This window comes from Impatiens glandulifera, chromosome 3 (genome assembly GCF_907164915.1).
Source record: "Impatiens glandulifera chromosome 3, dImpGla2.1, whole genome shotgun sequence".
NCBI lineage: Eukaryota > Viridiplantae > Streptophyta > Magnoliopsida > Ericales > Balsaminaceae > Impatiens > Impatiens glandulifera.
In genome coordinates this window covers 5,828,777-5,967,286 of record NC_061864.1, presented here as the reverse complement: position 1 = coordinate 5,967,286, position 138,510 = coordinate 5,828,777, and the positions used below count along the sequence as shown (strand labels likewise).

Sequence of the window (138,510 nt, the reverse complement as noted above, 5' to 3'; positions counted from 1 at the left end):
CTACCAGAAACTGAGACAGAAAACATAGAAAAAAATAAGACTGCACCGAAGAAGTACTGGTGGCAATTCATGTTCAACTTCGGTAAGGAGCAAACCTCAGGTAATCTTTCATACTCTACTTCTTCTTTTCCTCAGATGATGATCAACTTTAACAACAATGTTGTATGTGGTCCCTTATAATGCTTGTTGACAAAAAACTAAACTTTCTTGATATGCTGATACAGAAACTGGTCATAGCAGAGATCTCCCAATTGGTGATATCGGAACACCACTCCTGATTCCATCACCTAATGATTCTTCTTCTACACCAGCAAATGGAGATATCAATAAAACAGAATTGGATAATGGAAGGATTGGGGAAGTTGTTGTTAATGTAGTAGAGAAACCAGATGGGGCAATAGATAATGGCAGAGGTAATTCAAGTAAATTCAATTTTATGTTAAGACTGTATGGTATACTGAGCCATCATAACTCATTTGAAGTTATTGTTAATATTCATCAAATTCTGCTGGTGTTTCATTCCAAAAGGCACACAATCTGATTCCAAATCCGAATTTGTCACACATACTGAATATCACGCTGGAAATGCTGTTTCTACACAACAAGAAGATGGGCGGAAATTTTTTGTTACCGAAGGTGTCAACACTTATAAAGTTTTTGAGGATACAAAGAAAGGTAAGAATCCCAAGTGGGCAGGACACCAAGATTTGGATGGTAGAGATTTATAACCCTTACTGTGCAAAATGTATACTACTGAAACAATAAAGACCTTGTTTGATGAAGGGTTATTTGGATAACCTCGTAACCATTATCGATCACTTCATCAATCAAATCATCAACTAAAATATCCTTACTTTATTTCTTATATCATTTAAAATATTTAATACAAACGTCATTTTAGTCATTTAACCTAAATAATCCACATTTTCATCGGGTTTTATTTTCTTCCAAATAATTGGATTATTTGAAGGAAAAAAACTACATCAAACAAGATCTTTCCTCTAGAAGTAAGCTAAAATTATGCTATTTGTTCATCTTTAGTCAGTTCCTCTGTGATGAATCAGAGTGACAAGTAATGTTCATAATGCTCCGAACTATGAAGTAGGAGTTTTTGCTCGATAACTTGTTCCTGTACCTATTAAGTAACCTATGGAGCAACATGAGAGTATATAGTCAACTCAGACTTTTACCAATTAATTGGCATCAACTAGCTCAAGTGGCAAATATAAAAAACTAGTTCAAGTGGCACAAAATGTTTCCACTAAGAACACTCTGATTAATAAACCCCGGTCACCCAAAAAAATAACTATGTGAATCTATACTGCATAAGTTGTATATTTTTCTTGCTTCTACCGCTGCTGATTGTTTTAGAAATGAACTCAGATGAAAATCTAGATTCTTAATGACAATTTCTTCAGTTGAGTATTTATACATGTTGTTCAAATATGCATGGCTCACTAAACTAAGGCGTGAACCTGTGGTATGCAGATAACCATGAGGAAGAAAATATATCTGGAGATCTTGCTATTAAGAAGAAACAAGTTGATGCCAGTCATGACAGTGGATCAGCAATTGAAGATGAAAATTTTCTTAACAAAATTAAAACCAACAGTAAGTGGATGTGGATTTTGCATTCATTTTACATATTAAGTCCACATACACACCTAAACCCATTTGTTATACTTATATTTGTTTTGATTGGAAAATGGATTTGGGGTCATATTTTGACATGAATTATGCGGATAATACCTTACGATTTTTGTGCAGTTCTTCCTTCTGGAGTTGCTCGGCCTCCTGTTATTGGCACTAAAGTGGATATACATATTGAGAAGCCCCTGAATGACAATGCAGGTATGGAAAAATCTCGAGTGTTGCATTTGGGTGATTACAGTCTACCTTGAAATCACTCGTTAAGTATTCTTATAATTGCCCCTTCTTATAAATTCAAGGTTCTTCTAGAGTGAGGCATTTTAATTTATCGAACTTAAATATATAAGGGCGAGATTGCGATCCAAGAATTGCTATATTAGATTGTGTCTGATACTAAGAACACAAAATATTATGATTTGTTCCTTCTTAAATTCATTCTCTCCCGGTAAGCCTTGGTGGTAAACTTATAGTCTTATCAATCATATGCTTCAGGGGGTTCTGATACATTCATTCTCATACAAAACCGGCCTAATGAGCATATAGTTCCTCGAAGTCCTGAGGATGTGATTGATGTGGGTAACATAGTGGCTCCAGAAATAATCAGACATACTAGAGGTGTCAATGGTCTGGAAATTGTGAAGAGTATTGTATATGGTGGTCTGATTGAGTCAATAACAAGCCTAGGCATTGTGTCATCTTCTGCTGGTTCTGATGCTACCACATGTAAGTGTTTTTGATCCTTCTCCTGTACAGATTTCATTATAACTTAACTCGTTAATCCCCCATTGTGTTACACAGTTTACTTAAAACTAAGTATTCAATGATGGACACTTAATTTTCAGTTTGATTAAGTATTTCATTAATCTGCTTGCAGTGAATATAGTGGCTTTGTCAATAGCCAACTTGATTGGTGGGATCATTTTGATTATTCACAATGTAAGTCCTTTAATTTTATTCAAATTGTGACATGATTCTTGATCATTTTATTGTATTTTGAACTGTAATTTGGCAGATTTGGGACCTGAAAGCTGAACATGACGCCGACAGTTCAACGGTGAGAAGGGGGGATCGTTATCAAGAAATATTAGGGCGTAGACAGAACTTCTGGGTTCATGCAACATTTGCTTTACTGTCATTTGTAGTTTTTGGGCTGATTCCTCCAGTTATTTACGGGTTCTCTTTCCGTGTAAGTGACGACAAGGACTTCAAACTAATTGCAGTTGCGGTTGGCGCTCTTGTATGCATCTCGTTACTTGGTATTGGAAAAGCATATGTCCAGAAGCTAAGTGCTAAGGGTTATGTGAAAACTATAGTGTACTATGTTGTTTCTGGATTTATGGTCTCTGGCATTACTTATGTTGCTGGAAAATATATGAAGCAACTTTTGGAGGAACTTGGTTTGTTTGAATCTACTGAAGCACTCAACATGCCTTCCATCATCCAGACAATGGCAACAGAAACGCCATGGAAATCCTTCTATTAGTTTTCAACCTTTTGCTTTCTACACTTGTTTTAAGTTTGATCACAGATTCTGTGTTGTAACGCTTATGTTTGTTTTTTATTTGGTGTGAGATCATTGAGAACCTTTATTGTTTAATAATAGTTTCTCAATTTTGGAAGTTTTAGTTTAAAATTGCTTGTTTCATTATAAATAAATAGTGTCTTCTTGGTAATATCTCTATCAATATGAAATTTAAGAAAATATGTTTTTATCCATTAATACTTGAAATGTGATGTTTTATTAACTAATAATATTATTATATATACAGTTCGATTTTTATTTAAAACTATTAAAAAAAATTAATTTACAAACCATAATCAAACTTTTATATATATATATATATATATATATATATATATATATATATATATATATATATATATCTTTAATAAGTAAATTATTAAGACATTCAATAGTACTTTATTTAGAGAGTATAAATACTATATTATAAAAAGTGTATTCTACAATATAAAAAGTAAAATTATTATTAATAAGTTATATTCATAAACTGAATCTGAAATAAATTCACACAACCTATTTAAAATGTCAATATTTCTATGTAAAATAACAAAAATTTGAATTGATTTTGAAAAAATAATTACATTATATTCATATACATATACAATTAAAATAAAGATAAATAATACTTATATTTAAAAAAGTTTTTTATATAAATTAAAAATGAAAAACTTGCCGACCTATGTTCCTTCTTCTTCTTGTTCTAGCCGTCTATTTCTTCTACCGCCTTCTTCTATAAACCACAGAAAAAGGCGGCGTTTCTATGTCCATGGCGACCTTGCCGTGGAACCCTATCCTCTCTTCCAAACCTCAAACTCTTAACATTTCTTCCGTACGATCTCTCTCTTATCGTCACGCCTTGTCTGTACATGCTTTTAGGCGCAGTGATTTTGAAGAATTCTCCAGTCGCCTATCTTCCGGCGACCTATGGAGAGACGCTTGGAGGAGAGCTAACGACGGATTTGAGTTATTCGTCTACGAAACCAAGAAAACTGCTGAGCGTATCGACCGCCGCTATTCCGTTTCTACACGGCTGTCGGCCGCTGCCGAATCCGCTTTCTACCGAGCCAAGGAGCTTGACCGTGACTTCGAGCTTACGCAGCGTTGGAGAAATCTTACTCTCGACTTCAGCCGCAACTGGCCGCGGGTTTGTTTCATTTCCGCTTATCTCTAATATGTAAATTCCAGGCTCTACTAATTGGATATATGTTCAATTATCAGCAACCTGTGTTGTTTCCTTCAATGCTTTGTGAATTCTAATTCATTCATTCATTATTTCTTTTCAACATTTCAGTACAGGAAGCAACTCAATGGTTTCTTAGGCACTCCACTGGGAAGAGGCTTTGTTGTGAGTACCATTTCGTCTTATTTTCTTCATTTAATCAATCGTGTTTGTTGGCTGCTATAAAGGAAATTGCATCATCATCCATCCTTTAATGTAAATTTTAGCAAATTTGCATACACTACTACTAGCATTCATTCATTCATTCATTCTTATCTCTATAGGTCAAGAACATAGATGTCTAATGCTTAGAATCTGTTTTTGCTGACTTAAAGTTTCATTTGCTTTCTTGTATAGACAATATTCTTCCTCTGGTTTGCGTTATCTGGATGGATGTTTCAGTTCTTCATATTTGCAATATGGGTACTTCCATTCGCAGCTCCTCTTCTTATTAGCACTGTTGCCAAGAATTTTGTGGTTCAGGTAAGTTTTTCTATGCAGCATAAATTTGTTGTGTGTTTATACATTTCGATATGATTCTAGTTCTTGTTAATCACACTTCTACTGAGTTCTCACTTTTAAGGTTAGATGCTTCTTCAATCAAATTTCTCCAACACAATATATCATTAGTTACCTTTTTCATAATAGGTTCGGTGTATAACCATCCCATTCTTCTAGCACGAAATTGATAAGTATAAACAATGAAGAAGCACCTTAACTACTTACTCTAAAAGGAAAGGAAAAACACATTTGATTGTTTCTGGATTTGAATCCGGATCTAGATGAGAAACAAGGACTAAATAAAGTGTTTTGTTTTGTGAAGTAGGAAATGTAATTGATATCCATAATTGATTGTATACTTTGATTGAAACAACAGGGAGCATGTCCAGCTTGTAAGAGACAATTTGTGGGTTACAAAACCCAGACTGTGCGATGCACTAGTTGTGGAAATGTTGTATGGCAGCCGCAAGGAGGAGGAGGGGGAGACATTTTTTCGAGAGGTAAAGGAAGAGGAGGCAATTCCGGATCCTCGAAAAAATCAGATCCCGACATAATTGATGTGGAGTTCGAGGAGAGATGATGATTGAGTAATAAAGAAAAACGCGATAGTGTGTGGTGTATCATCGATCAATCAAAGCAAGAAACAGACTGCTTACCCTAAACCCTAAACGCTATAGAATGTAAAGTAATTTTATTTTTTGACATTTAAAAGGGGTTCTTGATCTGTCAATACTGCTGATGTATGTTCTTTTTTGTATGCTTAGGCTGAAATTGGGATTCATATAATTTCTACTTCAATAATTACAATGGCAATGTACCAATATATAATAATAATAATGGGTTGTTGGTATTAGATCATTTCTTCTCAAATAAAATTGATATTATTACACCCCCTTTTTGGACCTGACAGAAAATCTTCCTTTATTTTAAAACCTGTTAAATAGTTACACCAATCTTCAACGGTTTTGACGGGGTCTTTCTATTTTTAGTAGATTTGTATTATTCTTATCGGCTTTTTAAAACAAATAAAATTTGATTAAACCAATAAACTGTGTAATTTTTTACTAGTTTATATGTTAAAAGGTTATTTTTTGCTAATTAAATTTAATAACAAAAATGGAGTGACTGTAAAAGATATTAATATTATAATTTTTATAAGTAAGATTGTTTTAATATTTGAGTTGATAGAGATTTAAAAGAAAATGAAAAGGAAGCTGGAGATGAGAATGGGGTTATAAAAAAAGAAAAAAGAAAATTGATATTAAATAGTGAAAGAAGCTCCACGTCCACCACCCACTGGAAAAGGTTATCATCTTGTGGTATGAGACAGACAGTTTTGTTCACATTTCCATCCACTAACTCACTCATTACTGCTGCTGCTGAGTAATATCACTAATCAACCACACTTCTTCATCATCATCATCATGATGTCTTCTTCGACTGCTGTGGTTGCAGCAGGGCCTTCCTCTTCTTTCACAACAAGAAGAAGCAACAACAACAACAACAACAATGGATCTCCGGTCGCAAAGCAGAGAATCACTTTCCATGGACTCCCTATTCAAGACGCCAAGAATAGCATCTCATCATCAAATTCTCTCATTCTCCTTAATAATAATAATAACAAAAAGAACAACAACAACAACAGCAGTAGAAGAGGCCTGGAGATAAGTGCAAAAACAGCAGGTGCTTCCAAGAACATCGAAGTGGAGGTGGACAAGCCACTTGGTCTCACATTGGGCCAAAAGCCAGGCGGCGGAGTTGTCATCACTGTAATAATAAACACTCCCCAACTATGTTTATATATGTATGCATTAATTAATAAACGCCGTGTTTTTTTAAAAGGCTATAGACGGAGGTGGGAATGCAGCAAAAGCTGGTCTAAAAACAGGAGATCAAGTCATCTACACCAGCAGCTTCTTTGGCGATGAGCTTTGGCCAGCTGATAAGCTTGGTTTCACCAAAACAGCCATCCAGGCTAAGCCTGATTCTGTCTATTTTGTGGTCGCCAGGGGTGGACCAAATGTTGATGTTAAAAGACTCCCTAAACGTCCTGCCCCTCCCCGCTTTGGCACCAAGCTCACAGATGCTCAAAAGGCATCAATCATAACACTTCTTCCTTCTTCTTCTTACACTCATAACTAACTTAACTGCTCTTCCTTTCTTTCTTCAGGCCCGAGCAACACATATATGTCTTGATTGTGGATACATATATACACTACAGAAACCCTTTGACGAACAGGCAAGTAGCTAGTTATTATTATTATTTATCAAACAAACAAAATCCAACAATCTTCTTCTTCTTTGGCTGGCAGGCGGATGGATATGTTTGCCCTCAGTGCCTGGCTCCAAAGAAAAGATTTGCAGAATATGATGTGAAAACGGGGAGGGCCATTGGCGGAAGTTTGCCCCCAATTAGTGTCATCATTGGTCTACTTGTTGGCATTGGTGGTGTAGCAGCCTTACTTCTTTATGGCCTGCAATAACTAACTAATTAACTCACATTTCCATTCCCAATCAAGATTGATATCATAATTGAGATTATATATACATTTGCTTCTATCAGAGAGCCATTCTGCATATGTATAATAACACTTATTACTTATGACAGCATCACTTCAAAACACGAATGCCAGCCGCAGTAATATAATATACATAGATTACATACAATATTCACTTTCTAGTAGTAGTGTTTATTAGTTTTAACCAACCAACTCCTCATGTAACCGGCTGAACACCAGCTTTACAGGAATACAAGCCACGCCTGTCAACCCTCCAACCCCTTTCATCAATCCTTCTTCTTCTTCGCGCTTCAGTCCTACACCGATGGAAGACAGAGTTTTTATCTTTTGGCTAGAAGACAACGACGACGATGATAATCTCATTTTCTTCTGAACCTTTCTCGATAACTTCTTTGTTGGACGTGGCCGAGGAGGAGGAGGAGGTGGAGGAACAGTGAAGTTATTCATTTCCTCAAGTAATTCTGACGAACCATTTTCCAGAGGCTCGACAACAATAGGATGGCCTATTATTGCATGACCATTTAACTTGCTCAGTAATGATATCAATGGCACGTGCTGTCTCTGGTAACTGCTGCTTTTTGCTGCTTGGACAACCTTAAGATCAATATCCAGTAAGTAACTGCTGCTGCTTGGATGTTGATGACGATGATGATCTTCCAAGTAGTATTCCCCATCACCATAACTTGGAAGAAACTGATTCCAATTCGATTCCTCCCAATCATTTGTATCATCGTCATGGTTGCCGCCATCTTGTTCAGTATCATCATCTATTAACATTGTTTTGGCAGTTACAGATTGCAGTCTGTTGTATTTATGCGAGTCAGACTCCTCAGGACCGAAGCTTTCTCCTCCAATTCTAGGAAAGGAAACTTTTGAGAGGTTATTACCACCTCTTGCTCGACTGTTTCTTTTACCCTTAAGTTTCCATTTTGACATTCCTATACAACCTGGGGTTAAAATCGACGTTTCATCACCACCAGATGCCAAATCAGCATGCTCATTGTTGTTGTTGTTGTTCGTGCTTCTGTGCTGCCATTGTATGTCTGATGATCTTGAAGATATTGGATCCAGTACATCATCTGCACCAAACAATAAAAATAATAATTGAGGCAGCCAGAAATAATGCAAGAACTGAAAAATACTAAATAGACTTCTATTTTTTTGTAACATTTTAAAATATTAATTACAAGCCAGCTAAGAGGTTAGGTACTTCTTAAACGGAAAGTAGCTGATTCAAAAGATATCAACTAAGGTCTTTTCCCAAACAAAATCCGATTATTGCAAAAACCCTATATCAAACAAGGTTTTTTGCCCCAAACAAAATCCAATTATTTCAAAAATCCTATATCAAACAACCCCAAAAAATCTAACTACTTAAAAAAAAACCTATATCAAACAAGGCTATTTCCCAAAAAAGAAATCCAATTATTTCAAAAAAAAGCCCTATATATATCAAACAAGGCTTTTGCCAAAAAGAAAAAAAAGATTATTTAAAAAAAAACAAAAAACTATATCAAACAAGCTCATACTGTCTAAATCTTATCCTAATGGCACAAGCTTACTATAGAAGAATGAATCAAAGCAAAACCTGAAAGTCTTGCACTATCTTCATCAGTTTCCAAACCCAGAGACTTAGTCCCAACTGTATCTGTTTCAGTGTCATCTTCAGCGGAAATTGAGGCAGCCTCCCTGCTGAAACCAATCAGACCAAAGTTACCTTCCAAGATTTGTGAAGAAGAAGATATAGGTTTCTGTGAACCATGATTATCAATATAAAACAAATCACCATATTTTTCAAGCAAGTTACCAAATTGTTTGTACGAGTAACCAAGTACCTTGTCTTCTTCCTTTCTGGAACAGGAGAAAGACACCTATCCCGTCTCCTCAACGACTTTTTTCCTCGATCAACACATTTATTTCTGTCATCAGCTTCAATTTTCTGAGACCCATCTGCTACAAAACAGGAAGCTAACTTTCTCTTAGTAGGGTTAGTTCGGAAACCTAAGGCCAGACGGTTTCTCGTGCGAGGTGTTACTTCGTCTTTACTGTCAATTCGATCCCCCAATGCGGCTTTTTTAACATCAAGAGGTTCTTCAGCAGTTAAATCTTGTTTTTCAGAACCAGACCTACTACGTAAATGTTTTTCAGAAGGAAGTATTGATTTTTTCTTCTCGTCATCAGATATTTCACACCCAGTTTCAATACAAAGAGGTTCCATGTTTACATATTTCTTCTCTATCATTTCCTTCTCAAGCTCAAGAGCATGAAGAATAGCATCTTCACGACGCGCATATTTCTCTCTCTTCTTAGGAGGCAATCCCAAAGAAGCTTCAACTTTTTGAATGCAATCATCAAATTCTCCACATCGGAATGCCTTCACACGCTTGGACTTCTCTAAGTTATACCAATCACTGAGAAGACAAAATTCATATGCTAAGAAACATAAAATAAAGAGCAAGAATAATAGAGTTTTGGTATGCTTGGACTAAATTTGTTAGGGTTGTATATAATCAATTGGTTTAGAATAACTGTAAGAGTGGTGGTGATAAGTAACTATGTGAAGGAACCCTAGACTTTCATGGCGCAGCTTCACAAAGAAACCATCTACAGAGAGTGATCTAAGTGTGTTTTTCATAATTGATACAGTTTCCTTCGAATTCATCCAGATTAAGAATTGAGCCTACTTGGAGTATAACATTAAGAACATGTAAAAGAAAGATCACAAAAGAAAATCCACGAACAAGAAGATGGAATCTAACAGTTAAAACAAAAATTTGGGCACTTACACACTTGCATCCTCTCTTCCGAGAAGCTTGACGGGAGTTCCCGATCGAGGAGACATAAGATGAGATGCCGAAAGTCCATCAGATCCAAGTATCTTCCCAGGCCACCAAGAACCATTTCGTCGGCGAACCCAGACAATACTTCCGATGCAGCAATCAGAGGCATCCGCTACCTTATACGACGACGACTTCTTCATATCTCTAACCCTAGGTCTCTTTGAGGAATTAATGTTTTGTCAACGAGATCCCTATGCAGGAGGCTAAATCTATTATGTGTGGAGTCCAATTAATTCAACCACCAGAAAAGATGAGTGAGAAGCGGGACTGTTTGGGTGCGAGAGGAAAGGCTGCAGAAGAAACACATTTGAAGATCCAGAAGGGTGTGAAAACTAGAGAAAACCTCATTTATAGTGAGAATTTCATAGACTGATCAGATGGGTATGAATCTGAAGAACTGGGCTTAAGATTAGATTAGGTTAGGTTAGGGTTTCCCGTTCAAGGCTTATGAGCCAACTTTACTTTTCTCTGGTTTAATCTTTCCCCTTCTTTCTTTTTTCTCTTCTGTTTCTTTGTTGACCGGTCTTTTGAAACCCCCCACTATGAATTCGCCCTTCTACTTATGTTCACTTTTCAATTGCTCCACTCAATTTAGCAATTTAACAGATTTCACACCACCAACAATAAATAATTCTCATTTAATTTACAATTTATAAATAATTTGAATGAAAAAATAAATAAATTATCCTCATATAGGTAATATAGATCAAAATAATAAGAAATACATACTAATAAATGACATTAACAGTAATTTCAATTAAATATTTTTACTATATAAATGAAAAATAACTCCAAATATTTTTACTATATAAGGACGGTGTCGAGAAAGAATTATCCTTACATTCAGAAAAAGTATTAGTATCAACCAAAGGTAAAACATTCCGTCGGCTTTCTATCTTTCAAGGGATTTACCTACTAGGGAGCGTTCTTCGTTTTTTTTTACTCCGCTTAGCTTAATAAAGGGTCGTTTGAGTCCGACGCCCAACCAAAGGTAAAGCATTCCGCCGGCTTTCTATCTTTCAAGGGATCTACCTATTAGGGAGCATCCTTCGTTTTTTTTACTACGCTTAGCTTAATAAATGGTCGTTTGAGTCCTTTTCTACCGACACCCTCGGTCGACGTGTCTCCGCATGCATCCATGGGTCTTGACTAGCTTGAGCCATCAAAGCCAGAATTCTACAAAGGGGAAGTCGAATTCCCGAGGCATACTTGACCGACAATAGAATGCTATGATTAGATCCAAGTTATCTTTCTTTTCTTTTTCATGATTTCATAGAATTTTTGATTTGTTATTCATGAATTTTTCTTCTTCAGTCCAGGAATTCCAATTCCCCGCCCCATTTAATTTTTGATTTAACACTAATAAAGAATAATCCATCAAATAATGATAATGGTATTCAGGAAAATATTTTAACTACAGATATAATCCGATTAAACAAGAACAACGCAAACGAAACACAAACCAAATTCAAAATTAAGTGGTGTGAAAAGAGCAAACAAAATCCTTACAAAATAATGCAACTAAAGCAGAATATTAATGACAAAAGAGAAGGAAAATCTGAGTTAGAACATACAATTCTGTCAGACAAGTTAGCAGATTTTTGAAAACACTGAATTATAATTTAGGATATGAATGATTGCATATAAAATCCCATTCTTTCTCTATTATATATAAAAGAAATCCCAACAGTTATTATATGTTTCTTTCATGAAACCATTTCGTTATCCACATTATTGGGCAGGTCACAAAACTGTGGTAAAATGAGATGTTAGTACATCAGTAATCATACAGTTATTATGTTACATTGACACTCCTAATATTGAATTGATAACATATATATATTTAGTATTTATCAACATAGTGAAAGCAAATTAATGGGGATACATTATTTACATTGGATTTAATAAGTGAATAGATCAACAATAATAATAATAATTGGGATTTTAAATACAGAAAGCTGATGGATATGTGTGTTATTAACAGAACAATAACAAAAGGATTGTAGTATTTACTTACACTCTGACTTCAACTATGTCTCCATCCTTGAGCTCTGTGTTGTGCAGTACAAGTTGTCCATTTACAGATACAAACTTTCCTTCACGACCTACTCTTCTAGCAGCATCTGCAGCTGTGCTTCCAGATTTTAGTCTCATTATTTCTCCATTCGGCCAACAAATTATCGCCACTTCCCCTAGACTAACATTCCTATCCTGTTTACCACCACTATTGTATCGCAGTTGTTCTTCCCACTGAAGCATTGTCCTCAAAAGACGAATCTGTTGTCATTTACCGAATCAGTAACATTAATTAACTCTTATTATAAGAGCAACTTTTATGTTTACCTTAATACTTATTCCCGTGTCCAAGTTTGAGCTTGGCTTCTTATAGAAGCTGTTTGAGTTTGGTTCGATCTGTTTTCCCTCTAAAACAGCAGATACAACAGACCGGTATTCAGCTTCCTCATGTTCCGTCAAATCAATTATTTGAATGAAGGTAGGCAATAAGCGCTGAAACTGGTCTTGCTGCAAAGTCATGTGGGAAGGTTTTATCGCAATTTCTCTAAAGAAAACTTTAAGCAGAAAAAATCATTATGTCTTTGCACCTACCTTGTGGTACATGCCATCTCGACAAAGTGTATACCTCTCGAGGCAAGTGCATAAGTCCCCGTGACCTGATTCACACCACCATTCATCGGAAACCTGAAAATAAATTCTTAGTTAGCAAAGTCGTTGAAATAATTCACCAACCATTATGGCATGATGTGGCAAATATCCTTGGAATGTGATTCTTTTAGATAAATGCTTAGAAGGTTATTAAAAGCCACTAGAATACTTGTATCATATGCCTATATGCCAATGATGATAGCATATGGCTTTTAAAAATTAAAGAGAATTGAATTATTTATTTATAAGCCACTAGGGTAATTCAAGTCTAGCGATTTATCATATCTAATATTCCATTCTCATAATTCTACAGATATATCCTATCTAATATTGTGACACTAAAGATGTAAGAAGGGAAGGTAATCCCAAATATTGATGCTTTGAACTAAAATTTATGTATACAATTGTAATCAGTTTTTATCAAAATAGGGAATCGAGAAAATAATGCAAGTTCAACTATTTGAAGGAAGCGGCATAATGAAAAAATAGACTTCCATCATAACTTAGCAGAGTGATCATAAAAGGCAAGAACACAAATAGTTGCTAATATCCACCAGTAAACAGTTTGCAAACTATGTCTCTGACATTTCCCAAGAAAATGGCATATCATCTTCCATGCAAAAATCTTGAGGAAGCACTCATAACATACATTTACTTGAGTTCCTTGTTAGATAAAAGAGAGAAATGGTATGAACTACTAATATCTAGAATAGTATGACAACATTTCTTCTGAAAGCTTCTATCCCAGGTAAATGATATACATGTATCAGGAGCTTTCACAGAGACGTCATAAATAAATCTAACTCTAACCAAAATGATTTGAAGAAATGTAATATTTGCATATAAGGACGAAAATCTAGATAGAAAGCCATTACAACAGTTGATAAGTGAACTGAAACTAAGAAATTGTGATAAAGGCTCGGATGAGGACAGCTAAGTTTCCTCGTCATATTTGACACCTAATAAAATTTCAAGTAAACGGTAACTTGCGTTATTGCAAAAATGTTTCCTTGAGTAAAATATTCCATTTAGTTGAGGTAAATAGGCTCCACCTTTTTGTATAATCTTGCATAAGCTTCCCAACGCTTTATTTGGTAAGATGACCTTCTGTCAGCCACAGCTTCAGAAGCTTCTAGCCCAAAACTTACAGCAACAAGTAACTGTTTTCCACCCTCGTCTAAACTAAAAACATAATTTATTTATTTTTAAGAAAGTCAGCGGCGGTAAGCATATAGTCAATTGCATGTGTCTTAGGCACTACAAACCTGACAATAACAGCATCAAGCAAGTGACTTCCTTCCACCCTCAGTACAGGATGTCCTACTTTAAGTGTACTATATTTTATGAAAATATCTTCTTTGATAGTACTTTGCTCCTCCGAATCAATTGAAAGTGATGAAGACGCAGTCATTTCAGAACCATCCACTCCATTAACTGTAACCAGCTTATTGTCAGATTCCTTGTAGAGCCAATGTGCAGCAAGTCCATGTTCAGCACATTCATGCATTCTCTAAATTGTAAGATATGAATGTCATAATAGTAAGATATTAGGTGCATTTTCAAGAGAATATGAATAAACCAAAACAGGATGAACAGTTTCACCTGTGTCCTTATTTGAACTTCCAAAGGAGAGTTGTCAGGGCCTTGTAATGCAGTGTGAAGAGACTGAGCAGAAAAAAATTATGACAAATTAGAGCATGGTCACCAACTCTACCAAATGTATGATAGCTTCACGGATAAAGAGAGGTGATTGAATATACTCTGTTAGTCCATACAAGACACTTTGAAAGCCAATTGTTACTCATTACCTATTTTATTACTCAAATATAAGGATGTCTTAAAATTGTTATTCCTACCTCTTACAGAAACTACTGAGAAGATGTCATCCCAAAAATCCTTCTCACAAATGCATACTTAGGTTGGAAATTTTCTCTTAATTAGTGGAACACGGGAGGTTTAAGGGAAAACAAGCAGAGTTCAGGCAATTATTCATGTGGATAGAGTTAACCTCCAGAGTCCAGAGCTAGAAGATACATAAGTTGTTTTGATCTAGCCTTTATTTTCCAAACAAAAGAAGCTGCATTTTTTTACATGAAGAAGATATTTGATAGCATATCTTCTATCATACTCAAACATATCTTTCATGCCTATCGCCTAACATAGGGAGAAGAATATTACAGAAAACCTTCTATCATACTCAAACATATGCCAACATACTGTATGGTGAAGCAGGTACATACAGAACCCATGATCCATAAATTTATATATTGGCATACCATAGCAGATAATCATGCAAACCATAATATAAACTATTTATGTTCCTTAAGATGACCCAGACTAAACCCTATCATGTAATCCTTTTGCTGATATATTCATGCCTTCACACAGTGAGATATACAAAGCCAAGTTACATACTTTTACATCACAAGGCCTTTGTAAGCCCATTTCAGGGTATTAAAAATGGAGTTTCCAGAAGGGAAGTATTTATTACCTGATAGCCACTTGGTTTTGGATTAATAATGTAGTCATCAAATTCACCATCAATAGGTATCCAAAGCCTGCATTTAGAAGAAGAAATGTTAGCAAGGTACCTCTTCTGTCAAACACCTATATCAAACAATAAGGATATTATGCTCTTATAATGACAAGAAGAAAAAAAACAAAAAAGATGCCTTCCCCAACATGACATTAGATGATACACTGATACAGATTAAAATCAATGTTAAGAGCACACTCCATTGGTTAGTCAAACTGTTCCCTCTCTAGGAACTTGCAAGCTTCATGTACATGATGAAGTTCAGCAGAGAAATATTTTCTTCACAATAAAATATTATACCATTGCAGGTATAGCACATAGAAATATCTAAAATCATTACCTGTGCACTATATTGAGCAGACTGTAACAAGATTGAACGGCCTGTCCATGTAGAGTACCATTCTTATCTCCAATTATTACTCTCAAAGCACGGGCATCATAGACTTTGTTAATTCCAACTTCTTTTCGTTTCATCTGCAGAATTTCAGGTAAACAGATGAAAATAAAATAACTGAAATTAGTATGCCTGTATAACATAATGAGTCAGTTTTTTAAAATGCTTACATGACAGTTTTATCAATACAGATGCAGTATGAGGAAAAAGAAAAGGAAATAATCATGCAACTCACTGGGACATAAAATTAAAAGTTTTATCAATACAGATGCAGCACCAACTGGTTAATCAAATAACTCAATAGGATTAAATAATGTGTTGCTTTCTTTGGTTCTATGAATGGATTCACTTGACAGAATTAAGTATTAGGAGCAGAAAGACCACAACTGATGAATTGTTGAAGCATGTTTGAATGAATTTGATAAACTCAAAAGGCATTATGATACTTTTCTTATTAAAAAACAACAATACTTTTGCTTGTTATTCAATTACAACAATCTACATTGAATACTTAAGACACATCCCATAATCGTACTTTGACCAACTAATGAGCTTATATACAAATGGCATACATAGATATTTTACCACCTAAAGAACAAATGTTACTCACAATTTCACCTCATGTTTCATGTTTACCTTGCTATAAATACTATATAAGCTTTTCAGACGACTGGACAAAGTTACTTCCATTCCTGGTACATAGCTGCAAATTTGAGAAGAAATAAAAAATCAATGTACAAGAATTTCCTATGTAATGCTTTCATTTTCTTTTTAATTATTAATAACTCTTCTATATGGAGAGGAGAATTGTGGCCCTACGAAGTTGATATGAATAACTCCCTCTCAAGTGCTTCTTCACAAGCAACAAGAGATGCTAAAGCAATTCCCGCATCTCTTACAACCTTTGGTTTTGTTTGAGGTATCAAAGAAGTTTGAAGATTATGAAGATAGTTCATTCTCCTTCTTCGATCTAGGAACAGATCAAATGGAAGTACAGCCTGCAAGAGATCCTGCAAACAAAAGCACATGATTCAGAATGTTAACAAGAGGGAAAGAACCACTACTACTACTTCTGAAACAACATAATATAACAACTCAGGCAAATTTGAAGCTTCTGAAGAAAATTGTTTTCTGATTAAAAGATGGCATAATACTTCAAACAAAATTTGGAAACAATCTTGTCTCCTGAGTCCTGATGGTATACATATGCATAAACATTATATGAAAAACACAAGGCTAGAAACCCTTATCCAGACCTGAGGTTTGGCAAAATGTTCAAGTCAGAACCTGCTGTTCAGTTTTGTTGAAAACCAGATTTTTTTTAGAAAGTTAATTGTTGACTAAAAAACTACACTAAATTTCAATTTTCAGAAAAAATCAAATGACAACATTTTGTTACATTTAAACTTCAAGAAAAACATTTTAGGTGCTTATTGTGTTTCTGGCCAAACTACAATGATTGATTACATGGCAAGGCAGTGAACTTAGAAAACCAACATACTCGTTTCATTTTATTACATAAACACTATAAAGATATTTCTACATCATTCACCAATTCTACAAAATGTAGAGGTTTGAGAATGTTTATATGGTACCATAGTTCAACCAACACAGCCAATTGTAAGGAGTTATAAAGATAGAATGCATAGAAATAGTACGAAGTACACACAATTAGTCCATGCTGCCAAAATAAAGAATAGTTCATATCTCCTAAAAAAATTATGGTGAAATCATTGCGTTATCGCATCTTTAGAACTCAGAATTACCACAGATTCACAGTAGCACAAAATTAATTTGCCAGGTAGATGTGAACATTTTTTTCCAAGGACCTTTCCCTACCTTCATGCTTAAAGTGTCCCCATCTACTTTTACCCCTGTTTCATTCTCAATGTTCGAATCATGACCAATGGGCGAAGAGCCAAAGCTACCTTTTGTCTTGTTGTAAGGGTTCCACATTGAGGCTAAGACAGCACGCATTTGACAGAACAGATGAGGCTGCAGAATGTATATCCAACCATCAATTAGATGATAAATATATAAAAGGAGAGCAGTATTTTGGTGTCTTCCCATTTCAGAACCCCAAAAAAAAAATATAATATGGTCATCGCTTGCAACTACCATCTACCATCTAGCCTCTCTCACTCTTTCTTTATTTTTGTAAAATCGTCGTGATAGTGAGGTGCATATTGGCCCTATTTGGTATTACCTAATTCAATGAGAATCATTTAGTGCTAATTTTAGCCAGAAGAAAAGAGTGATTTCATATAAAGACATTCATTTCACAATTGTACTACATACTAGTAAGCAATTAATTAAATGTGGCAATAAGAGTTCAACATACCTGAAGAACAGCAAAGCATAGATCTTCCATTTCAGCTTTCAAAGCCCATAGACCTAATCTGGAAGCAAGAGAACACCAAACAGCTAAAGTCTCCTGGGCAACAGCCTGAGCCTTAGATGGAGGCAGAGCATAACTGCAAGGAAAAATTTGTGCATGGGTCATAACCTCATTGGGAAGTTGGGAACTGGTAGAATAAGAACTAGGAATTTCCATCTTAACTATTCAACAAACTTCAGGGATGAGAATAACACTCAAAGAAGAAAAACAAATTGAAACAGTGTCAATGATATAATCACACTCAGAGATGTTCAAACAAACTTTGTGAACAAACTTAATAGTGTGAAGCACAATAAACACAAATGGGTTCAGAGCACATACATTGTTCTCATGTTATGAAGACGGTCAGCAAGCTTGATTAACACCACGCGAGGATCATCAACCATCCCCAAGAGCATCACCCTCAAATTATTTGCCTAAAAGAAAAGCACTTCAAAAATATAAGATATGCACATGTTCTTATTGGTTAAAGCTGTACAATCATTTGTGCCTAAAAGCCAAATCACCCTAGCAGAGGGAGTCATACAAACGTTAAATGCAGTGGATGTGTACTGAAAACACATATTCCATAGGGGAGGCTAGAGACATCATATCCTAAATTATCATCTTTGAGAATAGAGTGGTCATGGCTAATGCTGCAATTCTAATTGGGCAACTTAGGAATATGAGAAAATACCATTATCAAGCACTTAACATCACAACTGCTTCATATAATAATCCTCGAAGGTCCTAAAACATCCGATTAAATTTCTACATTGAGGGGATCATAAACACCTGCTTCTGAAGACATACTTGTGGAAAATATCACTATAATTAGTTAGACATTTAGACTATATTATTTCCTAACTAGTCTTTTGTGCGCTTCCTTAATTAGTTGTTTGTGTATTTACTTAATTTATCTTTCCTGATTAGTCTTGTGTGTTCCTATTTAAGACATGGTTTCATAATGTAACATACACAAGCAATACAACAAAACATTTCTCTTGACTAAATTCCTACAATACTAAAAGTGAAAATATAGGTTCATAACTAGAATCAAAATTATATTCTGCCTAGTTCATTACAAAAATACTTGTCCACTGTTTTTTCCCAATATAACCAATAAGCAATTGAAGTCAGATCCCAAGAATAGACAATTTGTTAGCACATGTGATTACCTCTTCATGACTAATTGTACTCTGATTCACGTTTGTCCTCCGACATCTTCGTAGGTACTGTACATGAGTTATTACAAGTCATGGTCAAGATGTAGCACAATTATCATCCATTAAACTTAAGACAGATATTCAAGGTCAAATTGAACAGGACAATTAGATGGAGATTATGTGGCTGCACCATCACAAATTAAGGAAACATATACACAGATAAATGATGTTTCTTTGAGTTTTGATTTTCAGATTTCCCATATTTATTCTACCTGATTTATGTAACTTAGCCTGGAAACTCCAGCAACAAGCTTAGTAACATCATCACCGAATTCTTTCTCCACGCTACTCAGAGTCTCACATGTATCATCAACCACGTCATGAAGAATCCCAGCCACAATAGTATCCACAGCCTATACGACATGCTTTTAAATAGAAATCAGAAATTATAGTAGATAATTAGGGTTTTAAGTAGTACAAAGTAAAGACAACTCCTAGGTTCTAGCATTAGATGTGTTTATCAACAATCTTAACATAAGATTCAGCCCAGAGTAAATTCATAATGTTATCAGCTGTTACATTTGCAGCAACTGTTATTTAGGAAAGAGAAGTTGACATATACATTTTTAAGGCAATTGGCTTATGTTTGATTGAATACCCAGCAGTATCAACACACTTTATATATGTTGGATAGCAATTTAAATAAGAGAGATTTGGTACCCGTTTCCCAGTGGATGGAACTAAGACAGCTAATATTTTTCCAGTGCAGATACAATGTGTTAGATAAGGATCACCGGTCTTGCGAAGTTGGCCATGATGTGCTTTCCTTGCAAATGCAATTGCCTTTTCCACCTGCCTTGGAAAATTTGAGAGATATTAGCGGCGGCAGTGGTAGTTGATTATAGAAGCATATTTCAGGCATGTAAGAGTGAGATGGTAAACCTTTGCATCATTAAATATTGGATAGCCAGTTACATCTACTCCATCCAGCACAAGTGACCCTGCACAGCTTTCAGTAACACTTTCAAACAAAGGAAATTGCATAAAAATATAAATTAGTTGTTGAATCTTATGACCAGAATTGATGCCCTCCCCAATCAATCCCCTAGATAGATAGATAGATAAAGTAAGAATTGCAAGAAAAAAGAAAAGAAAAGAAAAGAAAAGCTTACCAGGTTGCTCCTCGGGTTTTGGCCACAAGAAATCTACTTTGGTTGAAAGGCAAGCACCGGAGGCTATAGCCACAGCTGTGACGGCGACCTGAGTAATTGCTGAAGTGACGGCACCATGAACGGTGCCAGAGCCCGCCGCAGAAGCGGCGACGACAACGTTTGCAGAGGTAAGAAGGGTGGTAAGCGAGGAGGAGACAACGAATTTGGGAGTAAGTGGACGAAGAACGAAGTGAAGATGAGGATTGAGAGCGAAGTGATAGTACATGTTGTAATTAGTGGTGAGGAATAGGGAAGAGTAGTATTTGTAACGAAAAATAGAGTAGGTCTTGCTCAAGTGCATCCTGGAATTCGTGGTTGAATATCGGTCTTTCTTCCCTGCCAACAACAACACTTTCGCATTTGGCAGTGAAATCATCACATCATTATTCTACTGGACATTTCTTTTCTTTAGCAGAAGGAGAGAGAGAGATGATGATGAGGTTGTTTGTGTGTGTGGACTGTGGTGTTGTTGGCTTTCCTTGTTCGTCAGTCAGTAAATTTTCGTGGTTATAGCGGGAAGGAAAGGAAACGCCCATCTCGTGGAAAAGATTATTATACACATAATGCTTTACAAGTCTCATATCTACTTTTCTTTTTTTCATTTTTTTTCTTCTCTTATTAAAAGAATTTAAAAAAAAAAAAAATTCATCTATATTGTGATTTTTTCTAAAGTTGTCAAAGGAGTTAAGATGTAAAAATCGAGAGTTTACATAAAATCGTTAACTAGTTGTAAACTCGTAAAATCTAAAGTTTACATTAAATCGTAAGAGTTTAATTTTATTATTATTATTTATATATATATATATATATATATATAATTAAGTATTTTATAATAATTCATTTTAAAAAATTATATATTTTAATATACAATTAATTAAATAATAATAATAAATAAATAGCACTATACAAAATTTTATTTATAAAATTAATTATATTAATTTATTTATTTAAATAAATAATAACTTTATTTTTTATTTTTTTAATATAAAATTATTTTTTTTAAAGTAAAATCATATAAAACTGTAAAATCAAAATTATTTATAAACTAGAAAAATCTTATTATTATAAATTTAAAATTGTAGAAGTTTTACCTATTTAAGAGTTTACTTAAAAATCAGAATCGTTAACTTAATGTGAAATCGTAAAATTGTAAGATTTTAAGAGTAAACTCGAGATTTTAACAGCCTTGAGGGTCAACTCTTGGGGGCGGGTCTACCTTCCAAAACTCATCGGTTGAAGGGTCGACGGTGGGCCGGCCCGCCATCCCGGCGGGCTGAAAATCTTCAACCCAAAACCCAACCCAAGGTAGGTTGCGGGTTAGGCGGATCAGTCTGTGAGTTGTCTCATTACAAATAAAAATCATTAATAATTATAGAATAAAGAGTTCAAAAACATAATCAAATAGTTATAATACACACCAAATAAGAGTCTTGTCTATCGTTACACATTAATTGATCAAATATTTCAATAAAGTAACTAAAATTTGAAAAATTCATAAAATATAAATTTTCAGTAAAGTCAATATTTTTTAAATATTATCAATCGAGATATAATAAATGTAAAAATTTTCTCATTCATCGCATTTCTCTTTAATGTCTACATCAGCCTCCTCTAGAACATTTGAATCCACGAACCTTGAAGGCGAGAACGAAAAAAAGAAAGACGAAAAAAATAAGTAGTCGACAGTCAAATGGCGAAGTATTGAGTATTAACTGCTGCAGTCTGGAACCAAGTTTGACTCCACGTACCTTTGAAGACGAGAACGAAAAGAAAGGCGGAACAAATAAATAGCCGGCGACCAATGAGCGAAGTATTGACTGTTACAGTGTTGGAGAGAAAAAAACTCGAGTTATGTAGAATGTGCATAGACTATAAAAGTATAAATCATATTAGATTTTTTTTGGCAACCCGCGGGTCAACCCAAATCTGACCCGTCTAGGCCCGCAACCCGAATGAACTGGCTCATGTAGGCCCACTTCAAATGAGTTGTTAATAATTCAACCCAACCCGTCTAAATTGTTTGACGGGACAGACCAACCCAACCGATTTAACCCAAATTAATGACTGTAGTCTATCCTATCTCCATACAGCATACTTCATAAATTATATATTTGATTATTAAAATTGTGTTGTCTTTGTACCTAGTAGTATAATAGATATAAATCTTAAAATTACAACTACAATTTCAAAACTAAGAAAAAATCTATTAACAAATTTTAACTAATCCAGAATGAATGAAAAAAAATATTCTAACAAGAAATTCCATTAAGATTTAACAGTTAAATCAGTTTTTATAGTATAAGTTGTATAGATTATTATTTTTTATATTATATGATTTTATGTTTGAATATAATATAAGAATAAAATTATATTTTTATTCTTTTAATTAAAAGTGAAAATATGAATTTAAAATTATTGGTATATAATGAATATTTTATTATTATTATTCTCTTAATTTATTAAATAAATTAAGATACTGTTATTATTTAAAATTATAACATTATTTAAATAAAAAATAATAATTAAAAAATAAACGTTAAATTATATTTAATAATTAAATATAAAATATAAATAATATATATAATAAATAATATTATTTTTAGTTTGAGTTTAAGCTTAAGCAAAGTCATACAATTAAAAAAAAAATATTTATAATCTAATTAAAGTATAAAAATTTATAATAATAATTAATAAAATTATTATTATTATATATATATATATATAATAATAATATTAATAATAAAATAATAAAATAAACAATGTTTAATATATTATATAATATTAATAAAGTATAATGAGAAATAAAAAATTAAGTGATATAAGAAAGTGTTAGTTACAAATTTTATATATAAACCAATAATAAAATCAAAACAAATATCATATTAGTATAATTTCTACAATGACATAACAAACATGACTTTAACATGAAAAAATATATATATATTAGGATTAGTATAATAGTAATACTCAATATAATAAGTTGTATCATTTTAACTAGAATGTCAAAATTCACAAGACACCCTAAAACTCTTTCCGGCAACTCTATCCTAAAAAATAATATATATAACTACATAACCTCTTATACCAAATACTTCTATGAAGGTTTTACAATAGGAGCATTAATAGCATGTGTTTGAAAGACCACTAGTATGATGAGGTATTTCATCTAGATTGTAATAAGTATGGGATTAATTCAGAAGCTAGAAGGAACATAAATGACCTTAGAAAGTAGGCAGACAGGCACATTGCCTAGTTGAATCTTGCCATTCAAATACAGGCAACATACACGAAGAGGAAACACAAAACACATCTAAACTTTAATGTTAGATCATAATATTAAACACATAATGATGATGTTGATGACATCTTCAATAAATGCATAAATTTGATGTGCATAACACACACAGAACACACCCCACTTTTGCTAACATTCAACCAAAATGTTATCCAACTCCTCCATATGATGATCAAACAGTTACGTCCTGCTATAATTTTGTTTTCCTAGCATTAGAAGAAGAAACACTACCAAATAATAATAATAATAATAGTAGTAATAATCTACAAGCCAACATTCATTAGTTGTCAGATCCCTCTGCACCAGTAGAACACCACCCTTCATGATCCACATGTTCAAACAAATGGAAGATTTTGAGAAAAATAAAACCCAAATATTTTCCTTAAATGCCTATTCTCCATTGCACTGCCTACACAACTCTCAACTCAGACCATGGTGATGATATTGATTACATAAAAATCATGCAAATCAAAATTAGCCTCGCCCTTTCTACGAGTCCACCATCTCGTCTTGTATCTCGCTCGGTGCAATCAGCCCAGGAATTGAAAGCATTCTTTGTCTTTCCCTCTCCCTCTGAGCTGCTGCTTCTTCTGCATACAGATCCTTGTTGTCCTGCAAATTTATCAAAAGATTCTTTAATAAATAATCCAATATTCTTTTGTAGAAAAAAAATAAGGCTCGTATTCTTTTCTTTTGATTGGTAGTGAGATAAAGCACATAAGCAGATGTGATCGTTCTAACCTGAGCAGAAAACTCTTTTGACTGCACAAGAAAGTCTCGTATATGATTCTTGAACGATGCAAAATCATTCCTTGATTCAAAAAGTCCATTGACAAATTGCGTCACCTGAAATTTCCAATCAGCAAAAAAGTTAATCCAAGATCTGTCGTTGAAATTTCAGATTTCTTCCCATACCTCAGTTGTAGTCATGTTTGGGAATGATGTACCCAAAAGTTTGATGGTGTATTCACGAACAAACATTCCATTATTTGGATAGGGAAGTGTAACAGTCGATGAATCCCATAATGGTTCTGTCAATGAACCAGACTCCACCTGAAATGCCAAAGTATGGTCATTTTGAACATGAGACAAGAAATTTTAACTCACTACAACAATGAACAGACATCCTACCAGACAAAATAAGTGCTGGAGTACTAAGACATGCAACTTGAACCCAGGCTTATGAAATGTATCCGTCAGAACAGCAAATATTTCTTGTTCTATTGTCACAAAGTAAGAGCGATAAAATTGATTGCAATACTCTGAACCCTGTAAAAGGAGAAAAAAAAAAGGTGAGAGCAAATAAACTGGAGTGAATAAGCAGTTTAGGACTGCATCCAGACTAGAAACTACACCTGGAAGTTTTTTAGCATCTCCAACAAAAGATTTAATCCTGTCTCAGCAATGTTCCTTTCTGTGTGCCTGAAAGCCCATATTATGGAGTCCATAACAAGCTTCATTTGCTGAAACGAATTTAACAAACAGAAACAATGATGAGAATAAAATCTCCTTAAAAATTGTCTGATACATACTGAATGGGAAAATGCAATCAATATCAATAGAATGAAAACTCAATCTAATATATTTATTTTTTCATGATAAAAAATACAAACCTGACTTGACAGATGAACGGGTAAAAATGCAATTAATATCAAAAGAATATAAACTCAATTTTATTAAAATAATGGTACAAACCTGACTTGACAAATGAATCAATGCTGGAAAACAGTGTGTTGCTATTGCACGGAGCAATGAGAAGAACTTCAGCCGATGCTCAGGATAGTCTTCAAAATTTTTAGTGATCATCTAATATGACAAGACACAAAATTGTACAAGTTAAAAAATAGAAGTATTAGGACAAGAGTCAGTATGATAGCTCATTTTTCCTAAAAGCTGGTGGTACAAACAACAGATAAAAACATAGAGAAGTAAAATAAAATACTCTTTTACATAGAAAAGCATGAAAGACCCAACCAAAATATTGCTGATAAGATATTCAGGATATAAACAGGCAGTATAAATTTGCAAACTACAAACATGTTTAACATAAAAGCAGGAAAGATGATTGATTGACAAACAACAGTTTCATCATATTCTTCAAAGAGAACTGATATTTTCTCTTAAAACCAAATTAAGAAGAAACTGTATTTTCTTCCTCACCTCCAGTGTGCACTGGAAAGCAGCTTCAAAGATGCGGGGCACATCATCTGTCATTGCACCTCTGTACCTGCAACACCATAAAAAAAAGGTAAGAAGTTCCTACTGACATTTAGCTAATATTCATATCAGAGTTTAGTAAAGTTATATTCAAATGAAAGAAGCTGATCAATAAAATAACAAGAGAATGTTCTAAAGAGAATAAAATCATGTAGACAGAGACAGTCAAATAGCTTGTCAATAAAAAACACACATAACATGAAAGATTGTCACTTGCATACTTGTTTATTATTGTTGCAAAAAGGGATAAGACTTCTGATTCCCTGGCATCAGGAACATTTCTTCCATAATCACCAAGGACGGGATCCATCATGGGGGGTACAAATTGTTTTCCAACTTGTGGTTGGTCTTCAGCCTTGTCCAAAAATGTCTCAATGAGCTTCAAGGTTTCCCTCTTAACAGAACTGAAACAAAACAAATAATAAGTAAAGGGATGACAACCTCAAAAGACAGTGCAAGCAGTTAAATGGAGAATTATGCATACCGCAAGAGTTTTACATGGGAGGTTTTGGACGCATAGGGACCTCCTTCTGCAATGGTTGTAGAAATAAGCTCACTATACATCCTGTTTGAGACATTCAAAATGCAATAAGTAAGATCGCACTTTTTCTATTGAAATCAAATTAAATAACTGTTCCCCAACATTCGCAAGTAAAAGGATGAAAATATATAATACCTGTACACATTAAGCATGTCCAAAAAGATCATGGTAATTTGCGATAAGAAATATGATCCAAGTGAAGTGGCAGCGCTGGTATTTGTCTGTCAATAGTATGTTGAGAATCACAATGAATTATGACAATGGATCAAACTGACTCCCCAATAAAACTGTAACAGGATCCATCAAAAGTGTCTGGATTCAAGATACTGTTCTAAGGAGAAACAGAAAATCTATGTCATCATCAATCCTCTTAAGGCCTTGATGATGTTTGGGATTTTAAAGGACAAGTGGATTTTAAAATTGAAAGTATATATAATAGATAATAGTTTTATGGATTTAATAGTTTCACAAAAAATCAGATTTGATGTTAAAATAATATCAATAATAAAAGATTTTTCTAGGAGAAGTGGGTGTTGGGGAGAATCCATCTCTTCCAAAAACAAAACATAAATGGCATTGTGCCTGTACTTAATGACAAAGCACAAGACAAAAATCCAAGAATGTCATTGAGTAACCTAGATCTTTAAATAAAAACACACAAGATATAAGAGATATATCATCTCCAATGGCATATTAAGTAAACTTTCATTGAAAACACCAATTTATGTTGTCATTGTGCATAGGAACAATGCAAACAGCGTTTTAAGTGCAAATATGTGCATAAACAAAATGTTGAGTCTTGCATAATGATTAAGATAGTATACCTGCAATATATTAAGAACAGTCCTAACAACATCCAGATCTTTCAGAAAATCCACTCTTTGGCGTGCTTGTGCTATAATTTCAGTCCATTTCTGCATAAGGAAGTTAAGTAATCAGCACAATCTACAAATTATGATACCCCCTGACTAATTTTACATTCCTATGCTACCTCAAACTAATATATTTATGGAGAGAGGAGTAAAATGAACTAAGCCAGTTATCTTGCCTGATTGGGAAGCACCATTAGTCTCTGCAAAAAATCATCTCTTTTCTGAGGGTCTGATTCTGCTTGTATCATCTGAGCAACCTAATATAACAACCAAGTCATAGTTACATCAGCACTATACATCCTGCAAATTATTCTAATACCAGTGATGACAAATACTCACAGATTCATAGAAAGTATGGATCTGGTGTGGCTCTAGATCAGCAATTGTTGTGGGAAGACTTGTCAAAAGTTCAGACACAAATGGCTCGTTTTCCCCAACCTGTAAGCAAAATAATCATTAGCACAACAAATATTTTAGATTCACACAAAATAAAAAGATAGTGAATAATTAGAGTAAGGATCCAATAACCTGCACAATCACAAATTTCCTTTTGCACTTCTGAACAATTTTCAGGAAAGTATCACAGGCCATGTCCTGAAATAGTTGTGAAATCAGAAATTTTCATGCAAATCAAGTATGATAGACTGAAGATTAAGAAGAACATAGAACAAATAATAAAAAGAAAAGGTTGGAATAACATAGAAGACCAGTCCTTAGGCCATAATATATTGAGTTTAGCTAACAGTCATACCTATAGCTTAGAGAAGAATTCTAGATAAACATAATTACTCAAAAGAGTTGTTCTTAAGATATGATGATCAATACTAACCTGAACCCCAGGGTGTGTTTCATGCATGAACTCAAATAACTTGTTGACAACTGTCTTCAAGAATTTCCAGTGAGCTCTAAGAAATCTAGGATATTGCCCAACAACATACCTGAACAATGACATAACAGGATAGATGTCACATCTTAGGGTTTAATTGATAAGAGAATACAGAAAGAGAAATATATGGAACTTAATCTAACCATGAGTCAAAAGTATAATGTTATCAAATGACTATGACCCTTTTATAGAACTAAACATGATCCTAAGAGAAATCAAACAATAATCTAACAATTATACTATTTTACGGATTATAAAAATATAAATATCTATTAAGCAAAAATATCTAATTTAAATATAAAATAAATTTGGTAATCTTTTGGCCACAGGTCATATTCTGATCCACCATTCAAGATCCCCCAATTTAGTTTCTGTATCAAAAACACATGAGAATGACATTCCTAAAGGCAACAAAGCCACATGCAAATTCCAGCAAAACAGAGAAATGTTACAAACCTTTTAGTCCGTCTAACAATTATCCCACAATAAAAACTTATAATTTATTTCAAAGAGTTAAGGACCCCATATGATAGAAGAAACTAACTACTTTTTAGCTACTTGGAAGGAACAAAGAAGAAGCAATTGATAACATGTGATATCAACAGAGAAACATAAATAGGGACTACGTAAAAATGTTACTTCAGTATAACGTTCATACATAATGTTACTGGCAATCACAGCTTTATTGTCTTTTCCTTTTGTTATTTCACAGAGATTGAGTAGATCACGGATCACCATAACTAAAAATCTGTTCTCCTGCAAAAGGTGAAGAAAGAATAGCAGTAGTACAATAAAGTTAAAATGTGACTTAGTGCAAAGCAAAAGAATTCATATTTTTTTAGAAATTGCTGATATTAAACAAAAAATTGTGATAATTGTAAGATGTGGCACTAGGAAACTTAACACAATATCCTGGATAAGGGCTTGTACTTACAAAAGTGTCAATAATTGCACTCGCATTTTTAACAATCATTTAATTGTCAATAAGTTTTCCAAACCTGAATATTTTAATTCTCCTGCCCAACTTTGAAATGAGTTAATTGGCATTTTGTAAATATAAGCCTCTTATTTTGACATATTCCCAGTTTGAAGTCCAAATTTCTATTAAACTGAAACAAAATTATCTTCATATGGTACCACCAGTCAAGTTTCAAGGGTACAAATAGTACCTGCTCCTCCACCATGGACCCGGATATTGAGCCAATTGCCCAACATAATGTATTTAAGTTGTTCCATGTCCAATCCTCACCACTGAGTTGCTTGCTTAGTTTCTTCAGCATCTAGGATATTGCAAAAAGAAGAAATATATTACATGTTTTGAAAAATAATATAAAAACTTTAACGATTAGACCAGGAATATATTACATGTTGTAAACAAGAGAAACCACAGATAGAACCCACAACAAATGTTGGCCTATCAGCTAATAAGCTGTTACATGATACTGTATGAGTTGCAAGCTACATGGAATGTATTAGTTTCAGCATCAAAGAACATAGCAGTAGGAGTCATACTCATTAACACATTTCCCTATAAGAACAGTACTTCTTTTTCTTAGACCTGTTTTAATACAACCACTTCTATTACAAACTTAGGTCTGTAAGTTGTTTGTATTAACAACATTCTTCTTTCACATAGAAGAAGTTTGATACAAGGTCCAGATGCAAAATTATCATCCAACAAAGGGATAAGATATACATATCAAATGAACCTTCTGACAACTTCGATATGTGCCAATATGTGGACTCATATTGATATTGACCCACCTTCCAACTTGCAAAAACAAAAGAATCCATCCCTATTGATACTGAAACCTCAAGACAAAACTTGTCATCAAAAGCACATGTAGATGCCTTATCAGTCAATTATTTGATATCCCATCATTCCCATTCAACTGACATAGAAAAATTACTTCCACAGAATGGATATAGGGCATATCCAAGTTAGCAAAAAATTGCTGACATAGAAGCCATCCTATGTGAGAATTTGACAAAACTTATGCCAGCAACAGTTGCCAAATCATGAACAATTTACTTATTTTTTGCAAGTTAGATTAGATATATCAAAATAGGCCAATATCATGTATATACAAAAAAATTGCAAAAAATTAAAAAGACTGGATCACATTATTTGTATTTTCTACTACAAAGAATAAAATTTCACAGTATTTGCAATTCAAGCCTAGAAACAACAAATATGTGACAAATTTTGAAATGAATTATACCTGTGTCTCTGTGTCTTCATGGTCAAGGTTTGCCAAGTAAATAAGAGTCTCCCGCATGCTCTGAATCATAAAAGGAACCAAATGAAACAAAGTCAGAGTTAAGAATTCTGAAGATATTGTATATATCTGAACAATTGGGAAGTAGATAATAGAAAATACTTCAGAGAAAAAAATTCACATGCAAACAAAGGTAAATATAACTTAAAGATTAAGACACATTGTTAAAAACAGACAAGAGGTGAATTTGATAAACTTTTTGTGAGAGCAGAATAAATTTTGGAATAGCCACTTTCAACAGCTTCTTAATCTATTTAACTTAAAATTAAACAGATGAATAATATGATATGAATGTAATAAATTGTCAACAGAAAGAAATTACTGAATAATACAAACCTTATATTGAACAAGAACATCATTGTCCTTCATTGTTTCACGGACTATATTGCCATTCTCATCCTCAACAATCAGAACTTCCTCGGGCTTAGCCATGCGGCATATCATTAACAACCTCAACTTGGACATTATTCCAGCATATAGTTGTCTCCGCTGTAGTAGTTGTGAACCAATACCGTCAACAATTCCAGGAAATGGCATCTGCAAGACAGTAAATGAATTATCTAATCTGCATAAGCCAAAAATACATAACTATAAAGTGTAGTAACATGTTTTGAATAACATACAATACAAAGTTCTAGTAAAAAATAAAGGATAAAACAAATAAACACATGTATATGATAGCAGGCTATGAAACATAGGCACATAATAATCAACCATCAAATATACAAAAGAAACATAAAGCTTGCTGAGATCTTTCATATACATTTAACAAGTATAATAAATGAAGTGCATTTTTGCAAGAGCATGTTATGCACCATCTTTTTTAGAAAAAAAAAATTCAATGTGATCATCAATGCAAACCTGATTTAGGAATTTATTTCAATGACACGTAACAGTAAAATGGAAAACAATAGAAATCAGGTAGCAATTCACACTAAGATACGGATACATTCCTAGAATTTGGAATAGATTAATACTTCATAAGATTGGGAATATCGCATGTGATTAGATGTTATCAGAACAGGAAGAGATTTGTAAATAGATTAAAAGGACTACAGAATGAAGTGAGAAATAAATCACTATGTATATAGCATGTGGTTGAATCAACCATAAGCAAAACATCTTGCCTGAAGTCCCATCATGTTAGCAGTCATTGCAGGATTATCCAGATTATGATGTGCGCCAAACAACTCAAGTACATATGAGTTCCAGTAGTCCAGGCAAACCTGCAAACTCCATAGGTCATATTCGCCTCAAAATACAAAAAACATCATGCAGATGCAACAATAACTGTACCTTGAAAACCTCAGTGTCATCCACGTAAGAAATACTAATCAGATACTCCAGGCCCATTAGAAGCATCGACACGTTCTCCGCAGAAGACTCTAGCACGCGAATATGAGCCTGCGCTAAGGAACAAATAAAATATTAATAGAAACAACAAATATTAATGCTCAAAAGCAAAAATAAAAAAACATGAAGACATAATTTATTAACATGTCATACAATTTTCGGAACAGTTCATATAATACAAGTACAAATAAAGCATGTGGGTATGTGCGATAAATCAAATTTAAGGCCAGCCTCATCTCAGAGATGACCAAACTTCTAGATATGAAAGATGTACGCAAAACTAAAAAGGAGATGCCTATAAGCGAAAAGAATACCAAAAGAAATTACTAGGTTAAGTATATTATGCCTTTTCTCTTGTGCAATTACAACAACTTCTATAACAATCCAAGTGAAAGGTTATTATGATAGGATTGCTTTAAATATGATGTCAATACTTAGACTAAAAAGCAAACTAAAACACTTGATCTGACATTTTTAAGAGTGACAGCACATAAGGTATGAAATCTGATTGTTAAGGCACAGCAGCGGTGCACTTTTAGGACACAGTGGGCTAAGACAAAAGGCAGTGATAGTCTTCTAAGGAAAAATTATGGTACCTAAATTGAGCCAATACAATCAAGTAACACGGAATACACTCATAACTAGATTGATTATTAGCAGTGTATCATTGATTTTAGCAGGCAAGATAGTGGCAAATAAAATCAGAGATATACAAAATTTAGATCACCATAACTGGAGAAATTATTTTTGGCACAAGACAGACCAGCATTCTATTAGCATACATTAAACAGAATATCAAGTTTGGAATTATTCATGAAAGTGTGCTTGATTGTCAGAAACGTGATATTTTCATACTTGATTGTCAGAAGCATGATATTTTCTATAGGGAGCATAAAGGTTCTATTGAAAAGAGAAGAAATACTGCACAGCACCGTAGGATCCCCAAATGGGGAATGCATACTGCATCACATTTTAAAAAATCTGTCATGCTGCAGATTGTAAATCTAACAAGGAAAGTTAAAGTTTACTTGCCTTATAAAATGAGGTGAAAAAGAGTGCCAGATTCTGAAGAAATGCCTGGGTAAACAGCAATAGAAAATAGCATCAACTTCCATTTCATAGTTATTGAGGAAAATATGGACAAAGGAACTACCTGCTCCTCACTAGAACCATTGGCATAAGCATCAGGTACATTTGTATTATGAGGAAGTATTGTCTAAAGCATAGACGAAAAAGTCAAGACATCAGATCAGGACCAAAAAACTTGGAGATATAAAAACTACATTTAAAAATCATTCATATATATGGACTCATATTGAAGCGAGCAGCAAGCATGCATATAGACTGAATGAATAAGACATAAATGCACATTTCAAAAGCTACCTGTAGTTGCACTATGAATACATTATACATTTTGACATATTGCACGTTGTAGAAATCTCCAAAACTAAGAGCAGCAACCTGCAAATCCAACATATGAGAATGACATTATAAGCAACATATGAGAATGACATTCTAAAAGTATATATATATATATATAGAGAGAGAGAGAGAGAGAACAGGGAGGAAAGTTAACAGAAAGAAGAAAAATAAAGTACACTAGCTAATAAATGGTTAACATACCTCAGTCAAGCATTGAAGGGTAAGGTTCCGATATGACGGCGCAGGTAAGAAATTTAAGAGTGTCTCAAGCTGTTGATACAACAATGAAAATACAAAAGAACTGATGAGAATCCATCTGATAAAGCATTAGATGTTGGTATATATAGACTACAAATGTGGACTAAAATGTAGAGAAAAGTGTACAACTCTTAAAAATTCATTACAGCAAGCAATATTATTGAATGGACTTAAAATCTAGCCCATTAGCAATATGACACTACATTGGTAAAAGAATCAGAATAACTAAATTCAATTGTGGCAGGAACATACCAATGGGGATTCAAATATATAACCCAAAGGAATCCAGGACAGAAAAGCATGTAAAGTGGCAAGTGTTGCCCTTATAAGCTCAGTTCTCTGTGATGCTGCTGACAAGACATACATGCATAGCTCGTGGATGAGCTGAAACTCACTGAAATAGAATAATACAACAAAAACTGGTTAGAGATGTGAACAGATGGTAAGACTCATTTGTAACTGCAGAATATGTTCAAAAAAATTACCTATTTAATGACTGTTTCAACTCTTTGATCTTTTGTTGGGTCATTTCACCCCTTGAGAAATCAAAAACTTCTTCACTCAAAAGCTGAAAAATAAAATTTAGCGTTACCAGAATTCATAACAAAGTCATGATAATAAAACAAAAAACAAAGATAACATACTTTCAGTATGGCCATGCAATTTTCACAAATAGTTTCACTCGTTTTTGCAGCAGCAACAAGATCAGGAATGAAACTTCGCCATCTTGCAGGCCACTCATGTTTTAAGATCTGTTCATGCAACAAATATGAAAATATTACTAACTTCCAGATAGTGACAATTAGGAGAAAGAGTATATTAACAAAGCTTAGAATGTATCACCTGAACCAATATAATATTCAGTTTGTTGACATACAATCTTTCCCGGCGAAATGAACCCTCGTCACTTGATAACTGAAGAGGACAAAAAGGGAAATCAAGTGGAAAAGTTACCACTCGCTTAGTGAACAGAAACTAGAAGACAAGTGGCCATAAGATGTCTTTAAGTGCTGTACTTCTATTACCTTTACAATGACTTCGGATATGTAGTTTTTCATCCCATCACGTTGTACATCAGGCAATGCATTCCATCGATACTTAATCACACCTTCCAAAATCTGAAAAAGAACACGTGTTAAATGCCCAAATACATCATACTTCCACTTAATAAAGGAACGCGTTAAAATATTTTTGACTGACCCAAAAAGAAAATATTTATGTAGGCAAAGGTATCTTATTATTAACATCTCCATGTGTTACAGTCTTACAGAAGAACATAAAATTTATGTTTATGTGCACTAAGAAATCAGACCAGACAGATTGAGTTCAGAAGCATCATATCTAAACATGTGTAAACCAATTTACAGCTAAGTTATTAAAACAGACACAAAATAGTTCCATTGGAACAAAGAGGAATAAATTCCACTGGACTACTAATTTTGGCTGCTTGCTACTCAATGTACGCTTTCATTTGACACAAAATTAATAATAATTTGAAGGAATTTAATCAAAAGAGAAACAAATTGGCCTCCAGTGGAGGGCCTTGTTGTGTTGGGATTATCTTCTGAAGAGAATCACTGTGCCAAAATTTGATTTGTTAAGTATGTAACATGTGCATTTAGCATTTCACATATCTTGTAGAAATTCTAGTGAAATACAATCTCAACTATACCTGCAAAGCAAAAAATTTGGTATTCAAATTGTGCGCATTCGTCAGAATATGAACCACTTGAAGCCACATTTCTGGATTGTTTTGCAAGTCCCTCAAAACATGATCAGCAGCAGCCCTCTGCACCGCCAATAAAAGGATAACCTTAATTAGAATGCAACTCTTGGAGAAAGAAGTAAAATTAACAATAACAAGTGTGGCAGCATGTACAAAACAAATGAATTGGTGATTTGGGCATTCTATCCTTTGGCTGAACATTATTAATACAAAAACTTAATGGATTAAAACAGATCTGTTGTGGAGAGGGGTTTTTACATAACCTATCCATTAAGTCAAATGTTTGAAATTTGTAAATTTTCAGCCTTTAAGACTCAAGTTTGCTTGTCATTGGTTCAGGAAAGGAATCCCATTTCATTACCACACCTAAATTTCATGAATATACCCAGAGACTAAGAGACACATGGTATGTGCACAATGAGATGCAAAATTAAATTTAACTCCACAAGCATGAAATGATATCTAATGGAATCACTTACAGCAAACTCTTGCAATTTCTCTAAATCAGTCAATCAATAAACCCACTTGGAATAAAGTAATCCACATTATCGAATCAAAAGAATACTACGAAATCAAAGTATCGTGATAACCCCTAGCTAGCGTATACATCACCAACAGTCTTAGAATATAATGCAGGTCCGGTTTAGAAACATAAAAAGATATGATGAAAGGTTTTAGAAAAGAACAATTACGAGAGGTTTAGAGTGCGTGCAGTGAGTTGCACATTTTACCAGTTGAGTATGTAATAAGAGTAGAATCTAATGAAATAGAAGAAAAGGAATAAGTGTTGCACCTCTTCTTTAGATCCAGTGCCGTAGAAGGCAGCGACGGTAGCGTCTAGCAAGGCGACGTCCATCGGCTGACTCAAATCTCTAAGCTTCTCCATGGTGGAGGAAATTAAAAATAACACAGATAAACCCTAAGAAGAGCAGAGATAACAGTTGTTGAAAAAAAACAAAAACCTAGAAATATATATAAGAGAGAACGTATTCCGGAAAACCCTAGCTCGAAAGCGTTTATAGACAGCGGTAAGAGAGAGTGCCGTTCTGGAAAGACGGAAGACAGCTTGAAATTCAAGCAGGAGCGAAACAAAGAGCCAAGTCTTCAAAAATATTTCCAATCATTTATTTAAATAAAATCATATCAAATATAATAAAATAAAATAAAATAAACTTTCATTAAATTGTGTGAACGCGCGTGTGAAAAAATTAGATGGTTCAACTCTAAGGCCTCGTTTGTTTTTGTGAATTTTATAGTAATTGTTTTAATTGTAATTTGTCAACATTATTTATTTAATCAAGTTAATTTCTTAATATTTTATATCATTATTGTTATGAATAAACCATATATAATGTCTAAAAACTAAACTAATACAATTTTTAATAGTTTTATAAACTTCAAACTTTTTAGTATTTTACCCAACTAATGTACAGGGATGTGAATGGGCTCTGTTGAAGCAATGAAGATTTGTTATATTTTTAATCAATTTGAAAAATCTGGAAGGGCAAACATTGGGTTGGAGAAATATTCAAGATTTATTAATTCAATTATAAACAAACAAAATATAAACATTAACATTAAAAAACATCTACACAAAAATAATGAAAATATAATTTATTTATTTTTAAAATATAAAAAACTAGCATTGCGTGACGTCACGTAATAACTATTTTCACTTTAATTTAAGACGAGATTTGTTACCAAAATTTATTATGTTTCTCCATAACAATATGTTTACTAAAAAAGTAATAAGGATCGACATTAATTTATACGTAATTAGTTACGTAAATCAAAATCATCGATGTCGCTAAATTAAAATATGATAAGATGGGCGTCATTGTATTTCAAACAAAATAATTTCTCGTAAGAAACAAATTATAATTCATCAAAAAAAATTAATTAGCCAGAAAAATAAATATTCAATAAATCAAAGTTTTCGAAAATATTGAAACCATGTAAATGTATTAGATACTATCCTATTCAATATAAGAAGAAAAAAATGGATGCATTTCATCCATATTTTGAATAGAATGACTTTAAATTAGTTTTTACATATTTACAATTTGTGATAAAGTCAATTTTTTATTTATTTTTATGTAAAAAAATAGCATAAAACTCCTCAAATTCCACATTCATTTAACACCTATAATCATAAGTGCTACTTGTTTACATTCATTTGGTATAAAATATATATATATATTTTATTGATTTTATTTCTTTTACTATTTTTTTTATTTAAGTAATTTAAAATTATTTATTTAAGTTGTTTTATTTTCACATAACTTAACTTTTTATTATACTCAAATAAGATAAGTTACTAAAAATAATCCATCTAAAAAACAAAATATTATGGATCGATTTCCTAGTTATTATTATTATTATTGTTAATAATAATAATAATATATATTTATTATATCAAATAGACTATTTACTTGTTTAATATTTTTGTCTCCACCCATTTCACCATTATAATTTAGTTAGGTTGTTGGGATTCCTTACAAACTGTTTACAAAATATATAATTACACCAATAAACTTTTTTAGTTTGTAATATAAAAAACAATATTTTATTTTTTTTATAAAATAATAATAATAATAATAATACACTTTACAATAATTATAAAATAAATGTAATTTAAAATATGGGTGATAAATTAAAAGATAAATGAATAAACTATATTAAGAAAATGGTAAATAAAATATGAGGATATTTTGATCCTTATAATATATATTATTATTTTTTTGTTAGACTGAATGTTTTGCTTAAAGGGTACATACAAGTAATATATTTTTTTAACTTTTTTAGATGAATATTTTTTTATACATATATAATTTTATTTTATTTTCAATGTAGTTAAAAGTTAGAGGTCTCTTAAAAGTTATATAGGAGATGTTGACCAAATGGGTGGTGAGATTTGATCCTCTAATCCACATGTGTGTGACATCACAAGTAGGCAAATATTTCCATCCATGATAATGTTTTTCTTTGTCAGTAATTTTTAATAATATTTTTTATATCAATATTTAGTTATTATTTAACTATTATTGTTTTTATATTTATGAAATATACTAAAGTTAAAAGATAAATCCTTTAAAATAATAGAGTAATTTATTGAATCAATTAGAGTGAATTATATATTTTTATAATCATTTAAACTTAATTACTTTCGTAAACATATAAAAACCCAATAATAGCTAAATATTTATAATTAATTAAATTTAAATAATAACTAAATACTAATGATAAAGACATAAGATGTCATTTATGAGGTTTGGTAGCGGATGAGAAATATAAAGCAAAAAATTAAGTATAAGAACAAATTCATAAGAACGCTAATTTCATTTAAATTAATGATATATAATATTTAATTTATTCAAATTGATTTGAGTTTTTTATAGGCTTAATCGCTCTAATTAATTTATCTATTTTATTAACTTAATTTTTTTTATTCATGATAAGTTATTCGTTCGAACTATTAGATCGGTTGAATCATAATTGAAATTAAAAGTTGAATAATGTAATTCCAAATTTATGAACTAGGAGGAATAATGACTTATACAAAATATTTCAGTTCAAATAAATTATAAACAAATAAAAAATCAATCACTTTGGGAAAACTTTTATTAATATTTTTACATGTGAATTTAAATACATAAACTTTTTAAAACTAAATTAATCATAGACTTTAAAAAAGAAAGTGTGATAATTTATAGCATGCATTTAAATTTAAATAAATAAAATATGTAATATGTTTGTCATTGTCACCCATAATGGCTTTATTGTACATTATAATTAAAATGAAATGATAAATACCAACCTATCTAATCACCAATGCCAAAGTATATATATATATATATATATATATATATATATATATATATATATATATATATATATATATATATATATATATATATATATATATATATATATATATATATATATATATATATATATATATAATATTTAATTTTAAAAGTGTTCGGATTATCGGGTCGAAAACTATGGTTAATTTGGATATATATGTGAGAGTAATAGATACTTAGTCTGATTGTGGGTTGACCCGTTCATAAACTTAAAACGTTAAAAATAAAATTAAAAATGCTATATGTATGTTTCGAACTTGCAACCTAATAAAACAAATACAATCATTAAACCAACTAGGCTAATAAAACTTTATATTTTAAATTCAGTACAAAATTTGTTGAACGCGAAATTTTTTAACAATATAAGTTCAACTTTTTAACTAACTAATATTTATATATAATGATGTTTAATTTCAAAAGTGTCTGGATTGTCGGGTCGAGAGCTATGGTTAATTTTGATATATATGTGAGAGTAAATGAATATTTGGGTCGAATTGTGGATTGACCCGCCCATAAACTTAAAAACGGTTAAAAATCAAATTAAAAATGTTATATGTATGTCACAAACATTGGTGAGAAAACCTAATGAAAGAAATATCGTCTTGAGTAACACAAACATTGATGATAAAAAAACCTAAGAATTTATGCCTAAATGTGTAATCGAATGTTTAAGAATGCACATTTGAATTTAGTTATTAAATAATTAAAATCATTATAAATATATAAAAATATAAAAAAAACTTAAATGAATTTGTTAGATGATTTCTTTAATAATCTTATTTTTTTCAAATAAGTAATATAAGACCCAGTAGAACTTTATATTTGATTGGTAATTTGATCCAAAATTCAATATTTGAAAATTTGTTTTATCGAAATTATTTTTATTTTCACCTAATGAATATTTTCAATTTCTATGATTTTGGATAGGCTTAAAAAAATAACAAAACAATTTTAAATAAAACTAGTGGATAAAAGTAAATTTTGTCATATTTTTTAATAATTAGATAAAAAAGTATTGAATTAAATTATAAAGTCAATTTTAATGTAATTTTTTTCTTGGGTTTTTATATCATTATTCGTGCAAATGCACGTGCTACATGCTAGTTTAAAAGAAAATGTTAAACTCAACGAAAATTTTAGAGAAAACAAGTCCACAAATTGACGTGGCATGCCATGTGAGTAGGAGAGATAAAATTTAAAAAATGTCTTAAAATGCACGTGGATATGATAGAGAAAATTAAAAATGTCCTAAAACGAACGTGGGTATGAGAGAAAATAAAAAATATTCTGAAACGGTCATTTCAAGACAAAAAATAAAATAAAATATTTTGATTCCGAAATGAGCGTTTTGAGACCCGAAAATGTGCGTTTCGAGACGTGAAGACAACGTGGTAGGCCACATCTTTGGCCTTGCTTTCAATGAAATTTTCGTTGACTTTATCCTTCCTCAATTTAAATTATTTGGTCATATATGCATAATGATAATCTATTAAACTAAACAAATAATAATTTAAGTTGTCATCTTATATTATATTTGAAAATATAAGATTAAAGTATGAGGGGGTGACGATCATTATTTTTTCTTGTTAACCATTATTTGTTTGTTGAAGAAGGTTTATATGACTCATTTATTTAGGGGTGAATGTGTTAAGGTTTTTATAATTTAAGTGGACTTATAATCCATTAATTTGGTTATACAAAATTGATACAATTGGACTTACAACCAAATGGTTACTAATCAATTAAATGTTGGGTTATGAGATTATTCATTATTTAGTTTATTTATTTATAAAAATTATAAAAATAAATACATAAAAATAGAAGAATAACTTGTGCTTATTTATTCACTGTAAATTTCATTAGGATTTTTGTTTGAACTAATTTGTTAAAATAATGTTAAATGAAATAACAAAATTGTATTAAAAAATTGTAATAAAAAATGTTGGTTAATTTATTTTTTATTTTTTATTTTTAGAAAATAAAAGAGTTTTTCTTTGACTAAACTGCATCCTTATATTTGACAAACGTGGCGTCCATCCCATTGATCCTCACGATAAGCTATGTGGTAGTTCAGCAGAGAATCAAAACCATTGGAGAGAGGATCGTATATGAAATGGATCGGCTCATGACGAGGGCTGTGACCTCGAATAAAAAAGGATTCGAAGTTCATTGATATAGCTAGCTGTGAGCGATGGCGTCTCTGTTGAAGAACGTGTTGAAGTCCGTCAGGGAGAAGGGCATCGGAAACTTCTTCAGAGAACTCAGGGAAGAAGGATACTTGTATGTACTTTACCTTCTCGTTGTTTGCCAGATTACATTGCTTATATCTCATGAATCATGATTGTTTATTGCTTGTGTTGCGATGAAATCTTATACTTTTTTAAGGTTTTCGAATGTGTAACCTCTTTAGTTCCTATGTATGTGTAGATAGATTATATTAATTTGCATCTAATTGTCTGGTGTTTGAAGAGACACAAGGGGAAAACGGTAGTCTCGTCTTACAATTTCATTAACCTTCGTGTGATTAGTGTTTCGTGAATTTCAGATAGGAAAGTATTATAATCCATTTCATTGAATTTGCAAGATGGATTTGTTCAATTAGCTCAAATTTTGTCAATTCATCTAAGTTATTGTCTAACACTGTCAAATTCAATGACATACTTAACTTATGATTGAACACAACATAAAACACTACTGCAGTATGTATTTCCAGAACAGTAGCATAAAATCTACACAAATGTGGCATGTTGATCCATGTCTAATCATAAGTAGTTTTTGTCTAACTATTATATGCTTGTGTATGAAATTTTAAGTGAGAAGCCTTCAAGAAAGCTATAAGTGAACTGCTACTGTGGAAAAAGATTGTTCTATTTGGTGATTAAATGCACAAGTTGTTCCTGAGATTTTTATATGTGATTATACAGTAATCGATAGATTTATTATAAGACTTCAATTTCACTCATATGTTTCTTCAATTCAAGGATGAAGGTTCAGATTTAGATCTTAATGACAAACACTCTAATAGAGTCTTCTGCAAATAACAAAATGAATCCTATGTGTTTTTTTCTTCGATCATTATTTCCAGGAACATTTATTTTGTTCTAGTTGCAAAGGTGGATGGATCAGTTGTCATTGTTTTTGTTTTGCTTTGTTTGACAACCTTATAGATAGGCGCTAACCCAGTTTTTCTGCTTCCCTTTCTTTCTATTAAATTTCTCAGGAAACTAGTGGACGGGAACTTAATGTAAGTGAATTTTCTTAAATGTGGCATTCCAAGGAAAGTCTATCTGATTTCAAAATTGGCCACAGTTGATACTATTCATTTCATATTGGTGTTTATGTGGTTACTTTTAATAGTTATGTCTAATATTTGAGATTTGATACAGACAAACCAAGATACATAACATAGGTGCAACACTGGTTGGGATTGATAAATTTGGTAATAAGTATTATGAGAAGCTCGGCGAGACACAATATGGTCAGTGCCTCTTTTTCGTTTTATCTCTTCTCTGATTTTCTTTTCCTTCCCGTGGCTTGTAACCTTTTTGTCTTTAGATCCTAGCATGGCTTGTTACACTAATTTATTTTGTGCACCTGTACTGATAGGAAACTATGTATATTTGTCTGTATCTTTTAAATAGAAGAAGGAATACCTTTGGAAGCTAAACATTGCTCATAATTTAGTTGAACTTCACACCAGATCACAGATCATCAATCATCATCTATAGTCTCAGCATTGATTAATTGTGATATGGAGTCTATGTTTCCACATTATAAGTAATACATGAATCGTTATTATCAAATGATTTTGGTTGAAACTGAGCTGTTTGCAATGGTGAGATATGTGTCTGCTTAGGCATACAAATGAAATAAAAGAAAGGGCCAAACTGAAGGTTATTCCATAAAGAGGTGGCACTTATTAACTTGTGGTTTCATCAGAACACAGGCTACAGTGTTAATTTATTAGGATCATTTTGGTCTAATCACTGAACTTCTGAAGTCTTGTTTAATATTAAGTAGTTAGGATCTTCCACTCCAATACAAAGGTTTAGTTCATCAAATAATAGCTAATAAATGGATTGAAACAAGTGGATAAACCAGCTGGATATGTCTCCATTCGTATGTGCATAATTACATGTTGATACTTCCGCATGAGTAACATAGGGAACATGAGAAGAAAAAAAACATTTATTCTTTTGTTGCATGCCGAACAATCATAGGGTTAGTTACTAGTAAAAAACTCATTATGCCTGTAGACCACTTAAAATGAATATTTGATCCATATCATCACATAAGAAGACTACAGAGAGCAATGCTTGAAATGACAATCCATAATATAGATGACTGGTTGTTGAGAAAGGCTGTTTGCTTTGTAAAAATGTTCTTATTTGGGAAGAGACGATTAAGGGCTTAAATCTCACCATTATCAAAATAAGTGGCATACTGAAGATCAAAATGGGATAAGCTTTTCCTCCTACTTTCTTTGTAGTGAGAGATGTAGCATATGCATACATTTGCGTTCTTTTAAAATGTTCAATTCTTGAAAATGGGCTATGAACTGTGTTTCTAATGACTTTATAGTTGACAAGAAGAGTGTGTGCCAATGAAAAGGTGGGATGGAATGTGTTGGATATTTGAACCTTGCTTGATGGAAATTTAATTTAGAAAATTTTGTGAAGGATTGTTGAGGGCTTAAATAAAAAGAACAAACAAATATGGTACGTAAGCAACTAGAATGAAAATAGAATTTCTGCATGGTTTTAATCTTTTGGTGAATCTTCTATAACCGTGATTACTATAATTTTATCAGGACAAGTTTTTTTTAACTTTTTAAACATTGGTGATATTACTGATAACTATTTACATATTGACCAATGAATATCTTCACTGGGAGCATTCTTGCCAATTTCATTAACTCTCGTTAGTGTGGTTGTTCTCTAGGTAGACACAGGTGGGTGGATTATGCTTCAAAAGACCGTTACAATGCCTCACAAGTGCCCGCTGAATGGCACGGTTGGCTTCACTATATAACTGATCACACAGGAGATGAGGTTTGTGTGTGTTTTGTATTAAAAAAGGGTAAAGAGAAATGAGCACTTATGAAATTTGTATGTCTTGAAGCTACTGTTGCTGAAGCCAAAAAGGTACGGTGCTGAGCATAAAGAGAATCTGTCTGGAGAAGGAGACGAGCACATCTATCATTCAAAGGGGCACACTTTGAATCCTGGTCAGAGAGACTGGACCAGATACAGAAGTTGGGAACCCACGAAACCATAAAAAATGTCATTTTCCAACTGATCATGTGTGCTGTGCTGCTGTCAATTGAGAGTTGAGACAGAATTTGTTGTTTCTTTTTTTCTTAGTAATATTAATAAATGATTTTGGATAACACTTCCAAAAAAAACTGCAGGGTTGAATTGGACCCCAATTATGGGGGGACATATTCATGCATATTAAGCAACTCAGAGTTTGTTATGACCTTAAATTTCTATTGCATTTAGTTATTAAATTTTCTCAGGTGTCTAACCTGAGTTTGTGAGTGTGTTGTGTAACAAATATGGTTATGCAATTAATTTAAACTTATATTGTTTTTTAACTTCAATTCTTAAGTAGGAGCTGCATACAATAATAACATATATTTCTTGATTGTGCAAGTGATGGCTGTAATGGACATGAATCTCCAAATTGCCACTTTGTTACATAAAAAAAACTTATTAAGGAAACAAAACTACATGTATTCTTTTTTTCTTAGAAATTACATGTTCGATTTTTAATACCTACCAAGGTAACGTCCACAGAGTTATGTCCCGAGTAAATTAGAACATTTCTAATATATAACATCCACACTGTTATGGAATTAGACTTCGTGACATTTTGACATAGTTTTCTGTTTTCAATGAAAAATGTTAAAAATAGTTATAATATAAATGATTATAAATAAAAATAAAAAATAATTTAAATTTATATAAAATAAAATCAATAATTTAAGAATAATTTTGGGTTTTATGAGTGTACGGCCGGTCCAGTGGCTGCCTAACGAAACGAGGGTCTGAAACAAACTTTGATTTAGCAGCTGCAAATTCTTCGTTGTTAATCTCTCTCTTTCTCTCTCTCTTTCGCTCCCGGAGATATGGCGACTTACGGAAGAAAACATGGTGTGGCGATGGCGTCGAATCTTCTAAGAACCCTAACACGAAATTCTGGTTTCGTTTCAAACACTAGAAGCCTAAGCAGCCTTGGTGGCAGCGAAATCGTCTCCTCTCACACTGCTAAGTGGATGCAGGTTAGCTGCTCTCTCTCTCTCTCTCTCAATCTTCATCGTTTTCTATTTCACAAACGTTACTGTCTCTTTTTCATTGTCCAATGTCAGATCTGTTTGACCTTCAGTAGTATAGGGATTTCTAATAAATCTTAATGGTTAGGGAAAATGCAAGAAACCATGAATTCAATCGCCAGATTAGTCCTTTTCTTATTACTGAGTCCTAGGTATCTATATTCACAATTAACCTTTCAGTTTACCTAATGGCGTTTGATTGCGCCATTAAAGTGGTTCTTTCATCAAGAGATCCCTCTTTTATTTAATGTTTTTAGCCATTTATTGCTATTGGAGCTTGTACGTTCTGTTCTTCAGTCGGTAGGATGCCTCAAAGGCGAATGAGTGTTTGTCTAGTTCGTTTATTCTCTTCTTTCTTTGAACTGCACGTTTGCAATGATTAGTTAGGTCTATTGACATATGCTCAAAAACAAAAGCCCACTTTCACAACCTGAATTTGGCATGATTTCTGGATTTTAAAAAAGACCATGATCATATTGTTCTGTCAGTATAACAATATTATCAGTGCGTTATCATCCTTAAAAACACTTTTGGTCACACATGTAGTATTTACATCAGTCAATTGAGATGGTGGTGTAATATTTCAGCCTTACAAAGGGGATATACACTGCAAAAGTAATAAATAAATCTTCAAACATTATGTCTTGGTTTCTCAGGCTGTTTTTTTCACTATATAAAAGACATTACTGCTCCTGCTTCTGCTTCATATCTCAATTATGGATCACAATATGTAGGCTAAGTTATGATCTCTTAGAACAAGTTCAGCATGCCTCAATGAGTCAATATTTAGATCAACAGATGAGATGAGCTTGTATAAAATGGAACAAGATCCAGCCCTTGTTCTGCTTGTCCAGCAGTTTCGTTGTACTGAGTAAATTATCAACATTTTTAAATCAACTCTGCTAAGAATTACAGCGTTACCTTATTTGGATCATGTAGGGCATCATCTAGTTGTGGATGTTTGCCTCATTGTCAAGCCATATCTCGTCTGGTTGTACTAAATAATTATCTTTGTCATCATGTTTTATTTTTATTTTTGCTGCTTATCCATTTGCTTACTCAATTGATGATGTTACATTTTACTAACAATCAAAATAGATTTCTATATTTTAGATACAAGTCATGTAAAGTTGATTGTGCGGATGTCTTGTGTTGCACTGGATGTCATTGCTAAGATAATAACATAATTGATATGTAACTAAACAGGACACAAGCAAGAAATCTCCAATGGAATTGATCAATGAAGTTCCACCAATAAAGGTTCAAGGCAGGATTGCTGCTTGTGAAGGGGGTTAGTATTTGTTCTGAGCTTCTTCTAGTTTTCAGGTTCTTGTGAATAGTACTTACTTGATGGATAAAAAAACGATAGAAAATGCATAAATATGATTCTGAAATTTCTAATAATTTTGATATGTAACCTACAACATGTAAACAAACAAATCGCCACTAATTTGATAGCAAATTGCGAATGGAAAACAATATGTAGTGTCCTGTTTTTAAGTTGAATTTTAACATTTGTACTTGTCAATAATATATTTCCATAATGTTATACTGTGTTGCCTGAAATGTCTAGCCCCTGTTGTTTAACCCATTTGCAGACAATAATCCTGCTCTTGGGCATCCAATTGAGTTCATATGCCTGGACCTCGACCAGCCAGCTATCTGCAAGTATTGTGGTCTGCGCTTTGTTCAAGATCATGGTCATCATCATCACTAGAAATCATGGATAAGCTCAAAGGAACAACATGCATCTGGTTTTTTAAAATCAGTTGTCCTTTGAATTGTGTTTTGCATGATTCTTCTTCTTCTTCTTCTTCTAATAGTTGTTTGTCTTATCATCCAATAAATAAAAATGTAACTGACACCTAAATGTGGAATTATTATTTGACTAAGTTTTTTTTCTTAATTAAATGGGATCTTGATTACCCCTTGATTGCTATATGCATCACTTATGGCATGTTTGAGTCACTTGCATCCATTGTATGTATCTGAAAATCATTCATTGAACTGCCCTTGACAGACTACATTTCTCTCTCATTTTCTCTTTTAGAATGCAGCTTATTTGAAAACCTAGAGTTGGGTTTGAACGAGAAAACTTGATAATTTTGATCTTGATTTATATTATATAATGTTATGAAACATAATTTAGTTTGATATATATTTATAAATTCGCTAAATTCCAGTTTTAGAAAGTGTTTTTAAATGGATCTAATTGACAACATTTAGACACTTTCTAGAGCTGAATCTGAGTTTAAACAATTATATAACTTAATTAAACATTTATTCTCAAATTTTGACGTTTTTTTACACCAAAATATATTAGTGTACTAACTAAGCAAAACAATATAAATTAAAAGGAACCTAGAACTATGTCAAATATTTTGTATATTGATTGAAAAAAATAAAAATCACATATTTTTTGGCTGATTTTAACTTTAAACAAAGAACATGAATGGCAAAGCAATATTTGAAAGTTTGCTAAGAACAACATAGATATATATTATGAAAATGAAGAATGTTTTTAATGACACAATACATCAAAAAAAACCAAATTTTTATAAGTTAATAAAACCCCAATATGCAGTAATTGAAACCAGCTAGGCCTTGAAAAATTCGCGAATCATGTTGAAGAAACCGTCACTTAGTAGAACCCTCATAGTTTTCAGCTTCCCAGGCGTGTATGGTGGATACCTTATAGACGCATCCCCAAAGAACACACGTTTCAGAACCGCCTTCTTGTGACTGAATGCGTCAAACGTGAATTTCCCATGGTACCCCCCTATTCCACTTTCCCCAACTCCTCCAAATGGCAAATGTGGATTACACACCTATTACATATCACAAATACATATATATATATTAGTTAGGCACCCTCTTTATTTCTTTATTTATTTATTCAATATCATCTACTTCCTTACATGAAGACCAACATCATTGATCACTAAACCTCCAGCTGATACATTTTCAATGAACTCCTCCTTCAGTTTCTTGTTATTCGAAAACAAATAAGCTGCTAATGGCTTGTCCTTTGCATTAGTCAAATAAAATGCCTCTTGCAGACTCTCAATCTACAACCAAACATATGTATGACAGAGCTATATATATATATATATATATTTAAACAGTTAAACACAACAAAACAAACTGTTTTACCGTGATAATTGGAAGCAGAGGACCAAATATCTCTTCGTTCATGATTAGAGAATCCTCAGGAACATCCAGTAAAATCGTAGGAGATATCTTTCTGTTACAACAAACAAGTCAACATATGAATAACCGAAAAATAAAAAGAAGAAGAATTCATAATTTGACTTACAGGTTTTTTTCGTCTAGTTCACCTCCATGAACTATCTTTCCAGATACCTTCTCATCCTCCAACAACCTTCTCAACCGAGCAAAATGTTTGTCATTCACAATGCGAGACATGTCTTCAGATTTCAACGGATCACTTCCAAAAAACTTATTCAACTCACTTTTCAAAGCATCAATCTGGATAAACAAAACATTAATACTGTTTGTGTTTGATCAGCATGTTCTTTTTAAAATAAATAAAACACTGACTCTCACCAATTTGGGAGCAAATGATTTCGTTGTATATAAATGATCAGCAGAAATGCATGTTTGCCCACTGTTTAATCCCCACTTTCCAGCAATGATACGCCTTGCAGCCACCTAAAGAACATAGTGATCTGTTAATTAATACATGAAATTGATTAAATCTCGGGCAGAAAGGATTTACAATTACAACACCTTCAAATCGATATCCGAATCAATAAAAGCCGGGCATTTTCCTCCAAGCTCGAGAGAAACAGGAGTAAGGTGCTTTGCTGCTGCAGCCATAACAATTCGTCCTACTTTTCCATTGCCTACAGACAGACAGGTAAAAAACAGTTTGTTTGAGTATTTTCTTTTTGTTTAGCGGTTGAATTTGATTGATGATTACCTGTATAGAATATTTTATCCCATTTCTGCTCCAATAAGGCAGTGGTCTCATGAACAGAACCTTCCACAACTTTTACAGCAGAACCGTCCATATACTGCAGGACTAACTTTGAAATAAGAGCAGAAGTTGCTGGAGAAACTTCTGACGGCTTCAAAACCACAGTATTTCCAGCTGCAATTGCTCCAACTACTGGATCAAGCGACAACACTACATACAGATACAAGAAGAAATCACTAACAGACCTTGAATTGGAATCACAGAATTGATAATTGAATAATGAAAATCTACTTACAGAAAGGATAATTCCAAGCTGATATGATCAACACAACACCTAGCGGCTCTGGAACAATTTCCGCAGATGAAGGAAATGAGGTTACTGTGGATTTCACCTTCTCTGGCATCATCCAACTCTTTAGTCCTTTTAATGTGAATCGAACTGATGTGATAAACAGTGAAAGCTGCAAAGATAACCGCCAATTCAACAACAGATCAAAACGAAGATAAAGAGGAAATTAAAGCGATATATGAATAGTATTCATTGAATACCTCAGAGATGAATGCTTCCATGACAGGCTTTCCGAGATCGGATTGAAGAGCATCGGTGATATCCTTCTCGTGATTGGTGATGATTGTCATCAAAGCATTCAACTGAGAAACTCTCCATTCATAACTCTTCGTCTTTCCAGTAGCGAATGTACCTCTCAGATTCTTCACCAGAGAAGCGGCGGCATCAACTCCGAACACGTCTTTCTCCGTCAAATCCATGACTGATAATACTCCTTAGCACAAACTGCTGCTTACTAATTATTGAATATACTACAAAGTACAAAATACACATATATAAAGTTGGTGACAATATATATATATATATATATAGTCGACTTTTTACAAAAATAATAGTTTTTAAAAATTGATTCTAAACTTCATTTAATATTTTTATTATTTATGCATAATCTTACTTTTTTTTTAAGTAAGATTTATTTTGGCAATCTCTTCTTCTCTATCTCCAAATCTCTTATCTTCGATCTCCATCATTTTAATTAATTTTTTGTTTACTTTTTATTTTTTATATATATCTTCTTATCTCCATATTGTTTTTTTATATATTTTTTTCATGCCAGTAAAATTTATTAAATTAAAAAACAACATAATTAACTTTTTATAAATAATATATTCTGATTTCAAAAAGAATAATAATATTTAGTTTCTATTATAATTAAAAAAATGGTTAGAGTCATTGGTTTCTCTTAAAATAAAATATATATATATATATATATATATATATATTAAAAACTTTATTATTTCGTAATATTTAATTTCTTATTATTATTTACGTTGAAAAGACTAATTTGAGTAATAAGGTTGATTTTTTTTTGTTATACCTTATTATTATAATTATTTGCATAATTTTAAATTAAATAGCACAATGTATATATATAATTCATTTGTGATTGTATTTTGATCATACTTAAATTTTGTTTTGGGAAAATTAAGAATAAAATAATTGTGATTTCAAATTTTGTAGGCACATATATTTTTCACCCAAATATGATTGAAGGAGGGAATGAAAGAGGAATGACGTTGATCTAATTTGTTGAAAAAATCAAATAATTTTTTTAATTAAAACATTCATAAAATTATGTTAAATTAATTATTTTTTCTTATAAACCGTTTCAAATACTGAGAATGAACATTGATAACGTACACATCTCAATCATAAATAAGCATTAAAAATTATTTGAATTTGACATATAATAATTAATATTTGGTTGTTACGAAAGTGCCACATCCTCGCAATCTTACATGTGCAAAAGTCAATTCATTTTATTAGTTTGATTATGGTACGTACATAGGAATGGTTCATGCTAATTTTTAAATTAATATATGAATATTATAAAATAATTAGTTTGAAATCAACTCTATTTTTAAATGTGGATTTTCTTTATTTTATGTCCATCACGATTTTGTAGCACGTTATAAGGAAAAATAAATTTAAAAAAAAAAACTTAAAGAATCAATTAAGTGTAAATGATTGGTAGCTATCTATTTTATTTTTTATTTTAGTAATAGTCTGTCCCTCAAAGTCTCTCGATCTTTTCATTCAAGTTATCTAATTAAGTGTAACATTTATATATGGCAAATTTATTTATTAATTAATTAGATTTGCTTCTTTTATGTATTTTTGACGTTGTTTAAGTTAAGTCGATTAAAGAATAATTTGTTTTTAATATTTTAAAAGATTAGAAAAAATAAAATAATTATATATTAATTAATGATATGTATTTTATTTTTGAGAAAATATAATGATTTCTTTTTTATGTGATGTGAGTTATTTAAAATAGTTTTTTTAAATATTTCATTATTTATATTATTAACTAAAAGATTAAAATACACTTTATTTATAAATAAGATCATTTTTTATTTTATATTATAAAATTAGGATATTTTCATCCCAATAACATTATTTTCAATAACTCATATCTAAAGATATTATTTAAAATTAATTAATTAATTAATTAAATAACAAAATCAAACCTTTAATTAAATTCAAACAACCATCATCATCAAACAAGCTCCTTAGTTAAATCATAACTTGAATTTAGACCTTTATTCTTTTTCATTTAAACATAATCCATCATTATTTTATTTTCTCGTTTATCATGTAATTAACTTCATTAACAAAAACATTAAAATACTTCAGACTTAAAATAAAATAAAATTTATTTTATTATTATATATTGTACCATTCAAAAAAATATATATTAAGTTATTGAGTAAAAAACAAAAAATATAAAAAAATGGAATAAATAGAAAACATTCATTCTCTCATCTCCTTCACTCCCCCATCATTTTCTCTAAATTTATTTAAACAAAAACCCAACAAACGGAAAATTGTGCAAAATGACTCTAATAATTAAACTATTTTGGAAAATGACCTTTACGACCTGTCTAAAAGACAAAAATATATCATTCGCGTCACGCGACTTATTATCGCGTAACGCGAAGGAATGACCTGATAATGTTTACAAAAAAAAATTACCTCGCATCACGCGAGGTCATTTTTTCAAACATTAGTGTGTCATGCGAGGTTATTTTTGCAAATATTATAAGGTAATCTCTTCGCGTCACGTGATCATGCGTCGCGTAACGCTAAAGGATGACTTGATAATGTTTGCAAAAATGACCTAACGTGACGCGATAATATTTGCAAAAATGGCCTCGCATGACGCGAATGGATGCGTCGCATCACGCGAGATCATTTTTACAAATATTATCGCGTCATGCGAGGTCTATTTTGTAAATATTATCAAGTCACGCGAATGAATGCGTCGCGTGATGTAAAAAGTCTTTTCGTCCAAAAGAATATTTTTACAAATTTTATGAGGCTGATCATTTTCTAAAATAATGTCGTTAGCCCATTTCACCGAATTTCTCCCCAAAACCCATAATTGAAAAGTAGAATCATCAGTTGGAAGTTTGATATGTTTTTATTATTATTTAAATTAATAGCTTTTTGGGGTGGACGAATTTTATTTGATAAGAAAAAATGAATTATTGAGTTAAACATTGAAAAATTATTTAATGTTTTAAATTATTATAAAATTAAATAAAAATAGTTTTATATTTCGATGATAATCTGGTATTTATATTTTTTCATCAGTTTTTTTAATTACTTTATCTAAAAAAACAAAACAATATGTAATACACAATTAATCTGGTATAATAAATAAAAGTAATCTTTAAGTGTAAGATGATTACAAACAAAAATATATTTAAACTAAAAGAAAAAATTATTATATAATCTGAATTAATATTAAAAAAATCTGATAACAAATGAGAAAAATAACTTTCAATTATAATTATAATTTTGATGATCATTAAGGCGTTAATGTGAATAAGTTGCATATAAATAAAGTTAAAGACATCTAAGCAAATTTTAGTGAATAAACTGGATAATGTAGAACAATAAGAATGAAAAAAAAATTAAGATACATGAATTACGTGTATTAAACATAGTCATACCATAGTTAATTATAGAATAAGTTAATAATAAGCTCAATCAAACTAGTCCTGAGTGTATAGAAAATTCCAATTTCAATCATAAACATGAAACAATGCCCTAATTGAAGATATATTTTTTTAAAAATAATTGGAGGTTCTTTTTTTTTTATTTTCACCATTTATATTTGAATTTGTGTTGTGTTTTTTTCGATTCGACTTATTGTTTAATATTGAATAATATTTTAGTGATTGATGAGTCGTTTATTGCTTATATTCTCCACTTGTCTTGTTGCACTTGTCTGGTTGATTAATTCTCGAGTATGTGTATATCTCCTTTGTAGAAAGAAATGAGATTAAGTTATCAGATTTAAAGTTATATTTTTACAATAAAGAGTCACTTTCAGTTAGAAACCGTCTTACAAGTATCTTCCCATTACTTTTAAGGATTTATCACTTTTCGATCATATACGTAGATAATGAGTTATCACTTGACATAGTATTTTTCAGGATTACTTACCAACCCTCAGTCAAGGACAATTTTCACTCTTATTCAAAATATTTGGTAGAGATTTTTCGGACACTATTTGATTAATTCGTTCAACTTACTATACTTTAACATTTATCGTTACATATCTTTGGAGTTACCCGAAGAATTACAAAATTATTTGATCATATTATTTGAAGTTTAATTATAATAAACATGTTATATTATTTAACATCTAAATTTTTATTTAATTATTTTGATTTTATTCCAATTATTTAATAATTTAATTTTTGATATGAATCTTTTTATTTGAATTAATATATATATATATATATATTTTCAAAATTAAAAAAATTATTTGGAAACCAGTTTCAGAGTTGGGTTTGAACGTTTTATTTTATTTATTTAAAAGTTATTTTTATTTTAAATATTTTATAAGGTATTAATTTAGATGAAAAAATGTTATGAAATACATTTTAATTATCTATATATTAACAAATTTAATAATATTTAATTGATTAATAATGGTCAATATATTCCAATTATCAAATAATATAAATTAGACCTTTTTGAAAACTCTTGAGTTGAAATATAGTTGAACAAACAAATATTATTAAATTTGTTAATATATATATATATATAAATAATTAAAATTTATTTAAGAACATTATTTTATCTAAATTAATAACTTAATAAAATATTTAAAATAAAAATATTTTGGAAGTAAATTAAATAAAAAAAAATATTCAAACCCAACCCTACTAATGAGCAGCTGAGTTCCAAACAAAGAGTAACGAAAGAGTGAGTGTGTTTGACTCGTGGGTTTTGAGTGTGACTCGCGTAAAAACTGAAAAGTGTTTAATTACTATCTATCGTCGTCACTCCTCATCTATTATTGTTTCTTGAGCAGGGCACCGCCATGGCTTACCGCCTCCTTCCCTCCGCCGTTAAACCTAGCTATACAACTCTCTTAACTGCATCACGTCCTTCTACCTTTCCATCTTCATCTTTGAAATGTCTCCGATCTGCTCCTCTTGTTTCTCATCTCTTCATTACGCAGGTATATTCACTCACTCACTCACTCACTCTTTCTTTATCAGAATTTATAACACTGGAGGAGGACTTTGTTGTTTAGGATCAAAATGATTTTGTTTTTTTCTATATTCAATTCCAGAAGCGCTTGCCCGTTTTTGCTTCTCTAGGCGGTTTCAGCACAGTAGCTTCACCAAAAAACTTTGCTTCTAATCCCGATCAGTTGAAGCATGCCAGAGAAGACATTAAGGAGATTCTCAATGCTAAGTTTTGCCATCCTATATTGGTGAATTTTCCTTGTCACTTGTTTCCAGTTGCATTTACAGCATTTTTCTACCTGCTTGTTTCTATTCAGTATTGACCTAGCTAACTATGATAACCAGTAATGACACTTTTATATGTTTAAGAGGATTATTATCAGAATTTCAGAATGTAGATGAATCCATTATTCATGTTGTAATAATCGATTATACATTGTTTTTGGTATTTAGATGAATCGATTAGTCTTTGAGGCTTCAATGATTGTCTCATTCTTCTAGTTGATCGATCTTTTTACTTTTCCTCGACCTTCACTTGTTCCTTTGAATTTCTTATCAATTGTTCAAGATTGAACAAGGGGTTTAGGGTTTTCAGTTCCTAGGAAGCTTCCTCATCGTTTTAAATGACAAAGAAAACTTGCTACCTTTTTACACGCTCCCTATATTCACCACATATTAGAATGTTGTAAGAATCCCCACAACACCTAAGATGTTGATAATTTTAGATTACTATACATGTAGGAATGTGATATTCTTTGCTATTTTCTTTTATTATTCTTGAATGAGTAACATGATAAAGAAATGCCTTAAATAGGCATACATGCGACAAATTCCTTGACTCAAGGAATGAGGGGATATTCGAGGGATGGAATTTATCATACCAAATATTCTATTTATCTAAGGGGATTAAGATATAAGGGGATATATATAGTTTTCCTATAACATTTTTTTTAAGTCACAATTTTATTTTCCTATACCCTAGGCTAGATGCACCTAGATTGATTTTTCACACTACATATTCTTGAATCATTGAAAATTTTCTGTTCATTTCTAGGGACATTATAATCTAGAATATTCCAAACCTTCAATAGTATCTTTGAAAGTAGACCATCCTCATCCCCATCCCGATGTTTTGTTGCCTCCTTATATGGGTTGGTGTCTCTGGATTCCTCCAAACTCTTGAATCGTGACATATTGATTTGAGATAACATTTGTTGGCATGAAAGGTTCGCTTGGGATGGCATGATGCTGGTACTTACAACAAAAACATTGAGGAGTGGCCACAAAGAGGTGGAGCTAATGGAAGTCTAAGATTTGAAGTTGAGCTGAAACATGGAGCAAATGCTGGTATGGTATCTTATTCATAATATTTTGTTCTCTTATGATTCTTTTGCCTTAATCCTTCCTCTACAGGTCTTATAAATGCTCTAAAGCTTCTCCAGCCTATCAAAGACAAATACACTGGTGTTTCTTATGCAGATTTATTCCAATTGGCAAGTGCAACTGCAATTGAGGTAAATTTTTGGGATTTTAGTTACTATATATACTTTAACTTCCTTGAAAACTGGATCTCTTTACATTGTGGTAACTCACAGGAAGCTGGTGGACCTAAAATCCCCATGAAGTATGGTAGAGTGGATGTCTCAGAACCAGAGCAATGTCCAGAGGAAGGACGCTTGCCTGGTAAGTCACTCAGTTAGAAACAAGTCTAGGCTCCATTTCATAAAATTCTTTACCATGAGTCTAGGTACCATTTCATACAATTTCTTTACTCTTTTTATCAGTTTTGTTTTATAGTATTTTTTTGTCCGGTTGATTTGTTCACACAGTTTCTGTGTTTTCTTTTTGTAATTTTATGTTCTTTCATATCAAACAAGATAATGGATTGACATGCAATTTATTTTATTTTCACAGATGCTGGCCCCCCTTCTCCTGCTTCTCATTTGCGTGATGTATTCTATAGGATGGGGTTGGATGACAAGGTTTGTCATATATGAAGCAATTATCTTCTAGATTTGGTTATTTACCTTCTATGGCTATATTATTATTTACAAATGTATTTGCACTTCTTTGGTTTTCTTACAGGAAATAGTTGCCCTCTCGGGTGCGCACACTCTAGGAAGGTCTAGACCTGAACGAAGCGGTTGGGGCAAGCCAGAAACGAAGTACACGGTAGTTAATCATGTTTAAGCAAAATGAAATGCTTTATTTCAAAAAAAATATTTATTTTGCCAATGCATGGAAGTGAATGGAGTCTATTTTCATGATTACTTAATTTATCTCTAGATCTTTTTAAATATTGTTCAATGAGTTTGAAATGCTGTACTGCTGCATCACAGAAAGAAGGACCCGGAGCGCCAGGTGGACAGTCTTGGACAGTTCAGTGGCTGAAGTTTGACAATTCCTATTTCAAGGTTTGATATTGCACAACTGAATGTGACACAACAAAAATATACACTATTCATTTTTATCAATCTGGAATTTGTTTTTGGTTAATTCAGGATATTAAAGAGAAAAGGGATGAAAATCTGCTGGTTTTGCCCACCGATGCAGCAATTTTCGAAGATCCGTCATTTAAGGTTAAATACTCCCTTCCTTTTGCAAACGACATTAACCCCTGTTGGAAACATGACAACTTGTTAACCAAAAGCCTTCCCCATAATAAAGTTCTTGTTAAAATGTAGATTTATGCTGAAAAGTATGCTGAAGATCAGGAAGCATTTTTCAAGGATTATGCAGAAGCACATGCCAAACTCAGCAACCTTGGTGCCAAATTTAATCCGCCTGAGGTTCGTTCATCATCTTAACATATTTTACGTCGACACTTATTTGTATAAATCAATTTAATAAATCAATCCTGTCTCATTGACTGCTTAAGTTCATTTCCCATCTAAATAATGAAATTACCTTATCCTAATTGAATATATTTGACCAGGGCTTCTCTCTATAAATACTGATCGACGATGGCCGCACCAATCTGCTAGTCTGATGGTCTAGAAAAAGAGGTGACGACTGACGATTACATAAAATCTTATGTTACATTCTGATTGGTCATTTTCTTTTAAATCTCTCTATTTTGAGTGAGACTATTAAATAAACTTTCGGCTTCTCATTTCGACTGTTGGTTCTAAAGGATGATTGAATTTAACTCAATCTATAGTTTATATCTCAAATGTTGTAATTGATTTACTAAAATACAAATAAGTTTGAGAATGAACATAATCTTGTTTAAATTTAACTATGTCAAACACAACAGATACATTCAAGCTAAAGTTCGTTGCAAATATATAATATACCTTGGCAAACTTTTGTTGACAAATATGGGCGAAACAAAATATGATACCTTAACAAACAATTATATATTATTATTATTATTATTTTAATGTTTTCTTGTTATTGTATTTGTCTTTTTTCACAAGATTTTCTAATGCAATTACCTGTTATTCTTCTTAGAAAAAGAGTGCCACCAATGACTAACATGGAACACAGAATTTGAAGGCATTTAATGAGGTGCAAGCCAAGAACAATGTACAAAACTATAAACACAAAAGCACTTTTTGACGGAATTACTGTTAAGTGTGGATTTAGTTAAATGTTCAAATATTCAACTTATTCACATCACTGATTATGTTTCTGTTTAATGTGGTTTTAATGAAGTTTTTTTAGTTTGGAATTTGGAATTTGAATTGGTGGAGTCAATTCAAATTCTGATGATGTTTGTTAAGTTATTTAAATATAAGAATTAGATGGAATTAGAAGTGCTGTGGCTAATGTTTGATTTCTTTCTAAAATATTTGTTAATCTAAACAAATAATTGAAATTAGAATTTTATATCAATTCTAATTTCACTTGTCAAAAAGTAGTTGATGATGATGTTTTAACTTTTGGCTCATAAATCAAATATTGTTTATTTAATGGAGACAAAATGAGAAAAAAAAAATATTAATTTTAATTTTTTAATGTTTTTATAATTTAATAGAAGATATAAGATTTTCTTTTAACATGATGACAAATATCGGGCAGATGAAAGATCCATAATGTTACAATTTTTCAACTTATTTTAACGCGTGAATTTAAACCATACCATTGAGTCAAAGTCATACTTATTTTTATTTTTTATTAAAAATATTTTGTTAATATAGTGTGAATTAATCCTTAGTATTTAAATTGAATATTTCATATCTCAAATGGTCAATACAGTAATTTTAATTAGTCAACAAACCTTCTTTACCACGCATTAGTCAATAAATAAATATGTTAAAATTTTAATATCCTTACCAAAAATATAAAGAAAAAAGCTAAATTTTACTATAATAAGAACTCAAACTTTATTAAAAGAAAAAACTTATGATGGGCACTCAATCATTATCAAGAGACATTAATTGAGAATTTATGTTTCCTAATTATATTGTCAAACTTAGTTTGATTTCAATTAGATCAGTTATAGTCTTAATTTTTGTTAATCACATGTATTTTTTTTATAAAAAAAAGTTCAATCATATTAAATATAATTAAAATCAATTTTACTTTTCATTTTAATAATTTAAAAAATAATTATAACAAACCTACTACTCAAACAAAACAAAATTAATAAAATAATCCCAAATAGCTTTATTAAAAAGTCTACATCTGTAACTTTTATTTAGAAACATCAATCCCGTGCTGATATTTTTATATATTAATTTATTTACTTTTATTTAATCTTTATAATAATATAATAACTAATAAGATTTATAAAATTATAAAAAATTGTTTTATTTTTATAATATTATATTCAGGTTAATATGTGAATAATCTATAATCTACTTAAGATTATCATAACAAAACTTAAATGAAATTGACCTGAATGTGTTGTAGATTATGAATATACTCGTATAATAAATATATATATATATATAATATTGTTTTTTTGGAAAATATTAATATGATTTTTCCGTTACACATTGCATTGGCGGCTTGCGGGAGATTTCTTCTCGTTTTCTTTGATCATCTTCTTTAAATCGCTTTTGCTCTTTTAGTACTAAATCTAGAAAACAGAGTAGATAGATAGATAGATATGTTAAAAGAATAAACTTTCCATCATCTTCAGTTCAAATTTAATATAATTTTGATTTTCTCTTTCGCGAGATTTTTGTTTGTTTTCTGTTGTTTGTTGGATCTGTTGATTTTCTCCGTGCAGAATGTTGTATCGTGGACTGTATTTTTGCACGGAGGAGAAGATCAGAGATGACGGCAACAGTTTTCTGTTTTGCTGAATTAGGGTTTTTGGCTGCTGAGATGGGTTGCGGTGGTTCCAAGGTCGACGATTTGGCACTTGTGGTTCGTTGCAAACAGAGAAAGGAATTAATTATGGCGGCAGCCGGCCATCGCTATGCTCTCGCCGCAGCTCACGTCTCTTATTTCAAGTCACTTGAAAGAGTAGGAGATGCCCTCAGGAAATTTGTACAAGAAGAGCTCGTGATTGTTTCTCCTCCACCTTCCCCCGGCCCGGTGCTCACATTGCCTTCTGATGAACTAAAGCCCAAGAAAAGACACGTAAATGACAATTCATCACCATCTTCCGGTTCTGATTCGAACTCACAAATTCACTCACTAGGTGATCGTGATCATGATCATGATCACGATCATGATCATCATGGTTCGCACTTGCATCTGTCTGACTCTGATTCGGAATTGAGTTCTCCATCAGTCCATGTTCAACATCACAATCATCCACATGAAGAAACGATGCCTCCATTCTCTGGGGCATTTCCACAAACAAATTGGGGGCCATACGGAATTAATTTTCCTAACCTAAATCCGGCACCTTCATGGGAATCATCTGGGATGAATCCTTATCCACCATTACAGCCAGGATGGGATCCGTATAACAACAATTATGGGAATGGGATGAGTTCGACTAATTATCATACATATTACATGAAGAAATCTGCACCTGCTGTTCAGACTGTAATACATGATCCTAACAATTCTCATGAATCTGTGCAGTTACCTGAATCCTCACACAACATGTACCCAAGTTATCCATACCAAAATGGTGGCGACTTCTTCAGATTCCCAACAGGGGCACCGTATCCTAGTTCTTACAGGAATAAGCCGCCAAGTCCCCTGCCTGAGCCACCGCCACCTCCTTCTCCTAACGTCTCTTCTTGGGACTTCTTGAACCCATTTGATACGTTTGATCATGGTTACGCCGGATACTATTCTCAAAATAATATATATGAGAATGGCTCAATTGTTAGTAGTCCTGAGATCAATGAGGTTAGAGAAAGGGAAGGAATCCCTGATTTGGAAGATGAAACAGATCCAGAGGTAATAAAGGAGGTCGTCCACAAGAAGGGGAAGAAAGTGTATGAAGGTGTGAGGAAAAGATCAGGCGTGGGTACAACATCTAGATCAGTACAATCTAGAAAAAAGAGTAGCGAGAGCAGTTCGAGTTCAATGCCATTTCATAAACAAAGTAGCCATGGTTTTCCTTCGCAATCATCGAGTGAGGGCATCTCAGTTGAACCATCTTCACTACACAGTGAGTCTGCTCACTCTGTCAATTTGAAGGAGGAAAAAAGCAGCCCAGAAACCATTTTGTCCAAGAGCTCAGAGGATATTTCCACAAAGAAAAGAGAGGTGACATTTGATGATGGAATTCAAGATAGTTCTTCTACCTTCACCGCTCATATATACAGAGCGCATGGCACAAGAGACCTTAATGATGTTGTTCAGGAAATTGAGAATGAATTTAAAACTGCTTCTGCAGTCGGGAAGGAGGTAGCTTCAATGTTGGAAGTGGGCAAGTTGTCCTATCAACCAAGGGTCTCTTTATTGAAAGGTATTACTAGTTTTCTTGCTAGTATAAAAGATCTGCATATTTAGTTCTCTCATATTCCACTCTTTTTCTTAAAGCAGTGATCTTATCTAGAGTCAACTATGTGATAGCGCCCACGATTTCATATTCAACAGACCCTCCATCCAGGCGATCAGTCTCGACAAGAAGACTGGCAGAATCTTACTTGACGGATTCTGAGAACACTAAGACAATAAACCTCTCTTCTACTTTGGATAAGCTTTATGCATGGGAGAAGAAACTCTACAAAGAAGTTAAGGTGTGTGTATCAGAAAATCTTCTTTGTATTTTTATAATATAGAGAAAATTATTACAGTTTTCTTAGTGGCTAGAACAACATGTTGGTTAGAAGACATTGTTGATGTATGCTTTGAGTTTTATTTTGAAAAATAGAGAATAATAGGTAGAGCTGGCACAGTGATCTAAATGAGTATTTGTTCTACAACAGGGCGATTTCCTTAGACTGAGATGAGAATCTTTTTTATTGTAGGATGAAGAGAGACTGCGGCTGATTTATGAGAAGCGATGCAGAAGATTGAAATCATTAGATGACGAAGGAGCTGAAAGCAGCAAGATTGAAGCTACACAAGCTTCAATTAAGAAGTTGTTGATGAAAATTGATGTTTGCATCAAAGCTGTTAATGCTATATCAACAAGGATACATAAACTGAGAGATGAAGAGTTGCAGCCTCAGGTCACTGAATTAGTTCATGGGTAAACAATTTTTAATTTATTTTTTCCATGTTATTCGAATTTAGTATTGTTTGTGATCATCATCATCTAAAACAGGTATTTCTTTCTTTCTTTCTTTGGCTCTTTCAGTTTGACAAGAATGTGGAGAGGTATGGTTAAGTGTCACCAGAAGCAGTTCCAAGCAATAATGGACAGTAAAATGAAAAAATTGAGATCAAACGCAGTGAGAAGAGATTCGAGCTTGAAAGCCACCATGGAACTGGAGGTGGAGCTACGGACATGGTGCAATCACTTTTGTGATTGGATGCACAATCAAAGATCCTTTATCGTATCTCTAAATGCATGGCTATTGAGGTGCTTGGATTATGAGCCAGAAGAATCATCCGATGGAATAGTCCCCTTCTCTCCTGGACGGATTGGTGCCCCTCCCATTTTTGTTGTTTGCAATGATTGGTTCCAAGCAATGGAAACAATTTCTGAGAAAGGAGTAACAGAGGCAGTAGACAAGTTCGGTTCAATTTTGGGACAGCTATGGGCGATGGATGAGGATCGTGACAAAAAGAGAGAAGAAAGTTTGAAGGAGTTGGAGAGACGACTGCAGTCTGTTCGATTGAACAAGAAGGCGAAATCAGAGGTACCTTCCGAAAGTGGGATCTTACCCTTGGACGATCTGAAGGTGGATTTGGATTCAATGAGAAAGAAATTGCAAGAGGATTCGATTAGTTTACAGGCCAATTTGGTTCCAATTTTTGAGTGTTTGGGTAACTTCGCATCAGAAGCTCTTAAAGCTTATGAGAATGTGAGGACACCCAATGCTAAATAGAAAGGTAATAACTTTGCATGATAGTTGTAGCTTATAATGAGGTGTAGTGATGTTAGTTACATAAGCTTATAGTGTACACAAAGGTTTACAGATTACATAAAAGTAAAATTTTGAATAAAATTTTAGTCTTTTAAGATGGGGACATAGTAGTCAACAAAGCACCCAAATGTATTATTTGTATGAAAGAAGAAAACCAAGAGCCTACAATGAGAGTGAGCATTGAGGATTAAGAACTGTGAGCCGGTCTAAAAATGTCTGTTTTTATCCCCGTCATTTTGGTGGATTATCTAGTTGAAGTTGAAACAGAACCGGAGAACTTCTGATTATAGGTGATTGATAAGATCCATTCACAATGTCATTATGCCATTATCTTCCCTCTGATTGACGCTAGATCCGAAAAGAATGTGAATTCAGCTGAAGATCTCATTTTCTTCTCTAAGATTTTTTTTTTTTTTAAACTTCTCATTTTTTTTTCATCATTTTTCTTGTCATGCTTTTAACTTGGCATTTTTTTACCATTTATATTTATTTAGTTTATTTTGGTTGTATATTGTAAACTTATTTATTGTGATCCATTAACTATAAATTATTATTATTTGTTTAAAATATTATAAATAATGTAATAAATAATAATTTAAAATAAATAAACCCATTAATACTGTAAGATTCATTGTTAAATTATTTATTTACTAAATTTGTAACACTTTTTTAAAATTGTTTCAACTTTCAAGTGCTATCAGATAGAGTTTCATATTAACATATTCATTTAATAAAATAATATTTATCTATAATTTTTAAATAAAATTTATAAATTAATCATTTAAAACAAATTAATAATTATAACTTTATGAAAAATATTATTATTTTTTTTTATAATTTTAATCCAAGAAAATTTGTAATTTAAGTCGATCATGCGCAGAACAATGCACTTAGTGTCATTATAGTTCTCCTTTAATTCTCAAAAAAATTAATTTTAAAAGATTTATACTTTATTTTACTATCCACATGAATTATTTAAAAAAATGTTTGAATATTGGAAGTAAAAAATATTGTTTGATCAAATATTTATTTTATAGGCAATGTGATTTTTTTTTTCTTTCTAAAATATCAAAAAATTGATTTCAACAAAACACAATATGAAAAGGTGTAGGGCGTTGTTTGTACTTGTAATAAAAGTTGAGGGCGTTATTTGTACTTTTCTGTTCGTGTTTTTTTGAAAAAAAAAATTGTTTTCTCTTTATCTACTGGTCGGTCAATATTTGATGGGATTGCGACCTTTTCTTTCTCTTACCAAGGTTGGGTTTTGCAATTTTGTTTCTGAGATAAGGCAGCCGGATCTCTTCCACCAAAGGGATAATTTTGCAGATCCTCGGCATCCATCGACGGTGAGATTTCTCTTTCTTCTTCGTTTTATTTACACCCAATCAATGTCAAGATCTCTTGCTGCTCCTTTTTTTTACTGAACCCATTTTGAAATGTCGTAAAAATCTCTCTTTTAACTGATAGTATATAGCTTAACATGGGTTTTCATCATCTAATTTGATCAACATCACAATTATGCATTGTTGGAACAAATAGCGCCTTTATTGAAGCAATGACTTCTATGGTCATCAACTTTTCCTGCAATGTTCAAGCAATCAAGGGCTTAGATTGTACAAAATCAGTTGGTTTTAAACCCAACGTAAATTCAAATGTTGTCCTTTCTCGTCCGGCAAACCAAACTCGCCGCTCATTGATTTTGAGAGCAAGTGAAAGGCGTCACGAATCAATTAAAAAAACGGGTATGACTGATGATGAATGTGAAGCAGCTGTGGTGTCTGGAAATGTTCCTGAAGCACCTCCAGTCCCCCCTAAACCCGCCTCTCCAGCTGGAACCCCTGTTGTTCCTTCACTCGTAAGTTCTCATTTACTAACATTGATTCTGATTATTTTACCTTTCAATTGAAGCTAGCTAATTCCCATTGGATGTTGTATGCTGCAGCTCCTTAATAGGCGTCCTCGCAGAAATAGACAATCACCTGCACTTAGAGCAGCCTTTCAGGAGACTCACTTATCACCAGCTAATTTTGTGTATCCTCTTTTTATTCACGAAGGTTTGTAAATCTTGTTGAAGTATAATTTATCCAGGGTCAAACAAAAGTATGTCTTACCTTATCTGATCCTCAGGGGAGGAGGATACTCCTATCGGGGCTATGCCTGGATGCTATCGGCTAGGATGGAGACATGGACTCGTTGCAGAGGTTATTTAAGCCTCAAAATTGCTAAATCCAGTCAAAATTCTGAATTATGTAGCTTAAAGAAGATCATGTTTTCTAAATAGGTGGCAAAAGCACGAGATGTTGGTGTTAATAGTATAGTGCTCTTTCCCAAAGTACCCGATGCTTTGAAGGTTAGTGTCAATAGTAAACAACTGGTGCCTTTTCAAGAGATGTAGACAACATAACTCATTATGCTATTCAGACTTCTGCAGGGGATGAAGCATACAACGAAAATGGATTAGTTCACAGATCTATAAGGTTGCTGAAAGACAAGTATCCGGATCTTGTAAGTTATTAATATTTCCACTTGTAATTGTAATGGTCATTCTAATAAATGTATGTTTAGGTTATCTACACTGATGTTGCTTTGGATCCATATTCATCTGATGGACATGATGGTATCGTGAGGGAAGATGGTAAGTTGTTCGACTATGACAAAATAAATTGGATGCCTGAAATTCTTTTGGTGGTCGATGAAGATGCTAATTATACTGCATTTGATATTGTTAATGCAATTTAGGTGTCATAATGAATGATGAGACTGTTCATCAGTTGTGCAAACAGGCTGTTTCACAGGTAATGTGAATTCTAAATTTTCATAAGGACGGTTATTATGAGGTGTAGGATTCTTGGTGGGTCAAGGTCTTCCTTTTGTACTGTGAATTTTCTTCTCTTATTTTATATTAGAAACTGAAAAATGTATTTATGTTTCACTTATGCATGATATATAGGCACGAGCAGGAGCAGATGTGGTGAGTCCCAGCGACATGATGGATGGTCGTGTGGGGGCCATTCGTGCAGCTCTTGATGCTGAAGGTTTCCATCACGTGTCTATAATGTCATATTCGGCCAAGTAAGTAATTTTCTCGTACTTTTGTTAAGGTCCTATTTGTTTTATTTTTTTCCATATATAGGTTTATTCTAAGTATAGTTGAATTATATTTGGGGGTTTCAGAATGAATTTAACATGTCACATATTATAATAGGTATGCAAGTTCATTCTATGGTCCTTTTCGAGAAGCTTTGGATTCAAACCCGCGATTTGGGGACAAGAAAACGTATGCTTAACATTGTTGGTTTTGTATTTAATTTTAGTTTCTAGTAATTTAACTTTTGGAATGGTGTGTTTAAAAAAGTTATCAGATGAATCCAGCTAATTATAGGGAGGCTCTGGTTGAGGCAGGTGAAGATGAGGCTGAAGGGGCAGATATACTGTTGGTAAGTTTGTTTCAGGTTCTTCTTCATCTTCTTTGTTTGTTCATCTTCTTCTTCTTTGTTTGCAGGTGAAACCAGGGCTTCCTTATTTGGATATCATCAGACTTCTTAGGGACAAGTCTTCTTTGCCTATAGCTGCATATCAGGTTCATCCATTTTTCTCTTATAATGTTAATAAAACTCTTTTTCTCATTTACAAAATCCATCTAATTAATAAATAGGTTTCGGGTGAGTACTCGATGATCAAAGCTGGAGGTGTCCTTAAAATGATTGACGAAGAAAAGGTGATGATGGAGTCCCTTATGTGCCTAAAACGGGCTGGCGCTAACATTATACTCACTTACTTTTCCCTACAAGCAGCCAGATGTTTGTGTGGTGAGACGAGATAGACGATTGAAAAGATTATACTCACAACTCTTATCATGAGAATGTTTATGATTTTGTTTGTTGCTGCTGTAAACTAATTGTTTGTTGTTAATCATGGAAGTTTATGTTAATAAAAAAGTGTCTTGTCTTTAATTTAGACAATAATAAGAATGCTGGAATGATTGAGGGATTGTCATGTCTAATTCTGATTTTGTTGTTGATTTGTTTCTTGTTGTCACACTTAGCAATGCCCCCATTGCTCCATTTGGATTGATTATTAATTTTGTAATTAATATATTGTTTATAATATATTTTGGTCAAAAATTAATATCATAATGTTAAAATTAAAAATATATTTTTATTTGTTGTAAGATTTTAAAAAATTTAAAAAAATAAATATTAATATTATTTTTATTCCTATAAATCAGTCTTAAAATTAAAGTTTGATCATGATTAAAGGAAATGTATATTTTAAATTCAAGAAACTAACTTAACCATACCATTACATTCACTTGAAAGAGTTCTAATTTATAAGTGGAATTCAACATATTTAATTTAATGTTTTTCAGAATTATAATAAATATTATTCAAATAAATTCACTAAAATAAAAAGAAAACAAAGTTGAGGATTTGATTCCAACACTATTGAAAAAGTGAAGGACAATGATTGATTATTAGCTTCTTAATTAAAAAATAAAAACAAATTTATTTCAAGAATGTTAGAGAGAGAGAGAGAAGCAGACAGGTGGCAGACCGCCAACCGGGTGTTTCTGAATCCTTATCCGTCGCTTTTAAAACAGTCCGGTTCCAAAAAAAAAAAAAAAAAAAAAAAAGAAAGAAAAGAAGACCCAGAGATATTTTACGGTGCTGCACAACCGTGATCGTGTCTGCGGGGATGATTGTTCAACCAAGATCTTCATGGCTTCAGGTAAATTTCTTCATCAGCCTCAATCGGATCGATTGATCATCACTTTTCGTCTTAATTAGAAAATTAACTTTAATGCTGTGTTCCGTCTCAAAAATTGGATTGTAGTTTTAGACTTTTCCCATCCTTGTGTTGATCAATTCCTTCACATTTTCTGAATTTCGCCCAATTTTTCTGAAACATATGATCTGTCAATTGTTTGTTTGTTTGTTTGTTGTTGATGTAGATATTGCTTTAAACATTCAAGCTGAACTTGAGGCGGCGCGGCTGAAGACAACCCAATTCTTAATTACACAAAGGCCATGGCTAGGTAACATTTCCCCTTCCAATCTCTTACTCACAAAGGCCATGGTTAATTAATTTCCTTTTATCTTGTGTAGATCTTTATGGAGTCCATGTCAGGCCTGTGGCTCCTCTTGGAAGTGCAAGTAGTAAACCATTTGTTGATCAAGCATTAATCCACAGAGCCTTGCCTGATGAGTTACTTTTCGAGGTTCAACTCTCTGCCAATCTTATTGTAGCAGCTTCCAGTTTTTAAATGCCATTATTTGAGTCTTTGATCTTGTTTCGTTTAGCCCTATAGTAATAGAACCTCCTTACCTCCCTCCCTCCCTCCCGTTCTAATCAGAAACAAGAATGGAGTAGTATCTTCTGACTTCTGCATTACCTCTTTTCTATCAATTAGAACTTTTGATTATAAAGAGTTCCTTCAGGGTATTGGTATTTGGATGATGTAGAAAGGGGAAATTCAGTTAATAAATCATTTCGTCCAGGTCTTTGCAAAAATGACAACATACAACTTGGGAAAGGTTGCTTGTGTTTGCCGAAAGTGGAGATATACAGTTCGGAACCCTGTATTTTGGAGAAACGCGTGTTTGAAAGCTTGGCAGGTATTTCAATCTTTTGTTGATGAATGTAATACAATCTTCCAGCTATCTTTGTTTTTCTGTCATAACCTTAAAGCTTGTTCTTCTGAAGGTTTCAGGAGTTGTGCAAAATTATAAGATTTTACAGTCAAAGTATGATGGATCATGGAAGAAAATGTGGCTTTCAAGACCAAGAATTCGTATTGATGGTAATCGTGGTTTTATAGTGGTCATGAGGGAAAATTGGTGATAGAATCATTTGTATTTCTGAAAGATCAATCCTATTTATTATATTTCGTTTCATCAGGTATTTATGTCAGTAGGAACACATATATCCGAGCAGGTGTTGCAGAATGGACTGTTACCAATCCAGTTCACGTGGTTAGTTCTTTTATTTCTATTTCGTGTATTGTGAAACACCTCCCTTTGTTGATTCATTCTTGCTAATTACAGGTTTGCTATTTCCGCTATCTAAGATTTTATGCATCTGGGAAGTTTCTGTACAAGGTTGCATCCCTAACTTGTATGGATTTCTTTTTATATTATTTTTGTCAAATTCTAACATGTGTTGCTTGTTCTCTTGTTTCCCAGAATAGCTCGCAAAAGATTAAAGATGTTGCAAAATTCATGAACTTCCGTTCAGCTAAAAGTGAAAGTGTTTACGCTGGTCACTATTTGCTCTCAGATGACAAGGTTAGCGTTTGTTGTTGTTCTATAATTTGTATCCATTCATTACTGATTCGTGTTTGTTTTCGAATAATCTTGTGTTTGTAAGATGGAAGCTGCTTTCTTGTATCCTGGTAGGCAATCAACTGTGTGGAGAATCCGCCTCAGGTGTGATGCTTGGAAACTGTATTTTATCTCAATCACTATCCAACTAGAAAATTAAAACCAAAACTCCTTTTCTTTACATTTTCGGTTAAGAGGTCATTTATGTTTGTTGATTTGACAGACTGAGAGGAACAGTACCAGGAGCTAACAATCGTCTGGATCTGCTATCATTGGTCACAAGTGGTGTGAACGATGTTGAAGTCAATGGGAATAATGACGACATTCTTGGACTTGTGGAAGGATGGGAAGAAGATGAGACACATAATCCAGAAGTACCTGCTATCTCTCACAGGAGAGGACTAACACCCTTTGTATTTGTTCCATTTGAAGAGGTACTTAACACATCTTGGTTGTACTGAACTTCCGAGTTTCCTTTTCTTCTTTAACAAAATTATCGTGTGCATTTGCAGGTGGAAACGTCGGTTCTGAATCTTCCTGTAGAGAGAATGGATTATTTTGTGCCTGGCTGAATGAAAACCTGAAAAACTTAAATCTTGAATGGATTTGTGAACTCATTAAATATGCATAAGATTGTTATTATGTTTTATGGTATGCTGGGCTTTTGATATGTATCCTCTGAAGGTAGCATGTTTGCAATTAGTTTGAAGTATGTAAATTAGTGCTGGTTGGTATGTATATGTTTGGTAAGTACTTTATATTTGCATTATTTTTGGTGCGACTTTTGTTGTTAATGTAATAAGCTAAAAATAAAATATAGTATGTAGTTATGGGAGAGGAGGATCTTACTTTTGTGGAAATGGTCAGGGTGTGCAAGTAAGTATTCATCCATTTTCAACCAATTGGTATACACCTCAATAAACTGATGGAATGCATGCATCAACATGGATTCCACGTGCAAGGCCAGTTTGAGAGATGAGATAGGCATCAAGGCTCATTCCATTGCATCGTCTATTGCTAGTGCAAGGCCAGTTTGAGAGATGAGATAGGCATCAAGGCTCATTCCATTGCATCGTCTATTGCTAGTGCAAGGCCAGTTTGAGAGATGAGATAGGCATCAAGGCTCATTCCATTGCATCGTCCATTGCTAGGGTTAGACGAGATGGGCATCAAGACTCATTCCATTGCCTCTTGCTAGAGGGTTAGATAGCAAGTTACCAAGCGTCGTATTCGGGAATTGAAATTTATGATGATGGCTAAAAGACTCAGCTGTAGCCCCCATCCGGGAAGTGAAACTTACAGAATAATTTCCGCAAAACTTGTGATGTACTCTAAACTCATGGGTACACATTGTGGCGAGCAAGTTAATGGCTATACTGGAAGCACACTATCTTATGCAAAACGGAGATGAAGAATTGTCTGAAAGCTGCCTATTAATTATCGCTATATGTAGTTATCGTAACAATTATGGAAACAATCTGTTTGTAATTAACGTTATCAAAAGTATATTTGGAATTAAGTATACCAAATTTGGTAAAAATAAAATACAAAATCTTTTCCGAGGTTAGACACACAAACAAACAAATTTGGCGAGATGTCTGAACATATATGCACGACATCATTCGCACATGGAGAAGAAACTTAATCACCCAATATAATTGGAAAAGCATGTAATGGTCCAAGTATTGCCTATGGCGAAGTCATAAAACACCCAATAGAAAAGGGAGTTAATTAGTTAAATATTCACTTTTATGTATTGTTTTTAACCTCCTTTAAACGAATATGCTGAATCAATTGTTTGGTTTGTTCATAGTTTATGACAAATTTAATCCAAAAAAAAAAATGAAAATATATATACTATTAATTTGATGTGATTACTATTATTTTAACGAGGCTGTTATACAAAAATGATCGGACTGTTGTACAAAAGGTACTTCGCCGATTAAGGGTCGAGGTCGCTGTATAACAGACATGTCCGTTTTTTTTTTTTTTTTTATAATAGGGAAGGGACATGTATCATTTCTCTATTTTAATATAATTAAAAATTAAATTTACCACAAATCAAGAATGTGTAGAATTAGCATTAACTTTAGCTATGTTTCAGCAAACATCTACAGTGAAAAGGAGCACTGATTCAGAAAACCAAATTTACAGAAGAGAACTGGTTCTTTATTATTATTATTATTATTATTATTATTATTATTAGTGATAAATGATATTTATTTACCAGTCTCAAGTAGCTAGGTGCACAACAAAGTAAAACAAGGTTTAGGATCATCATCATTATCATCAAACCATGTAGGTATGTAATTAATATATAGAAAAACTAACATCTTATGGTCTCAGGACTTGGAATCACTTCCATTCTATTCCATTCCATGGAGAGTTGAAACTGCAGATTCATTCATAGTTTGCTGTTACATGCTAGATTTGAGATCCTCAGACTGCACCACCAATGTTTTCCATGTTGGGTTTCGAGGAAGGAATGTCTCCTGCATATAAATACAAAAACAATTAATTAAAGAAGCCCTTTTTCTTCTTCTTCTTCTAGTTTCTTTCTCAGACAACGAACTAGAGCATGGAGAATTGAATCAGCAATATATACTGTGAAAACATCATGGCCTATTTCTATTCCTAGAATTTTGGCCTATTTCTATTTCAGACAGACAGAAGAAGAACAAGAGAGAGAGAGAGTAGTTAGTTAGATTCTCACGGAGACGTAAGAACAGGTGGGGATGATGGTCATGGATCGGGACTGGGCGTGAGAGAAAGCAGCTCGACAGAGATGATTAGCGAGACCTAGACCCCTTTTGCTGGGAGGGACATAGGTGTGAAGGATATCCATTACTTTTCCTCCATCCTTCACCTCGTAATCTAGGTATGCCACTTTATCATCCGTTTCGAATCTCTCTCTCTCCTCACTCCAAACAATCCTCGCCGCCGCCGCCGTCTCCCCCTCCAATCTCGCCGCCGCAGCCCTGCTCGTCGCCATCTCTATCTCTATCTCTCTCGCGCTGAATCACGGTTGATCAATAATGGGATGGCGTCAATACAACGCTAAAACCCAAATATAAATAACTTAAGAATGAACTCCAAATAATTGATTCCTCTTTCAATATATATATATATATTTAGTTTTTATAGTTTAACCCAAAATGAAGGATGCCAATTACAGTTAGTTAGGGATGGTAACGTCTATTTGTTAATGGGTATCCAAGATCGAGTTCACATGTTTTAAATCGAGCATGCGGAGCTCATTATTTATTGTGCTCCAATTTACCTTTTAATTTAATTTTTAATAATTAAGAAAAAAAATTATTATCTCTTCTTCGTTATTTTTCAATTCTTCATCTTGGATTTTTATTTTTTAATATTTTTAAAATTTCATTAAAATATTTTTTAGACTCTACAATAAAGTTGCAAGTCATCCGTGGCCAAAATTTTCTTTTGTGAGACTTGTAATGAATAATTTTATTTTTAAAAATTATAATTTCATTTGTTTTTTCAACATTTTTATTTACTTTTTAACTTATATAATCTTATAAAAATTTAATCGGATTATAGAATACCAGTCGGATCGGATACATGACGAAACGGGATGAGATATCATAGTCGAGTAATAAAATAATAATGGTATTAAGGAATGGATCCTTCACTATAATTTTATTTATTTTATATTATTTTGTTAGAAAAAATTTCATATATATATTAAAAATAAAAAAAATAGTTTAAAAGAAACCTGAAATAAAATAATATGATTAACTAAAAAAAATGACGTTATTTACTCTCAAATTTCCTACTCCCAAATTACTCATCATTAATTACACTCATATATATATATATATATATATATATATATATATATATATATATATATATATATATATATATATATATATATATATATTTCTTTATTTTCTTAACTCAAATATAATTTGAATTGAATGAGTGACTAACCATAATTGCATTATTTGTGTGATTATTCTTCGTTTAATTTCAGCACATTCATAGTGCATAGGTTTGAGAAAGTGAGAAGAATATTCCCAAAAGTGCAATCTTGAAAAATTATCATGGAAGACCTTGATATAACTAGAGACGGGAGAGACATGCACTCACTGAAGAAGATATGTCCTGTTTTTTATTTTATTTTTTGATGCCCTATTTCTTCACAAAACTTTGTAGGAGGAGATGATGATGTTCGACTCGATTTAGGGATGGACCGAACAGTCCACTAAACCGACTATTCAAGAGAATCGAACACTCATGATATTTTCACTTAATTAGAGTTTCAAAACAACTTATAATTTCAATTTACATAATGTAAGGAAATCTCTAAGCAACAAAAACCAATTCAAAAACCATTGTTTTAGTCCAGAAATTATCATTGTTATCCTGCATAGACACTATCATAAAGTTGTTGCTCGCTGATGTATCTAGGAATCTGTCTGTGTTAATAGTTATTATTCAGATTTACAAACAACTGAAATTGAAAACTACAGATTTACAGACCGGAACCACAGAAAGGGCAAAACCTGTAGTCTGTATTATTGACCTCTCGAGAGCAGAAATTACATCGAATCTTATCCAATACGGGAGGATGAAGATTGAACTTGGTAGGAAAGAAGAAGATATTGCAATTATCACAGTGCATCAAAGGCTCCTTACCCGGCCACCGCCAAACGGGAACGAAAAACAGTTTCAACACCTTCTCGTTCTCAACCAGATCCGCCGCCGATCCGCAGTTTATGCATCTCCCTGCTCCCGATTTAAGCACTTTCTTCACCTGTTGCTGCACTCCGCCCGCGAAGAAGAAGAACATTATTGATGCGATCCTAATTTTGAGGGTTATTTGATCTCGCGACCTACCGTAACCGCTTTTATTCTTCGTCCATCCATCTCTAGAGTGTTCGGCTACCTGTTTAATGGAATTTAAAATAAATAATAAATAAATAAATTAGTTTTTTTAAATAATAATAAAATATTAAGGTCAACAAATTGAAATTGAAATTTTTTTTTTTTTTTTCTAAGATAAGAATTTCACAACAATAATTATTTATTTATAAATATCAGATAAATAATAAATTAATAATAATTATTTATTTATACTGTAAATCTCAATATTACATATTTTCTATATTACTGTAATCTGCTTCTGTGAACATAGTAAATAATATTTTCTTTACATTAATAACAAATTACTGTAATTCCACTTTTTAATATTTCCCATTTACTTTTTTTATTCCAGATAAATATTTCTATGTATAAAAAAAATAAATCATAAAAAAAGCTCATCATTTTCTCATATTCAAGAATTTTGTATCAGAAACAGAATCAAGAAATGGCTTTTGACATGTTTGGCAAAAGGTCTAGTTTCTTCAAAGAATTTTACTGTTCTAATAGCTCTGAAACAATGGTAAGTAACAAAAATTAATAATATTTAATTTTCTCTATTTTGATTACTTATGTGAGTATATAAATATATAATTGTTTAATTAATCTCAGCACATTCCTGGTGGATTTGTGGAGATGCGAAGAGGAATGATACCTAAAAGTGCTATCTTGAAAAATAATCATGGAAGGACATGGTATATTAAAATAACTAGAGTTGGAAGGGATATGTTCTTCTTCGCAGATGGATGGTCAAAATTTGTTACCGATAACTCACTCACCGACCATGATTTTATGTCTTTTGATTATGACGGGAAAAGCACATTTGATTTTTCGGTGATTAGAAATGGTAAGAAAGTGGATGAAGCAGAGTTTGTGGATGAAATGGAAGAGGTGACAGTCGAAGAGGTAGAGGAAAAGGAAGAAGCTTCCATGGAAAAAGAAGCCCACAAAAGGTTCGATGGGGAAGAGATATTTAAACATGGTTTAATTGCCCGTCCTAAGTATCCTTATTTCGTCACTAAACTTAACCCGAAAAGGCAGACGATGGTATGTACCCTAACTATCTATATATGCTTATTAATTGTTAGAATTAGCTAGTGGATAATTTGAAAATATGTCTATTTTGAACATCTATAAAATAGTCATACCCACACTTGACATATTGTGAGTTTCATCTCAAGAGAATTACTGTTTGTATGTTTGTTAGTTCTAATCACTTATCTAGTTTGGTTTTCTTTCAAATATAATAGAATTATGATATTTTTTCTGACAATCTTCCAAATATTTTATACATTAGACATGGATTTGAACTTGGATCCACTAGACATAATTGTGGCTAAGTTACAAATGTACTTCTAAGAGACCTAAATGTCATTAGATTCCGACTTAGAATGTCATATGTTGATACTAGTAATGGCTAGTCTCAAATAATATATTTATTACAGATTGTTTCGTGAAAAAGATATGCGATGGATACTCTTAATCGAGGTAAACATTAAGGCGGTGTTAACTCGATAAGAGTTATTTAACAAGTAGAGTTTTAGGTTCAAGTATTCATATGCCTAAATTTCAATAAAAAAAACAAAAGAAATTTTGATAAGAGTAAAAGAGGTTAAGTCAAGACATCTTTTATTATGTATGAGAATAGTTGTGTATATATGTATTTATTTCAAACTAATGGTGACTTAATTGTTGGAATAATGGTTGGTTTGGAATTAAAATAAGTGTTTATTTAAAATGAAAAGACGTGTTTATGAGCAGTCAAGTTGTCTGTTCCCACATATCTCTGTTTCCTTGTTTTCTCCTACAGAGATGGGCAAAAGTGTAATTATATATATATTTTTTAAATAACTGTTTTGCCCCTCAATATGAGAGTGAGCAAAGATACGTGGGAGCAGATGATCCAATCCGATCTATAAGGATATGTTAATTAGAAATGAATACATGTGTATATATATTTATAATCACATGGCCATCTATTAATAGATGTATACTCACTTGGCATATCCAATTATATACTAAAAATCAATAGTTTTATATTATACAAAGAAAATGGAGATTAGCTTGTGACTTCATATATATATATTCAACATTTTTCATAGATAAGAAACATTTATATGTCTCACATTATTGATCAATCCATCAAAGTATTAGAGATTATTAGTTTTCTCTCTTAACACAATTGATTGGTAATGTTTGCGCAGTTTTTGCCTATCGAAGTCATTAAATGTTATGACATTAAGCTTCCTGCGGTTATGAAGATTGTATGTCCGGATGGGGTGGAAGTCTTCTGCGAGGTCGATACATGGAAAGATGGGAGCTTGATTAGGAAAGGTTGGACAGATTTCACAAAAATTCACAACATAAAGGATGATGATCGATGCATATGTGAGTTCATTCTCGATCGGAGTGGAGAAAATGATGTTCATTTAAAGATGACAATTGTGCGTTCGGGATCTTGGCTGCTCGAAGGGGAGAGGTATTTAGATATTAATATTTTCTTCTTTTTTCAATTATTAACATTGAGCCTCTTTAGGGATAAATATTCCTTATTATTATTATTAATGTGATTCACAACCAAGAAAACTAAGTTTTTTTTCACTATAAAGTTGATACATATAAATAATTATCTTGTAGAAATTTAACTACTAAAAAAAAAGAAACAATCATGCACGAAATATTTCATTTTCTCCACTTTTCACTTAAAGCATATTTTCATCGCCTAGTCTAACTATCTTTAATTTGAAAATGTACATTGACTAGGGCTGAAAGTTCCGAAAAAATGGTGAAGAAAAGAGAAACATGCAAGAAGTTCGAAGTGGAAGAGATATTTAAGCATGGTTTAGTTGCTCGTCCCGAGCATCCCTATTTTGTCACAGAATTGAACCAGAAAAGGGAGATTATGGTAAGTACTCTTCTACACATTAATTATTAATCTATGTGATTAATTAAAAGATATTCAATTAAACTTTTTTTTCATTACTTAAGATGAACTGAAACTTGTTTAAAACATTAATGATGGCAATATATTATAAACTATTGGATTCTGGATAATTTGTTAAGATAGATATGTATATTGCCAACATGATCTACCTAACGGTATAAGAGTGTATGTTTTTCTGTGCAAAAGTCAAGATTTTCACACTTTTTTTTTTTTTTTTTTTTACTTTTGTATGTAATGATGTTATATTGGGTTTAGAATGAAAAGATATGTCTATGAGTACATGTATATTAAGAAATGCATACATGTATTTAGAAATGAATACGTCTATTATAATTGAATATATGTGTCTATTTACATATGAATGTCTATAAATAGACTTAATAAATATTTTCAACAGTATGACTAATATGGTTTTTAATGTTTGTGCAGTTTTTTCCAGTCGGAGTCATTACAAATTATGGTATTAAGCTCCCTCAGATTCTGAAGATTGTGTGTCCGGATGGTGTAGATCTCTTCTCCGATGTCTATACTTGGAAAGATGGGAGGAGTATGATTAGGCAAGGTTGGACGTGTTTTACAGACAGGCACAACATAGAGTATGGTGACAAATGCATATGTGAATTCATTCAAGACAAGAATGGAGAAAACGACGTTTACTTAAAAATAACGATTCTGCGCTTGGGATCTTGGCTGCCCAAGTGGAGAGGTAAGACTTAAGAGATGTGAAGTTACAAACCTTTTATGTTGAATTATGTTATGTCAATGAACTCATGCTTGTAATAGTTGGATGTTATTATTTGTTGTTGTTTTTTTGCTGTTAAGCTTAGCCTGTTTAAGGACAAATAGTTGGTCATAATCATTGTGATTCACAATTAAGAAAACTATAATATGAACTACTTTTTTTGTATGCAGATTTTGATCAGATGGTAATAAGGTTGGTAAAACTAACTAATCCTCAATTTGAGAATCTATATTGATTCAACATTTTATAAATAGGTCCTGTTTGGAAATTTAGGCCGATCTGAAGAGATGAACCATATGAGGAGATAAATTGAGTATATTATGTAGTTGAAAAAGTGATATCAAACAAGGAAGTTCTGCAAATAATTCATGTGGGTAATCATGGACAAATGAAAAAACAATGTATTGCTTCATACAGAATTAGAATTGCTATTTTTTTTTTCTTTTCAAAATTTTGTTTGAATCATGAATGCAAACTTTCATGAACTGTAGCAAAAACATATTAAAATTTCTTTCAATTAGGGACAAATCCACATCCTTTGTTAAGCTTTTTCTAACATGTATCATTTTGATTTTATTCTTAAAACACACCTATTAGATTTATTTTTCATTTAATCTAATCAAAGACATTCATATTTCAATTACAACATTTTAGTCTTTTAACATTTAGTCATTGTTTGACAATATTTAGTTACATCTACTTGATCTCTAGCATTACTTTGGCCCAGATATTTATTTAAATTTAAGACATTTTTAAAAGAAATGTCAACCAAGAATACCTAAATAAATTAACCCATACATTTTCTAATATCTCAGCACAAACACGTATTGTACAAATCAGACCGTCACAACACGCGGAGGTAACGAGGTAGTTTAAACCTAAATAACTTTCTTTAGATATTATCAATCTCAGAGTTGACCGGGTCAACTTGTGAGTGCACTTTGATTCCACCTCATAACAAATTTATTTATTTGACTTTGAAATCTTTATCTTTTAATTAACTCATAATTGTAAACACGCAAAGTCAACTAATCATCTTGTGAGTTTAACTACCTAAGAAACACTTCAGTTTAAAATTTTATTATATATAAAAAGTGAATTAAAATATTTATAATAACAAAAATTAATTTGAAATATATTATCCAATTGTATTTTTAAAAAACAAATAAAAAAAATTCTAAAAAAGATTAAAAATATCAATTTTTGTATGCTGACACCACGGTCATCTTAAAAATAGTTTTTTTTTTTATACACTTAAATATGATTATAATAAAAGTTAATATGAAATACTACAAATGATGATATCTTTTACTTGTATTTTTGTGATGATAGTGTTTTAACTTTTGATGGATTTTCATATGATTTCTAATTATTGTTCTTATATTTTTGTATTTTTGGATAGAGTATTTGGAATTTTTGTTTTGTTGTTAGGTCTAATAGTTTTATTTATTTTCTTATTTAATCATACTATTATAAATAAAGTTTGATGTTTTTTTTTTTATATATATAAAAAGAAAATAGTTAATTTCCAAATAATATTATTAGCCTTTGGATGTGTAATAATCTGAACCGCTCTTTCTAGGGTTTTGACTGTCACCTTGTTTTTGATCAATGATAATGGCTCTAGCTACCAACCAGTCTTATCTCAACCGAAAGGAGGAATGTTCCTTCTTCTTCTTTTTCTTCCATTATTTTTCTGTGCTTGCATCACAGGAATAGCTGAGTCACGCATAAACAGGTGATGGGTGAATCTGTAAACCGTCTTACTTCTTCACTTCCATCCCCTTAATCCAGAGAAAGAGAGAGAGAGAGAGAGAGAGAGTTCGATTGGATTATGGCGAGGGGAGGCCCCGATCAGCAGGACAAGGCGGCAATGTTCTTCATGGCAACGCTGATCATGTGGGCCGTGTCGGTGTTCTTCGAAATACTATTCAATAGGCGAACCGAGTTGATTTATATACTTGCAGGTTTCTTCTTCTTTCAATCCGCCAACTGGTTCATCCGCTATGGGATCTCTCGTGACCCCCTCTTTGTCAACACCTGCGTCTCTCTTCTCCATTCTTCCATCACCTCTATTTTAGGTATATATATCTCTACTCTATTCTGTTTATGCCCTCATTTTTACTTCATCCATGACCTAATTCTATCCAATTCAGAGTTTCTTGTTATCTAATTTTGCCGCATATATCTTGCTAAGAATTGTGTCAAGGGTTTACCCTAAACACGGTGATTGAATTAAGCAGAGGTGAATTTCATATTCAACTTGATGTCTGTAGTTAATTTTGAAACTTGTAAGGTGTTCTTGTTTTCATTGTAGTCCAGTGAAGGTGAATTTCATATCCATCAATTTGCTCTTCTTATGTTTCATCTTTGTTCTTAATGGCAGTGATATTTGTTTTGGTGAACCGTTCACTGACGAGAAAAGACGAAGACCCTTATGAAATGTTTGAGCACTCACAATTGGTTGGTGCTATCTGGCCATGGGCATACCAAGCTCTTTGTTTTTCGTGTGGTTATTTCGCATATGACCAGTTGGATATGTTAAGATATCGCTTGTACAGTGGCTATATCCCATCTATACTATCCCATCATCTTGTACTTCTTGTTTGCTTCACGCTTGCTCTATTTCGCAACGTCACAATCAACTATCTTATTCTCACTCTCGTCTGTGAGGTATGTGCACCGTATCTGAAATCCCTTTTGGAAATGTGTGGAATTCATAATAATTTATCTCTTTCTCGTTTATCTTTGTTTTAGCTACACTCCGTATTTTTACATGTGAGGAAGTTGCGAAGGATGGTTGGCATTCGCGATGCACAAAGCATAATCATTAAGGTTGAATGGGTTCTCAACTGGTTTACCTTTATCTTTGCTAGGCTCGTGCCTCACGTTCTCATAACAATGAAGCTAGTGAAAGATGCTTCCGAGTTTGAAAAAGGTGTAGAACTTCCACTTGCTTTGTTTGGAATGGCGGGCATGAATCTTCTTAATGTATTACTTGGTCTTGATCTCTTTAAAGCTTTCTTGAGGGAGATCAATCTAACAAGAAGCCATCAAAATCACAGAGATTAGAGGTTGGGTCAAAATTCAAATTAAGTTTAAAATCCCATACTATAAGTGAATTTCTACAGTGATGTATTGTAAAATGTGAGGATCTATCTGTTAATGCGCGACTGTGTATAGTGTGCATATTTATTGTTTGTTGGTTGGTTGGTTGGGGGGGCAAGATGTAGATTTCTTCACATTCTATATATTTTGCTGACTGACAATTATTTTAGTTTTGTAGAGTGTAATAGTGTTAATTTGAATGTGCTGATTTTGAGATGAAAATTTTGGTTATGTCCCTTTCCCTTGTGTATGGTTATGAAAAAAATTAATTCAAGATTATGAAGAACTTGTCAAGCTCCTAAATAGTTCAGTCCCACTTTACATAAATTAAGAACCATTAAAATAATTCACAGAATTAGAATTTTTATTGTTCAGTTAAAGGATATGATCAGTATGTTGTTGAGTTATAATTTCTTATAATCCTATATTTTCTTTATTGTAGAACAAATCTTGATTTATAAAAAAATTGTATGACATATATAAATAGAGGAGTGATAGAGAGAGAAATTTGGTGAGAGAATGACTTTGGAAAATGTAAAAGTAGGAGGAAATTGGAAAATGTAAAAGTGGGAGTAAAGAGAGAAATTATTTGATTTTTTCAGCTAAGATTATTCTAAGTCATTCCCTCACCTAATCATTTCTAGTATAAATAATGGTGTAAAAAAAAACAATAATTAAGTCAAGCAATATATTTTTCATTTTCTTTTAACAAAGTTATTAAATTGTATTTTTTTTGTTTATTCTTTTCTCTAAATTAATAATTTTAAATTTAATTTTAATTGTTTCTAAGTATTTTTATTATAAGAACTTTTACAATTGAAAAATATCAAAGTTTAATAATAATAATAATAATAAAATATTATAGCTATTATTAGTTTTTGTAAGAAATAAATATATAATATTTAATATTTAAAAAAAAAGTTGGAATGGGCCTATGTTGGGCCTGTCCAGAGATAAAATGATGATGACCTTCTATCATTTAAGCGAGAGCTCCGACGAAAATAAAAAACCCTAGGCGGCCAAGAGCAACCGTAAGAGCTAGAGAGTCCTCCTGTTGTATCTTCTTCGTGGCCGCGTCTCTGTCTCAACAAGATGAAGGTTTGTTCTAATCCTTGAACCCTAATTCCATTGAATTCAGTTACGTAATTCTTCTTTTTCTTTGCAGTTCAACATTGCCAACCCAACCACTGGTTGTCAGAAGAAGCTCGAGATCGACGATGATCAAAAACTGTAAGCTGGACTGTTATATTTTCTTCTTTGTTTATTTTCATCCAGGATTGTAATATTGTGATTATTGTTTGAGATATGTTGGCAGAGTTGTTCGATTTCGATTTTTTTTTGTTCTTATTGGTGTACGATCTTATAGCTTAGTCTTTTTTATAATTTAATGTCTCATCCATTGATACACACATGATTTGTTTTGCAGACGAGCTTTTTATGACAAAAGGATCTCACAGGAGGTCAGTGGAGATGCTCTTGGTGAGGTATGATATTAACTCGTTTTGTTATGAACTAGGACTTGAGATATATGTGCCCACATTGTTTGTTTTACAAAAATGAAACAACTTGGTGATGTTAGAAAAGTTGGAATTAAGGTTCTTATGAAGACACATTTTAAATATGCAGGAATTCAAGGGCTATATCTTCAAGATAAAGGGAGGTTGTGACAAACAAGGATTTCCTATGAAGCAGGGAGTTTTGACCCCAGGCCGTGTTAGTCTTTTGTTGCATAGAGGTTGGTTTTCCAATCATATATAGATTTCCTGCTGTGCCCACATAAAACCTTATAATTATAATTTGGATATGTTTTCATCAGGCACCCCTTGCTTCCGAGGTTATGGAAGGAGAAATGGAGAGCGTAGAAGAAAGTCTGTTCGTGGATGCATTGTTAGCCAAGATCTCTCAGTTTTGAACTTGGTTATCGTGAAGAAGGGTGAAAATGATCTCCCTGGACTTACTGATGTTGAAAAACCAAGAATGAGAGGTCCTAAGAGGGCATCAAAGATTAGGAAGCTTTTTAACCTTTCCAAGGACGATGATGTCAGGAAATATGTCAACACATATCGCCGAACTTTTACTAACAAAGCTGGTGAGATTTCTGTTTAAATTTGCAACTTTCTATGCTGGAAATCTAATCTTAAGGCCTTCTTAGATCTATCTAGGTGGGTATTTCTAAATAACCTTAGTTAGATCTAGGTATTTGAGTTGATGGTTTCAATAATGTAATAGATGAATGATTAGATAACTGCTAGATTTGTATTATTTTGTTTCTATTGTGAATCATAATTGCGGTTTGTGGTCTATATTTGTTACAGGCAAGAAAGTGAGTAAAGCTCCTAAGATTCAAAGGCTTGTAACTCCTTTGACACTTCAAAGGAAACGGTCGAGAATTGCTGAGAAGAAGAAGAGGGTGTCAAAAGCTAAGGCAGAGGCAGCTGATTACCAAAAACTTCTAGCTTCCAGGCTGAAGGAGCAGAGAGAAAAACGAAGTGAGAGCATGGCAAAGAAAAGGTCCAGACTTTCTACAGCATCTAAACCCTCTGTCATAGCTTAAAAAGCCTACCATGGCGCTTCTGCCATTCGATAAAAACTTTCTCTGCATTTTAAATCATTATGAGATTATCTGGATTAGATTTTATCATTTGAGTTACTTTGTTGAACATCCATTAACTTGAATTTATTATTTTTATCCAGTTTGGTTGTTGGTTCATGAATTTTCTCCCCAACTATTCTAAATGCAGGAGTTTTCAAGTCATTTGCACTCTCTTTTTGTGGCAATTAGATGACTGACATTTGTGAAAGACATAGTTTGGATTGACCCTAACTCAAAATATATTAAGTTAAATTGGTTTGGGTTGATTTTATTAGGGTAGGGTATCCAAATTAATTTAATTACCTCATATATATATATAATTAATTATATCTGTATTATTGTTCTAATGATTTAGTTTGGTTTTGAGAGTTTATCATATTTAATTTTATTTAGTATGAATTATTTAAATATTATTTATATAATATAATATTATTTTTTCAACTAATTTAATAATTAAAATATTAAAAATATTTCAAATAAATAAAAATTATGTTAAACAACCATTAAAATAATAAACAAATAAATGCTATCTAATTAAAAAGTCAAAATCCATATATATATATTCAAATGTTTATCATAACATTATATTTTAATTTTTTAAATAAATATTAATTAAATAATTTATATTAAATTTATCGTTAATTCAAGTTTAAATTTATTGTAAATTTTATTTATTCATAATTTTATTTCCATTTATTAATAAAATTAACTTGATTTCAATATACATAATATTCACAAGATTAAACCATAAAAAAAAATTCAACTTTTTATTAAATCAATTTTTCTTTTCTATATGTTGCAATGGCATAGAAAAATAGATAGGAAGACCATTAATGATAATAAACTAAATGGGTATATTAATGTGTTTTGATTTTAGTTATAATATTCTTTTAGTTACAATATTCAATGCTAAAGTTAGCTTATTAAAAATAAAGTGAATAGGTATGGATAGACAATTAAATGTTTATAGTAACATTATATTTTTATTTTTTAATTAAATATTAAATATTTGATATTTAATTATAATTTAAATTAAATTCAATATGAATTTTATTTATTCACGATCTTATAATATTCTTTTAGTTACAATATTCAATACTAAAGTTAGCTAATTAAAAATAAAGTGAATAGGTATGGATAGACAATTAAATGTTTATAGTAACATTATACTTTTATTTTTTAATTAAACATTAAATATTAAATATTTAATTATAATTTAAATTAAATTCAATGTGAATTTTATTTATTCCCGATCTTATTTCCATTCATTAATGAAATTAGCTTAATTTCAATATATCAAAGAAAAAAGTTTAAAGTTTTTATTAAATCAACTTTTTTTTCCATTTGTTGCAATGGCATAGAAAAAGAGACGATAAAGCTATTAAGATAATAAACCAAATGAGTATATTAATGTCTTTGGTTTTTAATTATGATAGTCAATGCTAGTTAATTAAAAAGTAAAGATTATGGGTATAGGTATTGATAAGTTAAATGTTTATCATAATATTATATTTTAATTTTTTAATTAAATATTAAATAATTACTATTTAATTATAATTTAGATTAAACCGTTAATTCACGTTTAAATTTATTATAAAATTTATTTATTCATAATATTATTTTCATTCATAAAATTAACTTAATTTTAATATATGTGATATTCAAATGAATTAAACTGTAAAGAAAATAAAAAGTTTAGTTTTTTATTAAATCAACTTTTCTTCCCCAATTGTAATTGTTACAATGACATAAAAAAAAGTATAATAAAAAGTAAAGCCCATAGGTATTGATAGACCAGTGAACCAAATAAAGGATCAACTTGGATAATAGAAAAATTAAGGAAATCTTTGTTCCACATTATACTCATTAAAATAAATAGTTTGAGCTTTAAGCATAACACCACCTAAGAGATAAATATCTTTAGGTATATTTCAACAATTGTGATCTAAAATTATAAAGATTCGACACTTGTACTTTTTCATGGGCGATGATTCTTTAGGCCTATCTATATTATGCTTTATCATCTAACGTATAGATCATATACTGATGGTACAAAGTCGAGCATACATAGGACGATCTTCATACGTAAATAATCAGGAGGAAAAAAAGGGCAGTAGATGATAATGAGTAAATATATCACACTATTTAGCGCTTAGGATTACTCTGACTTTTATGTTACTATTCCTAGTCCGGTCTTATTTGCAAGTGAAATCATTCAAAGTTAAATGTTTATCGTAACATTATATTTTAATTTTTTAATTAAACATTAAATAATTAATATTTAATATTATTTTAGATTAAATTCGTCGTTAATTCACGCTTAAATTTATTGTGAATTTTATTACTCACGATTTTATTTTCATTCATTAATTAAATTATCTTAATTTCAATATATGTGATATTCAAAATAATTAAATTGTGAAGAAAAAAAGGTTCAACTTTTTATTTAAATCAACTTTTCTTCAACATTTGTTGCAATAAAAAAAAAAGGTCATTAAGATAATAAACCAAATATGTATATTAATGTCTTTTGTTTTTAGTTAAGATAATCAATGATAGCTTATTAAAAAAGTAGTGTCCATATGTATTATCAATTATAATTAACATTATATTTTATTTTTTTAATTAATTATATAACATTAATTAAATAATTAATATTTAATTATAATTTAGATTAAATCACAATCTTATTTTTATTCATTAATAAAATTAGTTTAATTTCAATATATGTGATATTTAAAGGGATTAAAGAGTAAAACAATTTCAACTTTTTATTAAATCAACTTTTCTTTTAAGTTTGATGCAATGACATAGAAAAAGAGACTACAAAACAAGACCATTAAGATAATAAACTAACTGGGTATATTAATGTCTTTTGTTTTTAGTTACGATAGTCAATGTTAGCTTATTAAAAAGTAAAACCAATATGTATTATAAACCAATTAAAAGTTAAATGAAATGTTTATCATAATTTTTATATTTTATTTTTTTAATTAAACATTAATTAATTAAATAATTAATATTTAATTATAATTTAAATTAAAATCACCGTTAATTCACATTTAAATTTATTGTAAATTTTATTTATTCACAATCTTATTTTCATTCATTAAAAAATTAATTTAATTTTAATATATGTTATATTAAAAAGATTAAATTGTAAAAGAAAAGTTCAACTTTGTATTAAATCAACTTTTATTTCCCATTAGTTGCAATGACATAGAAAAAGAGACGACAAGACAAGACCATTAAAATAATAAACCAACTGAGTATATTAATGCCTATTTTTTTTACATTAAAAGTAAAGTCTATAGATGAATGTTAAATGTTTATCCTAATATTAATTAAATAATTAACATTTTATTATAATTTAAATTAAATTCACCTCGTTAATTCACGTTTAAAATTATTGTGAATTTTATTTACTCAAAATTTTATTTTTATTCATTAATGTAATTAACTTAATTTCAATAAATATTCAAAAGATTAAACTGTAAAGACAAAAAAAATTTAAACAAAAAACTTTTTATTAAATTAACTTTTCTTCTCCATTTGTTGCAGTGACATAGAAAATAGAGACTAAAAAGGCCATTAAGATAATAAACCAAATGGTTATATTAATGTCTTTTGTTTTTAGATACGACAGTAAATGTTAGCTAATTAAAAAGCAAAGTTATATCTATTAATAGACCAATTAAAGTTAAATGTTTATCATAATATTATAGATTAATTTTTTAATTAGACATTAAATATTAATTAATTAATAATTAATTATAATTTAAATTAAATTCACTATTAATTCACGTTTAAATCTAATATTCATAATTTTATTTTTATTCATTAATGAAATCAGCTCAATATCAATATGTGATATTCAAACGGATTACACTGTAAAGACCAAAAAGTTCAGCTTTTTATTAAATCAACTTTTCGTCATCGTTTGTTGCAATGGCATAGAAAAAGAGACGAGAAGACCATTCAAATAATAAACTAAATGGTTATTTCAATGTTTTTTATTTTTAGTTATGATAGTCAATGCTAACTAATTAGAAGGTAAAGTCTTAGGAGAGTTAAATGTTTATCATAATATTATATTTTAATTTTTTAATTAAATAATTAATATTTAATTATAATTTAGATTGAATTCATCGTTAATTCACGTTTAAATTTATTGTGAATTTTATTTACTCATAATTTTATTTCCATTTATTAATGAAATAAGTTTAATTTTAATATATGTGATATTCAAAATATTAAACCGTAAAAAAAAAAAATTTAAATTTTTATTAAATCAACTTTTCTTCTCCATTTGTTACATTGGAATACAAAAAGAAAGGTCATTAAGATAATAAACCAAATGATTATATTAATATTTTTTGTTTTTAATTACAGTTCAATGCTAATTAATTAAAAAGTTAAGTTTATAAGTATTGATAGAACAATTAAAAGTTAAATATTTATTATAATATTATATTTTAATTAGACATTTAATATTAATTAAATAATTAATATTTAATTATAATTTAAATTAAATTTACCGTTAAATATTTATTATAATATTATATTTTAATTAGACATTTAATATTAATTAAATAATTAATATATAATTAATTAATTCACGTTTAAAGTGAATTTTATTTACTAACCATCTTATTCCATTTACTAATGAAATTAGTTTAATTTTAATATATGTGATATTTAAAGGTAAACTGTAAAGAAAAAAAAAGTTAAGCTTTTTATTAAATCAAATTTTCTTACCTATTTGTTGCAATGACATAAAAAATAGAGACAATGACATTAAGATAAGAAATGTCTTTTCTTTTTATTTACGATAGTAAATGCCAGCTAATTAAAAAGTAGAGTCTTAGATATTATAGAACAATTAAAGTTAAATGTTTATCATAACATTTTATTTTAATTTTTTAATTAGATATTAAATATTAATTAAATAATTAATATTTAATTATAATTTAAATTAAATTTACCATTACTTCACGTTTAAATTTATTGTGAATTTTATTTACTCACAATCTTATTCCATTTATTAATGAATTTAGCTTAATTTTAATATACGATGATATTTAAAGGTAAACTGTAAAGACAAAAAAATCAGTTTTTTATTAAATTAACTTTTTTTTCCCATTTGTTGAAATGACATAGAAAATGGAGACTACAAGGCTATTAAGATAAGAAACCAAATGAGTATATTAATATGTTTTCTTTTTAGTTACCATAGTCAATGCTAGCTAATTAAAAAGTAAAGTCTATTTTATAGGTATTGAGAGAGCAATTAAAGATAAATATTTATCATAATATTATATTTTAATTTTTTAATTAGACAATAAATATTAATTAAATAATTAATATTTAATTATAATTTAAATTAAATTTACCGTTAAATTTATTATGAATTTTATTTTACTCACAATCTTATTTCATTAATGAAATTAGCTTAATTTAAATATATATAATATTTAAAGGGATTAAACTGTAATGACAAAAAAAAAAAAGTTCAGCTTTTTATTAAATCAACTTTTCTTCCCGTACATTAATGTCTTTTGTTTCTAAAGACTTATTATTGGGCACATTTCCATACATTAAGCTAGCATACAACCAAAGTTCAAATATGGTAAACGCTTAAAAACAACATTCATCTGCAATCACTGCTCTTTTTTTTTTTGTTTTGTTTTATTGTTTTGTCTACTTTGAAAAAAAACTTGTATCATGATAAACTTCAAAAGTAAAACTGCAAAAGTGATTATTTAAAATGTCGATCAAATTCATAAAATTAAAAAGCAATCATCATCATGCAACATTACACTTAATTAAACTTAGACGAAACTTAGAAAGTGATATCTGATTTAAGTAAGTAATTAGATCAGATGTCTTCAACCTTAAAACTCCTTCAGTTCTTCTTCTTCTTCTTCCTTGAAACAGCAGCTAATTAATCAATGATGGTGATTGACCACCCTACAGTTCCTTCTAATCTCGCCGGATCTACCTGATTGGAGATCGCCCATCTTGATCATCCCCTTGGCAAAAGCTTCAAAGAATTCCTTCTCCCCTCTACTGAATCTCTCCACATACTTCCTAGTCTCGGGCAACGTATACAGTGATTGATCCGAATTAAAAAATCCTTTTCCCTTAATCAATTCCTTATAATACTTGTTATCGAACACTTTCGGCGTCGGATCTAAGTCCACGGTTACATTCGAGATAGCACCCCACGGTGGGCAGAACTTCTCCATCCTCTTCCTGTATCCAATTTCCATAGCCGGGTCAGGCTTACCAGACCCGGACTGATTATAGAGTCGAAAGACCATTCCAATACAATCTCCTTTACCGATCGAATGAGACCCGGAAAGCGCCACGAGATCTTTGGCGGAGAGGTTGAATCTCTGGAAGAGACCGAGGAGATAAGTTGCGTTTGCTCTTGGGGTGGGCATGATATCATTGGAATCCTGTAGGCTGGCGGTGAGACCGTCTTTTCTACCCAATTTCACCGCCCAATCCGGCCCTCCGCTCTATTAACAAAATATATAAGGAAACCAACAATATTATATCATATTATTATAAAAGGAAAGGTTGGTTGGTTGTACTTACGAAAAATACAGCATCCCTGGCCGCCATGATGATAATGTCAGCGCAAGAGACGACTCCGGGGCAGATTCGTTCGAGGTTGGCTTTGGCTTCATCGATGATATCGTATCTTCTTAAAGAGCCTCCGTTGGCGAAGGATTCCTTTTCTCCTAACATGTTTGGAGTGTCATCTAGTAACAGTGAAGCATCGCATCCCTGTATATATACATATATATAATATATATGTCATATTGTTTTGTTTGAAAGAAATCGATGTAGAAATCTTACTTACATTGACAAAGCAATCGTGGAACTGAAGGCGCATAACAGAAGCAGCGCTTCTGGGTTCACTAATCATGTTTTTTCTGATGACTTTTTTGACTGTGATTTCGGCAGCAGGGCAAGTGGTGGAGTAATACCCATGTCGGAGTTTACTATGACTGGCTCCGTCGCCGCCGTGGAGGGCGGCTAGTGAGATTAGGAAGAAGAAGAAGAAGAAAGAGACGGTGCTACTGGTGGGGAACATAATTTGTTTTGGGAAAAGTGATTCAAAATGAAAATTTTGGACTACCTCCTCCCTCAGTGTCACCATTTTATAACCTTTCTTGAACTCAATGCAATTTTTATTTTATTTTTTTTTATTTTTTTTATATTTAGAAACAACTCATAATCATTTAAATATATTATGTGGTTAAATTGGAGGTAAAACAACTTTTTAAAAATTAATTTTAATATTTGTGTATAAATTATATATTATTTTAAAGATATATAAATATTAAAAATTCAGAAAAAAAAATATTAAAGGGGTGGGCCTAGTGTATCCCAGTGTTAGCATTATCAATTGCTCAGAGGGTGTTAAATTTGAAATTTTCATTTTTTTTAAATAATGTGTACAATAATCCCTTCATTTATGTGTATTTTTTTCACTTCATTATAGTTATCTAATACTTTTAACATAACCTATATACGGGCTGGCCTGGGGTAAGCCTGGCAAGCTCTCGGGTTAGGGCAGCTCACTCTCATGATAACCCATTTATTTCGATAGTGTGATATTTAGTCAATTGTATTTAAAAAAAATTGTAGCTTAGTGATTGAAATAAATATCCACATTTTTTTTCTAATGGGGCTGGATCAGCCCAAAAGGGCCCTACATACTCACTTTATTATATAATTTGAGTATGTGCGAATTAATTAATAAAATTTCCATATTAAATTTTTTTTATTTAGTTATCTTTGCATATATAACTCACTATAAATCCTTCCGGCATGTTAATGTTTATGTGACCAATATGTGATTGCATGATTGCCTTCTATTCATTTAAATACGTTTGTTTTTTCCCACCCTTTATTTTTTTCCTAGACCAATATTATGTGTCAAATTGGTTAAAGAACATGTACTGTTTCAGACATTTTCTTGTGAATGAATTGGAGATGCGACATCTTCTTCATGATCAAAGAATGGTGTACGAGGTTTGTAGTCAAAATATCTCAAGTTATCCCCTCTTCTAGCCTAGTGGCAACAAGAGGTGGATATCCCCCAGGCCTCCATGAGGTCCTGGGTTCGAGCCCGTCAGGCGGCAAGTTCTGCGCCTGGTTAATTGGTTAAGTATGTTTGCGGGCTATGTACTTAACCCGCGGGGATTAGTCGCACTCCATAGGAGTAGCGGAACCCAGCGTTCTCAAAAAAAAAAAAAAAATATCTCAAGTTAATTCCCTTTTTCCTTATGGAGTATCATTTTCAAAAGCTTTAAAGAATCATATTATAGCATTATACTTGTTTTATTTTTGACCTGCTAAACTTGTCCAAACAATCAGATACTTATGAAGGGTTATAAATGATTTCATGAAGATTTCTTTTTGAGAAAAAATTACTGAAGAACTTGTGTTATCGACGATTTCAATTTTTAATAGTTGAACTTTTTAGAATATTCCCTCTTTTTTTGAATGTCTAAAAATGAAGCGTCTTGAAAAGTATGGAATTCCTGTCCATATCAAGAGTTGGAATACTTCCTTGAGGAGGAAGATTTTGTTGATCAAGTGCGATTCCCTCATTTCTGAAAGCCTTTTGTGTAGAAACCTGTTGATAGCAGAAATGTTAGAATTTAATTTGCTTCATCTTTTCTTTTCTGGATTAATTTTGGGTTGAGTTTGATTGAGAGCATTATTGAACTCAGATTTTTACTTAACTATATACGTACACTGAATAGTGGAGTTGGATATATAATCTTGAGAACCAAGTGTATATTATTCAATTCATTCTCTTTCTTAATTTCCCACATATTTCGGGTATGTTAGACTTTAGTGGATTGATCTCTTTTACACTATACAATGTTTAACATACTTACTTGTCTATTGCTCCCCTTTTTATTTATTAGTGAACTGTTGCAATAAAATTTTGACCTTAAAATGATCTTATCTGTCAAAGGAGGTGGTGTATCATGAAGCTCTAGAAAATAATTTACTAGTAGTATTATAGGTTGATCAATCCACCTTTTTCCTTTTAAAGTTCTCTCAACTCGATGTTCATTTGTTTACTTAATAGTTCGGTTGAATTTCGTCCGGACGGTTAAATAATTTATGCCTACAGGAGGAACATATGTGAAGGTCATTTACCTGATATATTTCTTACCTCTTCTGGCATATATATTAGTATGGTTTTATCTGTCAAATGTCTGCTTCATGAGTTTGTATTTTCTATTGGAAGGTCCAAATTGTTACAATGAGTAACAATTCCAAAAAATAATGGAGAAGGAGAAGGAGAACAAGAACAAAGAACACCTGTTGAAGCACTTATGGTTCTCAAGTATATATGATTATAATGATTTAAGGTAGGTACTCGCAGCCTATAAGGCATTAATTAATTACCATTCATCAATAATATTGTTGCTTGTTTGGAATGATTTGTATCTTTTAGATTAAGAATTAAGGTACTAGCTAGCCTATAAGCTCAAAATATTTAAGAATATTTTTACTACACGTACGTACATATGTCAGGCTGCTCTAGTTTAGTTTCTCTAAATTAATTATGCAGACAAGTAGCTAGCTAGGTTATTGACAGATGATGAGACATATATAGGTTGAAGTTGATAGATATATACTAAGACCAGCCGCAGCAGGGGATTAATTAAGGTGTTATTTGGGTGTCAAAAGAGGAGGGTGGGAGGCAGCAGGGGGGCAAAAATGGGGATCAAATTTTGGGTGTCAAAATTTGATACGGGTGTCAAATTTTGTTTGGCCAATGAGACGCTGCCATGTGGCAGTTTAATATTTACTTTTGATTTTAATTTTCTTATTTTAAAAATACATTTTAATAATAATTGATCAATAAAAAAAAAAAAAAAATTATATCAATATTTTTTATTTTTCACGATCTATAAATAGAGACGTGGTTTGTGTCATTTGGACACCAAAAAAAATATTGTTTGTGGTGAATGAAGTGATGAATAATATTGTTTGTGGTTAAAAAAAAAATGAAATTATGTATATGTTTAAATGATGTGGAAGTGAGAGAAAGTGAAAAAGTAATTTTGATACCTTGAATAACACGCTGCTGTATGACATGTTAAAAAGTGGGTGTTAAAAGAGGTGTTAAGCTGACGTGGCAGGGTGTTAAATGAAAAAATTTGACACCCTGCTGTGGGTAGTCTAAAGAGCTTTGCACTGTGTATTTTATTGAATACTTGTATTGTAATTACATGTAAATTTTGGTGAAGTTGATAAATCCAGATTTTGCTGATTTATCTTCTCCTCAATATATACTTGGGATATGATATATACTTGAAAACAATGTCAAACGAGTAATCAACTTAAAAGGTTGAGTTAATTCATCGTAAGTTAAAATTAAAGTTAGGTAGTCTATAATTGTGATGTTAAACTTAATAGAAAATTATAAAATTTAATTTTTTAAACCATCTAAATACTTATAAAATTATTCTATAATAAAAAAAATAATATATAATAATGAACAATAAGCCTATCATATTTGCATTTATGTGATACAAAATATGAATCAGACCCTCGATAAATGAGTTGGAGCAAATCAATTGAAACAGAACATTATAAGCTAAAATATCAATAAAAACAAACATTTACTTTTTGTAAAAAATTATTGAGAGAATGTTTTTTTAATAAATTTAAACTTAATAATTATAAAAATAGTTAGTTATTTATTTAAAATATTATTATTAAAGTTTTCAATGTAATGTATTATAAGGTATAACGATGAAAAATAAAATTTTAGTATAAAATAAAATTTAAAAGAAATATATTAATTTTTGAAAGATATTTATATGAAAATATTGCAATGAAATTTTACGAAGAAAAGATCGTTGAAATATTCGTCGGAAATTCCGTTGTATAAAACATGAGGAACTTTTTTGACAGAAATTTTCAAATGAAATAATCCGTCGAAACTATCGTCGGAAACTTAAAAAACATAACAAATTTTTTGACGAATATTCCTATAGAAAATTTCCAATGAAATAATTCGTCAAAAATATCGTCGTAGATTCGGAAGTAAAAACAATGATATTATACGTTGGAAAAACGTCACAAATGTTTCAACCGGAATACTAACACGTTTTATATAATTGAAAAATATATCATTAATTATATATTTGTCAAAAATTCTGTAAGAAATAAATGTCACAAGTACCAAATTTTCTTATATCGAAAATAAGATTAGCATTAAATAATAATATTGGTACCACCTCCTCACACCACTCACTCAATATTAAGGTTTTGGATTTAAATTATTAAAATAATTTTGTTTAGTTTAGGATTATAAAAAAGTTGTTACTAAGTGTTAAAATATAAAGTATGTTAATATTTAATAAAATAAATAAATAAAATTTTAATTGATTTAATTTATAAATAAAATGAGATTAATTATTTAAAATTTGTTTAAATAATCTTACTAAACAAAGAACAAGAACCTAACACGATTGCAATGTCTTTTAATATATTTTTCAATGAGGTTATGAATATTTCTTAATTTTATCCCCAACCTAAAAATTTGTTGTACTTATACTGATCTTATAAATTATGTCGTAATTTTTGACATGTCATCATGCATATTTTTTTTTAAGTTACAGTGAATTAATATCTCTTACTTAATGCTAAAAAATTATTCCTAATATGAATCAAATATTTTGCTGGCTCAACTTCTGCCTTTTCATCTTAACGGTACGTTATTATTATATCTTAATTTTCTTAATATATTATATAAATTTTTTAATAAAAATAATTTTTATTTTTTTATCTTATTTATATATTATTCTAATTAAAAATATTTATCATCTAATTTATTTTTCAATATATAATAATTCTATAATGCTACATCAAATTAAATATTATTATATATATATATATTTATAAGTTAGATAATGGAATTTACTATTTACACACACGTAACACACCCCTAATAGTTGTTTATCAAATACTTGCATTTAATTCAAATTTATATATTTAGTTTAATACATTCTAGAAAGTAGTAGTTATTTACCTTTCACTTGTACTTGTATTGCCCAAGGGGACCATGGATGCACCTTGTGTATATTGGTTATTGTAGCTATCATTGTCCTTTTCTCATAGGAATCCTTATCCAACTTTATGAAACTTGCATTTTCAAAATAATATTCAATGAAAATAACTTTTGACTGTGGAAGTGGGATTCTTTGGATTAAACTCAAAGAAAAAAGAGAGTTGTTCAGCTTTTTATTAAATCAAGTTTTATTCTCCATTTGTTGCAATGAAAGTTTGGCATGGAACAATAGAGACCAGGCCAATTAAGATAAAGAAACCAAATGGGTTAGTTTCAAGTGGTTACAGCAGATGTGTAAATATTGAAGGCTTATTATTATCATTGGGCACATTTCCATATATTAAGCTAACATATAACCAAAATATGGTGAAACAACATTCCTCTCTTCTTCTTTTTTGTCTACTTTGAAAAAAAACTTGTATCATGATAAATTTTAAGTTTTAAACTTCAAAAGTAAAACTGCTAAAGTGATTATTTAAAATTAAGAAGTAATCATCGATCAACAATATTATCCTTAGACCTTAATTAAACATAGAAACTTTGAAAGTGATATCTGATCAATTAAGTAAGAGATGTTTTCCTTGAAACTCCTTCAGTTCTTCTTCCCAACACTAACTGATTGACCACCCTACAGTTCCTTCTAATCTCGCCGGATCTACCTGATTGGAGATCGCCCAGCCTGATCATCCCCTTCACAAAAGCTTCATAGAATTCCTTCTCCCCTCTACTGAATCTCTCCACATACTTCCTAGTCTCGGGCAACGTAAACAGTGTTTGATCCGAATTCAACGACCCTTTTCCATTAACCAAATCCTTAAAATACTGGTTATCGAACAATTCCGGCGTCGAATCCAAGTCGACGGTTACACTCAAGTTACCATCCGGCATTGGGCAGAGCTTGTCCAGCTTCTTTCTGTATTCAGGGTTCATAGCCGGGTCTGGTAAACCAGACCCGGACTGATTATAGAGTCGAAAGACGATTGAAAAACACCTTGCTTTACCGATCGAATGAGACCCGGAAAGCGCGACGAGATCTTTGGCGGAGAGGTTGAATTTCTGGAAGAGATTGAGGAGATAAGTTGCGTTTGCTCTTGGGGTGGGCATGATGTCATCGGAATCCTTTTGGCTGGCGGTGAGACTGTCTTTTCTACCCAATTTCACCGCCCAATCCGGCCCTCCGCTCTATTAACAAAAATTTTAAAAAATGAGTCGAATTCGAACCTGGGTATGATTAAGGGTAAAACCAATAATGATGAAAGTTGGTACATACGAAAAGTACAGCATCCCTGGCCGCCATGATGATGATGTCGGCACAAGAGACGACTCCGGGACAGATTTGTTCGAGGTTGGCTTTGGCTTCATCGATGACCTCGTATGATCTTAAAGAGCCTCCGTTGGAGAGGGATTCCTTTTCTCCTAACATGTTTGGAGTGTCATCTAGTAACATTGAAGCATCGCATCCCTGTATATATATGTCAGATTGATTGGTTAAAGAATAATCTCTGTTGAAAGAGATGAAGAAATCTTACATTTACAAAGCAATCGTGGAATTGAAAACGCATAACTGAAGCAGCGCTTCTGGGGTCTATTATCATGTTTTTTCTGATGACATTTTTTACTGTGATTTCGGCATCAGGGCAAGTGGTGGAGTAATACCCATGTCGGAGTTTACTATAACTGGGTCCGTTGTCGCCGGCGTGGATGGCGGCTAGTGAGATTAGGAGGAAGAAGAAGAAAGAGATGGTGGCGGTGCTGGTGGAGAACATAATAATTGTTTTGGGGAAGTAAAATGAAAATTTTGGACTGCCTCATCCTCTTCTCTGTCACCATTTTATAAGCTTTCTTGAAGCCAATGCAAAACTTTTTCTTTTTTTCTTTTTTATATTTAAAAACAACTTATAATTATTTAAAAATATTATGGCCTTGTTTTTGATTTAAAGTTAATAAGCCGCGTATGAGAGTTTACGTAATAAGCTGCTACAGTAACTTTGCGTAATAAGCTTACGCAAAAAATTACAATCAAACACACTTTTGCGTTTAAACTCAAATTTTTCTTTACCTTCTTCCTCAACATTTAAGATTATAATCTCATCCTTTGAGACTTAAACGTTTTTCTTTCTCATTAATTTTAAATATTTTTTTTATTCATTCTCTTTCATCTATTTCTAATCATTTTATTTTTAATTTCTCTAGTCTAGTTAATCTCTTTCTAATCATTTTATTCATTCTCTCTTATCTATTTCATATATTTATAATATTTTTATATAAAATTATTATAACAAAAAACATATATTTAAATATATTTTTATTTATTATTTATAATATATGTATTTTAATATATAAAATAATTAAGCAAAATATAAAATATAAATACACTTTGATATTTTTTTATTTATAATTTTAGAAATTATAAATCGTCTTAATTAACTATCTAAAATACTAAAATACTAATTACAATTAAAATTAATTCTGAAATGAATTATAATAGTAAAAGTGTGAGAGAAAAAATAAATAAATTAACAATTGAATGATTGGATCATAGAGGAAAGTGTGAAAATAAAAAAAAATATATTATTAAATACTTTTATTTATATATATATATATATTATATCATATTTATATTAAATATATTTAAAATTATATATTTATAAAAATCAAAATATTCATATCATTTATTTTAAAATATATTATTTAAATCATTTATTAATAATTAAAATTATATATTAACAATAAAATTATAAAAAATAATATATAAATATAATTTATTTTCAAATATATATTATTTTTTAATTTAATTAATTTATTAATATTTAAAATTAAATTAATAAATATATATAACATTATATTTATATATGATATTAATTATTAAAATAAATATTAAAAATAAATAAATTGGGTATCAAACATACCCAAGTTTAACTATTAAATAAGCTGAGATCATATCAAACGTATTTGAGAATAAATTGAATAAATTAGATAAACTGGTGTCAATAAGCCCTTATTGAGAATAAGCTGAATCAAACTAGCTCTATATCTAATGTTAAATTAGAACTCTTTATTATTTTGAATTTAGATTTTAATTTTATTATTTTTTAAAAAATTTACAATTTTGAATCTTTATTATTAAAATTTAAAATTATACAAAATAAATTTTATGTTATATCTATATAATATTTATAAATAAATGATTTATATCACTAATTTAATGTGAATTCAAAAGTTTTGACTAAAGAGTTCGGACATAGTCAAAATAATTTTCTTTAATTTTAATATTAAATTACTGATATAAATTATTTATTTATAAATGTACCGACCTTTAATAAAGAATCTTCTTTAATAAAGAATCTTGATAATGATACTTTTGATATAATAGGTAAAACAACTTTTTAAAAATTAATTTTAATTAAAATTTTAGAAAAATGAATATATTAAAGGGTGGGCCTTAGTGTATCCTATTGTTGGCATTATCAATGTGCTCTTTTCTTAAGTAACGTGTAAAAAAACAATCTCAAAATGTGTATTTTTTTTACTTATATTTTTTAACATTACCTCATTACTCACATTATTGTATATTTTGAGTATGTGTGATCATTTTACCAAAATAAAATAAACATTAAATAATAATATATTGGTACCACTTTACCATCACTCATTATTATGGTTTTGAATTTAGATTATAAAAAAAACGAGGTTAATTTATTTAAATAATCTTACTTAACAAGACCCTACCAGTTACAATTTCTTTTAATATTGTTGTGATAAAATTGTACCCATTTATAATATTAAATAAAAGTGATTACTAAAAAAACAAAGTTAAAATTATTCAATCTTAACAAAATTGGTAAATCTATAGTGCTGCTATACTTTATACATTATTGAATTTTAAATTTATATTTGTGTAAATGTTATTAGAGGCATGAAATATTTTAACTAGAGATTCAAACAAAGCCCAACTAACAAGACGTGATACTTTGCAGTACACTTTTTCACACTTTTTCAATTCAACAATTAATCTGCACGCTCTCTGCTACTAATTCATCATCGATATCCACACACAAAAAAATATTATTATTTTTCAATATAAAAAAGGGCGCGTTTGATTTAGTGTTTGCGTTCAGTATTTAGCGTTTGTAAATAATTTTCTAAAAACCATAATAAAATATATTTTGTATTTAAATACAGTAAATAATTTTCTAAAAACCATAATAAAATATATTTTGTGTTTAAATAAAAACCAACTTATATGAAAAATAAGCGGACCATTATGGCCTATTTGATTATTAAATGTTGCGTTTAAGTATATTTAATTTTACGTAAAAAATTATAATCAAAATTACAATAATTTTTCTTAATAAGCTCACGTAAAAAATTATAATCAAATTTATTTTACGTTTAAACTCAATTTTTTTTTTTACATTTTCCTCAACATTTAGCTTATAATCTCAAGTTTTTATCTCTTATCACTTTTAAATATTTTATTTATATATTCTCTCTTATCCATTTAATTTATTTCTAATTATTTTATTCATTCTCTCTCGTATATTTAATATCTTTCTAATTATTTTATTCATTCTCTCTCATCTATTCTATCTATTTTTAATATTTTTATATATTTATATAAAATTATTATAATAATAAAACATATATTTTTATTTATTATTTATAATTTATAATTTATAATTTATAATATATGTATTTTAATATATAAAATAATTAAGCAAAATATAAAATATAAATATATTATAATTTTTTTAATTTATAATTATAATTTTAAAAATCAAACTAAATTTAATTAATTATCTAAAAGTACATATTACATAAAATAAATTTATCTGAAATGAATAATAATAGGAAGAGGTGAAATTACTTAAAAATGAATTGACAAATAAAAAATTATATAAAAAAAAAATAAAAAAAATTCAAAAGTGAAAAATATATAATAATAAATTACTTGTCTATAAACTTATAATATGTATAAACATACAAGAATCATCTAAACATTTTTTAAAAAATAAAATAAAATAAATGGAAACAAAAAAATAATGTGTAAAACGCGAGAAATTACTCACATTTAATTAAATTAAAAAAATTAATTTAATAAAAAATTTTAAAATTAATATATTATATTATTTATTTTAAAATAAATTATTTTTTAGTTTAAATAATTTATAATATGAATAAAGAAATTGATGTGAATTTTCAAAATTTTAAAATAAGGAAAGGAAGAGATTGAAAATTTTAAAATATTGTTAAATATTTATATATATTATATTTATATTAAATATATTTAAAATTATATATTTATAAAAATTTAATATATTCATATCATTTATTTTAAAATATATTATATTTTAATTTAAGTCATTTATTAATATTTAAAACTATATATTAACAAAAATTAATAAAACTTATTTTCAAATATATTATTTTTAATTTAAAATATTTATTAATATTTAAAACTATTAATAAATATACATAATATTATAAATAAAAATAATAATAAGTTAAATATACCCAAACTATATTTTATTAGCAATTAATTTAGTATTCAATTCTCCCATTAAATAATTAATAAAAATATTTTCAAAAGAAATAATCTTTCAATTGCATTATTATAAATAAATTAAATACCAAGTCTCTTCCTTTCATCCAAAAACATATAGGGAAAGAATGTCAATTTTATTTATAAAATTGGATGGATGTATTAAATTTGTTTATTAAGTTGTAAAATTCTATCTATGTATACAAACTTGTCAAAAAGTGTCAAATTTATTAAATTTGACAGATTTCTCTAACGACGTTAAAATATAGTTCTGCTGTCAATGACGTGTCATATCCACGTATTATTTTTATATATATTATTTTTATAATCAAATCTTCCAATTCAAACGGACCTTATCATTAAAAAAAAGTAAAAAAAAATAAAATTAAAAACAACTTCATCTCTCAATGCATCTGCATCTAACACCCGATAATACAAATCCGGCAACAATTCCGACAACTAACACCAGCAATAATAGATTTCGTTAGAGATTATAAATTCTTCGAGATTATTTTTCTCTTCCTCCTTCATAGCCATCTTCAACACTTTCTCCCGCTCCTTCGAAAGCATATTCAAGTTCGAGAACAACTCCTCGACGTTGCCACTTCCCCAATCCGACACAAATGCTGCCGGAATCATCCCTCCCCTTTGCTTTCTCTTCTTCGACGACTAATCCTTCTTCGGGGAGCACCAGAAGCAACCCATTTTCTTAGGTAGTGAAGGAGACGAGGAAGACTCATACAGATTCCATGAATACGAAGGAAAATTATTGATCTAGATTTTGCGTTGCTTAGGTTTCCTTCATTAGCGAGAGATTTTCCTTTACAGCCAATGAACTCGATGAATTAGATAGCGAAGAAACATACCCATTTTCCAGCTCTGGCCTCTTGTTCTTTTCTTCATCATCATTTGACTAATAAATAGATCTTCCCATATACTTCGTTGAAGGAAGCTTGAAATTTGAATCGTAAGAAGGGGCTGAGAACGATTTGAGTTTACGAAAGCGAGTCTTGAGGTGAGTTGGGAGAACGGAGTCAGGATTGAAGCCGACACAATTGACGACATCCACCTGTTCGAGGACGTAGTTGTCAATTTCTTCTGCGAGAAAACGAAACAGAGAGATTGATTAAAGTTTATACATTTACTTACAGAAAAAAATAAACTTCAATAATAATCATCCATTTTGCGATTTTCATCTAAGACATTCTTTTAAAAGTGTTGTGGCCTGAAGTTATTTTAATTTTATTATGATAAGATCAGTTTGAATTTGAAAATTTGATTATAAAAATAATATAAATAAAAATAATACGTGATATGACATGTCATTGACAGCAGGACTACATTTTAATAACGTTAGAGAAATCTGTTAAATTTAATAAATTTGACACTTTTTAACAACTTTGTATACATAAATAGAATTTTACAACTTAATAAACAAATTTAACACTTGCGTCCAACTTTATAAATAAATTTGACATTATTCCCAAAACATATACTCTATCAAATGTTTTTTTAAATAAATAAATAGCAGATAACTGCAATATACAGCAGAATAATGCAAAACAATCCCACATAAGAAAAATAATGAACCGGGGCAGGGGACACTCTAAGACGTACAACAAGCGCGGTTTTTTGTTGGAATTTCCTGGGCCGGGCCTGGAACAATGATATTCTTACCAGCAAGGGACCCAGGATTATTATTGTTATTTCGGTCATCGCCTGCAACAAGGTTATTCTTGTTCACGATATTGAAAATCTCTGTCAATACAGTCATGAATGAATTCTCCACGTTTGTGGCTTCTAATGCCGAGGTCTCTAGAAAGAACAGGCCTTCCTTTTGGGCGAATTCTGTGGCATCTTCTGTAGGGACAGCCCTTTGGTCTTCCAGATCAGATTTGTTACCTATTAGAATGATGACGATGTTCTTGTCTGCGTGGGCACGCAATTCTTCTAACCAACGGGGTATGTGGTCAAAAGTCTGTCTTTTTGTTATGTCATATACCAACATTGCCCCAACAGCACCCCTATAATATGCACTCGTAACTGCTCTGTATCTGTTTGACATATATAATAGCCATGGAAATGAAAGAAACAAAGTTAAGCTTTTGATCTACCATTTTATTAATCAAATCATCAAGGCTTTGTTTCATGAAGGCTACATGGGTTTAATCAAAGAACCCACAATCCAATCATATATTATAAAATCAATGAATATACTCTACTTTTTGAAAAATATTATTTTTTCATTATATGTTTATAATACCCCTAATGTCTTTTAACCCACATAACTCACTTTTTGATAACTTATAAAGAACAAGGTAATTTAGAAATAGCCCAGATTGAACAAGGCCAAAATAACCTAAATTATTCCATCATCTATCAATCCATTAATCAAATTATTCAAATCACTATAAAAAATATTAAAATACTTTGCAAATAATCTAAGTCTTGTCTTCTCACCTACAATTAGACAATACACACAAAGAACCGAATTATATCTCATGAAGAAAATCACAAAGGTCTTGTGAAGAAACCAAACTAAGGAACTCTAGATGAAATTAAGCAAAGAAAGTCATGCTAACTACAGTTGTTTGGACATAATAAAGTTTTCCAAGGCTAAATAGTTGCTTTGAAGCAGTATTGTCAAACAGCTGTGATACAGCTTCTATGTGATTAAAATGAATATATGTTAAATGTCGGTCCATAATCCATATTAGTACCCTAAACACAAAGAATGACCAACTACATTTATGAGAAACAGATAGCCAATGAAGTCATGCACATTTTGTGCAAATCTGTACAGAATGATGTTCAGATCTAATCAATTCATAATGTTAATCTAACCCAACAAATCATCTATGATCTATCACACATACATAATCCATATCTCATATATACAGAGATCTTTTTCCTCCATGAATACTCGGATTGAACCAGTAAATATTTGTCAGTTAATCTTACTACTTCCTTTGATGAAAGCTTGGTCATGAATTATACATCTCTTTGGCTTTGTATTCTCATATTTGTATGGATTCAGATCAAGCAATGAACTATGTTGATCCACAATTGGCATAACATACTAACAACTCCCTATTAATCAATCAATCAATCAATCTGACAATTAGCAAACAAACAAAATTTCACCAATGCTAGTGAGATTTGGCATATCATGTAGTAATTAAGTAGCAAACAAAACAGTCTGTATAATGTAAGTCTTTGATCACCACCAGTATCTAAATTCCCACGGTGTTCCAGAAAATGTTATTTGAACATGAAAGACAATCTATCTCACTGCAGAGCTAGCTAGGAAGTAATTAAAAAGAAGGCAAAAGCAAATAAAAGTGATTCAGAAAGACGGAAGCAACGAGAAAAAGCTAGATCAGAAAAGGCTATACAATCACTTGTACTAGCTAGTGTGATCATAACTCATAAGAAGAGAACCGAACCTTTCCTGGCCAGCGGTATCCCAGATCTGAGCCTTGATTGACTTATGCTGGATGGATAAAGTTCTTGTTTGAAATTCGACACCAATCGTAGCCTTGGAATCCAAACTAAACTCGTTCCTAGAAAAACGAGCGAGAATCTGAGACTTGCCAACGGCAGAATCTCCGATTAGCACGATTTTGAATACGTAGTCGATCTTCTGACTAGCATCGCCATATCCTCCGGTGGCCATTATTGTTGTAGCTCCAGAGAAACTTCGTAAGTTCTGCGCTGTTCTTGAAAGTGAGCTGGTAACAACAAAGAGAGAGAATTGGAAGAGACAGATATAGACTCATTACTGGCCTTGGACTACAAGTCTATATAACTAATTTACAAGATTAAGAGTGAATCTTTAATGATTTTTAGTTGGAGGTCATATTTGATCATCTCCAATAACTTCAATGGTACATTTACCATTAATTGTACAAAAACGAATCACCAAAATCGAACACCTAAAACAAGGAATCTAACTATATATGATTAATCGATTCGCTATATAAAACCGATCATTGTTAAAATATATATAATTCAGTTACAACCAACAACATAAATAATAATCATAAAATGAAAATTATACAAATAAAATCGATTTAACACTAAATCAAATGTAATGTTTGAGAATTATCAAAATAATGTCAATGATTTGAGGTGCATTTCATATATGAACTAAACAGTTTATCCTCTAATACAAATTATAATATTAATAAATACATAAAGTTCATTATGATGATGAGAAAGGTAACTTTATTTTTTATTTTTATAGAACAACTCAATTTTTTTTTTAAAAAGGAAACCAAATCCTAAGGATTTTTAAAATAGGATTCAAAACTATCAGGCCCTAAAAACAATTGGGTTTTAAATGAACTCATTTCAGGCCCTTTATGTTTGTTTTTCATTAAGAATTATGGTCTTCATTTAGAATGACTTAAATTTTCTAGTTAATTAAAGAACCATAGGTGATCAAATTTGAATTATGTTGGGATTTTTTTTTATTCTTTTTATGAAATGAATTATGTTAAAAATAAAAAATTAAAGGATTTGACAATTACTGAAAGTTGTTATTGACAAAAGATTATGTTATTATTTTATATATAAATCAGGTTCATCATTTCGAGAGTTGTTTTAAAAAATAATTTATGTAGCTTACCAATTTTCCATAGTTATAATTTAGTCTTAAATTATTTTTTGGGTCCTTACCGTTCCTTTCTATCTACACTGAATCTTTTAATTATGATCATTAATAATATATAATAATTTCATATATATATATATATATATTATTTTGAAGGTAACAAGTTAGCTGACACTAGTTATTGACTTTCAATTATAAAAATAATAATTAAAATGAATAATAAATTATAAATAATACTAATAATTTCAATTTAAAATATTATATAATCAATTTATTATATTTGAATTAGTTAAAATCAATTATAAATTAAAATAAACTTTTCTATATTTATTCAAAATCTAATTAACTATTTAAAATGTAATAATTAAAAATAATATCTAATGATAAATTAAAAATAAAAATAATAACAGTAAAAAATCAAATAACTTACTAAAAATTGTAAATAAAAAAATACTCTTTTATACTATCTCCTTTATACTAAAGACATAACACAATTTTCTTTATACCAATATATTTTTTTATTTATTATGTTTCTTTAACTTTTATATTCTAAATAAGTTATCATTAATTTTAACCTTATAACTCCTCTTACCATTTGTAATATCAATTTACAAGATGCGCACGGAGATTATGTTTCTTTTTAACATTTCAAATAAAAATAAATAAACAAATTCTTACTCCATTAGCACGAATCAAGAACAATATGAACTAAGTCAATCTTTTATGTTTCGTTTAGTTTGAAAAGGTAAGCAAGCATACATCACTTTCAAGATTAGGTAATTTTTTTCCTTCAATTGCTGACTTTCAACAACATATATACATACAGTACCATTTCAAAATAACTATGTCACTTAATAAAACCCTCATTTTTCTTAATGTTGACGCATTTTGCATTTATTAACAATTATTATTTTTCTTTCTTTCACGAAAGTATGTGGGTTTTAACTTTGCCCGCCCCCAAAATTAATTGAATCTAATTCACCATGAAGGGCTTGTTGGATATGTATTTTTTTTTTCCTTCTAAATAAACCGATCAGGATGTACTTATTTCGATCAAAAGGATGAGATTTGATGAATTAAGTAAGCACTTTATGGATGGTATTTGTTTCAGATTTAATGAAAGACCGTACATTATTTTTATTTTTATTTAAATAATTCAGATATGGCTTCACCTACCACTTGGTTTATATTAATTAATTTTTATTAAAGAACAAAATTTGACGATAAATAGGGAGAAGATTATCTCTATTCTGTTTATTTTTTCTCATGATAATATTTTTTATTATAGAATGACAAATTATCTGCTGGATAAAGAAACAGTGATAAAATATGATATCTCTTTACGGTCAAAGTTTTATGATGATAATCATTGTTTATAAGAAAAAGATTGATAAAAATTGCCAATAAATTAAAATAAAGATTCTTGTTTAGTTTTTCTAATAATAATATTTTTTAATTAAAATATATCATTATTATATAATAGAGTAAAGAAAGAAGTAGTAATATACATATTTTATTCTTCCTCCAACATTGTTAGGACAGTAAAATGTCTAAAATATTAAAATTCAATTTTACTCTCAATTCTCTTTTTTATGTTAGGATTAAACGGTTTTTATTTGAATTGTATGAAATAATTTTAAAAATAAAAAGTAATAAAAAAATTATTTGTTGAATCTTGTCTTTTTTTTCAAGACAATTGTCTATCATAATATAACATAAATACAGTATTAACAATTACCTTATATCATATGTACATCTATAATTAAATAATTAATTACTAACTCACTTGTTTGTAGCTACTTTTTTAAACAAATATTGTAGGTAAGTATTAATATTAATTGGTTTTTACAATATCATTAATTTATAATTTAATTTAAAATTGATTGAATTGACTACATATATTGTACCAGTAAACATGACATTGTTTAAATATTATTAATGTACGATAATTATAATTATATATATATATATATATATATATATATATATATATAATAATAATAATTAACTAATCAACAAGTTATATTAGTCATTTACATCTAGAACCGTTGAAGTGAGGATGAGGGAATCATAATAATTTCCTATGTTTAAAAGAAAAAATATATATTAAATATATATATATATATATATGTATAATCTTGAAATAGATGCCCACCACCTATCAAATAGCTAGATAATAAAATATAATAATAACTTGGTTTTTGAGATAATATGAGTATTAAGGATATTTGATTTCATCCAAATCATCATAAGAAGCAATGCCTCGCCTTTATAAAACACCATCTTTTTCTTAAATTAGTTAAGCACAACTAAAAAAAAAAAAAAAAAAACTTTAAAAATTCAAAATAAAATTTTAAATTGGATAAGAATAACAAGTTAATTGGTTTAAATGTACTCCTATAAAACAATAAGATTCTCAACTAAAGATTTATGAGATCTAACATTCAACGTCACCGTTCTATTGAATTTTGAATAATCTTTTATCGTCTATTTTAATTATTAAATGTTTTTCGATTTTTTGTTGACCAAATAATATACCCAAAAAATAATAGGAATAAATACATGTATTTTTAGTTTAGCTCTTTAAACCGGATCGATTCACCTCTTCCAACCATCACCGACGGTTTCGGTCCTAACAAGCTAGATTAGATCAAATTTTCTATAAAATAGACTTAAAAACACAATTTTGATAATGAAAAAAAGATAGAATGTGGCTCCACATTCTTGTAGTACATACAAGTATAATCATAATCTTCTATATATATACATCCTTCTAAATATCGAATTACACACCAATTACAAAAATAGATGAAACTCCCACAATTTTTTTCAACATTAACTTAACATTCTAAAATTGAAGTTCAAACTTCAAAGGTCAAAAGATCTGACTTTTGAATGATTATTGGCCACTCATATTACACACACATATATATATATATATATATTACGAAACAGTCAAATAAATTAAGAAATACTTCTTTTTTCAAATTAAATTAAGACATAGTCACGAAAAATAGACTATGAATACATGCCAGCAAACCACTATGTCATTATTGTCACCATAAACCATGCTCCAATAGTACCCATGAATGTATTTAAAATAAAATTTAAATAATAAAAATTGTGATATTTTAAACTCTAAATAATATAATTCAAATTTTGAATCTCAAATAATAAAATAATGAGTTTTCTTAAAAGTTTGAATAGAGAAAAAATAATTATTAGTAATGATTTTAAAGAGTTAAGATTTGTTTTTGGTAAAAGATTTAAATGATATTAATATATAATAATAAAATAAAATGTATTAAATATTATAGTTAATAATTTAATTAATGTAATAAATAAATGAGAGAGTAAAATAATATTAAATTAGTTTGAGACAAGTCACACAAATATATTAAAAAAATATTAATCTAATCTAATTATACAAAATTTATAATATTTTTTATTATTAAAGTTGCAAACTAAAATTTCATATAGAATAAAATTTTAATTAATTTTAGAGGTCCAAAAAGTATCAAATTATTCGGTTGAAAATCACATCGAAAAATATCAAGTTGATGGATTATATGCAAGGTATCATTTTTTTTATACACGAATTAAAATTATACTTTTATTATATAAAACACTTTTAACTAAACTAATTATAATATAAATTATTTATTAAATTAAATATTTATTTTATGCTTAATATATTTATATTGATATATTAAAATATAAAAATAAAAATAAAATATAAGTATATATATTTATGACATTATAAATATAAATTAAAATTACATCATCACATTCTATCCCGTCAACTTATGTGAAACTGATACAAAGTTATAATAATTCGTTGATTAAACGGTGATTCATGTTAGGCCGTGTTTGGATTGGGGTTTTCGAAAAAATTAAAGTGAGAAAAAAAATAATGATGGTTAATGATTTTGAAGAGATAATGATTAATTTTAGTAAAAAGACTTAAAAGATATTGACAATGGCGGAGCCAAGATTTATAATCTACTCGAATAATTTTTGTTTTTGTACCGAACAAATATAACACGATAGAAATTACTATATTTTAGATTCTCATTAGAAATTAATATATTTTTTTATCCGTTCAAATAATGAATGATTGTCAAATTTTTATTTAAATAAAGATAAAATATTGTTTTTTCTCTTCCATTTTGAATTTAACTTTAAAAATTTTTGTTAAATTTTAAGATTCTCAACTTGAAAATATTTGATAAAAATATTCACATAAACACTAATAGTTATAACACTACAAATATCAATAAAAATAATAAATAAAAAAATAACGTCATAACAATTATACAAATTTAGTTGAGAATAATTTCAATGTTGAATGGACAAATTAAATTTTTTAATTTTAGCTCTAGAAATTTTAGGAATTTTAAGATAATGTATTACAAAATTTTAAATTAGGGCTATTTATTAATTTTATGGTTGGAGTGTAAATATTTATAATTAAAAATCAATTATACAAGGGACAATTAACTTTTTATTTTTATATAATAGTTATATAATATTTTGTTATGGGTCATTTGGATTACTTATTATTATATAATAATTATATAATTCTTAGTTATGGGATATTTAGATTACTATTTTTAGATAGAAAGCTCATCTACCCAATTTATGAGCTATTTATTAATTTTATGGGCTATTTATTAATTTTATGGTTGGAATGTAAATATTTATTAATTTTATGGTTGCATGTAAATATTTATTAATTTTATGGTTGGAGTGTAAATATTTATTAGTTATGGGCTATTTATTAATTTTATGGTTGGAGTGTAAATATTTATAATTAAAAATCAATTATATAAGAGATAATTGACTTCTTATTTTTATATAATAGTTATATAATTCTTTGTTATGGGCCATTTGGATTACTTATTATTATATAATAATAATATAATTCTTAGTTATGGGCCACTTAAATTACTAATTTTAGATAGAAAGCTCATCTACCCAATTTATGAAAACAATATTTCTGCTGCATAGGCAATGACGGAACCAGAATTTATAATTTACTTGTGAATCCAATGCCAGAAAGATAATGTGTTGATTAGTAAATTAGCAAAAGAGATGCAAGAATATACTTGTGAGTATTGTAATTCTTTCAAAGTCAAGATAGTAATAGTTGATTAAATAATCAACAAAAGGATCTTGTATGGTTGGATTAAGACAAATAAAAATATGAACATTAATTGTTAGAATGAAACAACAACGGAAAAAATTAAAAACTATAACAATGAAAAATAAAACATCAATAAAAAGATTAAAAAATGATTATTAAAAATAAATTGTAATAATCGTTTTATTAGAGCTCTCAATTAATGACTAAAATAATAATGGATGGAAACATCGGAATACTAAGATTTTGTAGGCTAAAAATAAATAAGTAGCTTTAATATTATAAAATTACATAACTAATGTCTAATAATTAAATATTTCATTAAATTTATAAAAAAATAATAATAATATAATAATAATTTGTCGTAATATAATATTTATTATATATATTTAATAGTTAATCATCGTAATTCAAATAATTGACTAAAATATCAAATACCCATTATTTTTTCTTTTGAAAAATTATTTACTCAAATAATTTATTTTAAATAAGACAGGTAACAATAAAAATAACAGATAACTCAAAACTCATTAATTAAATTCTTTTTGAAAAAGTATGAGATGTTGAATTAAACAAAATTAATTAGAAGGTGAAGGTATATTTTTTTAACAAGTTCAAATATACTTTTAAAAGTTGATGTATATATTTTTGTTCTCTTAAATATATTATATTAAGTGTGAAGGAATGGATTTAATTATATTGTTGACGGCAGGCAGATGATGGTTGCAATTAATTAAGTGTTTAAATACCAAAAGTGAGTTGAAGAAGGAATAATTAAAGAAGAAGAAGAGAAGCCAACTCTAGTTGATTCTTCCAATTAATATATATAGTCAAGTAATTTGACTTGCTTCTTATCATTCGTAAACTGGCTGCCGCTCAAACAATTATCGAATTTCCACATTCTTTTAGGTAATTGTGGTGAATCTTTTAATATATATAGAGAGAAAAATCTTTTAATATTTGTATACCAAACATTTAATTATATCTATAAATATTTTAACAAAGAAAAAACATTATATCTTATAATTACTTATATATTTATTAATAAATTATTTAACAAAAAAAAATATTTTTATACAAAGCAATATTTATATCTATTTTCTTAACATAGAAACAACATTAGCTCAATTTGAAATCGCTCAAATCTAATTTTCTGAATTAATTTATTTATGTCTCTACTAATTAATTAATTTATCTCTTTCTTTCTCACTAATTAATTAAGGAAAAAAAAACTCATTTAGACGTATGTACTTGTACAACTAGCTCACTTAAACATATGTACTAATAAAAGGTCATTTAAACGTATTTAAACGTATGTACTATCAAAAATTGGTTAATTTAACCTCCTTTAGTAACCATGGTTAACTTTTATTTATATATTCATTAATAAAATATTAATATATTTTCTCTCTCTTTCCTTTACATTTATTATTTCATTTATTACTAATAAATGAACCTTTATTTTTTTCTTTTTTATATTTTTTATTATTTCTATACGAGTATTTATGATTAATTATTTTAATTTAATTTTATATATATATATGAACATTCATCATTAACTATTTTAAATCTATATTTCTTCTTTTTTATATATATTTTTTATATTCACATTAATTATTAATTATTTTAAAATTGTTTGATCCCAATAATTAAATATAACAATAAAAATTTTTCAGCAATAAAAATCCTTCAACACAAAAATAAATTAATAAAGAATTAAGAATTGAATAATAATAAAAATTCATTCATCAAATACTAAAAGAGTAATAATCAAATATTAGAAAAAACAATTCATTTACTACTAATATAAGTGGTGAATAACAATTAAATAAAAAATTATTAATTTCATTTTTATTTATATTAAACTAAATAAGAAAAAACCCTTTTTCAATTTTATTATATTAAATTAAATAAGAAAAAATCCTTCAAAAACAAAATATTACAGTAAAACATAAAATTCATAAATAAATTGTTAAATTTTTTAAAAAAATGAGAATTTAAAAATATGAGAAATAAAAACTAATAAAAAAATAAGATAAAATATAAAAGAGAAATTAATATTAAAATATTAAAAAATTTAAGAATAAAATAAATTACCTAGTTTAATTAATGAAAAAGAAGGAGAGAAAAAATATACTAATATTTAATTAATAAATATATAAATTTAAAAATAAAAATTAACCATATTTATTAAAAAAGGCTAAATGAGCCAATTTTTGATAGTACATATGTTTAAATGAGCTTTTATTAGTACATACTTCTAAGTGAGTGAGCTAGTTGTACAAATATATACGTCTAAGTGAGCTTTTTTCCATTAATTAATTTATCTCTCTAATCTCTAATTAATTTATTTAAATCATAAATTCTAAATCCTATATTCTAAACCCTAAATTTTAAACCCTAAATAATATCTCAATTATGAATTTATCAAAAAAAAAATTAATTAATTAAAAAATAATTAATTAATAAAAAAAGGAGAAAAAAAAAAATATTAATAAGTCAATAGAAAAAAATAATAAGAAAAAAAGAAAAAAGAGGACATAAAGAATAAATAAAAGGAGAGTTTAGGATTTATGATTTAGAGTTTAGAGTTTAGGATTTAGAGTTTAGAGTTTAGGGTTTATGATTTAGAGTTTAGAGTTTATGGTTTATGACTTAGAATTTAGGGTTTAGCAAAAAATTAATTAATAAATACAACATTATGTTTTATTTTACCAGTTAAAGTTAAATGAGAGATAATAAATATTTAAGAAATGAGTGAAATAATTAATCGGAGAATAGGGATAAATTAGTTATTAGAGATAGAGTTATAAATTAATTAATAAAAGGAGAGAGAATATTCTATTTTCGCGGATTTTCGCGGCCCAAATTCGCGTTCTCTATCATTACTCCAAATTAATATAACACTAGAACAATTAAAATAAAAACTCCACCGACACATATAAAAAAGAATATTAGTTTTTTAATCGAATTCATCGACTATCCCGAACGAATATCAGGAAACGTCGTAATAACGAGTTATATACATAATGCAACTACAATCGTTGGTGCTTTATTCGATTTATTTCCAACTAGGTACACTTAAAATAATAAACATCTTTACCCCCAAATTAGAAGTCTAATATATCAATAGAAAGTATTTCTATAAAATATATGTTTATTTTTCAACAAATTATATTTATATCTTAAATTTAGTTAAGTATTTCGTGTATTAACTTTTTACTTTGTTAAACAAACTTTGTTAATTAGTTTGGTGTTAGAATACTACGACTTCTCAATTTAGATTCTTGATTTAGAAATAAAAAGGATAAATAAGATACAGGTGTTTGAAATCCTAAATATTAATATTTTTTACCTTATAAATATCAAACTTAGAAAAGTTTAAATAATAATTTTATTAATGTCACTTCACTTCAATTTAAGGTATTCTTAAGTAAGAATCAAACTCTTTATTTATTAAAAATCATTATTATCACTCATGTTACAGTACGTCTTAGGGCCGAGTGGCAGCCTCGACCCGATCTACAGTACGATGTGTCTGGAAACTCGGGATCGTAAATGGATTCGAGTACAATTTTGATCGCCTCTTTCATGATCCTTTCTATAGGTAGAATTAGTGTGAGCGATCTAAACTTCGACCCTTATCTCTTTCTTCATATTGTAAAGGGGAGCAAAGCCCCTTTTTGCTCCCTCTATTGATAGATCAAGGGCCCTCCCAGGGCCGGCCCTCAGATTTTGGGGGCCCTATGCAAATTTAAATTTTGGGGCCCTAAAATAGTAATTTTTTTTTTTAATTTTAATTAATAAAATAAAATATAAATAATTAATATATTATAATACGATAGTAAAAAGAAGATATAAAAGTTATTTTTATAATATATTTAATATTAAAGGAGAAAAAAGAGGAAAAAATAATATTAATAATATAATATTATTAAATATAAAAAAATGGGGGCCTATAAAAATAGGGAGCCCTATGCAAGTGCATTGGTTGCCTTACCCCAGGGCTGGCCCTGGGCCCTCCTGTCGTCGTTTCAGTGACTCATAGGGCTTCCCTCACAGTCTTTTTGGTTCTTGAAAATGATCGCCACCTCTCCCAGGACCGGAATGAGTATCCCTACCTGATGGTTTGTGGGTTTATTATGGATAAAATAATTCTATGGGTTATAACCACTAGCTTTGTAATAGGTTTTTAAATAAGAGTAATAATATATACAGCACCCTTATACAATACCTTCATATAACACCTACCTCATTTGGAAAAAAGAGAAAATATTTTTCTCTCTCTTATATTTTTTTTACGAGGTAGATGCTATACGAATGTGGTGTATATATCATTACTCTTTAAATAATTTATAGGAATTATTTATAAAAAAATTGGATTAAATTAATATTGAGATAAGAAATATTTTAATAAAAAAATTTGGATTGAACTAACTTTGAGATAATTAGAAATATTTTAATAAAAAATATTTAAAGTATTAATATATAATAATAAAATAAATTGAGTTCATAATGTGATATATGAAATAATTTTTAATTAATTTAAAATTATTTTAAAAAATTCAAAATAAATACGTGTATCTTCCCATTTTTTTTTTTAATTTTCTAGCTCTTTGCACCACATATATGTATTCAACAACATAACCCTACCAAAGTAATTATGATTTTAGCAGCCAGTATACTCAATGCCCAACTATCATCAGCATACTCAATGCCCAACTATCATCAGTATTTATTTAGTAATAATGTTTGAGTTAAACTAATTTAATTAGTTAAATGAAAATGAGAAATTAATAAGAAAAAGAAATTCAAATATATATATATATATATAATGATGCTTAATTTTTAAAATGTCCGGATTAACGGGTCGAGAGTTGTGATTAATCTGGATATATATGTGAGAGTAAATGGATAATTGGGTGGGAGTGTGGGTTGATCCGCTCATAAATTTAAAACGGTTAAAAATAAAATTAAAAAAACTATAAGTATGGTTTGAACTTGCAACCAACAAAAGCAAATACAACCTTTTAACCAACTAGACTAATAACACTTCATACAATAAATTCAACACCAAATTTGATGAACGCGGGACATTTTAACGATAAAAGTTCAACTTTTTAACTAACTAATCTATATATGTAATGATGCTTAATTTTTAAAATGTTTAAATTTCCGGGTCGAGAGCTGTGATTAATTTGGATATATATGTGAGAGTAAATTGATACTTGGGTCAGATGGTAGATTGACCCGCTCATAAATATAAAACGGTTAAAAATAAAATTTAAAAATTATAAATATGGTTTGAACTTACAACTTAACATAACAAGTAAAACTTTTTAACCAACTAGGTTAATAACATTTTTATATTTTAAATTTAACACTAAATTTAATAAACGCGTGACATTTTAATAATAACTTTTTAACCAACTAATATATATATATATATGATGCTTAATTTTTAAAGTGTTCAGATTGTCGGGTCGAGAGTTGTGGTTATTAGATATATATATGTGAGAATAAAGGGATACTTGGGTCGAATTATGGGTTTGACCCGCCCATAAATTTAAAACAGTTAAAAATAAAATTAAAAATACTATAATATTTTTATGGTAATATTTTTTTAACAATTTTTTTATATTAACAGCCGGCTTTCTTTTCTTTTCTTTCTTTTCTTTTCTTTTTTCTTTTCTTTTCTTTGTTATAAATACTCATCGTCGACCTTTCATAGCTTCTTCAATAAAATCTCTCTCGATCTTTCTGATAAAATCTCTCTAGAAGATCTAATTCTGACATGAACCTTCCTCCTCCTCCTACTCCGGTTTATGTTCCAAGATGGACACCAAGTCCAAGTCCGACAAGAAAACTACTCAAAGATCCCGAAACAGAGAGCGTTACCTCTGCCGAATTAGATCATAATATCGATTTACCAACCAAAATGACATTTCCTTTCAGTGCCGGAACAAACCCCCCATCTTTACCAACGTCGACGTTAAAATCTCATAGGATCGATCAAGAAATCAAGGCTTCTTTGGAAATGGAAACGATTAGTATTCCATTCCCAACCTCTCAAGACATATATGTCGTCACTTTCAACCGCGATACCAATAATATTATTAATAACGGCACCGCCGCCGATGGCATTTTCTTGACTTGGACCGACTTGTTGGTAACGGTGCCTCATCAAAATAACGGCGGTGGCGGTGGTGGTGGTGGCGGCGGCCGACTCCCGATTCTTCATGGAGTCACCGGATATGTCGAGCCAGGGGAGGTCTTGGCTATCATGGGACCGTCCGGCTGTGGAAAGTCAACTCTCCTAGATGCCTTAGCAGGTAAATATATATATATTTCAATTTCTTTTCTCCATTTTTCATTTTAAAAGTTAGTTAGTTAACTATTTTCAAATAATCTAATTTTCTATGTTAACACAACACAAGGATTCATTATTTGGAGTTTGGGTGAACTTAATATATATATATTCTCATGTGAAACGTTTTTTTTAATAAATAAAGAGTAGTGTATAAGTTGAGGGTGAGGTGTTAGGAAAGAGTCTTCTCTAACATACAATACTAATTTTAAATTTAATTTAGTTTAAGAAAAACATTAATAAATTTAGCATTTGAAATGTTTATTATTAATTATATTGAATTTTAATATTTTTAAATATGATTTATTTATTAAATTATTATGATAGTTGTTGAAAAGGGAAGAAAATAAAATTGAGTCATTAAGTTAAGTGGAATATGAGGTGAAATTGATACGAATTAATTGACTTTTTTTAGACCACCCACAACTGGGTGTGAAATAAGGTATCAAATGAGTGTTTAAATAATATCAAATGGTGCAGCAGAGTATCAAAATTAAGTGTTAAAATATGGGTATCAAATTTTGATAGACCAAATTTGATGTGGCTCAATCACAGCGTGTCAAGTGGCAGCGTTGGTAGTTACTTTTTTGTTTTTGTTTTCTTTTTTAAATACACTTTTGCATAATAATTGTTCAAAAAAAAATATATATATCATTATTTTTATTTTTTGAGATCTATAAATAGAGACTTGTTTGTGTCATTTGGACACCAAAAAAATTCTGAAATTTTCCACCATATTATCATCCTTGTTTGTATCACATTTCTTTTGAAATCTTCAAACTCTTTCATGGATCCTTCACAAAACTACAACTTCTTTCCAAATTACTTCCCAAATCAAGTTCAAAACCCAAATATACAACCTAATGTTTAAAACATTACTTAACAAATTACCAATGTTTAGAGTGTTTGTTTTCTTCTTCGTTTTAAATAATATTTGTATGTTTGATTTACCAAGTGATGAATAATATTGTTTGTGGTTAAAAAAAATGAAATTATGTATAAATGATGTGGAAGTGAGAGAAAGTAAAAAAATAATTTTGATACCTTGAATAACACTTTATTGTAAGATATACTAAAAAGTAGGTGTTAAAATAAGTATTAAGTTGATATTACAGGGTATTAAATGAAAATTTTGATACCTGCTGGATAGTCTTAGATCTAGAAATTAAATTAAGGAATTCAACTTCTTTTGTTTTGTCCTTTACCTATTATTCCACTTAGGCCCCATTAGCCTTAATTTTTTTTTTTATATATATATAGTATATATATTTTACCTTTAAAAATAATTACCAAACTTACACGAATTTTTTTATTTTTATTTTCTCTTTTTATAGTGAAAATGGGCACAACCACAAACTTAAAAACATACATGGTAATAAAACAAAAACATATTAGAAAACATAATTTGTAATAATTTTTACGGTCAACAAAATCTTTGTGATTAATTAATATAGGAAGATTGGATTCCAACACAAGACAAACCGGAGAGATCCTCGTCAATGGTCAAAAAAGAGCCCTTGCTTTTGGAACCTCGGTATGTATACTTACATACATATGATATGATATATTTTATTAAACACTTATCACTCACGTTAAATAAAAAATTTACAAACAGGCTTATGTGACACAAGATGACACACTCATGACTACATTAACGGTTAAAGAAACAGTTCAATACTCAGCTCAACTCCAACTCCCGGACTCAATGTCCATAGCTGAGAAGAAGGAAAGAGCCGAAACAACCATAAGAGAGATGGGTTTGCAAGGTGTGAGGAATACGAGGATCGGGGGATGGAGTTCGAAAGGGTTAAGTGGAGGGCAAAGGAGAAGGGTTAGCATATGTATTGAGATCTTGACTCGTCCTCAACTTTTGTTCCTCGATGAGCCCACGAGTGGGCTCGATAGTGCGGCATCGTACCATGTCATGAATAGTATCGTTAAGTTGGCTCAGCATAATAGGAGAACCGTGATCGCATCCATCCATCAACCGAGTAGTGAAGTGTTCGAACTCTTCCACAATTTGTGTCTTCTATCCTCGGGAAAGACAGTATATTTTGGATCTGCCTCGGCTGCAGGCGAGGTAATTTTGAGACAAAACAAATAATATGTTACGAAAAATTAACTCTAAACCCTAAATTCTAACCATTTTATTTTTATTTATTTTACAGTTCTTTGCTCTAAATGGTTTTCCATGCCCACCCATGAGGAATCCTTCAGATCATTATCTAAGAACCATCAATAAAGACTTTGATACGGTAAGAATGTTTTTTCTTTATTAATAAATTTATGTTGATTAATGAATAATTAGTTTAATTAATGACTATATATATTTATTCTAATTAATTAATTAGGACATAGAACATGGAATTGGTGGCAAGTCAACTATGAAGGCAATAGAAGCCATCAACATACTCGTTAAGTCATATAATTCTTCAGAAGGTTGCCGACGAGTTGAAAGGAGAGTAGCAGAAATTTCTCAACAGGTAATTATTAAAGAAATGTTTAATATTTGTATTGATTGGTACACCATAACTAATCAATGTGAAATGTGGAAATTTGGTACCATTTGCTTGTAAATAGAAGCAATTTGTGACACATTAGTCAACTAATTAATCTGTTTTCTTTTATGTATGTAGAATAATGGAGCATTATTGGAGAAGAAGGGTGGTCAAGCAAGTTTTGTAACACAATGCCAAGTCCTAACACGAAGATCTTTTGTCAATATGTATCGTGATTTGGGTTATTATTGGCTTCGACTTGCAGTTTATATAGCTTTGTGTTTGTGCGTTGGCACTATTTTCTTTGAAATTGGAAAAACCTATGGTTCGATTCAGGTGGGTAATGAAAAAGATTCAATCTTTCTTGTTATTTTAATAATTTATTATGACTTACCATATTTGTTGTTTAATTACAACATTAGGCAAGAGGAGCAATGCTCTTTTTTGTGGCAGCATTCTTGACATTCATGGCCATTGGTGGGTTTCCCTCTTTTGTGGAGGACATGAAGGTATCTATCATATTCTTACTTAACCTAATTTGACCTTAATAAGGAAATAAAGAATTGCCAATTGTATGAAATGAGTTGGTATGAACATTAAATGGACTATTTTTTTAAAATATGCAATATTGTGATAAAAAAAGTTAATTTATTTTTATTGGAAAATCAGATTTTCACTAGAGAAAGACAAAATGGGGGAGCGTATGTAATTGGAAATACATTCTCATCAATACCATGCTTGTTCCTCATCTCCGTGATCCTGGGAGCCCTAGCCTACTACCTTGTAGGTCTTCAAAGGGGATTCGATCATTTCGTTTACTTTTCGCTAGTCCTCTTTACATGCATGCTTTTGGTCGAGAGCCTGATGATGATTGTAGCAAGTCTGGTCCCCAATTTCCTAATGGGGATTATAACCGGAGCAGGCATTCAAGGAGTGATGATGTTAAACGGTGGATTTTTTAGGCTCCCAAACGACCTTCCTAAGCCCTTTTGGAGGTACCCGATGTACTACATTGCGTTTCATAAGTACGCGGACCAAGGGTTCTTCAAGAATGAGTTCGAAGGACTTGTCTTTCCCAATGAGATGGCTGGGGGAGGAGCGACGATAAGTGGAGAGGAGATCTTGAAGAGTTTTTGGCAAGTGCAAATGGGGTATTCCAAGTGGGTGGATCTTGGAATTCTATTGGGAATGGTGTTAGTTTATAGGCTTATGTTCTTTGGGATTATTAAGGCTATTGAGAAGTTTAAGCCTATGATTAGAGCTTTCTGGGCTAAACATTCTGATCAATCCACACAAACACATACTGAATAAACTCATACATATAAATATATATTTTGCAGCTAAAGTTTGAATAAAGTATGATATTTATTTATTGTAATAGTTTATATTCATATTTAATTAAATAGTTATATTGTTGAGTTTTAGAATTATTTATTGTAAAGGATCAATTTATAAACTTATATTTTATGATATGTTTTCCTGTAATCAGATCAATTTATCATTTTTTCTTTGAGAAGTTATCCTAGCAAAAAAAAGGTCACAAAAATTGCAACACTAATTAATGTAAATGTAATACCTTTAATGAGCCTAAAAACTAGTTATGTCATCCCCTTATAAAATTAAATATTTTTCATATAGATATCTTATCATGTCTAGACCTCAACTAAAAAAAAGTCTCAATCTTTTGAAATGAATTAGTTCATCTTGAATACATCTATGAATCTGCCAAACCTAACTTATCTCAATAAATATTGAATATTATGTCACAAATATAACACATTGGTTTATTTTCTTTAACTTGTTAGGTTCCCTCTATTTATGATAGATAAATAATAGAACCATTGAAAGGTCTATACTCTATAGCTATATAATAATTGGTTAATTTTGGTACCCATCCTAGCTAAGCTAGCTAGGAATAGGAACACCACTTTTGTATCTCTCTTCCCCCAAAGCCTTTAATTTTGGATTCAGTTGATTCCATTCATCGTGAAGAAATAATAATAAAAAAATTAATGCTCCAATGGCTACATCTGTAATTCCATTTATCAAGTAGAGAGAAGATTGTGTAATGCTTTTGAATATGAGAACAAGAAATGAAAAACGTAATGGATTCTACGGGGCCATCTCCCGATCTTATTAATTGATACAATATACCTCTTACAAAAATAGTCCTTAAACTATTGACATAATAACACAAATAAAAATAACTTTATAATTAAAACTATTATACCCTAATCAACAAGTTATCTAATATAACTTATTACAATTCTTACATGGACATTCCCATGTGTACAGACTCAATCAAAACATAGGTATTCCTATGTGAACATAATTTATATTTATTTTAATACACTTCCCTCAAGATGAACATCTCTAAGGTTCATCTTGGACAATAAAGCTTGAAAACGATTAGAATCTAAGGCTTTGGTGAAAAAATCAGCAGCTTGGTCTTGTGTGTAGACATGCTTAGGAATAAGGAAACCATCTTTGAATTTATCTCGAACAATATGACAATCAATCTCCAAATGCTTTGTTCTTTCATGGAAGATTGGATTTTCAGTGATGTGTATAGCAGACATATTATCACACCACAAGTTAATCGGCAAAGGGACAGTTTGTTGGAGATCATTTAGGATATATGAAATCCATAGCAGTTCACATACCGTGGAACCAAGACTTCTATATTCCGCTTCAACACTTGATCTCGAAACAATCGCTTGCTTTTTGGTTTTTCAGGAAATGAGTGAATCCCCTAGTTTGATGCAGAATCCTGTAAGAGACCTTCTGCTTACATCACAATTTCCCCAATCTGCATCTGAAAAAGCTTCCAAACACAAGTTATTATTGAAAGAATAAAACAGGCCTAACGATGGTGAACCTTTTAAGTATCGAACCACTCTAAGAGCTGCCTGCCAATGAACAATATTTGGCTCATTCATGAATTGACTGAGTTGCTGTACACTATATGCCAAATCAGGTCTAGTAAAATTCAGATATATAAGACGTCCAACTAACCGTCTATATTTCTCAGGATCTTTCAACAATTCATACCCTTTTTCTTGAAGTTTAAGACCTTTAATCATAAGAGTCTTTTCTGGTTTAGAACACAACAATCTGTTACAAGGGATTGTTAGGGTTAGGTTTCCTAACCCTAAAATAAGCTGACGGGTAGACGTAACCCATGTCAGCAGTTCTATTTTTAATTATGCAAAATAAATAATTATAAATAAGGCAGTTAGCCAGAATATGTAATACTTAATAAATAATTATTTCTAAGGAAATAAATAAGTATTAATAAGGTATTAGCAAAATATATGGAATTAGCGGGAAGTTAATTATGGCAGAGGATGGGTATATAAAGAGGAGATCATAATCTGCAAGGGGTACCCCGACATTTTTACAGAAACCTTCTAAGGTTATTTCTCTCTCTATTTTCTATCTCCTATCTTCTTCTTTCTTATCGTTAATTTCTTACTCACCTAATATTTGTGAATCTCATTCTCACCTCTATTATATTCTATTCTTCACTTAAATCAAGATATCCCTCACTTATAACTAGGTTATCAGTTGAATCTACTTTAAGCTATATCATTGGTATCAGAGCAAGTTCTTGGCAATATGGTGGAAACGCGTATCGACGGGGAGTTGAATGAAATCCGCAACCGCAATCAAGCGCAAGACGAACGAATGTTGGCTCAAGAGGCCCGATTCGAAAGGATGGAAGCTATGATGGCTTCAATGAGCGATGCAATCAACCGACTAAGTACAATTGGGAATAATCAAGTACCATCAGATGAAGGTCAAAATCTCCGAGGTGATAATCATCGTGATCGTAGACGAGGCGAAGATGTCAGACATCGGGAAGTTCATAACGAGGAAATGTATCAACCTCCAACTAGGCTGTCAAAGATTGATTTTCCAAGGTTTAACGGCGAAGAGGTGGATGACTGGATTTACGGAGTCGAGATGTTTTTTCAAATAGACCGAACATCAGAAGAATCAAAGATGGATTATGCATGTGCTCATCTGACCGGTCGAGCGCGTTGCTGGTTCAACTCATATTTACAACACCGACTTCCAGGGCGAGCTATGACATGGAACGAACTGAAGTAGTTAGTTTTGAAGGAATTCGGTCCAAGCGAATTGGATGATCCACCAGACGAATGGAAGGACTTGAAGCAGACGACAACTGTTAAGGATTTCGGTAAGAAATATCTCGATATTACATATAAACTGCCACATCTTACTGAAGAGTACTCCATTAAGGGATATTTAAATGGACTCAAAGAAAAAATAGCCAATCCAATCAGGATACAGAAACCTCAGTCCTTAACTGAAGCGATGGGAATGGCTAAACTTCAAGAACGAACTAATCAGAAATTACAAGATGCTGTTTTTGATTCGTTAGTGCGGCGAGGCTATTTAGCAAACAAGGGAGGTCCATTACTGCCAACTCCGAAGGCTACATCTTTCCTGAATCGAGGAAATAATAATGGACCGTATAATAGAACATCGACAAACCCTGCGAGCAGTTCTAATAGTACTGGCCAGTACAATAGAGCAACAAATACTATTCCAAGAAAAGTCAATTTAGATCAGAAAGCGTATGACGAGAAAAAGAAAAACAACCAGTGCTTCTATTGTGAAGAGAAATGGGAGTATGGTCATAGATGCAGGGCGGGTGCCATTGCGATGATAAATGAACTATTCGAGGAAGAGAATCAGGAAGAAAAATTGGTTGAAACCGTGGACGAATTAGAAGATGGCGCTGCAATGACAATTGAAGGATCAAATACATTTGATACCATGAAGGTGCAAGGAACGGTAGGACGAAACAACGTATATATTCTGATAGACTCGGGAAGTACGCATAATTTTATTAACCCACGAGTGATCAGGAATACAAAATTTGTAACGTCTCCGGCGGTTAAACTAATGGTCACAGTAGCAAGCGGTCATCAATTGGTAAGTACTACCAAATGTCTTGGATTACAATGGTCAGCTCAGGGAATAAATTTCAATGTCGATGCACGAGTATTGTCCATTCTCAAGTATGACATTATACTCGGAATAGAATGGTTGGTGACACTTGGTGGAATTCAGTGGGACTTCAAGAATCTGATAATGGAATTTTCATTTAATGGTGAACTGCGGAAGCTACACGGGGATACATCCAATTTGGTTTCCATGATAGAAGGCAGAACATTAGGGAAGGTTATCCGAAAGGGCGCTAATGTGGCTATGCTGAGTATTGGGGAATCAGAAGAGTGTGAATCGGAATTATATTCCGTAATAATATCTTCACCAGAGGCTGACAAGGAACAAAAATTGGAGAAACTGTTAATAGAGTTTGAAGAATTATTCAGAGAACCTACAACACTTCCACCTACTCGCAATTATGATCATCGAATTAATCTCAAAGGAGGAGCAGGAACCGTTAGCTTAAGGCCATACCGATATCCTGCTCTTCAAAAGGATGAAATGGAAGGCATGATAGAAGAGATGCTTAAATCAGGAGTGATACGCAAAAGTTATAGTCCATTTTCTTCACCCGTTGTGCTGGTAAAAAAGAAGGATAAAAGCTGGAGATTATGCATCGACTACCGACGTTTAAATGAGGTAACTATTAAAGACAAATTTCTAATTCCGTTAATAGAAGAACTAATTGATGAGTTATATGGTAGTTGCATTTATTCTAAACTAGATTTAAGATCTGGTTATCATCAAGTCAAAATGAAGGAGGAAGACATTTATAAAACTGCATTCAAGACACATGAGAGTCATTACGAATTTGTAGTGATGCCTTTTGGTTTGACAAATGCACCTTCCACGTTTCAACGAATGATGAATGAGGTTTTTAAGACTTATTTGAGGAAATTCGTACTAGTTTTTTTTTACGATATTTTGATCTATAGTCGAACATGGGAAGATCACTTAAAACAGTTGCGATTGGTATTCGAGTTACTGAAACAACATCATTTAGTTTTGAAACATTCCAAGTGTGTCTTTGCTTGTTTGGAAGTAGATTACCTTGGACATGTTATTTCACAGCAGGGAGTTGCTGTAGATATGTCGAAGATATCAGCTATTAAAATATGGCCGACTCCAGATTCCTTAAAACAACTTAGAGGATTTTTGGGCTTGACAGGATACTACAGGAGGTTTGTTAAGAATTATGGGTCTATAGCTCGGCCACTAACATCCTTATTGAAAAGGGGAAAATTAGTTTGGAATGAAGAAGCCGATGTGGCATTTGAGGAACTCAAAAAGGCCATGATGAATCTACCAGTACTAAAATTACCTAATTTCGAGGAAAGCTTTGTGGTTGAAACTGATGCAAGTAACAATGGTATGGGGGCGATCTTGATGCAGCAAGGACACCCTGTGGCATATATCAGTAAAGGACTCGGTCCGAAACTACAAGCCTTATCTGCTTATGAACGAGAAATGTTAGCTGTATTACATGCTATCAAGAAATGGAGAAGTTATTTACAATTCAAACCATTCATCATAAAAACGGATCATGAAGCATTGAAACACCTGTTGGAGCAAAAGATTAAACACCCTAGTCAAGAGAAATGGCTATACAAGCTGTTGGGGTTTGAGTTTTCGGTGCAATACAAGAAAGGCAAGGAGAATGTAGCTGCTGATGCACTATCTAGAATCAATTCAGAGGGAACTTGTCTAGCGTTATCTGAATTCTCATCGGTATTATTAAAGAAAATAGCTAAGACATGGGATGAAGACATGAATCTGAAGCAAATTGTTAATAAGTTACAATCCGATCCTCAAGGTATTAAGAGTTTTTCGTTTATCAATGGGCAGTTGAGAAAAGATGGAGGTATCGTGGTGGGCGCTGATAAGGAACTCAAATCATACATAATATCTACAATGCATAACTCATCAGTGGGAGGTCATTCAGGTGTGATGGTGACATATCAGAAACTAAGACAAGCATGTTATTGGCGTGGTATGGAGCGCGATGTAAGGGAGTTTCTTAGGAATTGTCTGGAGTGTCAGCAACAAAAATGGGAAAAATCAAGGAACGAAGGGTTTACTGCAACCATTGGCGATTCCTAATTCTATTTGGAGTGACATATCTATGGATTTTATAGAAGGATTACCAAAATCACAAGGGCATACAGTTATTTTAGTCGTAGTTGATCGGCTTTCAAAGATGGCACATTTCATTAGTATGGGACACCCCTATTCAGCAAGTAGTGTTGCTCAGGTCTTTCTGGATCATATATTCAAGTTACATGGTATGCCACTCACTATCGTCAGCGATAGAGATAAGATATTCGTTAGTACGTTTTGGAAGGAATTATGCAAATTACAGGGAATTACCCAAGCGATGTCAACAACGTATCATCCTCACCGATGGTCAGACAGAAGTGGTAAATAGAAGTGTGGAGACATATCTGCGATGTATGGCTGGTCAAAAACCGCAAACATGGGCTAAATGGCTGCCTTTAGCCGAATGGTGGTACAATACAAATTTTCATTCGGCTGCACTATCATCACCATATGAGATTGTCTATGGTCAGCCACCTCCGGTTCACTATCCTTACTTGGCCGACGATTCCAGAGTAGAAGCAGTGGATAGAAGTTTATCAGCCAGAGAGGAAGCTCTTAAATTGTTGCGATTTCATCTTCACAGAGCCCAACATCGAATGAAGCAGCAAGTAGACAAGAAACGAGTGGACTGTGTTTTGGCAGTGGATGATTGAGTGTTCGTTAAACTACAGCCTTATCGACATACGTCAATTAGAGGGAAGACTCATAAACTTAGCCCAAAGTTCTATGGACCTTTCCGAATTATAGAGCGAGTGGGACAAGTGGCTTACAAATTGGATATTCCTGCTACAGCTAAGATGTATAATGTGATTCATGTGTCGCAACTTAAAAAGAAAGTAGGAAATGCAGTGGCTATGCCACATGTTCCATCCCTACAAACTCAGTCAACAGCGGTTCCTATTGCTATTTTGGATGAAAAAGTTGTTTGGAAAGATGGACACAGCATTGGTCAATATTTAGTTCGTTGGTCTAATTCAACGGATGATGATGCTACATGGGAGGATGACTCTTGGTTGGAATCAGAATTCCCAGAACTCGGATTGGTTGGCAATAAATCAGCTTCTCATTTTAATTGTGTTGTTCGTGGTCGAACAAACATTGAAGGGGAGGCTAATGTTACAAGGGATTGTTAGGGTTAGGTTTCCTAACCCTAAAATAAGCTGACGAGTAGACGTAACCCATGTCAGCAGTTCTATTTTTAATTATGCAAAATAAATAATTATAAATAAGGCAGTTAGCCAGAATATGGAATACTTAATAAATAATTATTTCTAAGAAAATAAATAAGTATTAATAAGGTATTAGCAAAATATATGGAATTAGCGGGAAGTTAATTATGGCAGAGGATGGGTATATAAAGAGGAGATCATAATCTGCAAGGGGTACCCCGATATTTTTACAGAAACCTTCTAAGGTTATTTCTCTCTCTATTTTCTCTCTCCTATTTTCTTCTTCCTTATCGTTAATTTCTTACTCACCTAATATTTGTGAATCTCATTCTCACCTCTATTATATTCTATTCTTCACTTAAATCAAGATATCCCTCACTTATAACTAGGTTATCAGTTGAATCTACTTTAAGCTATATCACAATCCTGTTTCCTTTAAAATATCAAGAACATATTTCCTTTGATTCACAAATAATCTTCTATCAGTTCTAACAATCTCAAAGCCAAGAAAAAATTTGGCTTTTTTAAGATCTTTAATTGAAAATTTATTATCAATGAAAGTCTTAACATTCTCAATATCATTTAAATCATTTCCACATATTAATATATCATCTACATACATCAATAAGACAATAATTCCTTTAACAATATGCATGATAAAAAGACAATGATCATTTTGAGATTGTTTGAAACCAAATTCAATTAATCGATTTGTACATTCCAAATTCCATTATCTTGAAGCTTGTTTCAAGCCATAAAGACTCTTAACAAGTTTACAAACTTTTCCTTTTTCTAATGATTTATAACCATCTGGAGGATTCATATAAATATCTTCATTAATGTATCCATTAAAAAAAGTATTATTGACATCTACTTGATGTAGATGCCAATTATTTGCTGCTGCTAAAGCAAGTATAAGTCTAACTGTTACTGTTTTAGCAACTGGTGCAAACACATCATGATAATCAATCCCCTCTTTTTGACTAAAACCCTTAGCAACAAGTCTAGCCTTTAGTTTGTTAAGTGAACCATCTTGATTGAGTTTAGTTTTATAAACCCATTTTGACCCAATTGTTTTTTTTTCCTTTTGGAAGATCAACAATCACTCAAGTTCCATTTTATCAAGTGCTTTCAATTCATCATTCATTGTAGATTGCCAAGCATGTAGTTTGCTAGCTTCTGCATAAGATTTAGGCTCATCAATACATGTTATGTTCATAAAAAAATCTTTTTTATCTGTTTTGTATAAATGATTAATAAATGGGAAAGTATTAGGAGGGCAATTAGAATTAGAAATATGCATGATGTAATCTTTACTCCATGCTGGTTTTGTTCTAACTCTCTCACTTTTCCTAACTAGATTAAGTTCATCATTTTCTAAATTGTCAATAGGACTTTCTGTGTTGAAATCACCTCCTAAATTTGAACATTCTGTTTCAGAAAAATCATTCTCAATCTCATTTGCATCATGAGATATTGAAGTTTCATCTTTTTCTGTCACTGTTTTGTTTTCAAAATTTTGATAATCTTGTTTCTTTTTGTTTATTCTTGACTCAATTATATTTTCAGTTTCATCCTCATAAAACTGTGTATTATCATAAAAAGGCATATAATTCAAATTTTCAAGTTGATTTGTATCTTTTGAAAAAGGAAAATATTTTTCATAAAAAATAACATCTTTTGAAACAAAAATTTCATCTTTTTCTAGATCACAAACCCTATACCCTTTCTGATCATTCAGATAGCCTAAGAAAATGCATTTTATACCTCTAACATCAAACTTGAACTTGTTTGGTTGATTATTTGAACAATAACATAGAAATCCAAAAGTTCTAGCATTATCAAGATTTGATTTTCACCTTTAAGAATTTCTAAAGGAGATTTCCATTTAAGAACTATTGTGGGCAACCTGTTAATCAAGTGAGTTGCCATAAGAATGGCAAAAGGCCAAAACTTTAATGGAAGACATGCCTGAAACATAAGAGACCTAGCAATTTCAAGAAGATGTCTATGTTTTCTCTCTACTACCCCATTTTGTTGGAGGGTGTAGACACATGTCTTTTGATGAAGAATACCTAAAGATTTAAACAAGTTCATGCATCCAATATTAAAAAATTCAGAACCATTGTCTGTTCTAAAAGTTTTAACATTAGCATTATAATGATTTTTGACCAGTGCACAGAAATCTTGAAGTGTTGAACATACAAGATTTTTACTTTTTAAAAGAAATGTCAAGTACATCTACTAAAATCATCAACCAAAGTCAACATATATGGACAATTAATATATGAATCTTCTTTGTATGGACCCCATACATCAGCATGAACTAATTCAAATATATATTTACTTTTTGTAGTACTGTTATCAAAAGATAAATGATGCATCTTAGATTTATTGCAAATATCGAACGGTTTAGAATCAACAACAATTTCAGGAAAAATATGTTTTATTACTTCATCAGATGGATGTCCCAATCTTACATGAATTATTCCAGAATCAACAACAGAATTACAAGTAAAACTATCAATATAATTGTTTCTATCAATGATATTGTCAGTTTATAAAAAGTACAAATTGTTATGTAAAATTCCCTTTGCTAAGATTTTATCACATTCAAGGTCCTGCAACAGACAACATTTGTTATTGAAGACACATTTTATTCCTTTAGAATTCAAAATTTGTGAAATAGAGATCAAATTATAGTTGAAGTTAGGAACATAAAAAACATCAAAAAGTGTGATTTCTTTTGTTAATTCAACAACTCCAGTATAATTTACCAAAATGTTTGTACCATTTGGTAAATATAAAGAAATTGGTTTAACCATTTCAGTTAATTTGGAAATAATAGTTTTATCACAACAAACATGATTGCTGGCTCCTGTATCAATAATCAAAAATGGTTTTTGATTCTGTTTTGGTTTGAGTTTAAAATTGTGTGATTTTCACAATCAAACTTTGTATTAGAATAGGTTAAAGACAAACCTACACTATACTTGTTGGAAGAAGTTCCAGCTTTTGAAGATCCAATATCACTAGTTTTCTGAAATCGCTTCATCAAATTAGCCAATGTTTCCATGGTTTATGCAATCAATGTTCCTTGATCTCCTTGTTCTTGATTTTCTTTTTTTCTTCAAGATCAAAGGGTGCTGCTGCCATGTTACTGAACTTCTTTCCTTTTTGATCTCCTTTGTTTCCTTTCCACCAATCAGGAAATCCACCAATTCGAAAACAGCCATCTTTTAAGTGTCCTTTCATTCCACAGTGAGTACATTGTAGTGAGTTCTTGAATGCATTTCCTTTACTCTGCCTTGAATCATTAGATGTCTTATTTCTTGCAAAAGACATTGCCGGATGTTCATTTGATTCATGATTAACATCACTAATCACTCTCTGTCTTTGAACGGATAATAATGCTGAATAAGCTCGATTAATATCAGGTGCAAGATCAGAAACAAGAATCTGATTTCGAATGTTTTCATAGGAATCATTTAATCCTGTAAGAAACTGAAAGAGTCTTCTTTTTGTGTCCTCCTCCTCAATTTGATCAGAAACTTGGCAACATTTGTTAACCCTGATCTTACAGTCGCATTTTGGAAATGGATTAATACAACGATACTCATCCCACCATCTATTCATAGTAGAAAAATATTTTTCAAGAGGAGAATCACCTTGCTTTAGTGAGTTTATGTCTTTCTGTAACTGGAATGAATTTTGTTCATTCTTGACTTGATAACGTCTCTTAAGTTTCTCACATAGCTCCATGGTAGTCTCAGTGTGAACAAAATCCTCCTTAATGTCTGCACGCAGTGAGTTTAGAATCCAAGAGCGAACAAGTGAATCTGTTTTGTTCCATTTGTATCGATCATCAGCGTTATTTGGACAAGAAATTGAACCATCGATAAACCCTTGTTTGGATTTAGCAGTGAGTGCAATTCCAACACTTCTGCTCCAACTAAGATAGTTTTGCCCTGTAAAAAGTGCAGTCACAATTGCCATACCTGGTTGATCGTTGCTTCCCACATAAAGAAATTATTTTTCAGCTTTCTTGGCTCGATTTCTTTTTTTCTTTCTCTTTACTTTTTGTTTTTCCTTTGAATCACGTTTCTTCTTCTTATCTCGTTTCTTCTTATCTTCTTCCGTCTTGCCTAATAGCTTTTCTTGCGGATCTTGATCTTTGCCCGATTGTAGCTGTTAAGTGACTTCTTCTTCCGAATCCATCATAGTATCTGATGAACTAGAAGAAGACCTAGACGAAGAATCAGAATCAGAAGAAACTTCATCCTACTCTGATACCATGTTAACTTTCAGAATCAAGTAGAGAGAAGATTGTGTAATGCTTTTGAATATGAGAACAAGAAATGAAAAACGTAATGGATCCTACGGGGCCATCTCCCGATCTTATTAATTGATACAATATACCTCTTACAAAAATAGTCCTTAAACTATTGACATAATAACACAAATAAAAATAACTTTATAACTAAAACTATTTTACCTTAATCAACAAGTTATCTAATATAACTTATTACAATTCTTACATGGGCATTCCCATGTGTACAGACTCAATCAAAACATAGGCATTCCTATGTGAACATAATTTATATTTATTTTATCTCTACAAGCACATCAATTTTCAGCCACTACCCATGAATATGTAATATCTCTACTCTAGATCGATTCTATTAATGGTGTTATACTGTAAACAATATAATTGATCAATATCTTGGATTAATTGATTCAATGGTAGGATTTCAATCAAAGTTTATTTGATGAAGAAGAAAAAACCTGATTGGGTTCAACCCTGTGAAAATTAAAAAAGGACGACCAACAAAAAAGCGTAGATCATCACAAGGTGAGCCTCGTAAGGAACGGAGACGGTGTGGCTCATGTGACGGTCTAGGTCATAACAGAGCAACATGATCAACAGTGATGCCTGCACCATCTACTGCAAGACCAACACAAACTAGTACACAACCTTCACAATCTAGTGTCCAATCTTTGGCATGATCAAAACTGTTGTTTTTTTTTTAAACTGCTGTACTGTTAAAACTGTAAACTGCTGTTTTTTTTTTCAAAAACACTGTTGTATTAACTTTTTGTTGATCAAATGATGTACTTTTAAGTGTTTTTATTTGAAGTGTGTTGTCATTTACACAGTCAACAATTGTATTAACAACAGGACAACGAGATATTGCAAACGATAAAGCATCTGTCGCAAACGACAATGCATATGTTGCAGGCGATTAAGTATTATTCGCCTGCGACAGATGTATTGTCGCCTGCGACCAATATATATTCGTAGACGACAATACAGTTTTTTGAATCCAGTATTTGACAATCTCGCCTGCGACAGATGTAATTGTTATTAATTATACTAAATTATATATATAGTACATTATATACTCAATCAAAGTAAACATAGACTAAAGAAAAGGCTCTTACCTTCTTCAACAAGCCCTGCATGGGCACATGCTGATAAAACAGCCAGAAAGGTAAGTCCATTTGGCCTCATACCTGAATGCTCCATTTTCTGAAAAATCTGTAAGGATCTCCATGCAAACCATAACATTTTGCAAGAAACAACATCTTTTTCTTGCATAGCTTCAAATATTTCTCTTGATTTCTCAAGTTGCCCACATTTTGCATATCATGTAGTAAGTAAGTAGAAAACAAAACAGGCTGTATAATGTAAGCCTTTGATCACCATCAGTATCTAAATTCCCACGTTGTTCAGAAAATGTTATTTGAACATAAAAGACTATCCACGTTGATTTTTAAAATAGGATTCAAAACTATCAGGCCCTAAAAACAATTGGGTTTTAAATGAACTCATTTCAGGCCCTTTATGTTTGTTTTTCATTAAGAATTATGGTCTTCATTTAGAATGACTTCAAAATTTTAGTTAATTAAAGAACTAGAGGTGATCAAATTTGAATTATGTTGGGATTTTTTTTATTCTTTTTATGAAATGAATTATGTTAAAAATAAAAAATTTAAGGGTTTGACAATTACTGAAAGTTGTTATTGACAAAAGATTATGTTATTATTTTATAAATCAGGTTCATCATTTTGAGAGTTGTTTTAAAAAATAATTTATGTAGCTTACCAATTTTACATAGTTATAATTTAGTCTTAAATTATTTTTTGGGTCCTTACCGCCGTTCCTTTCTATCTACACTGAATCTTTTAATTATGATCATTAATAATATATAATAATAATTTCATATATATATATATATATATATATATATATATATATATATATATATATATATATATATATATATATGTATATATATATTATTTTGAAGGTAACAAGTTAGCTGACACTAGTTATTGACTTTCAATTATAAAAATAATAATTAAAATGAATTAGAAAAATAAATAATAATATTAATAATAATAATAAATTATAAATAATACTAATAATTTCAATTTAAAATATTATATAATCAATTTATTATATTTGAATTAGTTAAAATCAATTATAAATTAAAATAAACTTTTCTATATTTATTCAAAATCTAATTAACTATTTAAAATGTAATAATTAAAAATAATATCTAATGATAAATTAAAATTAAAAATAATAACAGTAAAAAATCAAATAACTTACTAAAATTTGTAATACTATCTCCTTATACTAAAGACATAACACAATTTTCTTTATATCAATATATTTTTTATTTATTATGTTTCTTTACCTTTTATATTCTAAATAAGTTATCATTAATTTTAATCTTATAACTCTTCTTACCATTTCTAATATCAGACAAGAATGATTTTGAAGAGATAAATTACGAGTTCATTCTTACTCTATTAACACGAATGAAGAACAGTATGAACTAAGTCAATCTTTTATGTTTAGTTTAGTTTGAAAAGGTAAGCAAGCATACATCACTTTCAAGATTTGGAAAATGAGGCATGATTAGGTAATTTTTTTCCTTCAATTGCTGACTTTCAACAACATACACCATTTCAAAATAACTATGTCACTTAAGTAAGACCCTCATTTATTAACAATTGTTATTTTTTTTTTTTCACGAAAGTATGTGGGTTTTAACTTTGCCCCAAAAATTAATTGAATCTAATTCACCATGAAGGGCTTGTTGGATATGTATTTTTTTTTTCCCTTCTAAATAAACCGATCAGCATGTACTTATTTCGATCAAAAGGATGAGATTTGATGAATTAAGTAAGCACTTTATCGATGGTATTTGTTTCAGATTTAATGAAAGACCGTTATTTTTATTTTTATTTAAATAATTCAGATATGGCTTCACCTACCACTTGGTTTATATTAATTAATTTTTATTAAAGAACAAAATTTGACAATAAATAGAGAGAAGATTTTCTCTATTCTGTTTATTTTTTCTCATGATAATATTTTTTTATTATAGAATGACAAATTATCTGTCAATAAAGAAACAATGATAAAATATGATATCTCTTTACGGTCAAGGTTTTATGATGATAATCATTGTTTATAAGAAAATAATTGATAAAAATTGCCGATAAATAATTAAAAATAAAGAGAAAAGATGATCTCTCCTCTTGTCTAGTTTTTCTGATAATAATATTTTTTAATTAAAATATATCATTATTATATAATAGAGTAAATTAAGAAAGAAGTCGTTGAATATACATATTTTATTCTTCCTCCAACCCAATGTTAGGACAGTAAAATGTAAAATATTAAAATTCAATTCTTACTCTCAATTCTCTTTTTATGTTAGGGTTACACAATTTTTATTTTTATTGTATGAAACACTTTAAAAAAAAAAGTAATAAAAAAATTATTATCTTGTCTTTTTTTTAAGTCAAGTCTATCATAATATAACATAATATTAACAATTAACTTATATCATATGTACATCTTATAATTAAGTATTAACATTAATTGGTTTTTACAATATCATTGATTTATAATCTAATTTAAAATTGATTGAATTGTCTACATATATTGTACCAGTAAACATGGCATTGTTTAAATATTATTAATGTACGATAATTATATATAATTAACTAATTAATAAGTTAGTTCAAGTATTTACATCTAGAACCGTTGAAGTGAGGAGGACCGGAGGGAATAATATTAATTTCTTATGTTTAAAAGAAAAATATGTATAATCTTGAAATAGATGCCCGCCACCTATCAAATAGATAATAAAATATAATAATAACTTGGGCTTTTGAGATAATATGAGTATTAAGGATATTTAATTTCATCCAAATCATCATAAGAAGCAATGCCTCGCCTTTATAATTAAAACACCATCTTTTTTTTTAAATTAGTTAAGCACAACTAAAAAAAGTAAATTAAAAAAACACTTTAAAAATTCAAAATAAAATTTTAAATTTTATAAGAATAATTAACAAGTTAATGGGTTTAAATGTACTCCTATAAAACAATAAGATTCTCAACTAAAGATTTATGAGATCTAACAATATTTGACATTACCGTTCTACTGAATTTTGAATAATATTTTACTGTCTACTTTGGTTATTAAATATTTTTTGATTTTTGTCAACCAAATAATATATCAAAAAAATAATAGAATATATACATGTATTTTTAGTTTTTTAGTTTAGCTCTTTTAACCGCATCGATTCACCTCTTCCAACCATCATTGACGGTTTCGTCATAACAAGTTAGATTGGATCAAATATTCTATAAAAGACTTAAAAACACAATTTTGATAATGAAAAAAAGATAGAATGTTAGCTCCACATTCTTGTAGCACATTACAAGTATAATCATAATCTTCTATACATATACATCCTTCTAAATACCGAATTACACACCAATTACAAAAATAGATGAAATTCCCACAATATTTTTTTCAACATTAACTTAACATTCTAAAATTGAAAGTTCAAAGGTCAAAAGATCTGACTTTTGAATGATTATTGGCCAGCTGTCTCATATTACATATATATATATATATATATATATATATATATATATATATATATATATATATATATATATATATATATATATATATATATATATATATATATATATATATATATATATATATATATATATATCAAAAACAACTTGCAGCAATCAATTGCCTCTACCTATGAAACATATATAATCTAATAATCGAAATTCCAAACTTCAAATGTCAGTAGGTTTTAAATAACATATATCATATTATATATATAGTGACATCTAATAATAAAAACAATCCGGTAAGCCTCGAAATTAAAAATCTATTACAAGACAAAGTCAAATAAATTAAGAAATATTTCTTCTTTCAAATTAAGACATAGTCACAAAAAATAGACTATGAATACATTCAAGTAAACCACTAGTTCACCAAAACCCATGGTCTAATGGTATCCATGAATGTATTTGAAACAAAACCTAAATAATAAAAATTGTGATATTTTAAACTATAAATAATATAATTCAAATTAGAATCTCATCTAATAATTAAATAATGAGTTTTTTTAAAAGTTTGGATAGAAAAAAAAAAAATTATTGGTGATAATTTTAAAGAGTTAAGAATTGTTTTCGGTAAAAGATTTAAATGATATTAATATATAATAATAAAATAAAATTTATTAAATATTTTAGTTAATAATTTAATTGACGTAATGAATAAATGAGAGAGTGAAATGATATTAAATTAGTTTGAGACCAAGTCACACAAATATACTAAAAAAAAATATTAATCTATTCTAATTATACAAAATTTATAATATTTTTTATTATTAAAGTTGCAAACTAAAATTTCATATAGAATAAATTTTTAATTTATTTTAGAGGTCCAAAAAGTATCAAATTATTCTGTTGAGAATCACAACGAAAAATATCAAGTTGGAG

At 30.5% G+C, this 138,510-nt stretch overlaps 23 protein-coding genes across 25 annotated transcripts in view; 13 read left to right on the top strand and 10 right to left on the bottom strand.

Moving 5' to 3' along the window:
* LOC124929018 (membrane protein of ER body-like protein) overlaps positions 1–3,170 on the top strand; it is a 4,968-nt gene extending 1,798 nt beyond the window's left edge. Inside the window, exons 4-11 of the mRNA XM_047469270.1 lie at positions 1–100; positions 225–413; positions 529–675; positions 1,489–1,611; positions 1,768–1,851; positions 2,143–2,373; positions 2,525–2,586; positions 2,663–3,170. The exon at positions 1–100 is cut by the window's left edge and continues 26 nt beyond it. Of these exons, the coding sequence (XP_047325226.1) occupies positions 1–100; positions 225–413; positions 529–675; positions 1,489–1,611; positions 1,768–1,851; positions 2,143–2,373; positions 2,525–2,586; positions 2,663–3,133 (1,407 nt within the window). The 3' untranslated portion in view covers positions 3,134–3,170. The remainder of the gene's footprint in view (positions 101–224; positions 414–528; positions 676–1,488; positions 1,612–1,767; positions 1,852–2,142; positions 2,374–2,524; positions 2,587–2,662) is intronic.
* Positions 3,171–3,864: 694 nt separating this feature from the next.
* Positions 3,865–5,715, top strand: LOC124931110. The gene is made up of 4 exons (XM_047471501.1): positions 3,865–4,316; positions 4,464–4,517; positions 4,749–4,874; positions 5,269–5,715. Exons 1-4 carry the CDS (start codon positions 3,933–3,935, stop codon positions 5,470–5,472), a joined length of 768 nt encoding a protein of 255 aa, XP_047327457.1. The 5' UTR covers positions 3,865–3,932; the 3' UTR covers positions 5,473–5,715.
* A 519-nt stretch (positions 5,716–6,234) lies between these two features.
* LOC124929331 lies at positions 6,235–7,559 on the top strand. The gene is made up of 4 exons (XM_047469663.1): positions 6,235–6,661; positions 6,735–6,986; positions 7,063–7,131; positions 7,205–7,559. The coding sequence occupies exons 1-4, from the start codon at positions 6,317–6,319 to the stop codon at positions 7,373–7,375; spliced, it is 837 nt and encodes a 278-aa protein (XP_047325619.1). The 5' UTR covers positions 6,235–6,316; the 3' UTR covers positions 7,376–7,559.
* Positions 7,460–10,735, bottom strand: LOC124929329. 2 transcript variants are annotated; one of them, XM_047469661.1, is made up of 4 exons: positions 10,198–10,735; positions 9,247–9,822; positions 9,000–9,103; positions 7,460–8,490 (listed from the first exon to the last, which is right to left on the bottom strand). In XM_047469661.1, the coding sequence occupies exons 1-4, from the start codon at positions 10,389–10,391 to the stop codon at positions 7,592–7,594; spliced, it is 1,773 nt and encodes a 590-aa protein (XP_047325617.1). In that variant the 5' UTR covers positions 10,392–10,735; the 3' UTR covers positions 7,460–7,591. The 2 variants fall into 2 exon arrangements, with proteins under 2 accessions (XP_047325617.1, XP_047325618.1); XM_047469662.1 differs by having other exon boundaries at positions 9,000–9,100.
* Positions 10,736–11,993: 1,258 nt separating this feature from the next.
* Positions 11,994–21,067, bottom strand: LOC124929130. Its single transcript, XM_047469408.1, has 18 exons — positions 20,561–21,067; positions 20,331–20,389; positions 20,109–20,240; positions 19,661–19,801; positions 19,401–19,457; positions 18,565–18,659; positions 18,187–18,319; positions 17,685–17,840; positions 16,665–16,855; positions 16,482–16,548; positions 15,792–15,925; positions 15,407–15,473; positions 14,518–14,580; positions 14,181–14,425; positions 13,968–14,097; positions 12,859–12,951; positions 12,595–12,774; positions 11,994–12,528 (listed from the first exon to the last, which is right to left on the bottom strand). Exons 1-18 carry the CDS (start codon positions 20,973–20,975, stop codon positions 12,265–12,267), a joined length of 2,622 nt encoding a protein of 873 aa, XP_047325364.1. The 5' UTR covers positions 20,976–21,067; the 3' UTR covers positions 11,994–12,264.
* Positions 21,068–23,910: 2,843 nt separating this feature from the next.
* LOC124932969 (protein EXPORTIN 1A) lies at positions 23,911–36,518 on the bottom strand. The gene is made up of 32 exons (XM_047473690.1): positions 36,242–36,518; positions 35,395–35,511; positions 34,748–34,840; positions 34,566–34,637; positions 34,367–34,474; positions 34,208–34,290; positions 33,975–34,116; positions 33,666–33,734; positions 33,426–33,503; positions 33,196–33,258; positions 33,075–33,119; positions 31,986–32,093; positions 31,817–31,915; positions 31,026–31,226; positions 30,633–30,692; positions 29,580–29,690; positions 29,069–29,166; positions 28,354–28,462; positions 28,053–28,118; positions 27,864–27,962; positions 27,701–27,781; positions 27,477–27,566; positions 26,788–26,873; positions 26,596–26,676; positions 26,333–26,515; positions 26,055–26,121; positions 25,590–25,700; positions 25,250–25,357; positions 25,026–25,163; positions 24,810–24,947; positions 24,636–24,740; positions 23,911–24,506 (listed from the first exon to the last, which is right to left on the bottom strand). Exons 1-32 carry the CDS (start codon positions 36,332–36,334, stop codon positions 24,384–24,386), a joined length of 3,225 nt encoding a protein of 1,074 aa, XP_047329646.1. The 5' UTR covers positions 36,335–36,518; the 3' UTR covers positions 23,911–24,383.
* A 4,922-nt stretch (positions 36,519–41,440) lies between these two features.
* On the top strand, positions 41,441–44,853 carry LOC124933001 (probable NADH dehydrogenase [ubiquinone] 1 alpha subcomplex subunit 12). The gene is made up of 5 exons (XM_047473723.1): positions 41,441–41,594; positions 42,535–42,558; positions 42,701–42,792; positions 44,256–44,365; positions 44,436–44,853. The coding sequence occupies exons 1-5, from the start codon at positions 41,506–41,508 to the stop codon at positions 44,589–44,591; spliced, it is 471 nt and encodes a 156-aa protein (XP_047329679.1). The 5' UTR covers positions 41,441–41,505; the 3' UTR covers positions 44,592–44,853.
* A 526-nt stretch (positions 44,854–45,379) lies between these two features.
* Positions 45,380–47,597, top strand: LOC124931235 (NADH dehydrogenase [ubiquinone] iron-sulfur protein 6, mitochondrial). Its single transcript, XM_047471660.1, has 3 exons — positions 45,380–45,597; positions 46,855–46,939; positions 47,247–47,597. The coding sequence occupies exons 1-3, from the start codon at positions 45,445–45,447 to the stop codon at positions 47,363–47,365; spliced, it is 357 nt and encodes a 118-aa protein (XP_047327616.1). The 5' UTR covers positions 45,380–45,444; the 3' UTR covers positions 47,366–47,597.
* A 536-nt stretch (positions 47,598–48,133) lies between these two features.
* On the bottom strand, positions 48,134–50,364 carry LOC124931985 (aldehyde dehydrogenase family 3 member H1-like). The gene is made up of 9 exons (XM_047472578.1): positions 50,138–50,364; positions 49,884–50,049; positions 49,592–49,798; positions 49,399–49,514; positions 49,216–49,320; positions 48,965–49,137; positions 48,802–48,892; positions 48,567–48,716; positions 48,134–48,476 (listed from the first exon to the last, which is right to left on the bottom strand). The coding sequence occupies exons 1-9, from the start codon at positions 50,354–50,356 to the stop codon at positions 48,246–48,248; spliced, it is 1,458 nt and encodes a 485-aa protein (XP_047328534.1). The 5' UTR covers positions 50,357–50,364; the 3' UTR covers positions 48,134–48,245.
* A 4,572-nt stretch (positions 50,365–54,936) lies between these two features.
* On the top strand, positions 54,937–58,815 carry LOC124929296 (probable L-ascorbate peroxidase 6, chloroplastic/mitochondrial). 2 transcript variants are annotated; one of them, XR_007098636.1, is made up of 12 exons: positions 54,937–55,137; positions 55,252–55,395; positions 56,374–56,494; positions 56,561–56,661; positions 56,743–56,830; positions 57,062–57,129; positions 57,233–57,319; positions 57,487–57,561; positions 57,649–57,726; positions 57,832–57,936; positions 58,083–58,152; positions 58,601–58,815. XR_007098636.1 is itself a non-coding variant. In XM_047469619.1 (11 exons), the coding sequence occupies exons 1-11, from the start codon at positions 54,997–54,999 to the stop codon at positions 58,095–58,097; spliced, it is 1,023 nt and encodes a 340-aa protein (XP_047325575.1). In that variant the 5' UTR covers positions 54,937–54,996; the 3' UTR covers positions 58,098–58,265. The 2 variants fall into 2 exon arrangements, 1 of the variants encoding a protein (XP_047325575.1); XM_047469619.1 differs by lacking the exon at positions 58,601–58,815 and having other exon boundaries at positions 58,083–58,265.
* A 1,376-nt stretch (positions 58,816–60,191) lies between these two features.
* Positions 60,192–63,640, top strand: LOC124929295 (nitrate regulatory gene2 protein). The gene is made up of 4 exons (XM_047469618.1): positions 60,192–61,973; positions 62,051–62,247; positions 62,479–62,702; positions 62,811–63,640. Exons 1-4 carry the CDS (start codon positions 60,374–60,376, stop codon positions 63,502–63,504), a joined length of 2,715 nt encoding a protein of 904 aa, XP_047325574.1. The 5' UTR covers positions 60,192–60,373; the 3' UTR covers positions 63,505–63,640.
* Positions 63,641–64,757: 1,117 nt separating this feature from the next.
* LOC124929282 (delta-aminolevulinic acid dehydratase 1, chloroplastic-like) lies at positions 64,758–67,572 on the top strand. Its single transcript, XM_047469605.1, has 13 exons — positions 64,758–64,889; positions 65,064–65,398; positions 65,486–65,597; positions 65,671–65,744; positions 65,825–65,893; positions 65,965–66,048; positions 66,109–66,178; positions 66,283–66,338; positions 66,494–66,615; positions 66,749–66,820; positions 66,899–66,980; positions 67,046–67,123; positions 67,199–67,572. The coding sequence occupies exons 2-13, from the start codon at positions 65,099–65,101 to the stop codon at positions 67,364–67,366; spliced, it is 1,287 nt and encodes a 428-aa protein (XP_047325561.1). The 5' UTR covers positions 64,758–64,889; positions 65,064–65,098; the 3' UTR covers positions 67,367–67,572.
* Positions 67,573–68,116: 544 nt separating this feature from the next.
* LOC124929530 (F-box protein 7) lies at positions 68,117–70,641 on the top strand. Its single transcript, XM_047469916.1, has 11 exons — positions 68,117–68,271; positions 68,495–68,578; positions 68,649–68,761; positions 69,042–69,158; positions 69,247–69,343; positions 69,442–69,515; positions 69,588–69,641; positions 69,726–69,827; positions 69,910–69,968; positions 70,087–70,297; positions 70,376–70,641. Exons 1-11 carry the CDS (start codon positions 68,262–68,264, stop codon positions 70,433–70,435), a joined length of 981 nt encoding a protein of 326 aa, XP_047325872.1. The 5' UTR covers positions 68,117–68,261; the 3' UTR covers positions 70,436–70,641.
* Positions 70,642–71,996: 1,355 nt separating this feature from the next.
* On the bottom strand, positions 71,997–72,915 carry LOC124931999 (acetyltransferase At1g77540). The gene is made up of 2 exons (XM_047472593.1): positions 72,577–72,915; positions 71,997–72,355 (listed from the first exon to the last, which is right to left on the bottom strand). The coding sequence occupies exons 1-2, from the start codon at positions 72,853–72,855 to the stop codon at positions 72,281–72,283; spliced, it is 354 nt and encodes a 117-aa protein (XP_047328549.1). The 5' UTR covers positions 72,856–72,915; the 3' UTR covers positions 71,997–72,280.
* Positions 72,916–74,341: 1,426 nt separating this feature from the next.
* On the bottom strand, positions 74,342–74,754 carry LOC124932472. The gene has a single exon (XM_047473105.1). The coding sequence runs from the start codon at positions 74,680–74,682 to the stop codon at positions 74,365–74,367; it is 318 nt and encodes a 105-aa protein (XP_047329061.1). The 5' UTR covers positions 74,683–74,754; the 3' UTR covers positions 74,342–74,364.
* A 5,323-nt stretch (positions 74,755–80,077) lies between these two features.
* On the top strand, positions 80,078–81,776 carry LOC124930762 (TLC domain-containing protein 2). Its single transcript, XM_047471115.1, has 3 exons — positions 80,078–80,520; positions 80,826–81,112; positions 81,197–81,776. The coding sequence occupies exons 1-3, from the start codon at positions 80,274–80,276 to the stop codon at positions 81,509–81,511; spliced, it is 849 nt and encodes a 282-aa protein (XP_047327071.1). The 5' UTR covers positions 80,078–80,273; the 3' UTR covers positions 81,512–81,776.
* A 729-nt stretch (positions 81,777–82,505) lies between these two features.
* LOC124929575 (40S ribosomal protein S6-like) lies at positions 82,506–84,240 on the top strand. The gene is made up of 6 exons (XM_047469977.1): positions 82,506–82,645; positions 82,713–82,777; positions 82,974–83,031; positions 83,174–83,282; positions 83,364–83,636; positions 83,863–84,240. The coding sequence occupies exons 1-6, from the start codon at positions 82,640–82,642 to the stop codon at positions 84,099–84,101; spliced, it is 750 nt and encodes a 249-aa protein (XP_047325933.1). The 5' UTR covers positions 82,506–82,639; the 3' UTR covers positions 84,102–84,240.
* A 5,705-nt stretch (positions 84,241–89,945) lies between these two features.
* On the bottom strand, positions 89,946–91,252 carry LOC124932598 (peroxidase 17-like). The gene is made up of 3 exons (XM_047473254.1): positions 91,012–91,252; positions 90,744–90,935; positions 89,946–90,664 (listed from the first exon to the last, which is right to left on the bottom strand). The coding sequence occupies exons 1-3, from the start codon at positions 91,243–91,245 to the stop codon at positions 90,089–90,091; spliced, it is 1,002 nt and encodes a 333-aa protein (XP_047329210.1). The 5' UTR covers positions 91,246–91,252; the 3' UTR covers positions 89,946–90,088.
* A 5,472-nt stretch (positions 91,253–96,724) lies between these two features.
* On the bottom strand, positions 96,725–98,050 carry LOC124931823 (peroxidase 17-like). The gene is made up of 3 exons (XM_047472396.1): positions 97,791–98,050; positions 97,532–97,723; positions 96,725–97,443 (listed from the first exon to the last, which is right to left on the bottom strand). The coding sequence occupies exons 1-3, from the start codon at positions 98,025–98,027 to the stop codon at positions 96,823–96,825; spliced, it is 1,050 nt and encodes a 349-aa protein (XP_047328352.1). The 5' UTR covers positions 98,028–98,050; the 3' UTR covers positions 96,725–96,822.
* A 5,256-nt stretch (positions 98,051–103,306) lies between these two features.
* Positions 103,307–105,562, bottom strand: LOC124932638 (ras-related protein Rab11D-like). The gene is made up of 2 exons (XM_047473297.1): positions 105,250–105,562; positions 103,307–103,857 (listed from the first exon to the last, which is right to left on the bottom strand). Exons 1-2 carry the CDS (start codon positions 105,477–105,479, stop codon positions 103,410–103,412), a joined length of 678 nt encoding a protein of 225 aa, XP_047329253.1. The 5' UTR covers positions 105,480–105,562; the 3' UTR covers positions 103,307–103,409.
* Positions 105,563–117,436: 11,874 nt separating this feature from the next.
* On the top strand, positions 117,437–121,800 carry LOC124931588 (ABC transporter G family member 1-like). The gene is made up of 8 exons (XM_047472092.1): positions 117,437–117,893; positions 119,383–119,462; positions 119,544–120,008; positions 120,097–120,183; positions 120,280–120,411; positions 120,565–120,762; positions 120,849–120,935; positions 121,096–121,800. Exons 1-8 carry the CDS (start codon positions 117,500–117,502, stop codon positions 121,735–121,737), a joined length of 2,085 nt encoding a protein of 694 aa, XP_047328048.1. The 5' UTR covers positions 117,437–117,499; the 3' UTR covers positions 121,738–121,800.
* A 1,358-nt stretch (positions 121,801–123,158) lies between these two features.
* LOC124929015 (uncharacterized mitochondrial protein AtMg00240-like) lies at positions 123,159–123,509 on the bottom strand. Its single transcript, XM_047469268.1, has one exon. The coding sequence runs from the start codon at positions 123,507–123,509 to the stop codon at positions 123,159–123,161; it is 351 nt and encodes a 116-aa protein (XP_047325224.1).
* Positions 123,510–124,044: 535 nt separating this feature from the next.
* Positions 124,045–127,506, top strand: LOC124929014. Its single transcript, XM_047469267.1, has 2 exons — positions 124,045–124,440; positions 124,552–127,506. The coding sequence occupies exons 1-2, from the start codon at positions 124,045–124,047 to the stop codon at positions 127,504–127,506; spliced, it is 3,351 nt and encodes a 1,116-aa protein (XP_047325223.1).
* The last annotated feature ends 11,004 nt before the right edge of the window (positions 127,507–138,510 follow it).

What these genes read in the sequence shown, in the direction of transcription:
- LOC124931235 (XM_047471660.1), top strand. Translation starts at nt 45,445, where the DNA reads ATGGCGACTTACGGAAGAAAACATGGTGTGGCGATGGCGTCGAATCTT. An exon ending in ACACTGCTAAGTGGATGCAG is followed by an intron (nt 45,598 to 46,854) that starts GTTAGCTGCTCT and finishes GTAACTAAACAG; the next exon opens with GACACAAGCAAGAAATCTCC. An exon ending in GATTGCTGCTTGTGAAGGGG is followed by an intron (nt 46,940 to 47,246) that starts GTTAGTATTTGT and finishes ACCCATTTGCAG; the next exon opens with ACAATAATCCTGCTCTTGGG.
- LOC124929015 (XM_047469268.1), bottom strand. Translation starts at nt 123,509, where the DNA reads ATGATTAAAGGTCTTAAACTTCAAGAAAAAGGGTATGAATTGTTGAAA.
- LOC124929282 (XM_047469605.1), top strand. Translation starts at nt 65,099, where the DNA reads ATGACTTCTATGGTCATCAACTTTTCCTGCAATGTTCAAGCAATCAAG. An exon ending in AAGACAAGTATCCGGATCTT is followed by an intron (nt 66,049 to 66,108) that starts GTAAGTTATTAA and finishes ATGTATGTTTAG; the next exon opens with GTTATCTACACTGATGTTGC. An exon ending in CGATTTGGGGACAAGAAAAC is followed by an intron (nt 66,821 to 66,898) that starts GTATGCTTAACA and finishes TGTTTAAAAAAG; the next exon opens with TTATCAGATGAATCCAGCTA.
- LOC124929130 (XM_047469408.1), bottom strand. Translation starts at nt 20,975, where the DNA reads ATGATTTCACTGCCAAATGCGAAAGTGTTGTTGTTGGCAGGGAAGAAA. An exon ending in GGCTAAGTTACATAAATCAG is followed by an intron (nt 19,458 to 19,660) that starts GTAGAATAAATA and finishes ACTCATGTACAG; the next exon opens with TACCTACGAAGATGTCGGAG. An exon ending in ATGCAAGATTATACAAAAAG is followed by an intron (nt 12,952 to 13,967) that starts GTGGAGCCTATT and finishes ATTTATTTTCAG; the next exon opens with GTTTCCGATGAATGGTGGTG.
- LOC124931999 (XM_047472593.1), bottom strand. Translation starts at nt 72,855, where the DNA reads ATGGCGACGAGCAGGGCTGCGGCGGCGAGATTGGAGGGGGAGACGGCG. An exon ending in CCACCTGTTCTTACGTCTCC is followed by an intron (nt 72,356 to 72,576) that starts GTGAGAATCTAA and finishes ATTTATATGCAG; the next exon opens with GAGACATTCCTTCCTCGAAA.
- LOC124929296 (XM_047469619.1), top strand. Translation starts at nt 54,997, where the DNA reads ATGGCTTACCGCCTCCTTCCCTCCGCCGTTAAACCTAGCTATACAACT. An exon ending in TTGACAATTCCTATTTCAAG is followed by an intron (nt 57,562 to 57,648) that starts GTTTGATATTGC and finishes TGGTTAATTCAG; the next exon opens with GATATTAAAGAGAAAAGGGA. An exon ending in TCGAAGATCCGTCATTTAAG is followed by an intron (nt 57,727 to 57,831) that starts GTTAAATACTCC and finishes GTTAAAATGTAG; the next exon opens with ATTTATGCTGAAAAGTATGC.
- LOC124933001 (XM_047473723.1), top strand. Translation starts at nt 41,506, where the DNA reads ATGGCGTCTCTGTTGAAGAACGTGTTGAAGTCCGTCAGGGAGAAGGGC. An exon ending in CTCAGGGAAGAAGGATACTT is followed by an intron (nt 41,595 to 42,534) that starts GTATGTACTTTA and finishes TAAATTTCTCAG; the next exon opens with GAAACTAGTGGACGGGAACT. An exon ending in CTGATCACACAGGAGATGAG is followed by an intron (nt 44,366 to 44,435) that starts GTTTGTGTGTGT and finishes TATGTCTTGAAG; the next exon opens with CTACTGTTGCTGAAGCCAAA.
- LOC124932472 (XM_047473105.1), bottom strand. Translation starts at nt 74,682, where the DNA reads ATGTTCTTCTTCTTCGCGGGCGGAGTGCAGCAACAGGTGAAGAAAGTG.
- LOC124931985 (XM_047472578.1), bottom strand. Translation starts at nt 50,356, where the DNA reads ATGGATTTGACGGAGAAAGACGTGTTCGGAGTTGATGCCGCCGCTTCT. An exon ending in GGATAAAATATTCTATACAG is followed by an intron (nt 49,515 to 49,591) that starts GTAATCATCAAT and finishes GTCTGTCTGTAG; the next exon opens with GCAATGGAAAAGTAGGACGA. An exon ending in TCAATGATGTTGGTCTTCAT is followed by an intron (nt 48,477 to 48,566) that starts GTAAGGAAGTAG and finishes GATATGTAATAG; the next exon opens with GTGTGTAATCCACATTTGCC.
- LOC124929014 (XM_047469267.1), top strand. Translation starts at nt 124,045, where the DNA reads ATGGTGGAAACGCGTATCGACGGGGAGTTGAATGAAATCCGCAACCGC. An exon ending in AAGAATCAAAGATGGATTAT is followed by an intron (nt 124,441 to 124,551) that starts GCATGTGCTCAT and finishes TTAGTTTTGAAG; the next exon opens with GAATTCGGTCCAAGCGAATT.
- LOC124932598 (XM_047473254.1), bottom strand. Translation starts at nt 91,245, where the DNA reads ATGTTCCCCACCAGTAGCACCGTCTCTTTCTTCTTCTTCTTCTTCCTA. An exon ending in TCCACGATTGCTTTGTCAAT is followed by an intron (nt 90,936 to 91,011) that starts GTAAGTAAGATT and finishes GTATATATACAG; the next exon opens with GGATGCGATGCTTCACTGTT. An exon ending in CCAGGGATGCTGTATTTTTC is followed by an intron (nt 90,665 to 90,743) that starts GTAAGTACAACC and finishes TTTTGTTAATAG; the next exon opens with AGCGGAGGGCCGGATTGGGC.
- LOC124931110 (XM_047471501.1), top strand. Translation starts at nt 3,933, where the DNA reads ATGTCCATGGCGACCTTGCCGTGGAACCCTATCCTCTCTTCCAAACCT. An exon ending in TCAGCCGCAACTGGCCGCGG is followed by an intron (nt 4,317 to 4,463) that starts GTTTGTTTCATT and finishes TCAACATTTCAG; the next exon opens with TACAGGAAGCAACTCAATGG. An exon ending in CCAAGAATTTTGTGGTTCAG is followed by an intron (nt 4,875 to 5,268) that starts GTAAGTTTTTCT and finishes TTGAAACAACAG; the next exon opens with GGAGCATGTCCAGCTTGTAA.
- LOC124932638 (XM_047473297.1), bottom strand. Translation starts at nt 105,479, where the DNA reads ATGGCCACCGGAGGATATGGCGATGCTAGTCAGAAGATCGACTACGTA. An exon ending in GATACCGCTGGCCAGGAAAG is followed by an intron (nt 103,858 to 105,249) that starts GTTCGGTTCTCT and finishes TATGTCAAACAG; the next exon opens with ATACAGAGCAGTTACGAGTG.
- LOC124931823 (XM_047472396.1), bottom strand. Translation starts at nt 98,027, where the DNA reads ATGTTCTCCACCAGCACCGCCACCATCTCTTTCTTCTTCTTCCTCCTA. An exon ending in TCCACGATTGCTTTGTAAAT is followed by an intron (nt 97,724 to 97,790) that starts GTAAGATTTCTT and finishes ATATATATACAG; the next exon opens with GGATGCGATGCTTCAATGTT. An exon ending in CCAGGGATGCTGTACTTTTC is followed by an intron (nt 97,444 to 97,531) that starts GTATGTACCAAC and finishes TTTTGTTAATAG; the next exon opens with AGCGGAGGGCCGGATTGGGC.
- LOC124929295 (XM_047469618.1), top strand. Translation starts at nt 60,374, where the DNA reads ATGACGGCAACAGTTTTCTGTTTTGCTGAATTAGGGTTTTTGGCTGCT. An exon ending in AAGGGTCTCTTTATTGAAAG is followed by an intron (nt 61,974 to 62,050) that starts GTATTACTAGTT and finishes TTCTTAAAGCAG; the next exon opens with TGATCTTATCTAGAGTCAAC. An exon ending in AACTCTACAAAGAAGTTAAG is followed by an intron (nt 62,248 to 62,478) that starts GTGTGTGTATCA and finishes TTTTTATTGTAG; the next exon opens with GATGAAGAGAGACTGCGGCT.
- LOC124929331 (XM_047469663.1), top strand. Translation starts at nt 6,317, where the DNA reads ATGATGTCTTCTTCGACTGCTGTGGTTGCAGCAGGGCCTTCCTCTTCT. An exon ending in GCGGCGGAGTTGTCATCACT is followed by an intron (nt 6,662 to 6,734) that starts GTAATAATAAAC and finishes TTTTTTTAAAAG; the next exon opens with GCTATAGACGGAGGTGGGAA. An exon ending in AGCTCACAGATGCTCAAAAG is followed by an intron (nt 6,987 to 7,062) that starts GCATCAATCATA and finishes TTCTTTCTTCAG; the next exon opens with GCCCGAGCAACACATATATG.
- LOC124929329 (XM_047469661.1), bottom strand. Translation starts at nt 10,391, where the DNA reads ATGAAGAAGTCGTCGTCGTATAAGGTAGCGGATGCCTCTGATTGCTGC. An exon ending in CCAGAAAGGAAGAAGACAAG is followed by an intron (nt 9,104 to 9,246) that starts GTACTTGGTTAC and finishes GATTGGTTTCAG; the next exon opens with CAGGGAGGCTGCCTCAATTT. An exon ending in AGATAGTGCAAGACTTTCAG is followed by an intron (nt 8,491 to 8,999) that starts GTTTTGCTTTGA and finishes TGTTTGGTGCAG; the next exon opens with ATGATGTACTGGATCCAATA.
- LOC124932969 (XM_047473690.1), bottom strand. Translation starts at nt 36,334, where the DNA reads ATGGAGAAGCTTAGAGATTTGAGTCAGCCGATGGACGTCGCCTTGCTA. An exon ending in TGAATATTATATTGGTTCAG is followed by an intron (nt 34,475 to 34,565) that starts GTGATACATTCT and finishes TTGCATGAACAG; the next exon opens with ATCTTAAAACATGAGTGGCC. An exon ending in AAACACACCCTGGGGTTCAG is followed by an intron (nt 28,119 to 28,353) that starts GTTAGTATTGAT and finishes CAACTATTTCAG; the next exon opens with GACATGGCCTGTGATACTTT.
- LOC124931588 (XM_047472092.1), top strand. Translation starts at nt 117,500, where the DNA reads ATGACATTTCCTTTCAGTGCCGGAACAAACCCCCCATCTTTACCAACG. An exon ending in TCTCCTAGATGCCTTAGCAG is followed by an intron (nt 117,894 to 119,382) that starts GTAAATATATAT and finishes TAATTAATATAG; the next exon opens with GAAGATTGGATTCCAACACA. An exon ending in CTTTTGTGGAGGACATGAAG is followed by an intron (nt 120,936 to 121,095) that starts GTATCTATCATA and finishes TTGGAAAATCAG; the next exon opens with ATTTTCACTAGAGAAAGACA.
- LOC124929530 (XM_047469916.1), top strand. An exon ending in TACACAAAGGCCATGGCTAG is followed by an intron (nt 68,579 to 68,648) that starts GTAACATTTCCC and finishes TATCTTGTGTAG; the next exon opens with ATCTTTATGGAGTCCATGTC. An exon ending in CTGGGAAGTTTCTGTACAAG is followed by an intron (nt 69,642 to 69,725) that starts GTTGCATCCCTA and finishes CTTGTTTCCCAG; the next exon opens with AATAGCTCGCAAAAGATTAA.
- LOC124930762 (XM_047471115.1), top strand. Translation starts at nt 80,274, where the DNA reads ATGGCGAGGGGAGGCCCCGATCAGCAGGACAAGGCGGCAATGTTCTTC. An exon ending in TTCCATCACCTCTATTTTAG is followed by an intron (nt 80,521 to 80,825) that starts GTATATATATCT and finishes TCTTAATGGCAG; the next exon opens with TGATATTTGTTTTGGTGAAC. An exon ending in TTCTCACTCTCGTCTGTGAG is followed by an intron (nt 81,113 to 81,196) that starts GTATGTGCACCG and finishes TCTTTGTTTTAG; the next exon opens with CTACACTCCGTATTTTTACA.
- LOC124929575 (XM_047469977.1), top strand. An exon ending in ATCGACGATGATCAAAAACT is followed by an intron (nt 82,778 to 82,973) that starts GTAAGCTGGACT and finishes TTTGTTTTGCAG; the next exon opens with ACGAGCTTTTTATGACAAAA. An exon ending in AACTTTTACTAACAAAGCTG is followed by an intron (nt 83,637 to 83,862) that starts GTGAGATTTCTG and finishes TATTTGTTACAG; the next exon opens with GCAAGAAAGTGAGTAAAGCT.